General features: G+C 33.0%; 3 protein-coding genes across 8 annotated transcripts in view; 2 read left to right on the top strand and 1 right to left on the bottom strand.

The window, feature by feature from the left end:
• Positions 1-3,936: 3,936 nt before the first annotated feature.
• LOC143222028 (vesicle-fusing ATPase 2-like) lies at positions 3,937-64,900 on the bottom strand. 2 transcript variants are annotated; one of them, XM_076447846.1, is made up of 21 exons: positions 64,769-64,900; positions 63,159-63,244; positions 61,918-62,017; positions 48,118-48,236; positions 45,917-46,004; positions 44,328-44,385; positions 30,445-30,497; positions 28,369-28,457; positions 27,446-27,588; positions 21,926-22,125; positions 20,468-20,542; positions 18,845-19,010; positions 18,525-18,712; positions 17,569-17,664; positions 16,844-17,000; positions 16,212-16,345; positions 14,916-14,982; positions 8,906-8,985; positions 7,074-7,270; positions 5,979-6,030; positions 3,937-4,845 (listed from the first exon to the last, which is right to left on the bottom strand). In XM_076447846.1, exons 1-21 carry the CDS (start codon positions 64,778-64,780, stop codon positions 4,777-4,779), a joined length of 2,229 nt encoding a protein of 742 aa, XP_076303961.1. In that variant the 5' UTR covers positions 64,781-64,900; the 3' UTR covers positions 3,937-4,776. The 2 variants fall into 2 exon arrangements, with proteins under 2 accessions (XP_076303961.1, XP_076303960.1); XM_076447845.1 differs by having other exon boundaries at positions 64,757-64,894.
• Positions 64,901-69,841: 4,941 nt separating this feature from the next.
• Positions 69,842-79,692, top strand: LOC143222027 (uncharacterized). Of its 3 annotated transcripts, none has more exons than XM_076447844.1 (3): positions 69,842-70,043; positions 76,025-76,578; positions 77,553-79,692. In XM_076447844.1, the coding sequence occupies exons 2-3, from the start codon at positions 76,028-76,030 to the stop codon at positions 78,322-78,324; spliced, it is 1,323 nt and encodes a 440-aa protein (XP_076303959.1). In that variant the 5' UTR covers positions 69,842-70,043; positions 76,025-76,027; the 3' UTR covers positions 78,325-79,692. The 3 variants fall into 3 exon arrangements, with proteins under 3 accessions (XP_076303959.1, XP_076303956.1, XP_076303957.1); XM_076447841.1 differs by lacking the exon at positions 69,842-70,043 and adding an exon at positions 70,624-71,093; XM_076447842.1 differs by lacking the exon at positions 69,842-70,043 and adding an exon at positions 73,347-73,542.
• Positions 79,693-99,566: 19,874 nt separating this feature from the next.
• Positions 99,567-121,896, top strand: part of LOC143222025 (uncharacterized protein YfbL-like) — a 22,704-nt gene continuing 374 nt past the window's right edge. The window contains exons 1-8 of one of the 3 annotated variants that reach the window (XM_076447840.1): positions 99,567-99,679; positions 105,366-105,940; positions 106,225-106,357; positions 110,007-110,125; positions 111,208-111,363; positions 111,814-112,111; positions 116,619-116,765; positions 120,481-121,896. The exon at positions 120,481-121,896 is cut by the window's right edge and continues 374 nt beyond it. In XM_076447840.1, the coding sequence (XP_076303955.1) occupies positions 105,377-105,940; positions 106,225-106,357; positions 110,007-110,125; positions 111,208-111,363; positions 111,814-112,111; positions 116,619-116,765; positions 120,481-120,587 (1,524 nt within the window). In that variant the 5' untranslated portion in view covers positions 99,567-99,679; positions 105,366-105,376 and the 3' untranslated portion in view covers positions 120,588-121,896. Of the gene's footprint in view, positions 99,782-105,365; positions 105,941-106,224; positions 106,358-110,006; positions 110,126-111,207; positions 111,364-111,813; positions 112,112-116,618; positions 116,766-120,480 lie in introns of all 3 variants that reach the window. The other 2 variants (XM_076447839.1, XM_076447838.1) reach the window with 2 other exon arrangements.

The raw sequence follows: 121,896 nt of genomic DNA, 5'->3' as shown, positions 1-121,896 counted from the left end.
AAGATGTCATCTAGCACAAGAACAAAGAGTGGAGGTGACTAAAACAAAATAAAATCAGACACCTTGGGGCACATGTTGATGCCCTTAACGGTGTGGAAACTGATTAATCAACCATTAGAAAGAACATCACACGTAAAACATTATAGATGGTAGAAGACACGGTATATGCCTACATGATTTTCACTCACACTCTTTCTTTCTCTCTCTCTCTCTCACACACACACACACACACATTACAAAGAATAAAATTCAGAATAAATATTAATAATACAAAAACAAACAAAAAACTGGTGATATTTTCACATACCACACATTTCCATGTGGTGACAACAAAAATGCATCATATGTGAATCTAGTCCCACAATGAGCTTTTACAGAAGAATTATCAAGAGAAATTCATTTAAAATAATCCATATAAAGACTGCAAAGGAGGTAAGAAGGTTGGGATCCATGGTTAATCCAGTATTTTTTTATAATACTTAATATCATTATTTTAAAAACTCAATATGCATTCTAATTAACTTAATAACAGCTTCATTTAAAATCAGACAAATAAAAGATCATACTAATCTATCCTGAAAGTGATTAATAGCTCCCCCCCCAAAGGAACTACAGTTAAAAATTAAACTATATAAAATGATACATTTGTGAGAAAGATAGGTTTAATACTTTTCATTCTATTGGTAGACTTAACAGTTTTTGGTTGGCTGATTGGTAATTTATTGTGCAAAACAAGGCCAGTAGAGAGCTAAGAGAATCAGTGTAAATAATACAATCTGTGTAAGCAGTGTCTCACAATAAGCATCATCAGGTCCAACCAATGTACTATCAGACTGAGGAAGAGCAAGACTGAGGTTTACCATACATAGTAAAGGGACAATTATAGTCATAGAAGCAATTGCTCTGCCAAAGACTTGATGGTCAAGAAGGCAGGGGAAGAAACAGAAGTGTTGCATGCACCAGAAAAGCACTCACCATATATTGGTAGGCAGCAAAATTCCTTCTTTATGAGTGGAGACACGTCACACTGCAGAAACACCTTGGTTGAAAAAAAATGGGTGAAAATTTCCAACTTGGGGGTGTTTTTCAATTCCCTCTCAGCAATAACTTCTCATGGAGACTTCAAAGTAGCATGGGGAGTATCCTCAATGGGTATATCCCCAATAGCCTTCAAATTCAAAAGGAATTCACTATGTTTTGGGGTAAATGTTTCTACTAAGACATCCCCAGAATGTAGCTTTTTGAGTAACTTTGTAGAACCAGCAAATCCCTCTAATCCCTTCTGAATTAAAAAAAAAAGAATAAAAGACATTTTCCCTAAAGGTTTGTTTGAGAAAATGAGGTACAGGTGCAGAATGGGGGTGGAGACTATAGTTAAAGCCTTCAAGACATGGTTGTTTACCAATAAGTTTTTTTTTTTTAGTTTTTGGAGGATTTGGGGGAATTCTGTAATTTCCTACTGTGTATTATACTACTTAACTATCATCAAATAATTACTGATGAAAATAAAATTTGTACAACATAATGTACTGTATTTAAAAGCTCAGTTGTGAAATAAGAAGAAATAGGAAAACTTTTCAATAAAATCGAAAATTACCAAACATTTATTAATTAAAAATTATATCTGAAAATGAATGGTTGGAAATTTAGAAGCATAAATGTTTTTTAGAAAGAACAACAAAGCCATTATTCACAATAAAAATCAAACAGATGTTGTATAACTGTGGCCAGAAAAATATTAGGTTCTTGAAGGAGGTCTATATTTCAATTTCCATGTTTATATAACAGAAAAAAAAAAACATTGTTCATTTTATTGTAATGTATTTACAAATTATAACAGGTTCCATATTTAATATGGTTTGAGTTTGATTGGTTTAAATTCTGCTAATTATATATACTAAAATAATGAAACTGAAAGTATGTACAAATTAAAATCAGGAACAAGTGTGTTGTAACTGCATTATGAAAATTATTAACGATTTCAGTGTTGACTCATTGTTATTTAGGGGTAGCACATAGATCAAACATCAATGCAAAACTATCAGATTCTGCCAAAACTTAGAAAAACAAAAATTAGAAAAACACAATCAAAGGAAAAACATACAACTAGGTTAACACTAAAAAAACTGTTGCATTAAGTACAATAAACATACATTTCCACTGCTGTAAATATAAGAATAACTTAATAAATTCAGTTGCATGATAACACAAGTAAATCAATCAGTCATGAATTTATATTTAATTCTAAATTTTTTTAATATACATAACAAGTTCACACCAAACAGTAGAACTTGCACATTGATAACACCAATAAATATGTTGATACAGCTAATTAATAAATTGTCAATTCAGAAATCACAGTACAAATATAAATATCAAATAATTTAGCATCTTTAGCCTTTCCATACAGATTATTACAAACAGATATTTTTATATGAAAACAAAATGTTGGCTATCACATTATATTTATGAACTTTGCAAGTGATGTCTTAGTATCTTCACTTAAATGCTACTTACTATGTACTTTTAATGACAGATTTACTTAGGCTATTAACATTTCTCATTTTCTACAAACACTTTTTCTAAACTTTTCTAGTTATGAAATATTATACACCAAGTGTGAAATTATGACAATTTACTGATTAAGTAAATAATGCCTTTTGGCATATTCATCAAAAAATCATACACCAGAATGTACTTTTCAGTGTCTAAAAGCTACCATTCACTTCTGCTCATCTTGGAAATCCAGTAACATGTTTATAACCTCTTCTTTATCTCATAACATTATTTTACAAGTTTCCACATACCACAACATGCACTTGCTACTTAATATATATTAATTTGATAATGTTTTAAAGAAAACCTTTTCATCAAATCAACAGAAGAAACAACAGATATTGCAAGAAAGGGTAACAAAAAAATATAAACAATTGACTTTCTCTTGCTTCAATATCTGTCAACCTTGTTTTACCTACTTCAGATAGAGACTGCTATAATGAAGTGTTTAATCATATATTCATATGATAGTTCTGTGTTTCACACTGAAGTATGATAAAAAGAACAGAAAAAAAGAAAAAGTTTTTATCTATAAACTCTTGAATTATAACACATCAAGTAACACTGAAATAAACAGAAAATATTATAATAAATAAGAGATTTATGCTGTTCATTTTTACACTACATTTTGTCTGGATAACTTATGATTTATGAAAAGATACAAAGCCCAAACATTTTAAAAACTACAGCACACAATAAGCACATGAACATAGAATATTTATAATGAGATCTATAGATAAGTCGAATTATTTCTACATTTTTCTTATTTGATTTGCATAACAACATATCTTCACTACAAGAAAAATTACCTGTATAAGTGTTCTGACATTGGCAATAAGTGTAAATACACTGCAATGATCAAACTATTCTATATTAAATAATACTTATGATTACATCACCTAATTTAGCAACAAGAATACTATTCATAAGTTCTATGTATATAACAGGAAAGCAATAACTAATGTTACATGAATAAAGTAAAATAATTACAATTAATTAAACAGTAATGTGATAACTAGTATGTCCTAAAGGGACAAAAAGATTTTTATACATGGTGAACACCACATTTACTTTTGTTTCTATATGTGCGTCAAACATTAATATAAAAAAAACAGTGATACACACACACATGTTATGAGCATATCATACTGCAGAACCTAACTTTACACAACTTAGTCTAGAAACTTTGCAATCCTTTTCTTCACATAGATCTAATATTTGACAAACTTATTTCACAAGTTATGTACAGCATTAGGTATTGGTTATGTTAAGATAAAAAAAGATAACATGTAATTTAATTTTTTCCCCCTATGTTAACAGTCAACCTCTCATTGAACTAAATATCTTAAATGTCTAACAACGTTTGTGAAAAACAACTCATTTTACAGGACAAAAATATCATACAATTTTATTCACTGGATCTTTGCTTACAGCTACACTAAGTAAGAACTACAGGATAACAGTTGTGGAATGTTTTTAGCTCTTGAATTAATCAATAAGTTCTTTACTGCATTCATAGTAAAATTTATGATAAATATTGAGAAATCCTTAAATATTTTATTTGATAAAATAGGGACACTTGAAAGAATCTTTACAAATGCAGTATCAAACAGATTTTTACCAGTAGGTTTCAATCTTATTCAAACAGAAATGTTTTCTATACAAAATTGCATAATTTCTTGAAAAAAAAAAACTTTTGTAGAGGAGACACCTAGTGATAATGTTAGGACTCAAACAATGTTTAGAAGAGGTACAATTTCTGGTTATCATTCTCAAGATATATGCATAAGTTGTACTTACTGTTCTAGTTAGAAGTATTTTAATGATAAGAAAATTACTAAAATGTCAAACCATTTCTGTTCATTAACTTATGTATGATTGTACTACAGCATTAGAAAAAACCTCATATTATTGACACTTTCATTTTCAATAAAAATTTTCAGAAAGATTAATAAACAATTTTTTATTAAAAAAAATATATTCCTACTCAATACCCAAGAGTATGACTACATGCTAGATATATCTGTTTATATGAAAGAGAATCAAATTTACAGATATTCTGAAGATAATAGGTAAAATTTAAATACATTTAAGTAGGCATGTTTTTATAAGCTAACTAGAGCATAAAAAACCAATTTATAGGTAACATTATAGCCTAACAGAAGTGTTAACAATGGAATGTAAGAATTAAAAGTCCACAACTGTGATAGAATTTATTTATTAAAGAAGTATAGCTCCTTCTTCTTCCAGTTTTGTGATAAACTTGATAACACGATATTCTTTGTCAGTCTGAAATTTAACAGACGTTAAGATATACCTTGTGAAAATACCAAATAAAATAACAAAACTCAAGACTTAACACACAATTAATAATAACCTTATCTTATTAGGGTAAAAGTGACAAAAAATGCATGATGTCAGGGAAATATGCTGATTTAGTAACACTTGACAGAAAGTAATAAACACCCTATAAACTTAGTGCTTTCAAAAGGTGCACCTTTCTTGTTCACGAGCAAACTGGAAATGGTGATGAAATTGAATGAGTGATATTGTGAAGATCATCTGGCCTTTCAGGAAATGTTTAGTATATTTTTCCATGTACTGTTGTGTGTTTTATTTCCATTACAATATGGCTAGTGATGAGATCATTTTGTAAAAAGTTGTTAGGGATATTATGCCTTACAAATGCTTAAAAACAAATACAATTCCTAAGTGTTTAAGTATAATAAAGATGACACCTGGAGACTAACTGAGAGAGATGTTAAGCTAATTGATTTATGCAAACAGGTGTGAAAATTATCTTAAATAAACAATACATTTTGAGAAAAATTAGAGTTCACGCTACCTAAAAGAACTAAGCTAATGATACAAATTATTTTTCTGACAGAGATAAAAATAATGATCAGAGATAACTCATACCAGGAGTTAGATTGATTTCACAAGGTTGAACAGTGTTTAGATTAATGATCAAACAAGCTTCCTTTATATCTATATCAGTTTTAATTTTGAATCCTGTTTCAGTACCACTGAGAGTAACGTTGTTAACAGAATGACTGGAATAGTGAAAGAGTTGAGCATTAAGAAATTAAGAGATATGTTTAAAAACAACTGCATATTAATATTCAATTATTAATTCAATTCTTCAATAATGTGAAAATTAACCCAATTTTGTCTTAAATATTCTTATATAAACAGAACTATCCAGGTTTTATCAAGTAAAATCATGTAATTATATTCCTAGTATTGTAGCTTCACTTATATAAATAAAAAGGGATAAAACTTAGAAGGCTGTATATTTTTCTTTCCACTTGCACATTGAAAATATAATTTATTAATTTTTTAAGATTAACAATGACCCTTCAAAAAAAACAACAAATAGTTATTCAAAGATAAATGCAAGATGACAAAAAGGCCAAGCATACCTGACGAGCCATGTCGATGTAAGCTAACAATTTCTTGATTCCTATCCACATCCTGTAATGTTGTTTTCACTTTATCTTTTTGTTAATATTATTGATATAGTAAAACTACTTTTTTGTACAACTTATGTAAAAATGAAATATTTTGTTTTTAAGAGTTAAAGGTGATTCTGAAGACAAAAATATGTTATTAACAAATTAAACTAATATCAGTTAAGTCCTTCATATTTTGAAATCCGTCTGCTGAATAATTTAGAAAAAATATATTAGCAAACAAACTTAACTATGCTGAGTAAAAGACAAAACATCATACATATAAATAAATAAGTCAACACTGTACTTGTGATTTTAATTTATTAAACATAATATGCATCTTTTTCTCTATTTGTCCTTGTTTAAGGTTATTGAATTGGAGTGAAATTCCTCCAGGGTAGTGTAATTCAGTGACAAGAAGCAAATCAAATGATAGATTGGGCTTCATAGATATGTTATTTTAAATCAAGTTTAGCAAGTTAATGCAAGTGTTATTGAATCAGATTTTATTGATGTGTGTGAAAAATCTAATAAAATGTTATAGTTGTACTATATTTTTGATCAATCTTATATGTTCTCCTTTAATTCATAACATTCAGTCTGTTTTGTGAAATGTCAAATAACCTACAGGTTATCAACTCTGTATTTAACAGTTAAAGCTATTACAAATTAACAGTGGAATTATGATGTCTTATGCTTATTGGCTAAGGTGTATTATTAATATTTGTACTTTTACAGTCTTCCCATTCTTAAGAACTACTGACAAAAAAGTAATGTAATTGAAACAATAAATAGGTAGAAATTGTGGTCACAGACAACCTACTATGACTTGAAACTATACATATATTTTAAGAATTAAAAATTATACAAATGTTTTTTATTGGTCAAAACAAGTTAAAATTGGTTCATAAACTAAAACAGTTTGCAACAACATACTAATTCTAAAGATTAATTTTAAACTACTAATTAATTTCAATATTATAAGAACTGAAATCAAATGCTAACTGAAATGTTACAATAAACTTTCTTGCTATAGAGCCTGTTACTGCTATGTTAAATACATACCTTTTACCCTCAATTATTCTGGCAATCTTGGAAAGTTCTTCTTTGTTGAAACAATCAGTTTCCTCTAGCACTGTCATCAGATGTTCAGGCAAGCTCAAGTTGGGCACATGAAGCACTGCTGTGAATGCTGTTAACATTTCCATCTCTTCTAAAACTGATTTCCGGCTAGTTGTACAGAAGATTAATAATTTCCTGCCCTTGGAAATAAATAAAGACAACTATTGTGGGTACCTCTCACAAGTGATGAACGATATAAAACAATCTTTTGATGAGATATAGTCTTTCACAAATTAAATAGAAATTGATTTGATACATTAACAACTCCAAAGCTGTTTGCTGTTGAACCTGTTTGTTCACAATATTTAAATAATAAAAAATAAAATAGGTTTAGTAAATTACATTAAATAAACCTCAGAGAACCCTAATACTTCAAACAGGTAGACCTGTTTATAGCCTAAAACATAACAGGTAAAAATTGCATGCTTGTCACAAATAATAGAAATATATTACTGAATATAAAAGATGGAAAATAAAAAAAAACTATATAAAGGTAGCAACTGAGAAGACAAAAGTTCAAAATTAATATTAACTGAAAATAAATATTTTACATGTCAAAGGTCATTCCTTTTGTTTTTAGATAAAAAATTTAATTTCTTTACATTATTTTTAATTAAATACATTGCAAATTTACATTTAATTTTGTATGAATTTGTATTACTGCCTGCTTTGTATACACAATAATACATAACAAGTATTCAATTTTCAAATTGGTCTTTTTGCCTTAAGACAGAAAGTGATTCACACCCATATAACTAACATGCAACTTCAACCCACACCTGCTTAATCAAATTCACTTCAAGTTTTTCAGCTGATATTCACTCTTTACATTTGCCTTTTTCAATTTACCTACCAAAAGGAAAAAACTACCTATCAAAATCATTAAGAGTTTTATTGTTTTTTATGCAAATATACAGTTGCTGGAAAAGTAGAAATTTAACTGCTATTAGAAACTGTGCTTATCATTTCAGTGATAATTTATGAGTAAATACACAAAGTTAGACATACATTTGTTAAAACATATACAAAATTTCAACATTTCTGGAAGAAACAAAACAAAACAAAACAAATGTAATCTTCTTTACGTTCTTTCAAAAGAGAAAATATAATACTTTATGATAAATGTTTTATTACCAAATTATAATACTTTACATTAAAATATATTAGCTACACAGTTCCTTAAACAATAGTTTAAACTTGTTTTGAGCCTCATCTTGGATCACTTGAGCAACATGAAATAGTACAAGATCTAAGCTAAGTATACATAATAACCAAACTTGACATTTAATCAGTCCACAGATAATTCAAACAACTTCTATAATGATTAACAAATCTCTTGACCAAATGATCGGCTGCTATAACAAAAGCTAAGGAAAGTAAAATAACTGATTACAGTATGCAATTACGTGATACCTTTGTGATTTAGTTCTAAAATTTAAAACATGAAATACATGCATCATGACACGTTTGTAGTATATTAATATATATATTCCAACCATGTCTGTATTTATACTATGAAAAGGAGTATGTACAATGGTAAATTAATTATACAATAAATAATTTATTAAAAACAGAACCCAGCTCTAAAACCACTATGTCACAAATGTATATTTGATCAAGAAGCATAAAAAGTGGTCTCTTCAGCTTGTTTATTTAGAAACAGATTAATCAATGAAGAATATTTCAACAAAAAACAGAGTATTTGGTTCAATCATACAACCTGGAGATTTTAAGGTATTAAGTCTGGTAACAATATTAAAAAAATTTGAAAATACCTTTGGTGGGTCTTTCTTCAACAGTACCAAAAGAGCTTGAAGGACCAGATTAGAATAACGAGGACCAATTGGACCATAGTCTTCAGGTAAGAAGTAAGAAACAGTAAATTGATTATTACTTTTTAAAACACTTGAAGTAACTTTTACACATATTATAAATGCAGAATATATCTTCACACAAGAAAAAAAAGTACTACAACAGTTGGATTGTATGCACCCATAATTTAAACGTATCTTAAAAACTGTTCATAACTGCAATTTTTCATTAAAGAAATTTACCAATATTATTCTTCAGATCAAATATTATTTTTAACAGACTAAATCTACAGATATAAATTTTAACACTAAATTTATAAAAGAAAAACATTAAAACTGCCATCTGAATTAAGTCATGTTAACATGCTTTGTTGTAGTAGCAGCTTAAAACATGGATTTCAGAACAGAAATATATGTAATTGAAGTTCCAATAATAATGTTACTTATGTAAAATATCCAAATATAAACTTTCATCTGTAAGGATTATATGACAATTTGAAACAATTGTTTAATGTAATGCTATTAAATAAGAAAGATGTGAAGTCCAATAGCTCAATAATATGTTAAATTGGTTGGTTGATTTGGAGATTTATGGCACAAAGCAAGTATGCTATCTGTGCCAAACATCTGGTAAAAAATTTAAAATTAAAGTGAATTTAGTAAAATTCATAAAAGGAAATAAAGGTAAAACAAAACAAACTTTAAAAAAAAGCATAAATAGCATAAAACCAATGTTTACATCTAGTCTACAGCATTAAGAGAAACACTACAGTGATATAAATTGCAAAGGACTTTATGTAGCATAACTGTAATTATCATAACTCGCCAGGAAGACTAACAGGCAAGTATAAAAATCACCGTCAGTCACCTGAAGTTAGCCTTTCTAGCCCTAGTTCCGAGTTATTTGACGTTATAGCCATTTTTAAAAAGTAAAGCAATAAAAGTTTTAAAAGATGGGTAGCAAAAGTTTAATAATAACTCTCCAGGATGACTAACAGATAGTTCAAATAGCAGTGTTAGTCACCTGAAGTTAGCCTTTCCAGTCCTGGTTTTGATATTACTGACATTTTCTATTTTCAAATCGAACTAGATGGACCATGATTCCTAAAAGGGAATCACATTAAAAAACGATTAATGCATAAATTAAAAAACTTAAATGGCATTAAAACCATTAATGGCCTTTAAGAAACTAAAAACATTTCCAAGATGGACAGTGTCACCATCACCAATAACACTGTCTAATGTTATGGACAAACCTTGGGACAGAACGTGTTTAAAATGGTGCCGTTGTTGAGAGTAATAATGATGGCAAGAAAGTAAATTGTGGCTTATTGTGACCAGAGTGTGACACAGACTACACATTGGTGCATCAGTTCAAAATAAAGGAAAATGATAAGTTAAAAAACTGTGACTAATGCGTAGTCTAGTTAGAATAACTTCCTCTTTCTGATCCTTATGGAAGCAAGATGGCTAAAGTCCAATATAGGGTTTTACTTGGAAAAGCTTTTTTTCATGTTGCTCATTTCAAGTCAACTGCCAGCTGGCACAGGGCCGAGCCTTGAATACAGGACCATAGTCCATGTATGGAACAGGCACACAGTAGTGACAGTGCTAGAGCAGATAGATTTAGCTGCAACCTTGGCAAACTCGTTCCCGCAAATACCAACGTGGCCTGGTATCCAGAAAAACTGGATAGAAGTATATGTTAAAAACAAATGGGTCAGTTGCTTTTGAATATCAGTGAGAACAGGGTGTGAACTAATGTGAAGCAATTCCAGGGCCAGTAGAGAACTAAGCAAGTCAGTATAAATAGTGCAGTTTGAGTACTGTTTAGCTTATATGTGATCCAGAGCAAGAGAAACGGTGTACAGTTCAGCAGTGAACCCAGAAGCTGTAGAGGGGATTCTGCAAACAACCCAAAATCACAACAAACCATAGCAGAGCCCACAGAATCACCTGATTCTGAACCATCTGTATAAATAGGAACGGAAGGATGCTTCAAAAGATGTTCAGCAAATAACAGACAGTATTTCCAATCAGGAGTGTCTACTTTTCTCAGATGACTTAAAGACAGGTCACATTTGGAGACTGCAAGAAGCCATGGTGGGATGAGCTGATCAGTGGATACAGCAATGCTATCTACGGACAGATCCAATTCATCCAACTGCACCTGGATATGAAGGCCAAAAGGAGCAATGGCAGATCATCTGTTCTGAAAAAGTATGGCTCACCAAGAAAGGAAAACACAACCCCAGGTGGGATGCCTGCTAAGGAACGAAGTTTCAAAGTATATAGTAGAGACAGTTGCAAATGGAAGAGGTGATTAGAAGGTTCATGAAACTATGTATAAGCTTTGAACTGTAGAAGTGCGAAAAGCCCCAGTGCAGAGCTGAAGTCCTTGATGATGAATGGTGTCCAGCATCTTTAAGGCCGAGGGTCTGGCAGAGCCATAGAACAGTGATCCATAGTTGAGTTTTGATCGAATAAGAGCACAATATATCTTTAGCATAGAACAGATCCACTCCCCAAATGGTGGTAGATGTTCAATGCTCTTGTACATTTGACCCATAGCTGCTTGATGTGTGGTATAAAGGTCAGCTTACAGTCAAAGATAAGCCCCAAGAACTTTGTCTCAGAGACCATAGGTAGCACAACTTCAACCAATATGGAGTTCAGGATCAGGGTTAATGCTTCATTGCCAGCAAAAGTTCATGCAAACAGTTTTAAAGAAAGAGAAGTTAAAGCTGTTTGCTGTGGTCCACTTCAGTAAACAATTGAGGGCAGTCTGTAGCTGCTGCTCCATATAGCTCATGCTCGATGACTGACATGAGACGTAAAAGTCATCGAGAGCCCATTTGCAACAGTAAGAGGGAGTTGTTCAGTGATGACATTAATCTTTATATTGAAAAGTGTGACACTCAAAACACAGCCCTAAGGGACTCCAAATTCCTTTAGAAAAGAACAGAAATGTGCCAAACCCACACAAACTTGGAATCTCTTGTCCATTAAAAAATGTTTAATAAAATTGGGCAAATGGCCATTTAACCCATATATGAGGTCTGTTCAAAAAATATGCGGACTGTTTGAATTGCACGGCTCCAGTTGGTTCCAGGGAAACCTGCTTGGTGTCGCTAGGTTTGCACAGATCAGCTTATTACGACGCCATTTCCCGATTGCAGATATCTTCATTTGTGTATTAGCTACGCGGTTTTAAGTGAAGTGCAATTTTTTCGTTTGGCGGATTTCAGAATGAATGACCTGAAGGAGCAACGACTTGCTGTGAAATTTTGTGTTAAACTTGGAAAATCTGTGACTGAAACTTTTGCTATGCTTAACACGGCTTACAGTGATGTTGCTATGAAGCGTACGGCATGTTTCAAGTGGCATGAACGTTTTAAGGATGGTCGACAGTCCATTGAAGATGATGAGGGTCCTGGACGTCCTTCCACGTCAACTGACAACCCACACGTCGACAAAATCGACACCCTGGTGCGGGCAAATCGATGTCTGACTGTCAGGGAGCTTGCTAAAGAGTGTGGGATATCAGTTGGATCTTGTTACGAGATTTTGACCGAAAAATTGAAGATGCACCGCGTTGCTGCGAAATTTGTGCCTCAGAACTCGATCACTGTTCTTCCCCACCCCCCTACTCACCTGACCTTGCTCCTTGCGATTTGTTCTTGTTCTCCAAACTCAAAAGACCCTTGAAAGGAAGAAGATTTGAGACGATTTGAGAGATTAAGGCAAATGCGACGAAGGAGCTGGAGGACATTACAAAAGAAGCGTACCAGGACTGTTTCAACAAGTGGAAACACCGTTGGGATGAGTGTGTGAGTTGGGGAGGAGAGTACTTTGAAGGTGTCCCAGACCTGTAACTTCTAAATGAAGTACATTTTGTTTTATGACGTCAGTCCGCGTATTTTTTGAACAGCCCTCGTATATGGAGGTCTTGCATAATGCCATTATGAGCCTTCTTAATGTCAAAGAATATTGATACAAGATGTTGTCATTTAAGAAAGGCTTCTCTTACTGACGTTTCAAGTTGAATCAGGTGGTCCATGGTAGAGCGCTGTCATCAGAACCCACACTGGGTGGGCGAGAGGAGGTTGTTTTACTCAAGGAATCAAACAAGATGAGCATTAACCATCCTCTCTGAGGTCTTATAGAGACAGCTCCTCGAAGCAATTGGATGGTAGTTTGAAGGAATCTTGGGATCCCTCCCAGGCTTAGAGAAAATAGGACAAAAGCCTGACACCAGGCATCAGGAAAAACAATCTCCTGCATGATCCAGTTAAAGACAATCAGAAGAATAGCAAGAGAAGCAGGAGATAGATTAGATGGTGCAGCATTTCACAGTGTAGATCATCAGGTCCAACCAATGTACTGCTAGACCGTGAAGGGCCAGTTGGAGTTTCACCAGTGTAAAGGGACAATTATAGTCAAAGAGACAATCAGCTCAAAAGCAAAGAGGCGATCACTCTGCCCGAGTCTTGATGGCCAAGAAGGTGGAGGAAGTGGCAGAAGTGCTAGATACCTGGCAAAAACTTTCATCTAGAGCACTAGAGTATCGGTGATGCTCCAGGTATCAGCTACTTCTTGGCCATCAGAGAACAAGATCGAGAGAGGGACAGAATTATATTGCCCACTGACCTTTTGAATCTTGTCCCATATGATTTTGGAACCAGTGGTACAAAATATGCTGTTTGTGAACTGAATCCAATGTTCCTTCCGACTTTGACGTCTTACCCACCAAGTATGTGCACAGGTCTGCTGGAAAGTGATGCAGTGCAAGAGTGTGGGATACCTACGAAAAGTACCCCAGGCCCGTTTTTGAGCCTTCTGTGCCATACGGCAGGCAGGATTCCACCACAGACGAGGATATTGTAGAAAATGTGTCGAGGTTTAAGGAATACACTGAGCAACTGCTTGTATAATACAATCAGTCACTGCTGCTACACAGTCTTCTATTGATGACTCACAGATGATGGCAGGATCACATTCTGTGAGAGCAGTGAAAAAGGGCCAGTTTACCTGATCCAGCTTCTACCTGTGCATGCGGGTAGGGTAGCATCGATCACAGCCAGTCTCTGAAAATTATAGGGAAATGATCACTGCCTCTTGCAAAGTGAGAAATCAATAGCAGTAAAGGACTGACTTGGTGCATGAAAATAAGTAGAAGAACGGCTACTGAAAAGAGAAAGGCTGTGATTAGAGAGCACACGCTCTACGAAGCAACCCCTCCTATCAATATCAGCACTTCCCCAGAGAGGATGATGCCCATTAAAGTCCCCCAGGATTAAAAATGGAGACAGCAGTTGTTCAATGAGAGCATCAAGGTCTCACTGATCATAGGTCTCTCCAGGTGATAGGTAGAGAGAACAAACAGTGATGGTACGACACAAGGAAACACAGATGACTATAGCTTCCAGGGGTAGGCACATGCTGATCAACCACCAGTGCCATCCCTCTATACACTCGTCCATCACAACACAGCCTGTCATTTTTGTACAAAGAAAACCACTGAAAGGTGACTGTATCAGCAGGTTTCAGAAATGTGAGAATCCACACCGAGGAGACCAGTAAATTTAACACTTGTAACCATAAAGGCTATATACAAATAATCCTGTAAATAATATTATATAATCACAGTACACAGACAAACTCAGTACATGAACAAGGAACATTGAGCCACAGAATGCATATCAAGCTTAAACTTGTATTACTAATGATTACAGAATGATTTATAAATGTGTAAGTTTGTTATATAGATAAATATATAATTACACATGCAAAAAACAATAGCAGGTTTCATATATCACAATGAATTAACTCAAATTTAACTATGAATTTAGAAACCATTCTCAGAATTGAATCACTGGAAAATTACATTTTTCCAAATATGAATTAACGCCTTATGTGTTGCTTTTTTTTTTTACCAGTTATTTCAATGTTTGAAACTTCACCATTCACTTACCAAGCAATCTCTCAATGTTATCTACCAAAATACAGCTTTGTTGTGATTTGTAAGCATCATCGAAAACCTGGAATTTTGTACATACAAAATATATACATCATTAAATTACACATATAGGTATCCTACATGCACACAAAAATTTATTATTCTTATTAATAGTTTAAGTAAATAAATAAATATTTAATGTACATTATTTTATAAAGAAGCACAACCTGTGTATTTCTTATATTTATTGTAAAAAATAAAATAAGTTACAAATGTGATTACAGATTATACTGAATTTAATGCTACAACAAACAGTTTAAATATACTGGAAATTAGAAATCTATTCACATTTTGTACATAAGTATCACAGTATCTAAGTATTCCCTAATTACTTTTCCAAACACTAATGTTAGAAATGAAATTTACTAGAACAAATGCTGCATATTTCGTGCTATAATTCAAAACTTTTTCATGAATTTCTCTTTTTAAAAGGATAATGTATTAAAATACATCAAAGAACAGAATTACCATGAAACAAGAATATAGTTTCTGTTGTACATTTTAAATAATTTTAGAAGTGTGCTATATTAAAGATACCTCCCTAGCTATGGTTTTTAAGAACATTAATGTTAATTTGCAGCTGCTAAATGTTCCATTATTTTAAAACATAATAATTCTACAAATCTATGTGTTTTCTTTTTCAATCCTAAAACCAAAGTTAGCAGGTTTAATATAAATATTTTTGGTATCCATATATAATATACACTGGTGACATGCATATATATAGACACACACACCAAGCTTATTACACGATGACTTCATCTGTCTTATTCTTCCACAAGACTGAAAGCAGGAAATTGGCTACAAATGTTGGAAGTCAGCCATCAAATTTAAAATGTAGTTAAAATCAGTCATGATTTACTGCTCTTTCTCTTATGCAATTTTATTATCCAGATGATGAATTTTTTCCAGAAAATAAATTTTAGTTTTCAACTGGCCAAAAGATTTTGTTAACAAAGGTTTTTGTGTATAGTGAGCTTATAAACATTTTAGTAATGTTTGAAGATGGATGAATAGGTTCACAAATAATGCATTAATGTATAGTCAAAATGTATACTATTATAACACTGAGAAATTTTATTCTGTAATTAATGTTTTAGTAACTAGATGGTGTTTAAAAACTTCAGTTAACAGAAGGACCAGAAACAGAGTTTTGAAAGGGTAAAGCAAATCTCCATCCAAATATGTGATCAGTTTTACATATCTATTTAATTGTAAGTTTATAACCAACAAAGAGAAATCATTACAAACCTTTTTTATAGCTTGACATTTGGCTGTTTCTGTGTAGCCAACCATGTCTTCTGGTGTGCATAGCTTGACAAAAGGGAAATCTGACTTCAGAGCTAGCTTAGCTCCTAGAGCTGTTTTTCCACTGTTGGGTGGGCCTGTAAGTGCAAAGGAATATGTGTAAGTGAATGGATTTAGTAGTGACATGATTTCTAAGTACAGCTGTAAGGTAGATTGAAATAAGACCAAAACATAAAAACACTTAAATTGCACACAAAATGTGAGAAACTTAATAAGGAAAGTACTTCACTTTCACTTTCTGACACAGGCTTTCTTCTCTCTAGATACACATGATTATATTATCTTTGTGTTTACTTTGCAATTTTCCATAATAATGATGTTCCCCAACTTCAATAATTACTGGGGGGAAAAACCCTTCAATATCTGTTTGTGATATTTACAATTTTATATAAATTAAACCATTTAATATACAGCATATTAAGGTGCATTAATCGCTTACATCTTGTATATAACAAAAATACACTACTTAATATCTGAAAAAAAATTATAAATTGTACAAAAATACTGAATTTCCTATTTAAAATACTAACTACTTGGCACATAGCACAATACACTTAGCCTTTTACTTTTCTTACCTTCAATTAACACACTCACAACACCACGAGAATCGAGTGACCTTGCCTGCTGAATAAAGAGTTCTCCATCCTCTAGAACTGATGTTATATCTGTGCTCCACTGGACAATACCTTGTGTTACCAGATGTTCAATTTGTTCAGCACTTGTACCAAATGCCTGAAATAAATTATATTATACATTTAAAAAATTCCTAATATATCACAGTTGACAAAGATCTGTTGAGAATTTACGTTTTTTTAATGCCAAGAAATTTTTAAAAATATTGTAAAATGAAATGACACATAAATAAAGAAAAACGTTTAATAATAAAAAATATATAAAACTATATCACAAAATATACCACAACTGATGAAAATAATTTTGTGGGAAATTTTAACTATCTTAATATATTCTAGTCAATGAAACTTTAGACTGATGCACCTGTTTAAAATTAATAAAATCTTTTCTAGATAGATAATGATCAATTATCTATATTATCAATTATCAATATTAACAATATTGTTAAGTCACTTTCATCTCTCCTAAATTATATATTATTCTAATAACACTAAACTACAGTTAGTGTTATTATGATAATATATACACATTACAATCTTTAGCATTATGCTAGAGTAAACATTTTTGTTTTTTGGTTCATGTTCTACAAATTTAAATGATAAATAAATCAAAAAGTTAGAATGAGAAATGTTTTCATTGTACAATTAATTTTTTTTTTACTACTTACAGGTTTAATGTCATTCTCCAAAGCATGCATGAAATCTTCTTTTGTTACCATCAATTTTTCCATGGCTTCTGGGTCAACCTGGACTTTACTGGCAGCCTGAAATGTAAAATATTTTTTATTGTGTCTGATTTTCTGATTATAAAATGAAGATACTACAACATTTGCTGTATTATTCATGTGCAGTTTTCAATTTCTGTTGCCTATTTCTATTGATTTTAATTTATCTGACCTTAGCTTGCCTCATAATTTAATTTTTTCATAAAAACTGTAAAATAGTTGCAGCAAATGATGATTCTTTTGCTGTATAGATGTTGGAATTCATGGATAACTGAAAGTACAGATTTAAAATTTTCTACCTTAGTTATGCAGTGTCTCTTTTCTTTCTTAACCTAATCTAAACTAAATGAAAAGAAGTGGTCAAAATTAACACCGTTAGTTGCATTGACTACAACTACTTACAAACAATTACATAAATAATATATATATATATGTTTGCAAGTTTGTGTTAAGTAATTTGAAAGATTCTATAATCATACTGAAAAGGAAACATCAATAAAAACATCACTGGGTATATTAAATGTTTTGATTTATTCTATGCTATTATTTATTAACCGTGATGTACAATTATTGACATTTCATTCTATACTTTAAACATGAGAACCATTAATTTAATCAACAAGTAATCATCTACAGCCTCTAACAGAATAGTACTGACTGTCACTACACTTTAAACATGATAATCGTTAATAAACAAGTAATCACCTACAGCCTCTAGCAGAATGGTATTCATGGTTCTCATGCTTTAAGTATAGTAACAGTCAACACTATGTTGTCAGAGGCTGTAGATAACTACTTGTTTATTAGTGGTTCTCATGTTTTAATTATAATGACAGACAGTACTTAAAACATGAAAACCAATAATAAACATCACAGTACAGCAGGCACATCCAACTTACCTTAATGAGTCTGTTCATTGCAGTTGACTGGGCTGCACGTACCAAGCCCTCTATCTCAGCTCCAGAAAAATTCTTAGTGAGGGTAGCTAATTCAGCAATATCTACATTTTCAGCTAATTTTCTATGTGCCTTCATCTGTGCAGTGTGAATATTAAGAATCTGAACTCTACCATGTTCATCTGGCAGACCTAGTTCATTCAGGACAAAATACTTTAAAATCAAATTCAATAAATTTATTTATTAAATGTGATAACTGAAGTGGCTTAAGTACAGTGATTTCCCTGTTGACCTACTAAAAACAACTGTTTCTTTCAACTTACTTATTTCCATTTGAACCTCCAATCTTCCAGGTCGAAGAAGAGCTTCATCAATCATGTCTCGTCGATTTGTCATACCAATAACAAGTATGTTGTTCAGCGATTCAACTCCGTCAATTTTAGCCAGTAGCTGGTTAACCACAGTATCATGAACCCCTGTGTTTCCTGCCTAGAATGTTTGAAAACACAATACATACTAACGTTTATGAAACTCAAAATATACATACAACACGTACTTATTAGCACCAACATGCTTATTTCTTGCACATGTATATTTTCAAAAGACAACTCAAATAAAATTAATGAATATATTTCCTCTGTCTCTAAAATAAAATTAGAAATTTTTATTTTGTAATCACAAAGATTCTAGAATTAGCAATTTGTAATAGGAGAGACATAAGTTTATTATCCATTGAAAATATCAATATACTGTCTTCTGTAACTTTATTGTTACAAGAATTTTATTTCATTCATTGAAATAAATAAACATAAAAACCTGGTTATTATGAAATTAAGCTCTATCTACTTAAACGTTTTGGACAATATTTGTGTTCCTTAGGCTTGGATTAAACTTCCCTATGTAACTTTATAGTCACCAGGTAACATGTTTTCATAATGGTATATACCACTGTTTTTAACTTCCTTAGCATCTCACTGTAGATAAATATGTTTATACGTCAAACAATGTGCAATCCTCTTTTTAAATTTAGTATTACCACATATTTTCAAGTAAATCACATAAAAATAACATAGCCCTTATAAAACTAATTCCTATGAAGAAAGGCTCTTTTGTTGATCTCTCCTGAATTTACTGGTTATTGGCTTATAGCATTACTTCATTAGTTACTGTCGTAAGCTGCCTATTTATTTCAAACTAGACACAGAGAACAAACTTAAACTGTAGTTCAATAATTTTTGTAATGATTTCTCTTGGATGTTTTATAACCTTTGTAAAACAGAAGAAAAATTAACAGCTTATGAAAATACTTGTTGGAAATAAGGATTATATACTTTAAATTATGATAAACAATAGTAATTAGTGAACTGTTGTTATTACATAATTTTTCTTTTAACTTTCTCTAGAATATGGAAAGAATTTTAATATTTACTAGTCATAGACTATGTTAATCAGTGATTTAGAAAACACCAAAAGAAATAAAATGGGTCAAGATGATCACAGTTGAAAGAGATAAGTTATTAGTTTAGTTCCTGGAAACAGATTTTTTTTTATTCTTACTTATTATATAAATTTTATCTATAAAAATGATAATATCAACTGCTTCACATTAACCTTAAAACATACATATCATTTCACTTCAGCTGTGTTAAAGAGGGCATTGAGAAGTACATATTTATAATTATGATTTAATTTCCTATTTCTCTATCTATAGGGGCATGGATAGATAAAGAAATAAGAAAAAAGGTAAATAAGAAATAAGAAAAAAAGACAAAAATCATCAAAAATCTGGTCATAAAGAGAATGACTAACTTGTATACAACCTTTATAAAAGGATAATTATAAGCCTATCCACTTGTATCTCCATATTTAAGCTTTAGTCTAGCCTTTAATGCAGTGTTAAGATGGAAATTTTTACTCACTCAAATTTAGAACAATTCTACACTTACTACAGAGCCTCTGGCTTTACAAATAGCATCAATTTCATCAAAGATGATAATATGCAATCCACTGTTAGGACCAAGCTGAAAGAAAGGAAGTAAATAAAATTATTATTTGTGGATAAATATAACAGGAACAAAAAAAATTAAATGAATTATAAAAGATAAGGAAATCTAAGTTTAAAAAAGAGAGCATATTGGAAAATGCAAAACCTTGTCTTTAACATTAAAGTTCTATAGCATATTAACATAGGTAAATATGTATGGATTTACTCTGTTAAAATTATCTTGCCTTTAAGTTGTGGTTTTCTGACAACACAATCAGTATCTGGCACTGCTTTAACTGATCAATTATAATGTTTTAATTTATTAACTTTTATTTAATTTCCTTATGAAGTTTTTAAAGTTTAAATCTTACATAGATCACATTTTTTGTATGCAAAAAAATACTTTACCTCTATTTTTACCAAAGAAACATGGTATATACATATATGACAAAATTTGGCAAACAGTGATGCTACACTAATTATTAAAAGTGTTTATACACAAAAATATTAGCTAAATTAAAAGTAAATTGTATTTTAACATAAAAATGAGAGGCTTGAAAGTTGCTTCAAATTATGACTCCAGTTTTATTTTGAACAAGACAGAGAATGTTTATATGCTTTTTCAGTTGATCAACTGTACAAAGATTTTTACTAAAAAAATAACTGAAACTGTTTTCTAAAATTATAAATCACTTTTCTGTTTTAAAACCTTTTACTGCATACTTCAATCTACCCCATGGCTACCAAAAACATTTCTCTCTAGTGTGACATACAGGAATATCCCCCTGCACTTGAAACAGCTGTCAAATCTTGTGCATGTTGCCATCTGTGTTCTATGCCATGAAACTTGGATGTTTATATACTTTATTACAAATTCACCAACTTTGCAGGAACATGTATAGAATTTATGCAAAGACAGATTCTTTATATCTTGGATGTTGTGATCTTAATAATTTATTTTATATTTTGTAACGATTTTAGCCTCCTATTATATGCTTATGCCATTTACTGGACAACATTTTTCTTCTATTTGTTCCTCAATTTTTCACCATCCAGTACAGTTTACAAGGAATGTTACTGTCAGATATAGAAAAATACAGCTTCTCTCAATGCTGAAAAAATTATACAAAGGGTCAAATTAATACTTTTATTTTTTGGTGAATAATTGACACTTTTAGGGAATCAGTCTGAAAATTAATTGCACAATGAAAGGATTAAATTAACTCCTGCTTCTAGTAACTATGTTTTTATAACTCTGGCATTTGTAATTTATTTGTAATCATAAGGTCTTTTACTTTAGCCTGACTGAAGTATACATTATTAATCTATAATTTATCAATTAAAATTGTGGCAGAAAAAAAACATTTTAACATGAAATGTATTACAGCACATTATTATATATTAATGTTTGACTACATACTTTCTTTTCTTCTTCTTCAGCTTCTGCAAAAAGCCTTCTGATGTTTGCTTCTGATTCTCCAACATATTTGTCCAAGATCTGGGGACCATTCACTATCTTTGGCTCTCGAGCATTTAACATCTGACCAATCTGACGAGCCATTAGTGTCTTACCCGTACCAGGTGGCCCATAGAGTAAAATTCCTCGCACATGTTTCAAACCTAACAATTTAGTTCACAAACAATTTAATAACTAAGAGCAAAAAAAACCTGAAGAAATTAAATACAAATTCTTTATAGTTCTTTTACTAGTTATTGATAACACGTAATAAAATATAATGAATTTACTGAACATGAGCTGAATTTTTCTGTGACCAAAAGTAAAATCTGTATATGTAATAAAACACATTGATAATTTATTTGATGACAGAAATTTATTTCAATAACAGCCAGATCTATGTATTGAAATACAAGATTGTAGTCAATTGGAAAACTCACTGAATGAAACAACATAAAAAGTTTTAGTTGTGGATATAAATATATGATATTTAGCACAGAACAGCCAAACTATTGTGAACATTAAGAGGGGAAGGTCCAAGATTTGTACTCAGATCTGTTGCTTTTAGTACAAAACACAACAGTCGCACTATAATTGTTCTTAAAAAAATAAAAAAGTCATATTCTTTAACCCTTTCATAACGTGTTAGGGTTCAAAGGCCATGCCACTGTGTTTGCTGAATTACATTCAAAAGTTTATTGAACTACTATTTGATGAATTTACATCAACAAGTTTGGAATAAAATTGTAGATTATAATTCAATCTTTAATATTATACATCAGTTAATTTCTTAATTTAAAAGTAAATCCTAAAACAACACATTTAAATATATACTTCAGTGAATCAAGTGGCATGTTGAATACAGAGCTGTTTAAAATTAGATGTTTGTGATGTCAAAATACTAAGTATATAATTTCATACAAATTTGGAATTCAAATTATTTATATTGACAAGCTAGAGTATAAAATAAGAACCCATATCTTTTTACTCTGCTGAGATATGGCTTATGTGCTGAATTAAACACAGTGGTCCCATTCAACTCTTTGCATTTTTTGAAACAGTATATACTTTTACTACAGTATATGACATGTGAATAAGTGCTCAACAGCTTAGAATGTCCCTAGAGATGTTTTCTCAACCATTTTAATCTTTGGAAAAGCTACTGTGTTCTTTTTATACAAGTTTTCATGGACACATCCTTGATTTTAGTTTGCTCAAAAGTTTCATGTTTTTTAAAATTTAAATAAATCTTAATTACTAAGCTTAATAAATTATAGTGGAATTCTACAGCATTAGCATAATTACTGATGATTTTGTGGTTATTCAACTGTATGTATAAAACCTAAAAATATTTTGTTTGATATCCTCCATGTGCAAAATTTTAACACTCCTACGAAAAGACGTTTCTAGTCCTGATTTCTCCAAGCCCGTTCCCCTGGCTGTGGTTTCGCTAGATAGTAGATAGGGACGGTGGGAATCTCGTTAATCCATTCATTAATGGGTTTAAATGGCAATTTCATTTAAATACAAAATTATTAGCCTAATATTAATAACCTTTCAAGTTGCTCTGGGGCCTATTAGGCCCCACTTTTAGTAGGAGTGTTAAAAGGCTTAGCAACCTTTCTCCACCAACAATTGAGCACAATGATCATAGCAACAAGAGATAATTGTTTGCTTTACTTCTTGAATTATTGTTCTGTATTTTATGAAGAATAAGGTTGATAATTTATTTCTAAATAGTAATAATCTATACACATACATATAATGTATAATAACTGAAATGTGACTGTATATTAGAAAATACTAGTCCACTCAAACACAGCCAAAAACAGGGAAGATTAAAGATTGGTTTTATATTATTAAATATGCGACCTGATTGCATGTTCACCTCTTCAATGTCATGTAAGGTAGGCACAACAGGAAGATTAATATAATAAAAAATTATAAGTATATATGTTCATATATAGCATTTTGAGACTTAAGTTCCTTAGACTAAACATTTGTATTTTCATGTTATAGTATGTAGTCATTATAGCATTAAAAAACATACTTTAAATTTATTTCCTAATTTTTTATGATGGTTACAAGGTTGGTTAAGTGACAGACCCCATACAGTTAGTGTAGAGAAAATAACATAATATAAATTCTCACTAAAAACAATTATTTGAAATGTATTTCGGAGGTTTTAGAGATTATGCAAATAATATTTGAGATTTTTGGGATGAAGAATAGTTTTTAAATCATAACATAAAATCACCTTGCACTCAAACTAGTAACAAAAGACTGTTTCCACAAACAAAGCTTCAGTAAAAATATTTCATTAAAACTCTAACGTTTTTTATACATAATACATGTAACCTTTACTAAAAGTCTGTCAAATTTTGTGAAGATACACATGCTGTGTAAAAAGTTACAGTAGAAATACTTAACATGTGCAAACATGTATACAAACTCGTATATTATACCAACCCCTTTGTGAAAGGGTTAACTAACTAAAAATGATAACTGAATGGCAAAAAATGTAATACATATTGAGCCTTCTTATAGAGCAGAAGTTATACTAAATATTTAGTTAGACCTCAGATACATGTATATATAAATATATACTTAATTTACTCTAGAAAAAGACTGAATTAAGCCTACACTTTCTTATTTTAATAAAAATTATGTTTAATGTTGTTTAAAATTTTAATTTATTTCTCAATGGAAGTAATTAAAACTATAATTCAAAGATGGTTTTTAATACGAGGCCAAAAAGTACAAATTATCATGAACTACAAGAATCCACACAATAAACATAAACTTGGACTTATAAAGTAAAAAGTTTACAAACTGTTTATGAAATAGATGGATTGTGATATCATACATTTTGAATTAATAGTTTAGGTTTTCTCAGCCATTAAGATGTACAGATTAAATTTTTTTGACACGTCACATGCAGTCATGAATATGAAGATATTTTTCTGTGAACGGTGGGCAGGGGGAACACCTTACACAAAAGAAGTAAGATGGGCAACAACATTGAGAGGAAATGCATCATACATTGATTAAGTTAGTTTGTCTAGTGCAGCCCATTCCTGCAAATATTCCAGAGGAAGCACTTCACAAATTAAGTAATTATGTCAAGGGTGGGTAAGTGCTTTGTATAACTGTGCACATGGTTTTCTCAAATAAAGTCCGCCCAGATAAAATCATACAGGAGAAACACCAGATCAATTGAATATGATACTTTGTCTAAAAGTAGTTTAATCAGTTTAGCTTTCCTTCTGGTTGAGTGGATAAAAATGAATATTGGAAAGTAAATATCAAAACCCACTTGGGAGGAAGTTTTCATGGTGCCCCACCAAACTAGCAACTGGGAACTTGGAGTGGTAAGGATTCCTGTGCTTCAAGGGAAAGGATGCAGTGAAAAGTCTGAAAGAATATTGCAACAATGGGTTCCCACAATTCCTATTCTGAACAGCAGACTGAACCCAATATGTGCAATCAAAGGGTCAGCAGAGATAAGCAAAAATCCCCTTCTGCTTTAGTCATGAAATCCATCATCATGGGTGATGGTAAGCAGCCAGTGATCTAATGGAATTTTTTTCTTCTCAACATTGGGCTTTTTATATATAGTTTCTCTACTGCAAGTTTGAGGCAATATGTACCTGACCACACAACACCCACAAGTTGGAATCTATAAAAATGTTACGATTAGGGAACTAAAAAGAACATATGAATGAAATGAAGCAATCAGATTTTACCCAGCCACACGTGAATGGCTATGTGTAGAATTGCTATACAGGAAATGGGTGATAATGTCAAAACACCTTCCCAGGCAGAATGGGTCTTGAGGAGAAAGGACTGGTCAGAGCACAGGCTAACATAAGAGTAATGGTAAAGGGTCAGGAAAATATTAACAGCATAAATATCCAAACAGCTATGATCACAAATAAGGAGAAGGAAGAAGGTCTTAAAGAAAAGACAGTACACAGCAAAATAGTCAAGGGGAGAATGAGAAATGGCATATGGGACCCATTAACATCCCAATCTGTTAAAACAAAGGAATGTGGAGGACAGATGACATGAAAGAAATGACAATAGAGGTAAAAACCTTACAGAACTGAGAGAAATGAAAGATGTTTGACAGGGTGGCCCAATAATTAAAGTCAAAACAATAAACCCTGGTCAAACATCCAGGTGAAGAATTGGGAAAGTTAAGGGGCTGAAGAACAAGATGAATAGAAGTCTTGGTGAACAGAACAAGTCAGAAAGTAGGCCAATGCCTCTGGTTAACAGTCAAGGATGAAGGTCTGATGGTTCAGGAAAGAAAAGATAGGACTCAAGGAGTCAGGCCAGCCCTAAGCTGTGACAATTAACACAACAAAAGCAAAGCATGAAGATGAAGTTTGATGATGCTGGAACAAATAATGCCCAATCAAGGTTGATGTAGGAGCAGTATAAACAGAGGTAAGGGCAGGGATGTTGCACAAGTAAAGGTTAAAGCAGAATGAACCATAGATGAGTGGGCCAATATGAAGCAACAAAAAGGACTAGACAAGGAGTGGTCTGGATGAGGGATAGATCATTGAATAGGAGTGGGATCAGAGAGTAAGTACAGAGGTTTGAGTGAGTGGCAAACACATCAGTATGAAGTGTTCCAAATTGTGAACACGCACACACACCAACAGACCTATGGATGAAGGGACCACTCTGTAGAGAGTACCTGGTTAAACAATAAATGACTGGCAACCAGATACACAGTGACAGGAGTATGACAAGCAAAAACCTTTTGTGTGTAACATAACCACCCAACCTCTTTGTGTGAACAAAATATGACAATTTCAAAACATAATTTTAATGTGCAGAGTTGCTTATGGTATTACTTGCTACAAAAATTAAAACATAAAATATTTTAGATATACTATATGTCAATTTTAATCAACAAAAAAGTTGACAAATAAAAAAACTATAATGCAAATAAACAAAACTGGTATGCAAATCCTAGCTGTTGGGTTTTGTAGGCTTAAGGTAAAAAAAAAGTTTTATTACATACTAAATGTCACACAAAAAAAAGGTTAATGCAACTTGTAAAATTAGGTATTAAATTTTAGGGTGAATTTATGTCAAACAATGTGTGTGCAAAATGTAACTAAATAAACTGATGAATTAATGTGGCTTGACTGCTTTTCTAATATATTTTTTTCATTAAAATAGTGAAATCTTTATGCTTTTTATTACAAATATAGCATATTTGTATTCTCACATAGCTATTTAGTTCCATTAGTTTGAAAAATATTCTAACTTTACATACAGCCAAAACTATTATTTGTCAGGTAGTCAAAATCAAAGTACAATTTAAACATGTAATATATGATATGTTTAGGAAAATCTATGTGCATAATATTACCCACTGAAGAATACAAAAAGAAAAAATACATTTTATAGGCCAAACTAAAAACTGACTGTTTATACATATTAAGCATTTTTATATCTACTCACCCAATTGCTCCACAACTTCTGGTGGAAAAACTCGAGATGCAAAAGCTCTTCGAAATATGGCATTAAATTCTTTATCTAATCCTCCAATACCCATTTTCTGGAAATCCCAGTCAGGATTGATGATAGATTGACGCACTATTTTACTATGCAAGATAACATTTTTCATGAAAATGCATTAAATAAAAACTGCAGATTTTTAATTGAAATAGTCAAACAAATAAAATTTAGTAACACAAAAAACAAAACAAAAAGAAAAACAACTTTTTGTATTTTTGGTTATTTAATAACTAAACCAAATGTATTTATCTTTACTAATTATAATTGTATAGTATTTAAAATACTTCACTTTTGTTCCAAAACAATCTAGATAATTTGCAAAAAAACAACAAAAACTTTCTCAATGTTTCAACAGAAGAAACACAACCTGTAATTCTTACCAAGTGAAAGAATTAGTTTCCTTGTCAACTTCAACAGAGTTTTATTTACATATAATTTTTAAAAAATGTATTAAAAAGTATTCATTTGTGCTTATTCCATATTAACTGATAAAATACTCACTGGAAATATTCTACAGCAGTTACTCTTTAGAATTTAGGGTTGGATTAGCATAGTTATAGTAAACTAAAGAAATCAATACAGAAATCTAGAGCAGTAAAATACTGGTAGGGTTGTTTAATCTTACTAAATTGCTAAAACATTACAAATTTCTAAGAAGTAATTTATTACATAAAATTAATAATTTATTTGCTATTTAATGCTTGTTTCTTGTTTAAAAAAGAAATTCACAAAATATTGTGTGTAAATTTTCCAATTTCTTAGAACATAAATGTTTACCAGATAAAAACAATTTCAATTCTAGTTTACCATCTCCAGTATTCTCAAGTCCTGTAAAATTTACAGTTTATCCAAATCTTGAAACTTACCTTTTACAGTGGCCAGCAAGAACAACTGCTGAACCTTCTCCTTTCTCAAACACAACAGAGGTGTCTGGTAAAACCAATCCAACTCGGGTCTGTAAATATTTACAATACTTCAGAAAAGCTTTGAATACTATTTTTAAGTTGGAAATTAGATTATTAGAAAGTAATCTAGTATATAAGAAGGAATTTCCATTAAGGCCTAAAATTTCAAATATCAGAAATTATTATGATGCACTAAAAGGTATTATAGTTTTCACGACGATAAGTAATAATTTGTTTTCTGAGAGACTGTATTAATAATTATGTATCTTAATAGGAGGTTTTCAACTTAAAGTTTGATAATAAGGTTCATTATAGTAGTTGAGATGTTGTGTCTGTATTTATTAACATTTCTTTGACAGAAGCAACACAATCAAGTGTTGATATGTTTCCTTATAACACTCTAAAAGTATTGATACCAACAAAAAAGATTGTGTCTATTGCTCAAATTATTATCAGATTAATGATACAGTTACAGGCTCTAGATTGACTCCTTCACTGGCCAACCATTTGTTGGTTAGAGGAGTGTCAACAGTCTTTTACACCATTATACTACTGAAAGTACAGAAATGACATTTTATACACTAATGGATACTGATCATTACAACAAATTCTTAAAAGCATGGCAGTATTTCATTCACTGTTGAAATTGGCAATATCAAAAATTTGCTCTTTTAGTTACATCTTACTTCAAAAATGATCCATAACATCTGTGTATACGAGTATTAGTATCCATTACCCAAAATTGGCTAACTCAATTACCATAACTTTGGTATGATAACTAGAAATAAGACTATTTTGTTTTAAATTTTTTGTCTGAGAAGTGGGAGAAAAAAAAAGCTGAAAATGACATTTACATTTTCTATAAACTTTTAGCTTGCATAACTTAGTCTCTGCTGGACTGATTACTGTAGTTCCTTGTATAACAGCTGGAAACTGTCCAATGGTGTACATAGGCTATTTCTTTTAAGAATTTTTTACCTAGAAGAGTGAAACTAAATACCCTGACACATGGCACATTTACACTATTTTTATAAACTTTTGGCTTTGAATTTAAAAACACAAGTACTTAATCAGTTAAATGAGTCAATTATTTCTTTTCAAGACTTTGTACTTAACATCTATTGTGGTAAATAAGAATTTAATAACAAATGAAAGAAGGAAGTGAAACACTATTTTACATTGTTCTTTAAAGAATTTTTGTTTCCTTACCAGGAAATTACAATATGTGAGAAGCTTATAATGAAAAAGATGCTCACCCATTTCTACTTCAATTTTACAAGCTATATCCATAAATTCTGTTTTATGAAAACTTAATGTAGACCTTATTTCATTGTGCACAATACATCTGTAGCACATACGTACTTTTGCACAAAGTCTGATAATGTTAAAATATTTTCATGCAAAAATGTTTTTCCTACCTGTCTGACAGATAAAATAATTTGACGATTTGAAAATATGAAACTTCATAAAACCACCAATATATGCAGCTCCCTAAATGTGTAATTTTTATAACTGGACAGTATACTGGTAAACATGCTCTGTATGATAAAAAACAGCTGGTCACTCTTCTTCACAGTGTATCCATATACAAGTATCTTTAAAATTTATTTTTAACCTTAGATGTCAATCATTGGTAGTATTTTTTTAAACACACACAGAGAGAGAGAGAAAGAGAGAGTGTGTCTCCACTTACAACATCAAATGCAGTTTACCAATTTATTTGTTCTAGCTACAATCTAGCATAATTTTGACTACAAGAGGAACAATCAAAATGACACGTGAAATAATAAGCCAACTGAAGGTCGCTAAAAAGTCTGATCATAATAGAATACACCTTAAGTGAAATGCTATAGCAGGCCATTCAAATTATTTTAAGATTATGGGTTAAGGTTAATAAAAGAGCATATTCATAAACAGAAGCCCCAACTAAACCATGTCAGGTCAGTACTTAAAACTCTGATTGTTGTATATACTTTAATCTCATTATGATTTTAGAACATTTAATTTTAAGAAAAATCATGCACCAAAATGTCTTACCGTACGTGGTTTTCCACCTCTGACTTGTCCCTTTAGCTGGTCAATATTCAAAACTATAGAAAATATCAAATCGATCTCCTTAAACAAACTCGGAAAAAAACTGATTAGTAAAACTTTTTCTTTATACTTTCAAACAGCAACTATATTAACATTCACTTGCATGTAAGACAGAGGAATAATGTATACTGGTACTGTAAAAATGAACATTATTCTTACATGTTACTTATTCATAGGCTAATTATAATTTATTGATGAATTTTACATTTCTAAAGGATAACTGTGACCTTTCTTAACTTGGTCACTGCAGGGATTAAAGTGATTCAACTTTCTTCTATCATATGTAACATTTTTTGTCAATTTAGCATTTGAAACATTTTTGCTAGCTGTTTATTTAATTACAATAATGTTTTATTTGATTACAACAGATAGCAATTTAGTTTATAAAAATTAAGTCACTCATTAGTTATCTAATTTTGTTTTAATTTATTTGCAACATGATAATACATAATGATAATCTTGTTAAAACAAAATATATTTTTAAAAAACTTAACAAACTAACACAAAAGTGGGCAGTTGGTGTTGGTAATCCAGAATCTTGTTTCTTAAAAGAACATACAGCTTTACATTTTTTTCCTTAGAAGTTAATGCAAGCATTTGATTTCCACACATGTGATTTCCACAGCTTGGGCAGAATGAAATTCCCGAACTTTTTCAAGACCTTTTCTGATCAAAATATGTTATCCCCTAACCAGCCAACAAATTTGAGCTAGAAATGCATTATTAGGTAAAAAAACATTTTTTTGGTTGTGGTGTTATCTATGTGAATGCACAAATTTATAAAATGTAAAGACAGTGTTGTGAATTTAATATAATTAACACAGTTAAGTGACCTGCCTAAACTACTCACGTGTAATGTTAGGTATGTAGAGTTCTGAACTGTGAGATGAACTCTATTCCACAACATGTGATACCCACCAAACACTTTCTGCACAGTTTTCCTGAGAAACATGGACTTGTCTAATTACCACTTACAAACTTCTTCAAAATGACACTACACTATTTATGAAAGTTGTAACAACATCAAAATGAATTGCAGATTACATACTTATCCATGATTGTCTTCTATATTTCTTTCATTTCAGAGCAGAAAGATCTCACAGGAAGATGAAACATCAAAGGTAAATTACAATTGACACTCACAGACTAAGCATACTACAGTTGTTATTGCATACAAAGTCTAAGTTCCATACCAGTAACATCTTCTCCATGGACCAACAAACCAAGATTACAATAAATGAAGTCAAAACCACAAAAGAACAATAAACACCAATATAAAGTTACAGAACTAGCAAACTTAGATGCAGATCATGGATACTTCAAATGCAGGAAAATCCATTAAAACCTTCTTGATTTTAAACTGTCAGACCTAGACTAGACACCAAGAGTGGGGAAACCTAAAATGTCACATCAACAAACACCCAGCTGGATGCCACAAACCGGGTCAACTGTCTTAGTTGGCATTTTTACAGCATAGCCTTTTAAGACAGTTGACCTGGTTTGTTAATAGGATATTTAATTGGCAACTAATCACACTAAACATCTGCTACTATCCCCAATGATGACAATACCACCCACAACGACACCTGTTTACTCCCCCCTTCCTAGCATTCATCAATCTATATTTAAATCCATCTAATATTTTCAAATTACTCATGTTTGACATTGACAGTCCTTTTCTTCCACTTCAAATATACAATCTGGGCACTGGTTTGACAGAATATTCAGCATGCAGCCAGTGAAAGTGTTTTTTGTTTTTTTCACGGTCCTATCACCTCCCCTTATATCTAAATGTCTGGCAGTGGATCTACAGATCCCAGCCACCTTGAGTAGGGCCATTTCTTCATCAGAGGCCATTTGAACTGAAAAATTCAAGATCAAGGGTTTTTTCCCCCCTCTTTTTTACTTTACACTTTCTCTGACATCAGGGTCTCAAAGTGTTTTTCATGCAGTCATTCTTTACTTCTCACAACCGTGACTGGAGCAAAAAAGAATTCACTTCACATTTGATCACTCATGGTTCATATGTTAAACCTAAAAAACCTAGCAAAAAAACATACAATTCACAGCCATTCCTCCCTTATGCATATTGTGACATTGTTTGTACTTTCCTCTTCTTAATTTCATTTCTGCATAATTAAATGAAGTCTAAAAACCTTCCACATGTGCATACACCACTTTTTTAATTATATAGAAAAGGGAGTAAGCTTGTATTTCATGTATATGTACCAAAATTATTAGACTACAGAAATATTGTTTAGCATTAAAAATGTTTTTTACTAAATGGATATAAACAGAATTGAATACATAACCTCTCATATAGGAAGTGTGTGTGTGTTTCCATACAAGCCAAAACCCAAAGATTCTTTTTACACATGTAGCATTATGAATGGGAACATTATATAATACTGTACAAAAGTGTTATGACAAAGTCTAAAATTATATTTCAGGCTACTTTCACAGAACAGTGGAAGGTAAATCAAGGATGGAACATCAAAATGTACAACAGAAACCCAGTAGAAGTGCTTAAGTTCAGAAAACAGTTACTATTTTGTATGTCCCAGAACTGCTATAATAACTGCAGACAGTCTTTCAGGCATTGTTACAACATATTTAATCAGTGTCCTTTGGAATTTTACTCCAAAAGTCTTTCTAATACCTTTTCATAAAATTTTAATTTCTTTGGAAGTAACTTTTGATTTGTCAAGTTTCTGATTCATCAAATCCCTATATCAATTGCATTGAGATCAGGGCTCTGTGGGGGTCACTGCATCATTTGAGTGACTCCAACAGCTTCTTTCATAGCTAAGTAATTTCTGCATAAGGTGGATGAGTGTTTGGGGTTATCTTCTTGGTAGTTGAATCATTTACCAATAATACACAAACCAATGGGTATATCATGATGGAGCAATATCTAATGGTACTTGCATCAGTCTATCATTCCATCTATTTTGCAAATATCTCCTGTTACCTCAGCAGAAAAACACTCCCAAACCATCACACTGCCTCTCCCATTCTTCATGGTAGGTACTGTGCACTGAGGTAAGTATCTCTCACCTTTCTTCCATCAGACATACAACCTATGCTTTAAACAAAATATTTCAAACTTGAACTCATCTGTCCATAAAACCCTTTTCCAATCATCAACAGTCCCGTTTTTGTACTTTTTAGCAAATTTCAGTCTCTTAACAATATTTGAAGGTCAAATTAAAGGGTTTTTTAACTGCTACACAACCAAGTATTCCATTCTCATTGAGTCTTCTTGATACTGAAGGTTTGGACACTTTTCTGTCATTTGGTATATGGTCATTTATCTCATGCTTGAGATCAGTAGCAGTATTCCTTTCATCATGAAAGCTGCATAAACAAATATACTTAACATCAATATCATTGAATTTAGGTGTTGTGTCTCTTCCTTTCTTATTTTCAAATTTACCTGTCTCAGACTTACGAGCTGGGGTATACTTGACAGTGTTTGGGGAGAATTTCAAGTCTGCAGCAATTTGTCGGAGAGTCTAAACAGCTTCACGTAAAATTTTTATATGAACTCTCTGACAATCCCCAAACTTTTTGGGCTCGACATGAGAGAAATATTAATATATATAGTATTAAACACTGTTTTTATCAAAGTTTATTTGTGGAATGCCACTAAATCGATTTCTTCTAGCATATACCAGTACAGTATGCTAGCTCCTTTCTATGCAGTTAAGACATTGCAGTTAAGATGAAATACCACTCAACTGACTATGAGTGTTTAAATGTAATTAAAACAATGTAAGTTTAACAGCAATCACATATTTTAAAGTATAACTTGAACATAAAATTTCTCTAAATATTTTTAAATTGTAACAAAGCTTTTTCATAAATAACATTTACAGTTTTTTTCAATCTATCAACAAACAAAGGTTTTGAGGTGATCTGACCATTTGACACCTGTGTCTCACTGACCATGAGAAAAGCATGGTTATTTGAGAAATAATCCAGCAACTTTCACACTCCTTGAATCCTTTTTGAATATTCAATACTGTCTGAAACATCAACCTGCCAAGACTGTTTGAGAGTGATACAATAAGAAGCTGAAAGTAATTAACCAACAGAATTTACAAAAAGAAATAGGGTTAAGTTTGACCCTCTCAGAGCATTCCCCATAGTTCATAGTGTTTACATACATACATACACATTTTGGTTATGACTGGCACAAAAGACTCAGAAAAGTTAGGGTGCAAATAAACACACATTTCATTCTTATGCATATCAGATTAAAATGTAAGCCCTTTAAGCATTGAAGCTGTTGTATTATGTAGTTACACACAAATGAAATGAAAATGCAGAATATGGAATTGTTAAATTTAAAGTAAATAAATGTAAAAACACGGAATTATAAACAAAGTAAATCTCTGTATATAATATTTTTTGTATAAATACCTTGACTTTCTGGATAATCAGTATCTTTAACTAAGATCTTGAGACATTTTTCTTGATCAAACTTTTGATAAAGCAACATTGTAAAATGGTTATAAACTAGTGAATATTTAGAATTATGATATCAATAAGTGTCAAAATCAACTGTCTTCATTTGCTCCTATTTGACTTATTCTTCCTTTTCCTTTCCCTAATGGTATCAACTCCTTTTTTCACTCATCCCTAAAGTATTAATAAAGTATCAGATCTACTATCAGAAATAACAAAAACACGTTTTTCCCCTAGTGGGTAAATCCATTTTTCAGGTACAAAACATATTTAGACTTTAGGCCTAACTTTTTAATTTTCTGGGCACCTGTACTGAAATAGCTGGAAACAAGATGACTTTTTAAAATTATGGTATCAAAAAGCATAAAACTCTACTGTTGCCACATTTTCTGTATGTGTCTTAAGTACATGTGTGAAAATCACAATTGTACATCATCTGAAACCTGTAATTACTTTATTTAATGCAATGTGTTAGCTGTAGCTCATCAAAGTGAACTTGTTGCACTTACTTTTATGGCTGATTGCCATAGATTATATAGTGGGTTATCTCATGCTTTGTTTACAAAGAATATTTAAACTTTAAGCCGAATTTTTAAAGTGCCTGCTGCAATTAGCATTGCCTTATTTATAAGCCACAGAAAGGTAGAGAATTAACTAAATGTATTTCCTTGTCAGTGAAATAACTGTCTTTTAAGTTAATGTTATAAACGTCATAAGCTTTCACTTGTATAAATGTAAAAGTACCACTGTACAATTAGCCAATAGGAATATTGGGTTTCCACATAAGCTAGCATGTATCAATTTTAATTAACAAATTGCAAAACATTCTTTATGTATTTTTTTGATAAAGACTGTATATTAAGAGTCACAGAATGATTAAATGCCACCTTATATAGTTTCATTATGACTAATTACTGATACTTTATCAGTGCATATCAATCACATTTTAAAATTTTAACTCAAATTACAAAACATTATTACACTAGGAAAAATGCTACAGACTTAACATTTGTGATTATTTTGTTTTGACTTTTAATACATGGAAAGAACATGTTTATCATTAACATAATATATTCTTCTCATATATTGAATATTCATTAAACTAATATCTTCTGATGTATATAAACAAAAATGTAAACAGCTTTGAGTTATTAACCATACACTGCAGCAAACTCAAAATTCCAGTATATATAATTTAAAAAACAACAACAAAACACTGGTTAATGAAATCATCTATTAATCCAGAGTATATTGTACTACTTTTGCACATACTTTGAAACTTACTGTATGTAGGTCCTCTGTATCAGAAGTGCTGAAATATTTAATAATTCATATTCATAATGTATATTCCCTGATCAATCACATTACCTAAAATGTTTTCAGGTTCACACAAACTCTGTTATTCATGAGACTGCCAGGTTACACTTACATATAACTGAGTTTTACATTCCATTCATACATAAAGGATATGAAATAAAAAGTCATCAAAACTGCATAATTTGTTCTACCTTTGAACTACCAGGCTTTACCAAATAATCAAACTTTTCCATTTTGAAATATTTTAAATCTTTCCTATACAAATATAGCAATGATACAATATGCCTGGAGTAGGGGTTTCCAACTCAAGAGTGCCTGGTTTGCAGAAATGGATCAGCTTGCAAATCACATAATTCAAGTTGAATATCAGCTTGTTGATTTTCTATGTCAAGACAAAGAGGATTATTGAACAGCTCTATCATGCTTTTTAGCGTTTCAAATTCTTTGAATCTTGCGTTAAACTCATCTACGATATTTTTAATATTTACACAAAATTCTGAAAAATCAAGTGACTCGTCATCTTTGAATTGTTCTGTTAATTCCTGAAACTTGAAAAGTGGGCCAAGTCATTGTTTTCTAAACAAACTTTGAAAATTCTTAACTTATTTTGAAACCCATTTATGTTTTCCATTAAATCTGATACCATCTGGTTCTGCCCCTGGAGCTTCAGGTCAAGATTGTTAAGATGAGTGGTGATATCTGTGAGAAAAGCTAGTTGTTTCAGAAAATCCTTACTTTTGAGCTCTTCTTCCAACTGTGCTGTATCTGATGAAACAAACTGATTGAGAAATGCAGGGATTTCTTTCTTTATTCCATAGAATTGTTCAAGACACTTTTTAGCACTGAGCCACCTTACTTGGTTGTAAAGAGCCAAATCCCCATATTCTGCCTTCATATCCTCCATAAACTGCTTCATCTGTCAATGTAAAAGAGCTTTGTTTCCTCCTCTTATCATCTTTATAATTTTAATAACAAGTTTAAAAACTTCGTTTTGTTTCTCTAATTTCCCACATAAAGCTCCTTGATGAATAATACAATGAAATGTTGGACAAGTTGTTCATTTTCTTAGGAAAATGAAGAAAAGCCTAATTTTTTTCCCAATCATCACAGGCGTGCCCATCTGTCACTACTGCTGAACACTTACTGAGACCTCCAATTTTATCAACTGAATTTTTCACTGGCTCAAAGATATCTTTTCCTTTTGTGGTCCCATGAAGAGCACATACATTCAATAATTCCTCTTTCATTGAAAAATCTTCACGAATAATGTGTACAGATATTAACAGCTGACTTACGTCTGCTTAATCAGTACTTTCATCAAGACAAAGCAAGAAATAAGTACTCTTTTCAACCAATCCAACAAGAGAGTTTTCTAATTTTTCTCCCATATCAGTGACCCACCTTTGTATGGTTTGGTTGGAAAGTGGCAATGATTCAAGTTTCTCAGCAATTTTGGCATCCTTTGCCATTTCAACATCACATTTCTTTACTAAACTGCCATCAATAAAAGGTTTCTTTGCTCTTGCAAGTTCAAGAGAAACAATGTACAAAGCAGATATCTGGCTTTGTGACAACTTGATAAGCATACTCCTTTGTTGTTTTAATTTCTTGCTGAAATCTGCAATCTGAACTTTGAGTTTCTCCTTGATATTTTTTATACTTTTCTTCATGCGTCATTGAATAATGCCTTTTCACATTAAATTCTTTGGACACTGATATAATTTGCATGCAAACCAAACACTGCAACTTGCAATTATTGTTTGTAATTAAATAATCAAATTCCCAACATTCCTGGTACACTCTATTATCACTGTCAATCTTATGTTTCTTAAAAACTTTGATCATGTTTATATTTACCACAGAACTAAACAGTGATAATTTACAACACGTCAACCTCCACAACAGCACACAGACAGACTGGCAACAGCCACCAGCAAGGCGAGTTCACTTTGTCTAGCAGAGGGGAGGGAGTATATAGCTTAGTGAGTCCACTTTATCTAGTAGGGGAAATGATGATATAATATGCTGAGGTGTATGTGACATAATTTAAAAGCAATTACTATTAAGTTATTACTGTAACATTATAGAGGCATAAATAATAAACATATAGGTGCACACAAAATAAATTTTTAAATTTCATAAGTTGGAGCTTTCATGCATTTTTACCTTGCAAGTCAGAATTTCTCATTTCTTCACTACAAAAAAAAATATTATGAAAGTAAATTATTTTTAATAGACCTTCGACGACCACACAAAACCATGCCACTGGCCGCATGCCACCTGTTGGAAATCCTTGACCTAGAGCATTGTATGTGTTCCTTCTATGACTACTGTCATGATGACTATTCTATCTATGGACTAAAATTTGAAAGATCAAAATACCTTTTTTTTACTGAAAAAAGCTTATTTCTAAAGAATAATTTATTAAGGGCTTTTAAGTAGTAAAATCATGATGTTTAGGAAAACTAGACAAAGCCTTGTCCAGAGCCCTTACATTCTGCTAAGGTGGGAACTTAGCTACCATTTATGGAATCTATTATCCACTCCTTGACAAATGGTAGAAAAATAATAATAATAACAAAAAGTGAGAGTAAGATCAATGTAATGTAGACAAAATAATATTTCTGCACAAAACATGCACATATTGATGTTAAATGCACCACAATAATTTATATGTAATTCTGTGATGCTAATAATTATTTATCTTAACATGCCATTTCAGAAGCATTGCTGGAACACATAAAATTTAATGACTGACTTTTCCCAGTCTTTGTCTATAAAATGAAATTCTCTGATGGTTCCTGGGCTAAAAATACTACATATAAAATTCACCAATTTTTCTCACCTGACATATGGTAACCATTCATGCAAAATTAACAGAAAGAAAGTATTAGCCAATACTATATATGTAAAAATGGCTTATTTGAGTTGAGAAAATATATCAAATAGAGGAACGAACAACGTTTCGACCTTCTTGAGTCATCGTCAGGTTCACAAAGAAAGAAAGAGGTAACTGACTGAAAGCTGACCACATGTTTCATAGAGGTTGTGTAACTAAGTGTCAGAATGTAGAGGGCGTGCTTATATGTTTGAATATATAATTTTATATTTTTTATTATTTTTAATATAGGTATAAAGATCTTCCTTTGTATTGGTTTATTTTGGGCTTGAGTTGTTGAATAAGTAAGGCTTCTTTAATTTTGCGTTTGTTTATGTTTGTTTCTTTATTTAGTATTTTGGTGTTTTCTATGGTTATGTTGTGTTTATTTGACTTGCAGTGTTTGAAAACGTGTGAAGGTGACTTTCTATGTTCTTTGAATCTAGTTTCCATTTTTTACTTGTTTCTCCAATATAGAAGTTGTGGTAATTATCACATTGTATTTTATAAATAACGTTGATGTGGTGTTTGTCAGTGCAGTTTTTACATAGTATAGATTTTAGTTTTGTGCCCAGATTTTGAATAAATTTGGTATTAATTGGAATGTAATATTTTGTTACTAATTTTTGCAAAATGTTGGTTGTTTTTCTGCTGATGTCGGGAATATGTGGTATGCAGCAGTATGTGGGTTCATGATTTTTTAATCCATGGGGTATATTTACTTTTGTTAGTTGATTTTGCTTTTTGTCTAGGTGTGTGCGTATAATGTATTCTACGGTTTGTGGAGGAAACTTATCGATATTGATGTAGTATTGTTTTATTTTGTCTAATTCGTCGTTAATTTTATCTGGTGAGCATAGTTTTATGGCTGTGTTTATTTGGTTTCTTAGTATGTTGAGAGTTTGTTTTGTTTCAGGTGCTAAGTCCCAAGGAATGTATAGTCCAGTATGGGTGAATTTTCGGTGGATTTCTGTTTTAAATTGTGTATCGGTTCTTGTAACTTTGAGGTTAAGAAATGATATTTGATTGCATTCTTCTTGTTCACATGTGAAGTTAATGTTGGGATATGTAGCGTTAATGTGATTGAAAAAATTAAGTGTGTGTTCTGCAGATGTGAATCTCACAGCCGTGTCATCTACATATCAGTACCAATATAGTGGTGGATGTAATGCTGTATTAATTGCTTGTGTTTCAACTTGTGTCATAAAAATATTGGCTAGAACTGGTGATACTGGGTTGCAGATGCTTAAGCCATTTGTTTGTATATAGTTGTAGTTGTTGAGCATGAAGTTTGTCTTCATCGTGGTGAATTTTATGAGTGTTGCTGAGAATGTCTATAGATGGGTTAGGGTCTCAGATATAGAGTTCTAAAGCTATCTTGCAGGCTTCAGCGGTTAGAACTTCTGTAAAGAGGGATATATCATTGAAACTGGCCATTAAGGCTTTATGATTAAGTTGATTTAGATTAGACTTGAAATTAAAAAGAGTCTTTGATGAATGAACTGGCTGATGTTACATATTTGGAGAATGGCCATGCTATGTATTTACCAAGATCGTAGGTAGAAATAAATTGTTTGTGAAATTGTGTTGGCTTTTTTCATTTTTAGTAGTATTTTGTTTCGTTTCGTGTGTCATTTTTAGATTTGTGTGTATTGGTTTAAATTTGTTTATGTCTAACAGGATGCTCTTCATTTTTTGGATTTATTTATTCGTGTTCATTATGACTATAGCGTTACCTTTATCTGCTTTTAGAATTTTTATGTTTTTATCTTGTTTTAGGTTTTTAATGGAATTAATGTCTCTTTTTGTAAGATTGTTTTTTAGCTCTGTTTTGTGAAATTATGTTAATATCTCATGAATCAAAAAATCACAAAACCATATACTGCTGCATACCATATATTCCTGACATCAGCAGAAAAATAACAAACATTTGGCAAAAACTAGTAAAAAAAATAGGACATTCCAATTAATACCAAATTTATTCAAAAACCAGGCACAAAATTGAAGTCTATACTATATAAAACATACACTGACAAACACCACACCAACATTATTTATAAAATACATTATGATAACTGCCATGACTTCTATATTGGAGAAAAAAGTAGAAAAATAGAAACCAGATTCAAAGAACACAAGTCACCTTCACACGTTCTCGAACACTGCAAGTCAAATAAACACAACATAATCATAGAAAACACTCAAATACTAAATGAAGAAAGAAATATAAACAAATGCAAAATTAAAGAAGCCTTACTTATACAACAACTCAAGCCCAAAATAAACCAATACAAAGAAACACCTTTTTCCTATATTAAAAATAATATAATAAATAATAATAATAAAATAAATAATATAAAATTATATATTCAAACATCTAAGCACACCCTCTACATTCTGACCAGTTACACAACCCTTTTGAAACATGTGGTCAGCTTCCGGTCAGTTACCTCTTTCTTTCTTTGTGGACCTGACAATAACCGAAGAAGGTCAAAACGTTATACGCTCCTCTACGTAAAATATTTTCTCAACCCAAACAAGCCATTTTTACATATACATTTCTCTACAAGTGGGTTTTCTTGACATCACTGATTATTAACCAATAGTACAAAATGATGATTATGTCAAAGAGTGACAAGAAACCTTCTTCAAACTTCTGGACAAGTAAAAGCAACTCACTTTTTTCCCCCTCTACCATCCACTTTCTCCAACAAGCTTTCAAAGCTGAATAAAGTTCAAACTTAATTATTAAATTATTATATCAGGTCATCCTTTTAGTAATGTCCAATTTTAGGTTCAGAAAAAGAAAAAGTATTTCAAATGCTTTTAAATGTTATTTAATCAATAATGTATGTTCCATTATTATTAATTACTTCCTGCCAATGATTCACAAACTTCTGAATGCCACTTTTATAAAATTCTTGGAGTTTGGAGGAAAAGAACGTAGAGAGGATAGTTTCAACATCTTCATTGTGTTCCAAGCTCTTTTACATCAAGATAGCTCTGCAAACTTTGGAATAGATGATAATCAGATAGGGCAATGTGTGGAGAATAAGAAGGATGTGTCTAGCTCTTCAATCTTTGCAGATGTGATCCTTGCTGTATGGGACAGTGCATTATCCTGGTGTAAGACAACACCTTTACGATTGGTCACAGCAGGCCTCTTTTCTTTCAGTCTGATATAATCATTGCATTAAGTGGCAGCAACTAGAAGAGGATCACACCTACAATATCCCACCAAACACTTAACAAGACTTTCCTAGGGTGGAGGTCTATTTTGGGCTATTCTTTAGCCAGTTTATCTGTACTGAGCCATTGTCTGTGTCACTTCACATTTTTATAAAATATCCATTTTTCATCTCCAGTCACTAACCTGTCCAAAAAAAGTGAGTTACATTCACTAGGATGCAGAGAAATGCAAATGACCATTCTTGCTCTAAGATTGGCTTCTGTCAAAATGGGAGACCCATTTTCCAAGTTTTGACACCTTTCCAAGCTGTTGCAGATGATGGTGAACTGTTGAATGAGTTGAATTAGCCTCTGTGCTAGTTCTTCAACAGTTACAGCACAATCTTCATCAAGTGCAGCCAGCAAAAGGTCATCATTATACTCAACAGGACTACTGAACCTAGCACATCACTTAAGCTGTAGTCACGTGATCTGAGATTGTGAAAGCTCCTTTGACATTTTCTTTCATTGAAAAACTGCACACCATAAACACCTTGAATGTTTCATTTAGTTTCTGCCGCACTATTTCCTTTATTAAACACAAAGCATTATTTGCCTAATGTGCTCCTCAGACATATCCATCTTCATAAGGATTTATTTGATTAATGGTCTGAAAAAGTGGAGTTGGGTTAGTTTTTTTTTTATTTGTTTGAACATTTTTATACTTGCCCAACCATACATTTTGGTCATTAAATCCTTCTACAAAGACAGAAATGATGATGCACTTCTGTATTAAATTTGCAAACATTACTTATGGGATGACCTGATACACCTGTATAATTAAAATAGTAACACATGTATGGTGGGGGAGAAGCTTTTTAAACATTACCAAACCATGCAAAAATGAAATAAAGAATAGGGGAATGTAGATAGCACTATGCATTGCAAAAAATAAAATTATCTGAAGAATGAATCTGTCATCCCTCAGAGCTCAATCTCAGACAGCAGTGTCTACATGTTAAATTTTTTTGTTTGAACTTCTAAATAAACACTTAAGTATAGTAATACTATCACCCTGTCGATTTTTATTCACTGCCCCAAATACCTGTGTCTTCACTACATCTAGTGTACCTTTGTATTTTACTAGACAAATAAATCAATTTTTCACTTCTGATCAGACCACTCAGTTGAAACTGTCTTTTGTACTGAAGGTGTTTTTTGAATACATGCATTGTAATATAGGTTTAACCCACATAGGTTTAACTTTACAATCATTGAGATGTCCCACATTTGTTCAGAACTCTCTATACCTAACATCATAAATGAGTACTCTAGGGTGGCCACTTTACTGTTTTAATCACCTTAAATGCACAGTACTGCCTTTGCATTTTATGAGCTTTGTGCATTCAAATACAAAACAATATTTTGTATGCAAAACATAAGTATTTTCCCAAGTTTTATCTTATCTTGTAACTTGGGAAAAAGAATTGCAAACTTACATGTTTTAAATTTAATAACCAATTCAATGTTAGTATAGACTTTGAAATTAATTAATACTGCACATAATTCTTCCTTTGCAAAGTGGAAAAAAAGTCAATTTGAGTTTATTTCTAGTTTTATACTGAAAGAATGTAGTAAAAACAAAAATATTCCTCACCACTGACGGATTTTTATTTTACTAACAAACTTCATCATATAATTGATAAATGTTTGATACAGAGCTCTTACTGACAGAATAATCCTTTACTGCTATGTTCTTAACTTGATGAATATCAGTACATCTTTATATCATCTTTTCCTTTGCATGTTACAAAACAAAGATTTTAGCTGGTAATGCAAAGAACATGTAAAATTTGCTTATCTGTGGCTTTGAAAAAACTTACAGCAGAATATTAATTTCAAGTGCTTGTGAACATAATTTAATTATGAAAAAAATTCTATTAATATTAATAGGATTAGCATGGTAAAAAGAAATTTAATACCAAAAGCATACCTTCCATTTCTTTCACCACTAACTTCAGCAGTTTCTTTTCTTGAAATTTGTAGGCTAGCTAAAAACAAAACAAGAATGAAAGAACAGTTGTTTTTTGTTTTTTTATGGATAACCAATTAACTTTAAAATGTATACATTATACTGACACAAAAAGTGACCATAAACTATTTATTCACATAATTAAAATACAGAGTTAATATTTTTAATGAAGTTCAGAAAATAATATAGTAACTTGATCATTATGCAAGAAAAATTAAATATTACAGTTTTACCATTTCTTAACATTTCATAAATTTATTCTACAAAATCAAAGAGACTCACCTCCATGGACGAATGGAACGTCTCTGCCATACAAGTCCAACATCACCAATTTTTTAATTACAAACATTTTTGAAACAGAAAAATTGAAAATTGTCCACATCAATGTTTGGGATCCATAGACAAGTACCTTTGTAGCAAATTCCATGTAAATTGGTCAAACTATGGCCAAAAATCTCCAAATTATGTTTTTTTTTGTATGCTCTGACCACCACCACAAAAAGACTCAAAATGGGCAAACCCAACTTTTCTGCATGTCAATATATTGGATGCACGAACATTTATATTTATGCCAAGTTTAATCTTGATTGTTGCAAATGTAACTGTGCAAAATGTACATTTTTGGTCTTTTTGACCTTTGGCCCTATAAAATCCTTAAAAAAGCTTAAGTTTAAAAAATGACAAAGTTGTCTGGGCATATTGGATCATGTTTCAAATCAATACAATGAGAAATGAAAGAACAGTAGTCGAATAAAAAGTTTTTGGAAGAAGAAACAATATGAAAAACCACACATCTCTCTGCAGAGACAATTATTACATTTTACACTTGTACAGAACAAAAAGAAAAGACAAGTTAGATCAGTATGTGTCTGCAAATTATGTTGTGTTTAAAAAGTTTGAGAAACTATTTGTTGTAGATGTTCACACAAAGCTACACAATGGCTTCTTTACTAGCTGTTACCAATTTTGAATTGATAAATAAGAGGAGAGGCAGCTAGTGAAGAGTACCTGCTCCAAAACCTTGGACTACTCTAATCAAATAATCAGATTTCACTGTAATTCCTATAATCTTTGCTTGTTTTTTGTTTGAATGTCCATGCAACAACTATTTAAGGCCCATCTAGGCTAGCTGTCTCTGATTTTGACCTGAGAGAGTAGAGGGAATGAAGCTAATAAACAGCACCCACCACCAACTCAAGTAACTCTTCTCTGACCAAATAGTAAGACCTAGTCATGCTTGGCCTGGAAACTAACAAGAAGCAGTTTGTCAGTTTTTTTTCTTGTATATCTTTATCCATTCTTCTTAGTATTGAAAACTCATTTCTAAAATATATTGATAATCCTACTCGATTAAATTATCATGATAATATACAATATATCTCTTAATTCAAACAGTTTAACTACATTTTTAATATAGTTTTAAAATTACAAAGATAATGCTACATTACTTCAGTAGTATAAACTATGAACACCACATATATACATACACAAACTGTTATTTGGTACTAGTTATTGTAATTACTGAAATTGAAAACATCACAACTGCTTACCAATTGACCAACAGTAAATGCTTGTTTTGGAAATTGCTGAACAAAGTCTACAGCCATCTGATCAGTATCATATGACTCAGTTGTAGTGCTGGGAAAAGTATATTTTCATTTGAAAAACATGCATTTCCATAGAAACTTTTTCCATAAACATTCTAAATCTTTTTTTTTTATATATTTTATAAACTTTATACTCTAGTAGCTTAACTATTTACAAAATGTTTTAAACATTGTAAGCAAAAATAAGTTATTTCATGTAGTGTTTTCCGTCTTTCAATTCACATACATGATGTTCATTATTCATTAACACTTCTCTTAGCTTACACTGTCCTGTGACTATGACATTTAGCCTTATGTTTTTAGCTCTACAAATCACAAAACATAGCATTATGAGAAGAGAACTTCAAAATCAAATTAATAAATGTCTCCTAAAGAGGCCCTATTTACTACATATTATATTCTAGATTGTTCTATTTCAGTCCTTAATGAAAACTGTTCTAAGAATCTTACTTTTTCATTAGAAAATATTTTAAAACCAACTATCAAAAAGTATCATTTTAACAACACATGTTCTTGAGCAAAGTAGAAGACAATACTTGTGTAGCATTATTTTATTTGATAAATCAGCAATGTTCAATGAACTTTGTGGTTTTGGGTGGTCTTAGCCTGTTAAGAAAAGTTTTATTAACTTATAAAAGTTGATTTCACTTGATGGCAGTGTTTAATCTTCTAGGGAACATTGTTGATCATCTGACTACTAAACTCTATACTCTACCTATAGTCTGTTATGGGTGATGAAGACAGCTAACTCTGCTTAGCTAAGCAATTGATCTTAATTTGTCTTGCTACATATTCTATTTTAATTTCCAAGTTGCTTATCTTTCTCTATAAGCAACACTTATTACTCTGTAAGAGCATAAAACTTCACACATTGCATATGTCGTTAAACATTAATCAACTGACTATTTCACCTGAATAAAAATATCACAAAACAGTTATGTCTATTTTAAGGTGTGTTTCAATATTTTAAGATCTGCTCATGGTTTTTAGATATTTTACCCTGAAACTGAAAAGAGTGTAATTAAAGTTAGTGGACTAGAATGGGTTCATCCACATTGGGAATTTTGATATTCTTGCTTTTTATAATATTCAATATGGTTTTAAGTTAGTTTTTGTTTTTTGAGAGTCACTTTCAAAACATCTTCAGACTGAAACAATGTTCACTTTTAAACCACAAACTGACAAGCAATTAAGTGTTTGAAAGAAAAATTTGAGGTTTAGTTGTAAACTTTATTTATGGATATATCACTCCAGTAATGAAAAAAAGTATTCGGATGAATGTAGAAGTATTTAATCACATTTATGGGTAGATAAAAGAAAATCTTGCACTACAATCAATAAACTGATAATGAAGTTTCACAATCATATTGTTTTACACAGTTCATTAGTTGTTACAAGCAAATCAAAAAGTTCAAAAAATAAAAATGGGACACTTAAAAAATAATACCCATCTTTCAATAACATTTTTTACAGAAATAATTATGTGTAAGCTTACATATTATATCCTACAACACTATCTGAGCCCACCACACCTAAATGAAAGACAACCAGCACATCACTAATTGTAAATTTAATAATTTTCACAACTAGTAAACATTTTAATTTATTATCTGTTCCTTCTGCAATAGTCAGAAATTAATTGCTCTTGTATAATTGCAGCTTTCAAAATGGTCTTTCTTCTGTTTGTACTGACATATTAATCACCAGCTTTTCAAATCTTGAACACCTTTTTCAATTGGAACATTCAAATACATAGTCTGATTTCATCTTTCCAACCAAAAATATGCACAAATGACAAATAATCATATATCAACACTATTTTAATACCAATGGAGGCCTTAAAAAAAATCACAACTTATTGTACCAGGAAGGGTATGTCAAGAAAACTACAAATTAATATATCACTTGTTAACAGTACTTATGAGAAAGAAGAAACAGTGGAAAACAAAAAATTGTTCAAGAGTCAGTTGTACATATATATCAATTGTAAATTTATCTTATTGCAAAAACATACTCAAAAAACATCAATACTCTTGTTCGTTTTTGTATTTTCTTCATATTCATGAAACATTATACAACACACAAATTTATTAGTTGATAAAAATCACAGATATTAAAAACAGTTCACTCCCCATATCACTTACTTCTTCTTTTCCAGGAAATCCACCTCAAGTACAATCTTTGCAACATACTGGTTATTGGGATCAAATATGTATGGTCGAACATCTATTTTTTGACCAATAGACAGCTCTGCCCATTTTCTCTGAAATAATTGAAGATGAAATAAGCAAAGGCTTTGTTATGTCACTTTTAAATCTAGTAAAACAAGGTGGCCTTGTTCTTTGATAAGATGTAAAACTTTATTTTGTCAACTCTAACACATCATCTCCATCAAATTCAAATTGTAAAACTGACCCAGTGGAACTGATCGTCACTTATAGAACTTTGTGTAATCTATTTTTAATACAAGTAATTCATTCATTTAAATTGGTACAATATAAAAATATATAAAGTTTTATAAAAATATATAAACTACATAAATGCAGATAAAAAACTAACCATCAGTATCCCATATTTTTTTAATTAATTGAGAGATTTTGTGCATTGTATACTTCAGACAAAACAATTAAATCATCGAGCTTAAATATACAGCATTCTTAAAATAAGCATAATCAGAAACAAGTTATCATTACAAGGAGGAAAAGGGAGTATAAGAGAAGGGTTGATTGGTTAATTTAGTGTTTTATGGCACAAAGCTTGTTTGTTTTTGAATTTTGCACAAAGCTACTTGAGGGCCATCTGTGCTAGCCGTCCCTAATTTAGCAGTATAAGACTAGAGGGAAGGCAGCTAGTCATCACCACCCACCGCCAACTCTTGGGCTACTCTTTTACCAACCAATAGTCAGATTGACAGTCATGTTATAATGCCCCCACGGCTGAAAGGGCAAACATGTTTGATGCAACAGGGAAAACAAGAAAGTCAGAGAACCCTCGACCCTCAGATTACGAGTCCCACGCCTTAACACGCTTAGCCATGCTGGGCTGTGGCACAAAGCAGCTTGGGTATTTGAACCAAAACATCTGGTAAAAAGTTAAAAAGTAAAGTAGATTTAGTAAAATTCATAAAAGGAAATTAAGATAAAACAAAACAAACTTCAATTTAAAAAGGTAAATAGCATAAAACCAATGTTTACATCTAGTCCACAATGTTAAGAGAAAAACTACAGCAATACAAGTCGTAAAGGACTTTCTGTAGCATAATTGTAATTATCATAACTCGCTAGGAAGACTAACAGGTAAGTACAAAAACCACTGTCAGTTGTCTGAAGTTGGCCTTTCCAGTTCTGTCCAGAATTATTTGAAATTACAGCCATTTTTAAAAAGCAAAGTATTAAAACTTTTAAAAGACTTGTAGCAAAAGTTTAGTGACAACTCACCAGGATGGCTAACAGGTAGTTCAAACGGATAGTTCAAACAGCAGTGTTGGTCACCTGAAGTTGGCCTTTCCAGTCCTGGTTTACAGTTGTTTAATGTTATGGCAATTTTCTAATTTCAAATCAAACTAGATGGACTTTGATTCTTAAAAGGGAATCACATTAAAAAAAAAAGGCCTAATGTATAAATTAAAGAACTTAAATGGCAATAAAATGATTAATGACCTTTAAAAAACGAAAAATATTGCCAAGGTGGACAGTGTCACCATTACCAATAACACTGTTTGACATTATGGACAAACCTTGGGGCAGAACATGTTTAAAATGGTGCCATTGCTGAGAGTCATAATGATGGCAAGAAAGTAAAATGTGGCTTATTGTGACCTGAGTGTTACACAAACTACACACTGGTGCATCAGTTCAGATAAAAGAAAACAATGAGTTAAAAAACTGTGACCAATGCGTAATCTAGTTTGAACAACATCCTCTTTCCAATCCTTATGAAAGCAAGATGGCCAAAGTCCAATACAGGGTTTTATTTGTAAAAGATTGTTTTCGCATTGCTCACTCCAAGTCTACTGCCAGCTGACATGTAGCCAAGCCTTCAATACAGGACCATAGTCTATGTATGTAACAAACACAGCGGTAAGAATGCCAGAGCAGATAGACTTAGCTGTAACGTCGGCAAGCTTGTTCCAATGAATACCAACATGGCCCGGTATCCAGAATAACTGGATAAAAGCAGATGTTAAAGAGAAATGGGCCAGTCAATTTTGAATATTGGTGAAACAGGATGTGAACCAATGTGAAGCAATTCCAGAGCCAGCAGAGAACTAAGAGAGTCAGTATAAACAGTGCAGTTTGAGTACTGCTTAGCTTCTATGTGATCCAGGGCAAGAGAAATTGCGTACAGTTCAGCAGTGAACACAGAAGTTGTAGAGAGGGATTCTGTGTGCAGCCACAACAAACCGTGGCAAAGCCCACACAGTCACCTGATTTCGAACCATCTGTAAAAACAGGAATGGAAGGATGGTTTGAAAGATGTTCAGCAAATAGCAGATAGTATTTCCAATCAGGAGTGTCTACTTTTCTCAGATGACTGAAAGACAGGTCAAATTTGGGGGCTGTAAGAAGCCATGGTGGGATGGGCTGACCAGTGGATACAGCAATGTTATCCAAGGACAGATGCAATTCATCTAACTGCACCTGGATACGAAGGCCAAAAGGAGCAATGGCAGACCGCCTGTTCTGAAAAAGTATGGTTCAACAAGGAAAGAAAACACAACCCTAGGTGGGATTCTTTGGTAAGGAATGAAGGTTTGAAGCATATAGTAAAAACAGTGCAAATGGCAGAGATGCAAAGAAGGTTCATGAGACTATGTTTCAGGTCTGAACTGGGGAAGTGCAGAAACCAAAGACCCTGAAGGTGAACAGGGTCCAGCATCTTTGATGCTGAAATCTGTAGAGCCATAGATCAGTGATCCATAACCTAGTTTTGATTGAATAAGAGCACGATATATCTTTAGCATAGAACATCGACCCACTTCCTAAATGGGGGAAGAAAGTATATTGAAGATGTTCAGTGCTCTTGTACATTTAACTCGTAGCTGCTTGATGTGGTATAAATGCCAGCTTATGTTCAAAGATAAGCCCCAAGAACTTTGTCTCAGGGTTCACAGGTAGAACAACTTCACTGATACAGAGTAAAGGATCAGGATAAATACCCCATTGGTGGCAAAAGTGCATGCAAGCAGTTTTAGAAAAAGAGAAGTTAAAGCCAGTTGCTGTAGTCCACTTCAGTACATGATTAAGGAAAGTCTGTAGTTTGAGAAAGGCTAGATCCAATTAAAAACAATCAGAAGAATAGCAAGAGAAGCAGGAGATAGATGGCACAGCATTTCATAATTACATCATCAGTTCCAACTGATGTATTGCCAGACCGATGAAGGGCCAGTTTGAGTTCCATCAGAATAAAGGGACAATTATAATCATAGAAACAATCAGCTCAAAAAGAAAGAGGTGATCGCTCTGCCTGAGTCTTGATGTCCAAGGAGGAGGAAGAAGAAGCAGAAGTGCTAGATGTCCAGTAAAAACTTTCACCTAGACTATCAGAGATGCTTTGGGTATCAGCTACTTCCTGCCCACCAAAGAGCAAGATTGAGAGAGGGACAGAATTATATTGCCCACTTACCTTTCGAATCTTGTCCCATATAACGTTGGAACTGTTGGTAGAAGATATGATGGTTGTGAACTTAATCCAAGATTCCTTCTGGCTTTGGTGTCTAACCCACCAAGCATGTGCATGTGCCTGCTGGAAAGCAATGCAGTTTGAGAGTGAGAGATACCTATGGAAAGTATCCTAGGGCTGTTTTTGAGCCTTCCATGCCATGTGGCAGGCAGAATTCCACCACAGATGAGGATATAGTGGAATACATTGAGTAGCTTCTTGTATAATACAGTTAGTTACTGCTGCCACACAGTAGTCTAGTGATGGTTTACAGACAGTGGCAGGATCAAGTTCTCCTAGAATAGTGAAAGAGGGTCAGTTTGCATGATCCATCTATCACTGGGACACATGGATCGGGTGGCACTGACCATGGCCAGTTTCTCTCAAAATTATGGGAAATTTATCACTGCCTCCTGGATTATTGTCAACCTCCATGAAAAATGGGAGAATAATAAAGGGGAGCAAATTGAGAGATCAATAGCAGTAAAGGACTGACTAGGTGCATGTAAATAAGTTGAAGAACCAGTATTGAAAAGAGAAAGGATGTGATCATAGAGCATATGCTCTACAGAATGACCCCTCCTATCAATATCAGCACTTCCCCAGGGGGGATGATGCCCATTAAAGTCCCCCAGGATTTAAAAGGGAGACAGCAACTGTTCAATGAGAGCATCAAGGTTTGATTGATCATATGTCTCTCCAGATGACAGGTAGAGAGAACAAACAATGATGGTATGACCCAAGGAAACACAGATGGCTACAACCTTCAAGGGTGTGTCAAGTGGCAAAGACACTTTGGGCACATGCTCATCACCCAAACAGTGCCACCCCTCCATGCACTCATCCATCACACAGCCTGTCATTTTTGTGCAAAGAAAACCACTGTATGAGCAAGTTTCAGAAATGCTTCCTGTAAGAAAAGATATACAGGTTGGTAAGAAGCAATCCTTGTTTTAATGTCATCCAGATTAGAACGTAAACCTAGACAATTCCATCGTATCAAGGTGACCATTTTTATTTACGTGTAGGCAAATTGGGTAAAGAACCCTTCTGTTTACGACCATGTCTTTTTTTTCCTTACTGTCCTTATTCAAGGGAGGTCTATCGATCTCCATGAATCCTGCCCTGGGTCGATTGGGCAGGTCTTTGCTGTTGAAAGGGGATTCCAGTGACTGAGGAGATGAACAAATGATCATTTTGGATCTTGGGGTGGGAGAAGATATATCCAAGGAAATGCCCATACCTGGAACCAAAGAAAGTGGATCTTGGGATTTGTTGGAATTGCGTAAGGGACAGAGATGGGTGTTGAAGTTAATTCATCAACTTTTTTAACCATGGAGGTCAAAAGACTTCATTTGTTTTGAAAATGATTCTTTTGGAGGCACAGAGAGATCTGTCTGAATTAACTCCCACTGCAGTTGTTGAACAAATTCAGCAGCATACGTCCGAGAAAAAGTGGTGGACAGCAAATTTTGAGTCTCATGATAAGTACTGTTATGAATCGTTTTGAAATGCTGGATCTCTTTTTCTTCCATCCATTTAAGACAAGAATGAAAGTAGGATGGGTGAGAGCCATTGCAATTGATGCAATGAGGATCCATTTCACACTCACAGGCATCATAGTCCTTTCCACCACAATGAGTTCATGTCAAGGAATCATGACATTGATGTCTTTGAGCAACCATACCTCTGACACTGAAAACATTGGAGAGAGTTTGGAATGTATAGCCATATCCTGCAGTTATCTTAACTCTACTCGCAAAGATGGAATTATGATGCTGACCAGTATCCTTGTTTTGACACTTACATCATCACATCCACCTGCCACCATCATAATTCCATCTTTGCGAGTAGAGATACGCCTCACTGCAGAAACTCTTTGAGTGGAAAAACCAGCAAGAATCTCTGAGTCAGGGATGTTCTTCAAATCCTTCTGAACAATAACTCCTTGTGACAAATTCAAAGCAGCATAGAGTGTAACCTCAATGGCTATATCCCCAAATACCTTGAATGCAAGAGGAGTTCTCTGTGTTGAGATGTGGATGTTTCCACCAATATGTTACCAGATCAAAGCTTCTTTATTGACTTTGGAGAGCCAGCAAGTCCCTCTAGTCACTTCTGAATAAAAAAGGGAGACATTTGCCTAAAGGTTTGTGTGAAAGAGAATGTAGTACAAGAAAATGAGTTATAACAGGTGTTACACATGTTGAAGATTGCTGCTCAGAGTCTTCAAGACATGGTTGTTTACTTATGGACTGTTTTTTTCACTATTTAAGTTTGTATTTGGAGGATCCATAATAAAAAAAGGAAATTTTGGTGCCCAATGACTCCACCCACCATCGAGCCCTATGAGGGGATGTATTACAATGCCAAACAAGGACACTGCAGCAATGCCAGGGTTTTGTGAGCACTATATCCAAACACCAGCATCAGATACAATATCCACAACATCTGTTGAGAACATCCAACACTGTTACTTGGTTGACCCTAGCCCAAGTGAACCAGCCAATCGACCCAAGGGGGTCACCCTAAGGCTGCCCGTATACAGGAATTTAAGGCCAAAGTGATGTGTTAGGGTTGGACCCCTCAACCACCAGGATCCTCTTCTCCTCTTCACAGGTCACCATGCACGGCAAACACATGGGTGGACATTTAGATCCCAGAGGAGTTAAACTGAAAGAACAGAACCTTCTCTGGGAGATCCCCCTCACCACGTACAGAAATCCACGTCGAGGGGTCTTGTTAGATTCTTATCAGCAGCCTTTGAAACCTGAAGAGATAAGTATGCCCATTGTTCTTGTAAGAATGCTTTTATTTTTTTTCAAAAGACTATCATTTTCATTACAGATTTTATATTTTTCCTTTTACCAAATTTCAAATGTCCATAAAAAATTGGTGTTCTCTAAAGTCCCTTTCCTTTGATAGCATACAAACGACAGCTGGAACCAGAAAAATTAAATGAAGAGATTCAATCCAACCCGTTCACAGTATCAGCCTTGTGAATACGGTACCATATGCATACTATTATTTTAGTGGTAACTGATTAAGTTGTGACAAAGGTAGATTGCATATCATTAAGTTTCCTGCAACTCGTAGTTCTAAATTTGTTTATTTCACGTGGATTTAGAATCACAAAGGAACATTAGTCTTTGTGGGTTGATGTAAAACTTTTCTAATAAACTGTTTTAGATTTAAACAAGTTTTTTTTATGTACCTGTAGAATCACCTTCATCAGACATTGGGTCAAGGACATATCAACACAGACATACTGATATTAAGTTCATTGCTAGGCAACATAACTTAAAATCTCATTTAGATATTAAAAGTCTTCAATTTATAGCTATCATACATAATTTTAGTTTCACTAATTTAGTTACATTTTTAACAAAAGAAATATGCAATGTTGTTTTCTATGTACCACAGTGCAATATTTCAATTATGAGAGATGAAAGCCCTTTGACTTTCTGTGTTTAAAAATATAAAAGTACATGGTTTTTACTTTATCTGACAGAGTTGACAAAATAGCTGTTACAAATTGTATAAAGTTTCTTATGAAAAAATACTGTGACCAGTAGGTTAAACCTTTGCATTAATTTATTACTCATGCCATGGTCAGTTTAAAAATTCATGAGCAAGTTTGATTAATTCAAATTTAGTTTTAAAGAAAAACAAACCATTTTGTCCCTACTTTCCAGGTTCAGCATTATTATTAAAGTGTTATCACTTAGTGATTAGTTATAGAGGATATTTACAAAGAAAATCTCATTTTTAAAATGATCAAAACAGCTTGCTATAATAGAACTAAAGCACATTCAGCTTCATTCAGAAAATTCTGATGTGATACAATGTTTCCAAAACAGTAGGAGATGATTTACAAAATTTTCTTCATTCTCAAACATACAAAACTCATTTGTAAATGAAACTATTACAAACATCATCCCTCCTGAACAGCATTTATCTTCAAAATAACTTGCATGCTAACACTCATTCTATTAAAACTACCAATCTTAAATTGAAGGAGAGAGAAAGAAAGGCAATGCTAGCTTTGAGAGAAGAGCAAGTCAGCTGTGTACGGTAATTTTTAAGCACCTTAGATTACACCCAAACTTTCCTGAACAAAAATGGAGGTTCAATATGTTTTTGGTGAAACATTGTTCCCCTCAAGACATTAAATTCATAAGATATGATAATTTTAAAAATATATATAAGTTTTGTATAATTGTCATTTATCTGTAAGGATAACAGATAGAATGCAGCAATTGTAAGTGTACGTCTTGTGTATGGAAGCTTTTATTATTGTTACTAATTTGTTGGTACTTATAAATTACTGATGTCGAACACAAGATATCACAGATATTCAAAATATTGTTCCAATACAGGTTGAGAAGGAAAAAAATTGAAGAGTCTTTAAGAGATAAGAAGTATGGAAAAAAAAATTGGTAATATCACTAATACACTGGACTGAAATATTTCATGTTCACTTTTGTAATTCAGGGCCAATCGTTTCAATTTTTCATACAAAATTTTAGCCAACAAATACTAACATTCATTTAAATCTTCATTTATTCTCCCATAATAAATACATTATTTTCCCCCTCACCCAAAAGAACAAATCTTTTTCTATCATGTGTCAGCCATTTGTATTTACATAATCAACTTGAAGTGACAATTTTCTTTGGCTTCAATTTTGCATGTTTCAATTCAGACTGAGGTTCACAATCATTCCCAGAAAAATCAATATTTGTTTCTTAATCTTTAGGCCTACTAGAACAACAAGCAATAAAATTGGAAATTCATCAGTATTCTATTAGTCTCAACATTAAATAACTACAAAATGTAATTAACTGTTCCACAAATTTTAATTTTTGCATCTTTAAATCTGTCTGATGCTGACATCAATCTATATTTTGTTGCATTTTTATTATTAAACACTCATCTCATTTTTAGAACAAGAACAGTACAGTCACTGGCTATAAAAAAATCCTTGTGTGGCATTATACATAGTTCGGAATATGGACATCTGCTGGGGATGGGGGCTAGCTCTCCTTCTGAAAAATCGGGAACAATATTTTCTTTATTCATTCAACATATGTTTATGATTTTTTTGTTCACTTCAGACTACCTTGCACCCAAATACAAAATTCTATTGACACCCATGGCTTGACACTATAAACTGTCAATCAGAATATCAGAAAGTGGAAATCACATTATTGTCAGTGCAATGTAGTTCTTCACTCACATTTTGTTGAAGATATTTACTTTGGAGCTAAGATATTAACTCAATAAATCAATTATTCACAAGCATTTATTACAGTTTAGTGTTACATAAAGTAATCAATTAATCAAAATTAGAGTGCCCAATTATTACTATTTATGACTGTTGATTGTTCCAAATGTCTAAGCAATCAAAACATTACCACTATGATTTCTCATTCTTATTATTTTTATTAATTAAAAGTTGTGTTCAGCTTTGGGCTGTCATGATATGTTAATTATAATTATAGGGGTTGTAATATAATTCAAAGTCTTCAAGTTCAATTCTTGTTACTACCAAACATGCTCACTCTTCCACTTGCAGGGACATTATTATTTTTTTTTATTATTATTGGCAAAACTGTTATGGCTCTATGCCACTGTCTTCACTTTGCAATAAAATCTTCATTGGTTTATCTCTGCTTATTAATAACACTGCCCAGGTATCTAAAGGAGTCTGCTTCTTTGAAAGGTTCACCTCCAAGAGGTATTGATTTATTACTTCTAATTTTGAATTTAAAATCCTTTGTTTTGTCTTTATGGATGATTATTCCAGTTTCAACTGATTTTGCTTCTACACATAATGCCATCTTCTATGTCTTACTGTGGCTGTATGACAGGAGAGCCAGGTAACCACTAAAATCCTACTTTACTAATTGTGCCCACAGTGTTTATGAATGCTATCTTTTCTGCCTTCAGTGGTTCTCTTCATAATCCAGTTGGCCACTAGCAGTAAGAAGAACAATATTAGATAACCTTGTCTAACTCCTGCCTAAACCTGCACTACCTTGCAGGAGATTATATCATACAAATTCCAGATTACAGTAATAAACTTCTCTGGTATACATCATAAAGTTCTTCCAATTTGCAGCAGATTTCCCAGTTTATGCTATTAAATACTTGGCAATATTTATCTCACGACACTCTCTACCTATGTCAATTTGCCATTTATTTTGGTACCGTATATATACCTCATTCAAATAATGAAACATGTCAAGAAAGCATCACTAACAGGTTTCCCAGTATTACAAATGTTCAGAAATACTTTGAGCATTAACTATGTTATATGTTTAATTTTCATAATAATAATTAAAAAAATAAATTCTGGTTGGCAAGCCAATTTATGGTATGAATTGCTAGCACGGAGTAAATCAGGTCTCTCCCATCTTACCCCAGATACTGATATGTAGCATCACACAACAATCATGAAAGGGTGGGGAAAGAGTCACTCTCATTTAATGTCTGTGATCTTATTTGTAGTCAGTTGGAGGTATATATTTGGCTCTTAGGCTACAATTGAGGAAGATCCTCAAAATTACAGGGAGAATGATTCACTTTTTCCTAAACCTTCATTTAGTCTGTTAGCTTTTCAGTACCCTTGTGTGAGAGTGGTGAGTTTGAGGACTTACAGTGCTGGGGTCCAAGGTTTGAGTCCCTATGGCAGACACCCACAGATATCATGGTTCATGCTGGGGGGTTTACTTTTAAATTATGTGATAGGATAGTTATATCTTATTTGACATAGCTTTGAAAACTTCATGATTTGGCCTATCATCATCAGGTGGAAGAATTTGACTGTCAAATCATACATCTGCTTTACAAATGTCAGGGTTCTAAGGTGGAATTTGTAGTTAACTTGAATAAATCAATGTCCCCTAATGAGACACAGCAAGTCTATGGACTTACTACTCTAAAATCCAATATTTTGTTCTCCTTTCACTTCAGTTTGTTGGAAGACTCTCAGGATCACCAAATTCATTGATGAAGAGCTAGATTCATTGTTAAGATGCACTTTAGTTCAACTGTTGGCTTCTCTATTTATCCTTGTTGTCCTTGGACTCTCGAATTTCATCAGCTCATATAGAGAGTCAATAGTTCTGCCCTGTTTGTGTGTGTTTGAAGGTGAGGAATCTTCTACAATACACATTTAATAGATTTGTCACATTTCTATATCCTTAGTGTCCTGGGTCAATTGCCTGTTTGAGGACATTGTGCACACTGGTATGTTGACCTCCCAAATACTTTTAGATCATATTTTTTCTATGATGTATCAGTATCTTCATTTGAGTGTTTTTGTCTACTCTCTACAGCTTTCTTAACAATTTCTTAAAGATTATAAGAAGGGCAAGTATCTTCGTTGGTACCTTTACAGGTCCCTTAACCCGATTTCACAGAATCCTACTCTGTGGCAAGTGTGCTTTTATCAAACCAATTCTGCACTAGTTACCACTAACTAAATATACTTTATACAGATTGCAACAGTCTTTATTGAAACTAAGTGTTCTATAAGATTGCCTAGAGACTGATAAGGTGGTATTACTATAAATATGCTGGACTGCCACTCATGTCCATCTCTGCCAATCATTAGACTGATTAAATTGAGGTGAGTATGTTTTTAAAAATTCAGGGAACTTGGTTCACTTATTGCACAATTTCCAGAGCACTGTTCTTTAAGACTCTCAAACATACATGGTTACCCAGATTCTACTAGTGGAGCTAGAAAGTCCTTAATGTAACTGATTTCCAGTCACTGGGATGATGAACAAAGGCTTTTCCTCCACTCTTGCAGAAGAGGGCAAAGTTAAAGGCCCTACTACCTGGGTCCCTGAACGTTTTCCCACATGTCAGTAGACATGACACCAGTCACACAGAAGCCTACTTATAATACAGGTTCAGATTTGATGCTTGGTCTTCTAGGTTGGATTGAGCATGGCCCTTCTTTTTAATCAATATTGGTTCAATACACTGTTCATGAAAGAGGCTCTTCTGTCTCATCGTTATTCTTAATGCATAATGGTCCCATCCCTGGTTCTTTCTTGGTTAAACATAGTTCTTCCATGTCCTTCCCATAATTCTGGAAGCAAATAAAACTTACCTTGTCCACACAATTAAGAAGTTAGGATGAGTATTCACAATTCCAGACCAAATAAGTTCTGTCCCCTCAGGTTTGCCTTTTGGACTTCTTCCAGCTGAGGAGAAGGTTTGTCCACTTTAGTGTTACTTACTTTCTCTTCTTGGATATCTGGTTGGGCCTGGCCTATAGTGTTCATATATCATGTAAAACTTCACCCCAATACAAGAATTCAGTTCCAAGTGAAGAGCATACATGTTCTGGATGTAGCAAGGTTCTTCTACTATGGTGCCCATCTTCTATTGACACATCCATGATCTATGGAGATACATTCTGTATGGGTAATGCTACCACTGGTCCTCCACCTTATAAATGTGGTATTCTAGCTACAAGTGTGAGAGGAGGCAAGCATGTTTTGAAAATTAACACTTTCTTAATTCAAAAATGTATTTCCAATAATACTTACCACTTCTCCAATAAGAGCCTGGGAATCAGTCAGTCTTGAAAATGTGATAACATTACCTGAAACAGGTGCTTATATACAGTACAAGGATAGAGGGTGCATTAACATAAGTGGAGAGTGTCAAGATAACTATTACTAAGGGAAATTGAGTGGGGTATAAAAGACTGGAAAAAGTAAGAAAAAATCAGACCAATACTTAGATGTCCAAAGGAAAAAAAATGCTGGCAGTTGAGTAATACCTACAAGTGTGGGAGGAGGTAAGTATCACTGGAAATACATTTTTGATTTAAGGAAATGTTAACATTTGTATCAAAAATGCATAACTGGCATACCTAATGTATGGTGTATATGTTAATTAAATATAATTATATAAATAACACTATTAAACATCATTAAGAGGAGAATTTGACATGGTGCACATAAATCATCCAAAAACTATTTCTGTGATGTATTTTAATTTACATCATATTCAGCCAACTGTGTATTGGAAACAAGGAGTTCAGCCTCAAATGAGTAGCCCTTATGAGAAATAAATATGCTATATGAAAAGAAAACAGTACATCTTCACTAAAACAACAGATGTTAAATTAAAAAAATTGAAAAGTGACATAATTCTTATTGTTATAATTCATTAAAATTCTCTAGATTGATAATGGTACGCTTAATGCAGTATAATACTGTTTAATAAAAGAAACGTAAAAAAAAAATTATATCTACCTAAATTTAATATTTCCTGAAAACATTCTCAGATTTTCTGGGCTTATGTTGCAATGATAAATAAATATATATGTAATAAAGATAGAAATGTGTGGAATCAGCATTTTGCCAATTTAAAATAATAAACTGTTGTCTCACTTGCACTAGAATATTGTTGTGTACAATACACAAGTTTATACCAAAAATAATCTTGTTCTCCTTTACCTCTAAGAAGTGGCATGTGCCACTTTGTAGTCCTTCTGTAAAGTGAAGACACATTTAAACTATCCATGTGCATGATCATCTCAATATAGTTGTTTTCATATAAAATAATTAACTTGATCCCAAGAAATAAGTATGTAATTTATGTTAACCTGTACTTACTAATCTCACTGGTAAATGTTATAATATTTTTCTAACTTACTATCAATATCATGAAGTACATCATTTAAACAACAATGTTTTATTGAAGGCACTTAACAATATTTCCAAACAACTTTTTTACACAAAGTTAATACACTTTGACATCATAACCAAACTCCAGTAATATTTTTAAACAACACAATAGGCTCACCACAGAGTTTCATCAGGTGTTAGTCAATTGAATTATTGGTAATAAAAGTATTTTCAAAACACATTAAACAATACAAGAGTTTAGACCACTGATGTTTATAGAAAAACTAAAATACTGAAACATCAGACCTCACTATATGGAGTACTTATTTTAAACATTTTTCAATCATGTAAAACAATGTTAATTGTCAAATCTTTAGAATTAGTTCTTAAAAATGTTTCACATAATAGTGAGGTGTATTTGTGTGTATCTTCTTATAGCAAAGCTGCATCAGGCTATCTGCTAAGTCCACAGAGGGGAATCAAACCCCTGATTTTAAAGTAGTAAATCCATAGACTTATCACTATACCAGCAGAGGATGAATAATAAGGAAAGAAAATGCCCTTGTCAAACAAACATTACTGAACTATTTAGCAATAATTATAACTAATGAAAAAAGATCTTACCAGAGGCAGACTGAATCCTATGTTGCCAGAAGAAATACCTTCACTTTTTATTATTGTACAAACATACTTGTGGTTGGCTGCTGTTATAATTTCAATATGTCTAAGGAAAATTAAAATAAGATGCACTCATTATTCCACATTTTGAAAGGATTAGCTAAATATTTTATACAAGTCATGAAAGATATGCTAATCACACAGATATATTAATTTGAGATATATGAAAAAATGAAGTTGTAGATCATATCAAAGAAATTCATTTCATTTTATTAATAACAAACATTTAAAAAATAAATATTAACATTTTTACTATCAAAAATGATATGAAACTGACTAACTTTTTGCTTTGATGTTTTAAGCAACTTTAAACCACATGCAACGATATTATCACAAAACGTTCTTAAAATATAAAACTTATTTTAAATGACTTATGTTCTATTCTTGAAGATTGGCAGTTTACACAGTCTACAGTTTTATACATTCTTCTACAATTAACTATTTAGGAACATTGACAAATATTTATCAAAACAATCAATCTACAAGCTTGGTTTCACAATGAAATAAATTTTCACAATAAAATCTCTTATACTACATACAGTTCACTAAAAATATTTATTATTGAGTATCACAAACCTGTACAGCCAAATATTTTTTGGGCATGAAATTATTTTCAAAAATATTTTACAAAAATTTGTGACTTAAGTGTCTTTGCAAAATTAAAAAAACAAAAAACTTTTCTTTCTATGGCATTAAAGCTTTGTGAATAACATGTATATAAACCTAAGTAATAATAGTACACTAACCTGAAAAACAAAAACAACTTCAATGCTAAACCAAAGTTTCCTAGATTTTCCATAACCTCATAATACTTCTATTTATTGCAAGTAACTTTTGTCTATGACCTTTCCAGGAGGTCTCTTCCTCTAAATTTAACAATAAATCTGGTCTTTAAAGAACATGATCATGGAAAACCTCTTGTCTTTCATGGAAGGTTGTACAGGTTACAAGTCTTAAAGATGGCCTGTACAATTTTAACTGTTTACACATTCATGAAGTAAGAAGATAAGTAAATCTCTAGAATGTTTAAGTAGCAAAGATAAAAAGTTCATTATGCCACTTTTTCTTGTAATATTAGGTTCCCTTTAACAAATGTCTTATCTAACAATGTGAGAATGGAGAAAAAAAAATGTAGAATGGAATTTAAACTTCATTTGTAGTGATTATTTCCATTATTATTTACATACCTGACTTTGTCTGTAAAATCCTGCCCATTCACAACAGCACAGTTGGTTAAAGACAGCTTATCTGAAGGACATCTTGCCACTGTCATCTTTAGAAATATAATAATCATGGTTTATGATTTTAATTGCAGTTCTTTACAAGACAAAATTAAAAGGATTTAAAACATATATATGTGCATGCATGCATATTCTGCTTTTAATTTTCATTAGATTTTTCTTTGTATGTGCAGTTCAATTACAGTTCATATGTAATTTAATGACAAGAAAATTTGTCTATTATATTTCTATATGGTTAAATATGGAATTTAAATATAACTTCTATTTGCTTAAAATTTAATATAAAAGTATAGATATTAAAGTTCCAGTTATTAGTGTAGAACAATTTGAAAGTTGAAACTAGTTTTCTTGTGATTAAAAAAGAAGAAGTGACTTTGTTGAATCCTGTTTAAAATTGTTGGAGACCTCAATAATCTACACACACACACACACACACATACAAGTACTCTGTTCAAGTGGTGGAATGAAAAGATGGAAAATGCCATACTTAAATATAAATTTGTTATTGTTTGTTTGTTTTTTGCCAGATGATGTAGTATATGGCAAAAAAATTAATTTTTTTTAAAGATTTTTGTTGGAATGGTAAATAGATATAAAGAAATAACTTCAGTTTTAGTTCTGTTGCTGCTTTTGATGGTTAGTCGTTGTGAGGGTAAAATCCAGTTGATTAAAAAAAATGATTTTTTAAACTTATTTACTAGAGTTAGCACTCTCATTCTTTAAAAAGACAACTACAAATTCTTTAAACTACTCTTTGTAGCCCAAGCTGTTTAAGCTATTTATCATTGTAATATTTTAACAACTCAATACTATACATTCATATTCTTTCAATAACAAAAGAACGAAATTCAACATAGAGAGTCTAAAAGAGATCTCATTGGCTCATAATGTTTTGTGTAAGGTTCCAGAGATTTATTAGATATTTACAAATGCTGTAAAGCTATATTTACAAATGCTGTAAAGCTAAAGGTTTAAGATATCATCAGAAAGTTTGTCTTTGGTATTCTTAAATAAAAGTGTGTATTTTTCTTATATCAAAGCTATATCAGTCAATCTGTTGTGTTTGCTGAGAGGAAATGAACCCCCGATTTTAGCATTGTAAATCTGTAGACTTACCACTGTTCCTTACATATAGGAAACAGTTATTCTGTAGGTACATCAGTAATATACTAGAAAATTCTAATGTGGTTAATAAATATATAAAGTAATGTGGTTTAAACTTCAATGTCATATCCACATGATATAAAATGTTTAAATGATGAAGTCTTAGAAACTAACTTCTGATACAGGAGACTAAGTTTTCCGACCAAGCAACAAAATATAACTGCACAGCGTAATAACAGTTTAAATATAATTATAAATTTATATATTGTTACTAATATTAATTTGACCCTAGCGACAGTCAGGTTAGTCTCTGTATAGTACTACCACTACCAGTGTCTTTTGTTGCTAGTTGCACTTAAATATTCAACATTACACACACCCACAATATATATATATATATATATAACCAATAAGCCCTTTAATAATTTTAAAGTAAATACCACAGGTCTTACAGGATGAGCCATCTTCGTTTATTTCGTTGTTGATGCTTTATTTTTCTGTACAATTAACGAAAACTGCAGAGAACTATTCTTCTACTAATCGATTCTGCAGACGATTGATATCGTAGCGTCATCTCGTTGTACAACCTTTTCTATTTATGTGCATGCATGTACACATATATATTTACAAATTAGCAAAAAAGTTCTTCAATAACGTATTTATTTCGGATACGAGCTGGGTAATTCACAATCATATAATTATTTAATTAAAAAAAAACGTTTAGACCTAAAATATTTTGCAGCCCTTCTTCAGAGGCTAAAGTGAATAACATACCAAAGTTTAATTTTGACAACACTCGATCTACTTTATTTTAAATTTTGTATAGTTTAATTTTATTCTGTAATCAATCTGAAATAAATTTGTAATATTAATGTAAACATGTAATTAACACTTTCCATTAATAATGAAGACAGCAGTATTGCCTAACTCATCTTACTTCGAGTTTGTTTCTTGTTATTTCTATTTTATGGTGTGAAAAGTATTAAGAAACACCAAAATTAACGATTGTGTAAAGTACAATGAGTAAAATACATATAATCAGTTTTTGCTTTGTTTGATACAATGTTGTCCGATCATTAAGAAAAAGGAAACTCGGCGACATTTGATATCTTATATATATTTCAGTAAACACATCTTTAAAGTAGATTCCACATTTAACAGGTAATTTGTCGGGAAAGTAAACAGGAGAGCAAATTTGGCTTTTGAGTTTGAAAATCAGTCTTTGTTCATTCAAATGAATCAAACAGAAGAGAAGACAGGACGAGAAATAATACCTTTACTGGCTGTGAGTGTGTATTGCTTTATTGATCTGTAAATCTGTTACTTTCTGAATATCTACAACAGATTAATAATGTTATAATGTGACGGTCAATTTCACTTTTCGTTAGTAAAAGAGTAGCCAAAGAGTTGGCGGTGGGTGTTGTTGACTAGTTGCCTTCCCTCTAGACTTACACTGCTAAATTAGAAACGGCTAGCGCAGATAGCTCTCGTGTAGCTTTGCCCGAAATTCAAACCAAACCTTATTTTTTTAACAATCTTTCACATTTCAAAGCACACATGATACCACAGAGGAGGTAAAAACATGGGGTGTGAAATATTTTGAAAGTTCATGGTGAAGTAAAACCTATAACCGAAGAAGATATAAAACATTGGGTATCATTTACATACTACACTATATGTACCATGCATAGTGTTTTCAAATAGATGCTGTGTTGTTTTATTTTGACATAGAACTGTACATTGGGCTGTGTGTGCTGTATTTGCCATGGTAATCAAACACCAGCTTCTAAAATCATATGCCCATAATCTGAAACACCTCGAGACTTCTGAATACCATACTAAAGGTCAAACATAATTACATTTAAACAAATTAATTTAAAAAATTATTATGAGTAATTGAAATAGCCTGTAAGATGGACCCTATAAAATGTTGCAAAAATATTTTATGTCCATACTTAAGGATTCACGAATAGTATATTTCATTTGATGTGGAAACTTGCATTAGGATCATCACTTTAGTTACTGATAACTGTTGTCACTCACTATATTTTTTAACTGCTAAATTAATACTGACGACATTATTGGAAATTACAATATGTAACATCTTTCTGAGAATCACCTTTGTTACAATTACATTTTTCAGTTGAGAAATGTTTTTTGATTTATGGTAACTGATCAATATTTCCAGAATGCCCCATAACAAGTAATCAATTGTGAATTATTGAATGCTTTAGCTTTAAGGTAAACTTAAAACATTCTCCATCATTATCAAGCAGGCACGGAAAATATTATTTCTTACTTTAACTGTGGTCTACACTAATTATTGTAACATTTACCAAATCACGTATATCACTATTTTAGACAAAGCAATTTATCTTCTGAAAATGTTTTCTGTATATTTATATTTACGTATCTATAAAACACACATGAACATATCCATATGCGATGCTTTTCACAGACACATATACCAAACAACATCACATATTAAATCAATGCATATCTATAGACCAAAAGAAACACACTTATAATAACAAGTAGTATGTAACATTTATAATAATGGCCAACTATTAAACCCTGTAGTCACCTTCTCTCTTACTATACCACAGTTTATAAGCAAAAATCTAAATTGCGCAGTTCTATACAAAAACTGTGCAATTAAAACGAAATTAAATAGAAGTGGGCCATACATTATCTTTAAAGTAACCTGGTTCACTATTCGTTTTATCAGTTAGAATATGCGCCAATATACACACTGATTGACGTGGGTGAAATATAACGGCTAATAATAAAAACGTCAGTACTACCACACGTATAATATCGTCATCTCTTTTTCAATAAATACACTAATATCAGCATAATGATAAAAAATTAATTGGATAAAATCCAGAGGAACGAGGACTTTTTTACCCTGATCTGACACGATCCGGTATACTTTTCATGTTATTTAAGAACATATTTAATATAGTGTACACCTAAAAGACTGACAAAAACTTTCTAGTCCTAAAGCTGTGGTGTTGGGTATAAATATATTGTAAATTCACATATTCATACACAATTCTAATAGTACTTTGGTCTTACTTCAAAATCACTGGCATCTGTGTCCATTACCAGTGGATCTTCAAATGTATATGATAAGTACACGTACATTCAACTTGTGTTACACTCAAGTAATAGTTCAATGAAGCACCTTCAAAGTTCACTTCAAAATTTTATCCGAGAGCTCGAAAAACAAGGAATGCAAAATCCTTTTAGCATATTGATTTGTTGGCATTTCTGACCATCATAAAGAGTTACGACAACTATCAACTTACCTCTTCTAGCTCTAATGATATGTTGAGTTTTTGGCTGTCTGCTCTGCAGAAATGATGCATTATTCTAATAAGTTGTTTGAAAAAAAAGATCGCCATGTTATTTATGTTGTTGATGTACATACTAAAATGTCTACACAATAAATTGGAAAGTAAGTCGTAAAACTGTCTTTTGGTTTTGAAAACCTATGACTATACTAACAATTGACCTTTACTGTTCTGGAGGTTTGTTTCAAAGCCACAAATAATCTCCTGAACAGATGTATTGTTCTACAATTGGCTTTTCCTCCTCTAATACAGTATATTCATTGATACCAACTAGGTTTGTACTACACGACACAATTTTCTCGCTGTCCTTCGACTCGTTCTTTACTTAGACTAATCTCCGACACAGCTAGTACGAATGGTTTATCAGTGGTATACAGCTTAGATGAACAGTATGTTTGCTGTGCTCTTGCACAGCACAGGACTAATGTAGCTCGAAAAATAAAATGTCAGAGTAAAAATAAAGAGAATTGCGCCAGGGCTGAGCTATTTCTATGCTGCAGTCAAGCACCAAGACCATATATAGTGTTTAGGCTCGAACTTTCATTCCATTATTTTCTTATAATGTCATATTGTCTCCAGGTGGAACAGCAGTAAGTCTACATTTTTACAAAGCTAAAACTGAAGCTCGATTCCATGCAATGGACACGACACATATGGCCCAACGTGTCTCTGTTCTAATACAAAGAAACAACATTTTTTTATGTGTAATCAGTTTCACCCTTCTGATGTTGTGTAAATTTTGAACAGCAGTGAATTCATGCCTTAGCCACTCCAAACATTCCTGTAAATACTGTGAATTTTGAGTGCTGGAAAATGGACTATACGTCATATCCATTAGGTGTTGTATCATACGTTAAAGACAATTACGTCGGTTGAAAATTAACTGACTATTTCTGTACTGTCCTACCTATCCTAATGATATATAGCAAGTGTTCAAACCAGTCAATTCACGTAGGGTTTAAAAACTTCATAACAATGCTTGATAAACTGTAGTCCTTTTAAACCAAACAATCATATTAAGACTGGATGTTGTTAAGTTGTTAGTTTCCTATGTATATTTCAGATGTAGAGTTCGAATGCTTCAGGTTAACATAGTTTTATAACTATTTGTCATAAAATTTAATGCGTGTGCGTGTACGTAAATCATAAAATCAAACTGTACAACATGACAGTAATATGATAAAACCTTTATGTGTAGTTTTAGCATTTTATGTTAAAAAAAGGTTTAATTTCCAGATTAAGTAGATATAAGTATGTGTGTATGAATACTACTTAAAGATAGCGATTGAATGTAAACATAAATAATAGTCGAACGTCTTAACCCACGTGGCCATGCCAGGCTAATGACAATTAAGGAAATAAAAATATATTTATATCTTAAAAAAACTGGTTTATTATTTTTTTATACAGTTCATATTTTATTATTCGTTATTATACCCGCTATCATCATAACAAATGTTATTTAGTTTCTGGGAATTTTAATACTTGTGTTCTTTTCCAGTATAGGTCAGTGATATCATTTGTTAACATTAACTTTTCTTCGCAAAAATCCAATCACATTGACTTCGTGGTGGATTCTTGGAACTGGCTTCTATAGTGTTATGTGTTATAATACCAGTATATAGTATAGTTATAGTATACAATTGTATGTAAGTCTTACAGTTCAATTGTACCACATTATAATTAGCGAAACACGCGTCATAGAAGAAATGTTTGAATGTTTCACTTATAAAACACCACATAATTGTACTTTTTCAGGACTGCATGTTTATGGGATAAAATAGTGTAACTTTAAAAATTACGTCATGCAAATTAAAGAAATATTAGCTTTAAGGCTTCGATTATTATTGAAGTAAAAAAAACAAACTTCGCGATGTAATCACATGTTCAGGATAATTGATATCAGTTGATCTACTTACCCTCTGATGGTTCATTTGCAAACTATCAGTGTACTCATTATAGATGACCTCATCGACTTCCATTTTGGTCTCCTCATCTTCCAACCCTACTAACACACTCTTTGGTGGCACAAATTGGACTCAGCAAAACACCATCTGGTGCCACGTTGTAGAACTACAACGTCACGTGCTCTTCCACCATCAAAGCAAACCGTCAGCTAGTTATTCTGCCTTTCATGCTTTTTATCTTGCACACTCTTAGCTCGCAAATGAGGGGCATGTTTTTGTGGCAACGGGACATTAAAATTGAACCCCTGCATTCACAGTTTGAGCTCAATAATCCTTAGCCTACAGCAGGCCCAAGCACATTCGGAGACGATATATTATGGAATAAAAACGTAAACAACGCTTTTATTAATACCAACTTTATGGAAGATTTTTGACGATGAACCGAATTGATAAATAAATATAAGGTGAGAATTCGTAACATAACTAGTTGTGCTTGAAAAAAAGCTTAACCCTATTCGGAATAAAGATTGAACTATTTTACTAATTTTTATTATCCTTTTTATAATTTTATTAATTTGATGATTTCTTTTACAAAACTCAGTCACAACCAGATCAAAACTGCTATGTTGAGATTAAATCGAAATACGAATATTTATTAAGATAAAAACAAGTTGTTTTATTATTTAAAGAGTAAAATAATTGTTGAGACATTTTTCCTGATGAATCTAACAGTCGTTACAACACAGAATTTTAGGAGCAAAAAAAAATTGTACATCTATTTAAAATCTCTTCAGAGTCCCACGGCTGCTAAATTAAGATTCCATTTTAGTTTGTAACCAACTGGTATTAGTGTAGATAATGGCGCTTTTATGAATCAAAATACAAATATTTAAAGGTTAAGTGACCTCTATTATGTCGCAACAGGGAAAAACGGATTTTCTTGCCGATATATGTTAGGGCAAGTTATTAAAGCAAGGCATCTGGTGCTGTAACATAAGCCAAGTTGTCCGTTCCCACAATGCCCTTTAGTAAAGAAGCAGAAACCGTTTAGGAAGGTGTGCGCAAGAGTGTGTGTGAGGGGGGGTATATCAATCCGTTGTACAAAACATTTTACGGTTTGTCAGTTAAATTTTAATTCTTAGTGGCATTACAACAAATACATAGTTGCTGTTTAATATCAGTCGTTGGTTTGTTAATTTAAGATAATTACTTTTGATTGGTTTTTGTAAGACTATGCTTTGCAAACATCCCTTTTTGCGACTTTGTGTTTCAGCTTAGAAAGTACGTTTAGGATGAAACGTAACGTATTTCGCATGTGTAAATATCATATAGTAATACAACAGTTTAAACTCTACTTAAAATAATATATTAAATAAAATGGCGGGAAAATGTGTTATTAACTTTCTTTTTTTTACAATGTTTCATGTGATGTTTAGAGTTACAGCAAGTTTTAATAGAAAGATATTCTTTTCTTGAATGTTGATTATGGACGTAACAATTGCTTCACATAAATGGTAAGTACACTGTAAAATTTGTATGTTTTTATTTCAGTGCACAAAGAATTAGCGTCGACTTGTTAAGTTCAAACCTGATTAAAAAAAAAACAACTAATACCAAACACTGTTATCGTGTACGATTTTCCATTATGTTTGTAAAAAACAGTTAATTGTACTGTGTTCAGTTTATATTTCACATAATAGTTTTGACTGTTTGTTTTAGGGGCAAAGCCAGATTGAACTATCTGCTGTGTCTACTGTGATAAATTGAACCTCTAATTATAGCTTTGAAATGCGTTAAACTTACCGTGACTTACAGTTTGTAATGTACGTACCCATGTTTTTTTGGTTTGTTTTTTTTTCGTGAGCTCCATCCATATACTGTAAATTTTGTTTTTTCAGAACGTCTCGGAATTCCAAGTTTTGGATTTTCACCATACATGCGCCTAGTTAATTAAACGATATATTAACAGTATTAGAGCTATGTGGTTTAGACAAACCGGTATTATTAATAACGTGGTTACAGCTCTGCACTAACAGACACTTTGCATGGAACTACGCTAGATATGCCCCCTCTTTCTTACTTTTCACGCCGAGTCTTCGCTTTGAGCCTTTGACAGGAAATAAAAATAACTTGATGTTATATATGTTAGAGCGATATATCGGCGTTAATTACATTGTAAAAGTACCCATGTTGACAATGTGTGTATAAAACGAGAAATTTAGAAATCTCAGTTACTAAACATAACTATCTCGTTTACAAATTTAGCTGGAAGCTGGAATATTAAAGGGTTAAAGGCTGTTACTCACGTAGCTTTATATAACAGTTAGATGGAGATCATCACGATCTCTATGTTAACTCAGAAACATTCGAAATTTAAAGTTTAAGCGACTGCAAACAATGTACACAAAACGTTGTTACGAAACGAAAACCAGACGGGAACTAAACACCAACTATAAAATGCTTGGCCAGTTGCTACACTTCGCTACAATATTTGTTAGAGTGAGAGATGCATAATACCAGAGAAAAAACTTTCTCTACACCACGCATTCATCTGCTGTTGCGTTTAATATAACGAAGTTGGTATCAATACATCTTTGTGTGTTTAAACAAACTGCTTTAATCATAGTCACTGATAAAATGTTTACAGTCGACTCATCGGGACAAAAAAAGAAAAAGGAACTCGACAACACATGTATATCTTGTGTTTTTTAATTTTTTCAAACTTCGTTAGTAGGAACAAATTTTCTTGAAGTCGTAACGTCATATTTTTTCATTATTTATTTGCTTGATTTTTAATTTCACGCAAAGCTGCATGAGAGCTATATGCGCTAGCCGTCCCTAATTTTCAATGTAAGACTAGAGGGGAGGCAGCTAGTCATCACCACCAACTCTTGGGCTACTCTTTAACCAACGAATAGTGGGATTGATTGTAACATTATAACGCCCACACGGCTGAAAGGGCAAGCATGGTTGGTGTAACGGGAATTCGAACCTGCGACCCTCGAATTACGAGGGCCGTGAGTGATGAATATCATACTTTCAGCTGATTGTTGTTAAACAAAAATCTAGCTACCTAGTGAACTATTTGTGTTGTGACAACTGAGGGTATCAAAATTTAATTTTTAATCTTATAAGTCCTCAGACTTGCCAGTGTGTGGTCGGGAGGTAAATATAGCGCGAAGATCAGAGATTATATATTTAAAAAAAACAATTTCACACTCGTATAATTATGGATGAACTAACGATAAACGTAGAGTGTAAAATTTAAACCATACTTATCGACTCTCTTTGTATGATACCAACAACAGGTATATAGCACCCATATTTGAAGTTTCCGCGCCTTTGTACTTCTGTGCATTTCATCTCGTGTGACCGTAAGACCAACGTGTTATACATGTGATAATTGTCTTCTAGTTGAGCGAAAGTTCTTTCGAAATTAAACAATAATAAAGAATAAAATATGTTCGACTCAGAAATTGCTGAGTAAATTGAAACAAGAATCTTCACAGCCAAAGAAAAATAATTAAAATCATTATTTTTATAAACAGAACTTTTAAAATGAGTCATTAGTCTCGAACACTTGTGGTTTGAAAGTACAAAATATTTACATGTATAAATAATTTTACGTTATGATCTGGAGGTTCACTTGCATAGTATCTGTATACCGACCTTTGAACTCCCTCTGTGCGTGAAGCCTCCTTGTGTGACACTACACTTCGTTTCACGTAATTTAAGTTTGTTGTTTTTTTAGGTAGTTCTTGTATTTATCTGGGCAGTTTATTTTGTAAAACGTTAAACGAAGCTGCAGCGTGATGAACGTGCAGTAACAGAGGCTTGAATGGGCTATGAATTTGGTTTTTCCAGTTATTTCTGATATATGCTTAGCACATTGTAAAGAAGGTGTTTTTATAATCAATGTGATTTTTAATGCAAATGGACGCTATGAGAAAAGGATAACTTTAAGTAAGTTTCAAAATAATTAGTAATTTGTATCTTATCATCTTGCCTTTCCTCGCTTCCCACTTACCTTAGTATAAAAATACAGTATACAATTTTTATCTAACTTAATATTTGCTAAGTATTTAGGATTAGAGTTACTTATGTAACATGTTTAGACCAGTAAATAGTAGTTTTACTTATACTTTGTGTTTTTTTTTGCTACAGGAAAACAAAATAATTACGAGAGGTCAAGCGCCTGTGTAAAGATGATTTTTACTGTACATTGCTTAATGTTTTCAGTTACGGCTATACAAACGAACATACAATGCTGTTCTTGGTTGCATATGCAAAATACGAATGGATATAAAAGAAACCATCCTATTCAATCATTGTTTATTTTATGTTAAAGTGGTCTCTGAAATTAGAAGCAAAGAAAGGTACTTAACAAAATGTTAAACAGAGTAAAAATAATCTTTATTTCATATTTAAATTCTATAAAAATGCCATATACACTACACAAAAGACAACACCTTTCATTTCATAATTAACTCTCTACACTTTTCAAAAGAACTTTGCAAGAGGCTTGTGAAAATAAATTACTTGTTAAATCATAGGAGTGTATTTTAGTTAAAGAAAGAACTGAAACTTTGCTTGCCAGTCTAAGAACTTGAGAGAAAGAAAGATTAAGCTAAGTGAGAGAACATAGCATTATATACAAAATTTTATATCTTTCAAAACAGTTGGTCACTTTCATCAAAAAATAAGATATGATGTAATCTCAAGGTATCACTTGACCCTCTAGTGCATGTTAAACATCACAAAATCTTTTCTACGAGAAGACACACGTGATACTATAGGTGAATGACCCAAAACAATAGGTAACTAGTGAAAAACTTAGCTGCTTTCTTGTCCAACATTCTGTGCTAAACTAGATACATAGAATAAAGATGAAAGAAAAAATAATAAAAGATTAAGAAGTAGGCTCACTTTCTTAACAATTCTTACCATTGTAACCAAAACTACATAGCTTAATATAAAAAAAATGTATTGCAAAAGTATTGCTTTCAATTTGTGTAATTTTGCCAAACTTTATGTAACCTTTACTTCCGTTTTGAACTGAACTAAAATATATGCACTGTATAATCTTCCTTCACTTTCTTACTATTTTTTGTAAAATATTCTGTCAGATACATCTATACAAATATTAACTTGGGAAGTCTACGATATTTAAAAAAGTACAATTTTAATTATTGGAGTGATGCTACTTCTATATGTAATGTATTTCACCTTAAATCAGGACAAGACAGTAAGAGTAACGAACCTACAGCCTGTAGTGAATCAAAGATATATATATATATATATATATATATTTTTGCCATAATAAGTAATAGGGCCTAATATATGTTTGGACACCAAATGCATAAATAACAAACATGGCGAAATTCAAGAAAAAGTTGTGTCTCCTGTGACTAGCAGAGACGAAATCACCTATTCTAGTACAAAAACAATATCTCGCTGAAGAGATCCTCCAATTAAGAAATATTTCAAGAAGTGGTGACATTAGTTTCGAGATCTACGGAGCGTGTTGCAGAAGGAAGAGGGTAATAGACCTCAAAATGGCGAAGAAGACATCTATCACGAATGAGAAGCACCTGAACCTAACCGTGGGGAGTTTGTACACTGCACAAATTAGATTTATTTGCCCAAGTCGACAGAACACTAAGTTACACTGTTGTCTGTGTTTGAATATAAACAAAATTAAGATAGTTCACACTCTACAACCAAATAATCGGTTTATGTGTAAGAATTTCGCCATTAACACATCGGTTCTGACAATAATTTTTACTTTTTGTTTGTTTTGGGATAAAGCAACATTTTATAGAAAGGTCAACAGACATGACTGTAGGATATGAGAACCTGAAAAAATTCCCCTTTGCATTAACACAAGCGAGAAAGTTCTAAAAATAATGCTCAGTGCGACCTTCTCGACGATAAAATGATAGGCCATTTTTTATTATTATTACTGCGAGAACACCATAATAGGGTACCACCAACAGACATAACTTTTCTGGGCTTATGTGAAGGACGGCATCTACGGGACAAAGGTGATTGACCTGGGGACACTAAATTAATAAAATACAGATGCAACAGGTACCGTGATGAGCGAAATGCTGGTTAACATACGGATGGAAATCGAATATCAACTCGATATCTTGATAGTCACAAACGGAGTACATGTAGAAATGTACTGATAGCAAATGATGTATGACGAAAAAAAATTACAAACGTGAATATTTCACCTATCGAGAAACACATGTTCGTAAATGTTAATGTCTTATTATGGTTTAAATTTGTAATACGTCACATAATTTTTGGACATTGTATATTGTTATAAAATTGAGGGATTTATCAAATATTATAGGATACATTTAAAGCTTTAAAGTGACTTTTAAAACGGAGCTAGTTATACTTGTTGAAAAATAAAAATATTTGTTGTTATTCTTAGAACATGATGAAGACATCTACATCAATCCACATAAGGAGAGTACCCCACAAGACTCGATGGAATATCCAGATACTTGTCTCGTATGTTCTAGCAGTGTTTGCTTGTGTCCTGACCAATGGCGGCGTATTCGTGGCCTTTTACCGATGGGATTACCTTTGGTTATTTGTAGCATTCGTAGGAATATTCCTAATTTTAGTGGGCGCCATGTTAAACTTAGCAGGCTCCAGAACTATCAGTAATAAAAATCAAAAACGAAAATCAGCTGATGTGGAGCATCAGACTTTAAATGAAAATCCTTGTCCGCCTAATCCGTCGTTAAACAGCCGCAGCTCTTGTTGTCAAGTGGACGGAGACTCGAATGTTCTTGTCTACGAAACTCTTTCAAGTAACGCTGAAAGAAGATCATGTATGTTATCGTCAGCACCATTGTTGAATGTAAACGGCCAAAATTACCTTCTGTTGTCCATCCCCAAAGATCTGTCTGAAGCAGAAACACGTAGGTTGTCAAAAAGGCTAAGTACAGTTGTGCAAGGAGACCTCTCAGATATATTGAAGTAAGGAAAAATATTTTATTTATTTTTTACTGATAAATTTATGTGAATATACAATGTTTATCACTTATGGCTTAATCAGTGCTTCTACTGCTTTTGTAATCAGTAACATGGATGTGTGAGTTTTCTCTTATAGCAAAGCCACGACGGGCTATTTGCTGAGCCCACCGAGGGTAATCTAACCCCTGATTTTACCATTGTAAGTCCGCAGCCTTACCGCTGTACTAGTGGAGGGCAATATGGATGTCAAATGTAGTCTTACAATTTAACAAAATACCCTCCGTCAATCAATACTATATCATTAATTATATCAACATGTTTATGCATTAAATCTAAATTTATTAAATTCCAAGTTACGTTATAAGATCACATTTCGTGCCTCATACAGTAATAAGTTCCCCTCGCTAGTACAGCGGTACGTGTACGGATTTATAACTCTAAAATTAAGGGTTTGATTCCACTTGGTGAGCTCAGCTGATAGTCCGATGTGGCTTTGCTGTAACACACACACACACACACACACACAATAATAAGTCAGTGAGAAAATTCTTTTCGGTAGTATTTATTATTTTAACATGAATGTTTGAATTTATTAAATAATGGTCAGTGAAAAAAAATAGCAATACTAGATGTTTTCGAATCTCTACTATTTGCATCATTTTAGAATTATATAGTCTAAATAAACTACTTTGCACAAAATTTATTATAGATAACTAAATTAATACTGGCAGTTTAAGTTTTTATAATGAATTTAATATCGAAGGTTTAAAAGTATTTCGTAGACCTTTATGGAAAAGTTTATGTTAAAAATAAATTAAGCTTTTAAACATAGTGATTCATCACTAAGTTTTTTAGTTAGAGAGAAATAGAAATAAAAAAATCAAATATTAACATTTATTGTTTGTTTATATGTAACCAACTATGTGAATGTAAGTCTAAACTAATATACTGATTAATTCATTTTCGTTTATCCACAGGAAATCAGAAGAAACCAGTAGACAAAAAGAATCAACTGTATTTTCATCAATGCCAGATAATTGCCAGAACTTGAGTAACTGCAATACGATTACAAAGCAAGATAATTTGATGGATTTGTTAATAACTTGTCAAGTTTTACGTCCGTTACCTGAAAATGAACGAACTTCCCCTTTTGTTCCAAATGTCGATAGTGTACTCAAAGAGAATGCTAAACATATTAGTCAAAATGAACGTAAATGTGTCATGACAGAAAATTTCACGACTGCCAGAGAACCCAAAATTGGTTCTCTGAAAAATAATTCTGGGACAACGTTGTATAATAATAAACAGTCTGTTTCTCACCGTGTTCAAGAACTGAACGAAGATTTAAAAAGAGAATTAACAATAATGCCAACATCTAGACACGAGCAAACCTGTTTCACGCCAGAAGTAGTTGAAGAACGATGCGTGGACATCCAGTGTTGCATTGGAACAAATGTGTATGATTCTATAAGACCTACGGCAAATGACGAAAATACAAATCTTGGAAAACCGGAGCATAATGAACTGGCAAAAGATTGTACCGAAGAGACGGGAGTATCTTTCGCACGAAACGTTGTATATGACTTACCACGAGAACCTAGAAGTTTTCACAGAAAAGAAGTATTGCCAGAAATGGCTATGAACAATTTGCCAGTTGAACAATCGAATGTTTTAAACCTCCAATCAGGAGAAACGATCACAGCAAAAGAAACTTATAATGATAGGTGTTTATCTAAAAAAAAATGTTAACGGTGTCGATTTTAATTCTGAGTGGATCAGCAGGGATGATGTTTCTGGCAGGCAAAGGGAAAAATTTCTTCTGGATGTGTTAGACGCCAATGAGTTGATGAAGAATGTGGATGTTATTTGCTCCCAGAATAAACTGGTTAAACTGATGACAACACAACTGCGTGTTTCAACACCAGAAGAGAAGTTTATTTGGTATTAAAAGATCATAGTTTAATACCGTGTGTTCATGGTAACACAGTGGAAAACCAGTCTTCAAAGAGTAAAGATATTTCAAATAAAAACACTTCCTCATTAAAAATCGATAAAGTCCTTTCCATTGCCTCATCAAAAGGTGTTAAAAATCATCTAGTTTTGCAAACACAAGTAATCTCCGTAAATACTGTTGTAGCTGGTATTCCCAACAATGAAACTGGGAACTCCTCTCTTCAAGAAGATAAACGGAACAATCAAACCTCTAGGAGAGTCTCTCCTCCTCCGGCGTAAGAAAGTGTGGTGGAACAAGCAAAGGGTTTTAATAAAGGTGTTTCACTGGAAAGTTAATAACGGTCAATATTTTATACTAGACCTTTGTAATTGACGAATAATGCCAGCTTTCTTTCTTAAAAGCAGCTCTGTGTTTAATGGAAGCTAAACTGTATAATTCAATACTGATTTTTGGCAAAAAGAACTAATTCACGAGGTCTACTACATTGCTAGTTAGTTTCACATAGATTAGACTGAATAATTTTTTTCGTTATTATAACAATACTTTTTCTTCTTTTTTTTTGGAGTGAAGCACAAAGTTACACAATGAGCTATACGTATGTATTTTGCCTATTAGGGGTATAGAAATCCCGTTTCTAGTGGTGTTAAGTCCGCAGACATACCGCTGTGCCATTAGTTAGGGCTATCATAATATTACAGAAAATACATGATAGAGTTATGGATACTCAGTGAAATAGCTTAAATATTTTATAATAGCTATTAATTATCTGTATGAACTTTATAATCAGAGAGAAAGCGCGAGGAAGGGGGCATATAATTATAGAACTTGTCAAAATGTTTTGTTTTCATTTTAATTAATTTGTTTTTGTGAAATATTTCAATATTACCTAGTATGAGTAGCCTTAATGCAACTTAATGTTACTGAGGTATCGCTTCGCTGAGGCTTATTAAAGGTTTTTGGTTTTTCTGGAATATGTGTATAAAATATGAATGTTTATTTTATTTTGTAGCATTAATTAGATAAAAGCCTAGTGATATATATATATTTACAAATCCATTTCTATAAGAATTGGACTATAAACATACGTAAACACGAAAAACTTCATTACTGTATGATTCATTACAGTTGTCAGAAATTAATAAAGAAAGATGCTTTTAATATCCATATTTAAATTCCCTAGGTTTCAGAATACACTCTCACACAAACGTGTGTGTGTAAGCTCATGTAATGTGCACATACATATACTGTAGCTGTGTGATGTCACAAAAATATTGATTTTGCTGTTGGTATGATACAAAATTATTATTACTGTTATACAAGACAATCAGTTGAGTTATTTGGTATAAAAGTATTGAAATATACGATTGATTAAATACTGGCATTGTTTTGATTATATTCTCGTTTATTCTCCAACAATATTATAAACCGTGAGTAACTAAAAGATTATCCTGCTCGAAAGGTTAAACCCAGAGCTCTTGATGACAGAAACCTACTCGAAGTAAAAATGTATTCTAAAGACGGCTGGTTTGGATATTAAAATTTTAATTAAAATTATTCTGTACTTTATTTTAATTACAGTTTTATTACGCATAACCGTCTTTAGAAAACCAAGAGCTTATTATTCGCGCCCTGTTGCAGCAAAAGCGTATTTCTCATTGTAGTGCTGCGGGTACGCTATAATAGTGGCTACTCTTGTCTAACTGCATTCTCATTATACGTATTCAAGGGTATATTAGCTCTCAACTCATATCAACTTATGCAACCATCTTTAGTTATATATGATCCACATCCCAAGGGACAGATGATACAAAAGTTTGTCCCAGAGACTACATACTGTAAGTATGCTGTCTTTGCCTGAGCCTAGAACTAACGCGAGCGTACAACTTTAATAACTGAATTGTTTCATACATATTTGCGCATATGAGTTTAACAACAGAATTTCATACTTGGAACTTGATTAATAGTGGTTGTCTTGGCTATTATTTTGCAACATTTCCCTTTTGTGTCATTTATAGCTTTTCCATGAGAAAGAAGGCTAGACATTTTTATATTAATTAGTTTATGCAGCACTTCGACTATGTGACAGACCTTGTGACGCCCGGAAGGGATAGCCTCCCTATTTATTGTGATGGAATGACCAATAATATAAGTAACATATGTACTCTCACGGAAACAACACTATTCATTTCTAGTTATAGTTGTTGTACTCTTCCAGTTTCATATTGCATTGCATCCAGAATCTCTTCTGGTGAGAGCTCACTCTTCAATCTAATGAACAACGCTGTCTTTCATTGTTTTTTTTTAATTAATGATGATTCATTTTCACTTTATTTATAACGACTATGATCCCTTTCTTTAAATCGAATCAGGATCAACAATTCATACTTCATAGTACGTAATATTTTCTGTCTTTCTCACTATTTTGTTTACTATTCTGACATATAAACCGTGGGAGCATCATATTTGTTGGTAGAAGAATAGCTCACTAGTTAGCGATGTATGGTGATAACTAGCTGCCTTTCCTCTGGTAAATTAGGAACGGCTAGCGCAGATATCCCTCATGTAGCTTTGCGCAGAATTCAAACCAAACAAACTGTTAACAAGGGCGTTAATTAGTGCAGAATACTTGCATGAATAATTTTGTAACACATCTGAACGTGTTGATTTGTAAGGGGTTTGAAAGTGTATTTTTAACTCACTGTATAGTAACATAAATTTATTAAGTTAAAAAGGACTCTCAAACCCCATAAATATTATATAAACATCCCTATGACAAAGATCTAACTGTACTTCTTTGGTTTATAATCTATAGCAAAAGGTGCAGAGAACCAAAGAATGAATTAGGCCTCTACATCATAGGTTACTTTTCAATTTTATTTGTAGCGAAAAGAACAGAAATCAATACCATAATCCTCAAATGTTTTCTCCAGATACAAAACTGTAAAATGTGGTAGTTTTCAATTGCCACACGGTTCCTTTTCGTATCTTATGGCACTAAATTTTTCGTTAAACTTTGTGGCTGAATTTAAGTAATTTGATGTGGTTGTAGTTTATATTAATCTTATGCTTAGATAACACACGATATCCCATGTCACTTAAACGAGGACAGATAAAAAAAACTTTACAAGCACAAAGGGTCCAAAAGCCAGTTAAAAGTGAGCATAAAGTGAAACTAAATAAAATTCAAAATTAAGTAAGATACAGAACAATTAATTATAGAAGAACTATGGTTAAGAATTAGCCACTTTGAAATAAATAGATTGAATAGAAAACAGCCTTACTGACTACGATCAAGTTAAAAGTGAAGACTTAAAATTCAGATTAAAGTTAAATAATAGTACTAGTTCTCGAGTAGCTTTGCATAAAATTTTAAACAAACCATCTAGCTAGGACGGCAGCTTTTCTTTTACTGGATTAATGGCTAAAGCTTGTTTGCATATTCAGCATTACTGTTCTTAACCTTGCAGTAATGCTCTCTTTGCTAGAACAAAGACTTTTTAACCTTATGAACATAAGATTTTATTTTTTTCTTTTATTTCATTTCTTTTAAAGGCATATTTTAAAAATTCCACTATTTAATACGAAAACAATGCAAAGGTAAAGTACACAACTTATTATTTTTATTTTCAATTCAGAGTGTTCGAAAAAATCTTGTCAGGTTGTACCAGTGGTAGCGTTCGTCCTCATGTGGGAGATTTACGTCTTAGGCACCAAGTGCAATGATAAAATTGCTTTGTCCTACACAGAATCCTCGAGTTAAATGTATAGAAATGAAATCTTGACTTTCAAAGGTTAGATCATAGTTAGAACTTAAATCTAGAGCTGATACAGTTTTATTTAGCTGATACAGTTGCAAGCTGATCATGTAGCTTGTGCGCGTAAGCAGTCGTACACCCGCACGTGATTCGAGGACAGGTTGTTACTTGGAAAACTCATAGAGTGGGTTCATAATCATAGAATATGACTACTAGTGTATTGTTAGCTCGTTAGTGGGGCTGCAAAATGGTTATCTTTTATAACTTGTTATTCCCCAAGTTATTACTAAAACACAGATAAAAAAGCTTTTAGTCAAGGTACCGTAATTCAGTCATGTGCATTTACTTTTGCATAAGGTGAAGTTAGGAGAGCATTATTCCTTCAGTAAAACGTTAATCAGTCACTCACATTGATAAATTTATGGTTTTGTGAAATTTTTATTTTTACTATACCGACTTTCTCAAGTGCTTTGGTAGCTTGTCACTCTGTAGTTGGCTTGTTTATTACTTAGTCTACGGATTTACAACGCTAAAATTAGGGGTTCGATTCCCCTCGGTGGGCTCAGCAGATAGCCCAATGTGGCTTTGCTATAAGAAAACACACACGCACATTACTTAGTCGTGTATATGAAGTGCTTATAAAGTTTTGTTTACAGACTTCTGTAGTGTATTTGAGATTTTAATTTGTACTGTACATCTAATCTACTCCAACTCTAAGTACTACCATACTTATGATATATCTTTATAATTTTAAGTGTGTCTACATATATTAGACTACATTCCTTTTGTGACCAAAGAGTGAAAATGTTTTATTGGAAACCACTTGTTGCTATTTCTTTAGAATTCCAATGATTAAAGTAGTTATAGATTTCTTCAGACTGCCTTTTTAATAATATTTAACACTTACAACAATACACTCGCAAAAGATGTATGTAACCACGCTAAAAACTTAAGCCAGTGCTGACTCAAGTTTAGGAAACTGTTTGTGAAGAATACAAAACTCTTTATCACTTCAACTACCGGTGAAATATATTTGGACCATATGGAATTTACGTGTGCGGTCTATGAATTTGTTGGGTATAGAATCTGTAATAACATGAGTATTTTGAAATGGAAGCGAAAATAACATCACATTGCAATATACACCACATATTACTGTTGGGCTTCTCCCTTTTCAGGAATTTTTGGAATTATCACTTTTTAAACTGCTACACATGATGTTGTATTGTTCTTTTTCTGAGCTTGTTTGTATGTTTTCGTTTTTTGAATTTCGTGCAAAGCTACATGAGGGCTATCTGCGCTAGCCCTTCCTAACTTAGCAGTGTAAGACTAGAGGGAATGCAGCTAGTCATCACCACCCACCGCTATCTCTTGGGCTACTCTTTTACCAACAAATATTGGGATTGAGAGTCAAATTATAACGATCCCACGGCTGAAAAGGCGAGCATGTTTGGTGTGACGGGGATTTGAACCCTTGTCCCTCGGATTACGAGTCGAGTACCTTAACCACCTGGCCATGCCGGGCCTTTTCTGAGCTACTCTGTATCTGTGCTTGACCGCTTACAACTCTTAAATTGCCGAGCCGTTTGTACTCAAGCCTCGCATATATCTTTTGGTCAACCCCTTCCCCTTTCTTGAGGAACCATATCAAAGTGTTCGCGTTTGGAGCTGACATTCCTCATGTCTTCCACGTAGGTTGAACGGATCGATTCTTCAGCTAGATTAGCATTAATCAAAAAAGTGTAGATTTTTCGCTTACACAAACACATATAGAAATATTGATTTATTTTGTTTTCCTCTGGAGTCTTTCTCATCTCATCTAAAAATGTTACCAACTTGCAACACGAACGTTTCACCCATTATAGGTGAACAGCATTAAATTCTAGATTTAGTTAATTTATTTTACATGCTATCTTGTGTCTAAGAAACATAATCCTATCTCAACTAATAAGCGTTTTTTGTTGTTAAATTAATTCTAGGTTTTCCAAATTTAGATATTTTATCCTTTTTTAATTGATCATTAAAATTTCTAATGTTTATAGTTTTAACGATGTGACCTGAACATATGTTGAAATAAATTTTATTTTCCAAATGAGATAACGGCTGCGTTTTTTTAAGTATAAACAATACCGATTTCCAAGTTTGTTTTGGGTAAACTTCCTGTTGTCTTGGGCACGTTCTGCATGATTTCGTGTTAAGTACGAGGAAACAAACGCCATTTGTTTAATTAACAGAACAGTAAAACTAACGCCTAGATTTCATGTTATACACTGACTACGCCCTTTATTAGACAACTCGTAAAGGAAAACTCGTGGTAAAGATGTCCAAGTAGAAAACATCGAAGGTGCAGCCATGTGTGACAGGAATCTCTCGACTTAGGCCACCTAAGTATATTTATTTTTTGCAAATAACAAGGATATTTCCTCCCTTATTAATAAGATCGTATGGAATCTATTAAAGGTCACCTTGGTTTCAGCAACGTGTACGTATTTTCATTATTCATTTATTCTGTTAGAATGAGTATATTCTTTTTATTTATATTTTCATTAATATCATTGGATTTTCCAAGTATTCATAGCGTTCTTTTAACGAAACTGCACAAAACTTATACAAGGTATGGATTTTATAATGAAAATCTAAGATTAATAAAAATATTATTTTAGTTTCACATAGGTTGTATACTTAATAATAATGTAACACGGGTTTCTTAACACAGACAACCGTATATTAACGTTTGTTTTTAATTAGATTTTATGAGGTAGCAACGTCTTTACGAACTTAGTCTTTGCCAATTTTTTTTTTTTTTTTGAGAGCTCAACACCACACGAGGGTTATCTGTACTAGCAGCCCTAATTTAAAGGCGATAGACTAACGGGAAAAAGATACTCAACGCAATCCACCGATAATTCTTGGGCTATTCTTTAAGCAACAAATAGTGGGATTGACTGAACCTTATAACGCCTCTACAGCTAAAATAGGAGAGTATGCTTGCTCTGATGGGTATTCGAACCCGCAAGCCTCAGATTACGAGTAGATCGCCTTAATCACCAAGCCCTGCCTTCCTAAAAAGAACAAAAGAAAAGGTGATACTTATTTTTATTATTGAGATTTTCGTTTTAATAATAAGAGCTACCGAAACTACACGGAACATCAACCAGGCATTCGGTTGTGACTCTGTTACTGAACGTACAGTTCAGCATTGGTTCCAAAGGTTTCAACATAGTGATGAAAGTCTTGAAGACCACGAAGGTCCGAGAAGGAAGCCATCCCTAGATGAAAACACATTTATGGAAAGCAGTTGAGACAGACCTTCACAGAATAATACGTGAGCTTACAGAAAAGCTAGGCACAAGCAAATCAAGCATTGCCAACTACCTGAGTGTGATTGGAAAGATGAAAAAGTTGGATAAGTGGGTTCTACATGAGCTGACAGAAAATCAACAAAATCAGCGTTATGAGACCTGTCAAGGATGACGCTCCAAAAATTGAACGATATGGGAATCGGTGTTCTTCCTCATTCACCTTATTCCTTAGACAAAGATATTTTTTCAAGTAATTTGACAACTTTTTGAAAAATAAACGCCTTTAAAACCTGGCAGCGGCAGAAGAAGCTTTCAGGAAGTTCATTGACCATAAAAACTCTGATTTCTGCAGCAGGGACATAAACAGCATCGTTACGTGTTGGCAAAAATGTGCTGAAGCAAACGATGTTTACTTTGATTAAAGCATGTTTTACGACACTAGTTTATACTTTTCCAAACATCCCAGTTCAAAAACGATATTTATTTCTTGACAACCTAATATTTCTATAACAATTTTCTCCTGAATTCATACATCTCCTGCGAAGTAACTCAAAGGAGCAATCTGTTCAATATAATAGCACAACAAATCAAAGGAGAGGTGGAGACTTCTACATAATAAAAACGTCGCTAGGTGATTAAAAAATGGTTTGGGCCTATAGGCGCATGAATTTTTAGCGTTTTAGTATGATATTGATCATGGTTTTCTGTTCTGATTTTTAAGAAATCAACTGGGACTGAGGGCACTGGCCTCGCGTGCTAGCGCCTAGCAACGCATTTGTTACATTACTTTAGGCTACAGGTGTGAAAAAAATATAGCTAAGTAAAGAAGATCATCAAACCAAACCGAATCTAAAAGTTAATAACTTTGAAATGATCATATTTAGATGAAAGAGCAGAGTTTTTCCTATAAAAAATGCAACGACTTTTTTAATGTTTTATCTCTGAAAGTAAATTGAATTCTAGAGGTTTTATGAAGTTTATGAGGCTTTATTATCACTTTGTATCAAATGGAATTGACAGAAATAATTGCAATTTTCGAGTCATTATGTTTTCCTTTTCGTTCTAAGAATGCTTGCTTGCTCTTTCTTCTTCTTTACCAACGTAGGATTATGTCAAAACATTTTGTTGTTTGAAGTTAAGCATAAAGCTACAGAATGGGACATTTGTGCTCTGCTCAATACGGTATAGAAACCCGATTTATATGGTTATAAGTCCGCAAATATATTGTTATGTCACTAGGGGGAAAATGTCTTCACCTGTTTGGTTGAGTATATTTATTTCTAATGTCATGATCAAACTCCAGTGACCAAAAACGGGTTATTTTTTCCATATAATAACTGTTAGGATGAATTTCGCTGTTCTGTGGTCACTTGTTGAGCGGCCCAGCATGGCCAGGTGGTTAAGGCACTCGACTCCTAATCCGAGGGTCGCGGGTTCGAATCCCCGTCACACTAAACATGCTCGCTTTTTCAGCTGTATGGACGTTATAATGTGACGGTCAATTCCACTATTCATTGGTAAAATAGTAACCCAAGAGTTGGCCATGGGTGGTGATGACTAACTGCCTTTCCTCAAGACTTACACTGCTAAATTAGGGACGGCTATCGCAGATAGCCCTAGTGTGGCTTTGCGCGAAATGCAAACCAAACTAAACCACTTGTTGAACTTACTTTATGGAAGACAAATTCTTATGTTAAAGATCTACTGTTATCTTATTGTGTGAAATCAATATCATTAGACAAAACACAGGAAATTCTAGAAGATAATGAAAAATCAAAAGTACTAGAAAGCCAAAACGATAGTTTTAAACTGAATAAGTTACTGTGAATAGATTCCCGTATTTTGTGTCAGCGTTAATTACAATTACAGTATTGACTTTATGGAAATATTCCCTTCCCGTTGATGATAGGGGTGTTTTATACTTTAATTAATATGAATGTGGCGTAAGTCAGATAACATGTTGCTTAAATAAATTCTTTTTAATGTTCTTAGTAACATGACATAATGTTTGGAGACAACCTCGGCTGTCCTATCTTCTCAGCCAAACTAAAACTATTAAATAAAAAATAAAGCCAGACCTTATCATTATATCTATCTATCACAGGCTGTCTTTTAAACTCATTCAAATGTACTGCCTCCGCAACATTCGATGGCAAGCAATTCCATAGGCCGACCACCCTATTTGAAAAATAAAATTGTCTCAGTTGAAGACGGTTTCCACCTTGCCAACATCTATATATGTGTTTCCTAGTTCTATAATTCTCACTGTTAAGTAGGAAAAATGTTGATCAATCAATAGTATCGATTCCTTTTACAATCTTAAACACTTCAATCAGATCCCCTCTAACTTTTTTTTTTTCAAAATAATCTTCAGTTAATACTTGTTCTTAACAATATAATTTAATACCTTAGTGCACTTGAGTCAATGTTCTCGCATTGTTATTTATCATGAGAACTTGATGATAAATTTTATTACCATGTAACAAGTAAAAACTTAGACCTCTCCATAACACGTTTAAATGCCTAAGAAATATGTTTTCTGTACATATAACGTTGATCTTCAAAAAACAACTTAACAATGGTTACTTTTGACGACATCTGAAATTCACACATAGAGTTTATTCACATTTTACAAAATAAAATTCCAAGATATTTTTATAGAGGCCATATTCAAATTTCTTGGACTGTTAAATCTTGCTACGAATGACCATTTTTGCATTTAACTGGCATTTTCGTCTGTCAAACGTGCTTCACAGTGAAAACTACAAGAATTCAGTACACCAGATTCATAACAGCCGATACAAAATTTGCTGCTATTGTTCGCTTCAGAATAAAACCACATTACAATATCTGCTGTATCTATTACCAGGAATCAAAGCCCACCTTTCGCTTTGTACGTTCCTGAACTTACCGCTTACCCACTGGAGGACTCCGTCATGAAATTATGAGTATTCTGGTAAAGACATTTTTGTTTTTAGTGTAATGTTTTGAAATTAAGCTAATTAACTTCATCAGGATTATTGTTTGTAATTAAGCACAAAGCTACACAATGGACTATCTGTGATCTGTTCATTAAAGGTATCAAATCCCAATTTCTAGCGTTGTGAGTCCGCAGACATGCCGTTTTGCCATTGGGGGTGTTCATGAGGGATTTTTTTTACCGAAACTGAGATTTCAGAATTTTTCCAGTATTTCTAGTACTAAAATTTGTAGAGCTAATATTTTATGATCCTTTAAGGTTTCTGAAACTCGTGCATACTCCATGTCAAGTATTTTAAATGGTTTAATATACAGAGTAATTTAGTTGTGTAAAATACCGTTACGCTTATAAATAAAATATATATTACTGTATGCAAAGAAGTGTTAATCAGTATTAAAGTGTTTCATTATTATCTATATATTAAGTTTTTAGAAATATGAAATTTAATATAGAAGGTTTGCTCTATAGTTCACAGATTTTTTTTCCTAGATTTATTTTCCAAAAGTACACTATTGCCAAAGTCTACTTACTGAACATCTGTACAAGTCTATATATCGTGCATCGTATCTGTGTGTTTACTGTTGTTAACAGTACGCCACTCATAGCACTCCAGTGCCATTTAACACAATCGAAACTCGAAATATTTGGGCACTTTTTAGCCATGTTGTCAGAGATAAACGGGAATCGAAACACAGCAAATAATACAAGATGTAACATAAATAGCTGAGTGGTACTGAGTTTTGTAACTTATGATATGTTGTTTAAGAAACACATAAAACAATTAATGATATTCGACCACACAATTCAAAGTTCAAAAGAAGATTTCCGACAAACTTTAGATACTATTAAACTATTTGTTTTCATGCAGTAGGCACATTAATTTTTCTTTGAAACTGTGCTTTTTAAAAAAAATCCAAATACGGCAATGGTCTGATCCAAAATGTATTAAGTTAATCTTCACTGTCGCAAAAGTTTACATTTTCATAACGAGACAGGTAGAGATAATTTTGGATACACACATTCAGTGTGATTGTACCCATGTTTAGCTACTAATGGAACAAACAATGGCGAGTTAGTATCCTTCTATGCCTGATTCTGGTTTAACTTTTGTAGTTTATACATTGTTTTCATCAGAATGGCTTTTCATGTGTTTGTTTCTTGTTAAGCATAAAGCTGCAAGATGAGCTATCTGTGCTGAGCCCACCACGGGCATATAAACCCGGTTTCTAGCGTTGTAAGTCCGCAAACATACCGCTGTGCCACGGAGAGGGTATAACAATACTACGGAAAATATATGATATGGTTATGAATACTCAGGATGGAGAAGAGAAGCAAAATGATTTTATGTTGTTTCAGGTTCATTGACTAAATGAACTAAAGGGAACCCTCAATAGCCGCTGATGTAATTATATCTCAAATCAGTCAATAGATGGAGCTATGAGATAAAAGATTGTACTTTGAAAAACAAACTCAGAGGCATTCTATGAGCCACTATGTAATGATTAAATACTTTCAGTGAAAAATATTTAGTTGTCTTTTAGATCAACGTGCGTTCTTAAAGGAGGCGTTACAAACTCTTGATTTTGTCATGCTATTATAATTTGATAATTGATAGGATATTAGCTTTCTGTTTTTTGGCGCTATCAGCATTTTATTGGTAATGGATGAGATTCTAACTCCAATATGTGTTAGTAATGGATAGGATACAATCTTGCCATTTATCATATTATTAGCATGTGTTGATAATGTAAGGTATATAACGTGCCATTTTTATAGCAGTATACATTAATAATGAATTGAATGCTAAATTACTGTTTTTATTATAGCATATGTTGCTAATTGGATGAATATTCATTGTTCAGTCCTTCATAGCATCCTTTGGCTCACTAAAGGCCGGTAAAAACTTGTTCTAACTGCTTTGGTTTTAACTCCATTTGAAGTAAAGTTTACGATGGTAACCTGAAGAAATATGCAGGTGGTAGGTATCCTGCAATTCCATTCTGTCTGCAAAATCTATCAGTTCTTTCTTGGTTGATTGTGTGTCTGCTACAGTAATCAGGACAAACAATGCTGTAATCGAGGAAATGTTGAAAGATGGAGTAATACAACCTTTAAAAAGTGTTACATCATTATAGTTGTGACTGTGAGAATGAATGAATATGCCAAGATTCTAGTTTAACTTCTGGTATGTGAAGATTGTCATTTTCGTTGATGTATTTTAGTTTCCACGAATAAATACACGTTTGGTCATGTTGGAAGACGGTCATTAATTCGACATACTAGATCTGACATTACACTGCTGACAAATCAAAATGATGGTTGACTTTTTCGTATTATGAACGTTTTTTATCCAACATTTTCACGAAAACTGCACTAATATTGTTGGCTTTGACCGAGGCTGATACGTTTTTTGTTTTTTTTACATGGATGAAGATTATTACAAATCATTACAGCCGTGAAAATGTGTTTTAGTTGAGATTCTAATGTTAGCTTATTCTTAGCAAAATTTAAACTAATTTGAAATACTGCCAATTCTAAGAGGTTTGGAGATGTGTTGATGATTCCTGAATTCTGGTACTACACAACGAAAAAGAACTACTGCCACAAATCATGTATCATTAATGGTTATTATGAACTTCAAAAAACTGAAAATTATTATTGCAGGCTAGGGTAAAGTATTACAGGAGTACAACTCTTGTTTCTGGTGAAGAAAAATAATGAGAGCCTTTCTGTTTGTCGAATGTTCAGGTGCTTGTAATCCTACAACTATGAAAGGCAGTGCTCATTTCACTAGTGAATGAGCTCCAAAAATGATACATCTGAAACTTCAGGAATATGAGCTAAAGGATCCAGATCTATTGCAGACATTAGTTGCTGTGAAATAGATGTTAAGGTGAATAAATACATAAAACATATTGAACAGTTGTACGCAGAGGATAAGGTGCTGTACTGCTAATATTAACAACATAAATGTGGTGCAATGTCTATAATAAAGCTAGTAGTCCAAGCGCTTCACTACAGCAGAGGATAAGGTGCTGTACTGCTAATATTAACAACATAAATGTGGTGCAATGTCTATAATAAAGCTAGTAGTCCAAGCGCTTCACTACAGCAGAGGATAAGGTGCTGTACTGCTAATATTAACAACATAAATGTGGTGCAATGTCTATAATAAAGCTAGTAGTCCAAGCGCTTCACTACAGGAGATACTTTGAAATTTACACCATTCAAGGACTGGAAGTTACCAGTGGGTGTCATGCACTACAACAAAGATATGGCCATATCTTCTGTGGCACATCTGCGTCGAAGCATTGAGAGCTGTTGTAAACACTGAGTAGTGTGTGAGGCTCAGACATAAAGTCGGTCATCCAAAAGTAACCTTCATTATAAAGTTGTAAGTATTTTTCACTAAAGAATATCCCAGAATATATCTAGTCCTCTAATAATAGTAATCAATATGTGCAGATCCTTATCCATTACTTCATCCAGTGGTCGAAACCTATCCATTGTTTGGCACTTAGCAAAGCTCATTGCAGTTATATTAGTTAAACATGGATATTACATACTGAAAGTCCATATTCAACTACATGATTAGATTAATTTTAGTTGGTTAGATGTTCAGTTAAGTGCATACGTTAGAGTGGATCATTAAATATGGTTCATGACCATGATCTCTGATGCTATGTATTGGTCAAATGATATTTCTATTGGTTTCATATGAGCTCGTGTACTATAATGTCCATACAATATATGTGTCCCAAGAACCCACGAACTTTTCAATCCCATGTTTCTATGAGTATCCAATTTACTAAATACCTATAGCTGTGCATTCCTTTATTAACCCTGTCAGACAAGTGTAACACATACTGCACTCTTCAACTCAACCTCTTTCTTATTCCTATCAACTGGTCGTCACATAGAGAAAACTAGTTCAAGTAAGAAGAAAGGGGTCAAAATTACAATTAACTTCGGTTAGTTGATGTCAACAATTACCTTTAACTGTTAATCTTCATCACCACTTCCATTGTCTTCCCTTAGGAACGATCTTTCAACTATGATTTTGGTGTTACGTTTTTGGAATGATTTGTGAAGTTTATACCATGTGAGTGTTACTTTACACTTTTTCTGGTACAGCCTGCATTTTTATATTTTAATGCTGCATAATGTAATAAAAATATTAATAAAATAATCGATGAGACTGTGTTTGTTTTAATTATTTCAATATGCACGAGTGAAAATATTCTACCATAATCAACTCATTGGGTACACCAATTTTATGCTAGATCCTATGAATTACTGCTACTACTGATAATTTCATCTACTTATGAATATTTTAATTTAGTCCCACTGAAATACTTTTGCAACATCCGTTATGGGAAATTTAGGAAAAACTGAATTTTCTCTCAGCCATAATGTGAGTCTCTTTGTTGCTTTTATTCTTTTGAAGAAACTTCAATAGCTATCAAATATATCAAAATTTAAATTGAGATATTCTATAGTATACTGCGTTTTCTAATAGTAAATAATAACTTTCAGATCAGTCATCATGGTTAACTTGATACTCCTCTATTTTCAGCATGGAAATCAAATTATTTGTCTCTATGTCCATGCTTCTTATTGTTGTATTCTTAAAGAAATTATTTCACTTTGTTTTTTACATAATAGTCATGAGTAGTACTATGCAAAGCTCAAATACATGTGTTAGGTCACACACACATAAATGTATTTATATATATATATTGTTATGTATGTACGCTACTATTACATATTGCCAAATACTTTAGCAGCTTATAACAAATTATCTTCAGCACCCATGTGAATTTCAGCATAAACATTCTCTGGTTACCTTCCAAAGCTGCGTTTTTGGTAACATCAGCATTACCCTTTAAAAGTCATCCACATAAAAATGAAATAAATAACCATTGGCAACATGTGGAAGAAGTAATACTTTTTAGTTGAAAAAATCTAATAAACGAGAATCAGTATTTGTGCTGTCAATATTTGTATACATTCTCAGAGTAAATGCAATTCCGTCATTGCTTGTAGAATTTGTATATTTCCCAAGTACATAAGTGAGAATCTAATGAATGAAAAAATGGTTTGCTGTATGGAACTCTCGCCACTCAGGGGGATTATGGGAGTGATTCTCTCAAAACATTGGATGATGTTTTGCATCATAAAATTCTCTAAGTATCTTGGTAAGCTAGATAACTCTTTAAGTTATTGATTTTTGAATCACATAAATGTTCAGAAATAAGTGAAGTGGTAAACATACATGTAGAGTTTCAATTATATCATGAACGTACATTTGTTAGCCTAGGAATCAAACAAAGGTCACAAACCCTTTCAATTACGATTGTGATCTACCTAGCAACTCTCTTCAGTTGTGTGAATTGTTGATGTATTTGATATTACATTTATTTACTCCAGTATGGCCCGGTCGCACCAAACATGCTCTCCCTTTCAGCCGTGGGGGCGTTATAATTTACATTCAATCCCACTATTCGTTGGTAAAAGAGTAGCCCAAGAGTTGGCGGGGGGTGGTGATGACTAGCTGCCTTCCCTCTAGTCTTACACTGCTAAATTAGGGACGGCTAGTGCAGATAGCCCTCGAGTAACTCTGCGCGAAATTCAAAACAAACAATACTCCAGTATTTTACTGAGTAAATAGTAATTATACAATATAGTACGTACATGGTATTTGATGTTATCATTTTGTTGGTTTTGAAAGCAAGGGTCATGATACCTTTTCATTCACTGACTTTTAAATCATATTACTGTTTATCAAGTGTCAACCACACAGTGTAGTTCACGCTCTGTATTGTATTTTACAATGCCACTTGTTGACTTAAATTAAAGGGTTCAACACCCTTTCAGTCATTAGTTTTTAAAATACCTGACCAAACTCATGAATTTTAATTGGAAGGTTGATGCTGGTGTCTTTGGTAATCCTTGGAGTTATCTTTTTATTCCAGTAAGTCCTCAACTGGTTCATCATAGATAGTCAAATAAATACTTCCAGCTCTATCTCTCTCATTGGATAAGTCAGTATGGCTCAAAATGGTATTCTCATTCTCCTCTAAATTGTCAATCTCAGACTACCGATCCATCCAATGTAAGAAAGTTGTATGTGTTATGTATGAAAATAGCTTGTTGACATACTTTTGCATGCTTCTTGTATATCAAACGGGTAAATTAGATGAAATACGAGGTATAGACCAACCCAAGTTGATACAAGTTGCTTTTGTGTTGCTGGCATGCATGAAAATCAGACCTAGTCTCTACTATGAAACACCTGTTCATTTACCATTTTGATGTAACACTTTTATTGTTAGGCAAACTTATACATATCGATAATATCAGCCCTATACCACTTCAAGTAATTCTGTGGACACCACAGGATGTCTTGTCGTGAAGGAAGACTATAATTACATAATTACATCATCATGGAGTAATATCTCCCACCCAAACATGAACATGTGCCACTTTCATGACCTGGTACTCTATGCAAAAAGTATGGCATGCGCACTTGCATTTGTAACTGACCATACAAATAAACAGGTTACACGTGTCAATGCCTTACTTCTCTAGTAGTGCTTGTCTTGCTTCACGTTGAACCCCTACAAGGTTGGAGCCTTTCAATTTCTAATTGTGGAACTCATAAGTATTTATCATAGTATCCAGCTACCAGTGCTATCTTCTATCTCATGGTTTGACTTCACTATGATGGACACAGATACGGTCTTAACTCTTACAAGGAATTCTATAAATGAACCAGGTCTTGCCATGCAGTGAGATAGTCCATCTCCATTTTTCTGTTTACAGACCAAGGTGATGCACTCAGCATGGCTCAAGCTCGACATAGTGGCGGTGCCTGAGTAGGTCAGTTATATATTAGTTACAGCCACTATAGATGCTGCTGCAGGCTTTCTTCTTTCTAGTGACTAGCTTGAAGATATTACTTCATATTGGGTCATGATGTAAAATGCCTTTTTCATGTCAAGAAGATGTCCCTCACACTTGTGTGATGCTTCATGACTTTCTTGAGAAGCCTCTTGACAAATTAATCCATGAGAATTTTCTCTCAATCTGCTAGTACCACAGTAAAGTATATTTTACCATGTAGTTGTATGGATGACCACTGTCTAACCTACCAGAGAAACAGTTCCGACTGATAGAGATTATTCTCCAGTGGCACTTCCTGTCCTTCTCAACTAATCGTAGGTAATTTTGCCTAACACTGGGGCCATAGTAATCTAGCTGGCAACAACCTTGGAATCCTGTAGAAGCCGACATAGGTGGTATTAAACTCGCCATGTTCAGTTTCACTTAAGCAATCTCATTTATTCTTACTTCTCTTGTGCTGAGACCATTCATCAGTGGCAAGGTCTGATCTACCAGTTTAATTGCACAAGACATTATGGTTATAATGGTTATCTATGGTTATAAGTTGTATAAAGTCAGAGACCTTTAAAGCATTAGCAAAATCGTCTTCTATATTCCACACTTCTCTCAAACAAAATATCTCTCTCTAACAAAAAACTTCTTTCTCTTGGTCAAAAGTAACAGAACAGAAACAACAACAGAAACTCCACAATAAATTCTATGGTCACAACTCCAAAGTTTCTCCTATCTACCTACTCTATGGTATTCTCAATTAAAACTGATTTCTACATGAGTAATGAAATTTAAATCTGGATGTAGCTAAAGGACTGAACTTTAAGCTTAGAAAATAAACAGACTGAACAAGTAATGTAAAGTTAAATACAATCTTTATTTATAGGCAATCAAAAACTCAGCGTGTGTATTTGCATAGACTTCTATTGCTTCCTACAGGCTTAACAATTCAACCAATAACTTTCTTATGAGAAAATGCCTTTCCACTGACCTTTTCACTTTAAAAACCAAACAGAAAGGATGTCAATCCAATGCTGTATATTACCAAGAAATATTATATATACTTATAATGACTAGCACTACCTACATGACTGCTTGTTCTCATATACCATAGTAAAGGCTGTAACCTCAAAACTTTGATAGTTGATGTGACTGCTAATTATTGCAAGGAATCTTATATACCAATAAAATAAAAAAGACATTGCAACTTTTTATTTTCCAGAATTGACGTGGAACTTTATAATTAACATTGACAAACGTTTACTTAACAGCTGATCTGAGACTTCATTTGTGTATTCATGCGTGTATTTAGGCTGATTGTTCACACGCTGCAACACTTTTGGACCTAAAAGATATACCACGGTATTGCTGTGTACTTAATCACTTTATGTTTACATTATGTTTTTCACTTTTAACGCGTTCAAAACTTAACTATACAATCAATAATTAATTAAAAACAAAATATATGAAAAAATCCTAGGTGTTGTCTATTATTACATCAAATAAACAAAAAAAAAACACTTGAAACACTTAAGTACAAAACCAGGATTTTGTTTACTTTCCACTTACTTAAAATCTTCATTACAGAAATTTAAAGCACTTTCTTTTAGGTATTTTTAAGTCTAATTTTACAATGACGATCTAGAGAACTTGCTCCAGTCATTTGCTATTTTTGCTTCAGATTACGTCTAACGCAAAAGACAACTTACTATTCTCTCTTCCTCTATCTTGTAACGTTTGAGATTCATGTTCTTAGAAATCTAAAACACCAACTTTCGCATCAAAGATATTAAGTATCGTCTTACAATGGCCCCAACCTCATGCCCTGGAAAATTTACTTATAAAATCTTATTCAAGAAAATGGTTCAAATCAGTTGTGGTAAAAACACACAAAAACACAATTGAAATCGTAGTTTCTTTCATCGTTTTGAACTGCACAAATACAGTATATGCCAATAAATAAACATTTCCGATAATACGCATGGACCATTTTTATGGTATCGTATGCAAATATCTCGCTTTATAACTACAGGCACATGTATAACTCAGGTAAAAAATAAAGAATATAACCAGTCATGCCACACTAAAACGTTTTGGGAATAAACTATGTTTTAGCGAGTTTGCATAGTTAGATGATTGGAGAGTAAATATATAGAATGACAGTTTAGTATTAGTAACATCGAAAGCAAATTTTTTGCGTAGTCTGACATCCCAAACCAACAGAATACTATTCATGTCATGTGGATAATAACCCAAGTCAAATAGCCACCTCTGTTACAAGAGAATTACGTGCAAACGTGCTCCAACACCTTCAGAAGTTACATTCACACCATGGACTACAATAGCATGGTAACTACATAGAACTTAACTTGAAACAATGTCGACGGAAGTGAACATCACACATTTTTTTTTTGGATGGGGTCTCTACGACTGTAGAGGGAGAGTTCAGTATCATCAAGTATTTCCTTGGATTTTTCTGCTAAAAGACACGAGTATGATTAGCCTTCTTAGAAGTAAACATGAAGTACTAACTTTGTAAACCTTACAGTGAACTAGGTCTAGCACTGGAAAACCTATGATGCCAACGATTTTGTTTTTTGTTTGTTTTGTTTTTGAATTTCGCTCAAATCTACACGTAGGCTATCTGTAATAGCCGTCTATAATTTAGTATTGTAAGTCTAGAGGAAAGGCAGCTAGTCAACGCCACCCACCGCCAACTCTTGGGCTACTCTTTTTCCAACAAATAGTAGGTCAACCGTCACATTATAACGCCCCCACGGGTGAAAAGGCGAACATAGTTTGGTGGGACGGGGATTCAAACCCTCGACCCGCAGATTGCGAGTCTAACGGCCAATGACAAAGAATGAAAAGAAAAGCAAAAAGCAGTGACTGTTTCTTCTTTAGAACGTGACTTTGTTCTATTGACTTTTATAAATATGTTGTTGTCTGCAATAAAGACCAATGCCTTAGATACTTTTCTCAGTTAGAATCAAATGTATGAATCGCATTGACTTTACTTTTCCGATGCATGTTATACAATAACTCAAATGTGAGCAGAGGAATTATTTGTAGCAATACTTCCCAACGATCAACTGCCGAAATACAAAATGAAACGTGTACATATTTTAGTAGTAACCTTTACACTTTTATATCTGCCCCACGACTATAAAAAACAACAACCAAGAAAACAAACCAAATACATTCCTCATTAATATATTAGAATGATGAAGGTTTTGTGAAAATATTAAAAATGTAAGGAAAATTTTATGACTTATCGAAGTGACGGGGAAATTTTTCGCAGAACATCAAATTTACTGGCAGAAGTCTAATGTTTCATGCAAAAATCCTGATGAACTTAATTTTTAATCCTCAGTGATGAAGACTTGGGCTACAGTGCAAATGTTCTTATGCAGAAGTTCTAATGAACTCAGTTTTAATCCTCAGTGGATGAGCACTTGGGCCACAGTGCATACAAAAGTCCTGATGAATTTACTTTTGATCATCGGTGGATGAATGCTAAACTTCGGCAATAGTGTAAGTGTTGAAGATGCGAAGGAGAGTTGAATATTGGAAGAAGGACCAGACGTTCTGAGATGAGTTTGAAAAAGTAAAAAAAAAATCGTTTTCTTTTCCGGACCAAAGAGGTTCTTATACAAATAAAAAGCGAGAGAAAAAGATCACTAGTTATGGAAATTTTCTGTTCAGTAGTAGATGTGCCATAAAATTTCTACACATCGAATCCTTTTATTCTTTAGCAAAAATAAAAATTAATGGTTAACCATGACGTAAGATTGCATAAAGAATTCTCCCCTGTTGACTTGTAGACAAACGTATTAGGATATTACATTTTGATATTTTAGCCTAAACTTTACTGTATTGTCAAAGGCGTGGTTTACATCAACTGTGATTTAATATAACAGTTTGAAATATGAAAATCATAACATTTTACAAAGCAATAAAAATGTATATATTTAAGAGTGTTGATATAACAGAAGGTTCAGTTGATTTCCTGTAGAACAAGGAAACACCAAAAGAGGTAGGACACTGAAAGAATATGTGACGTGTTGCGCGCGCTGTACGATGTGGCGGGTAGGCCAAGGAACGTTTATTTTGTACATCAGAGTTTATACACATATACAAGGTCTTGCATCGGTTGGGCTGTTGCTCATATTTAGTTAGCATACGGTTTGCACATGTTAGCGGTCCTACTGAAAAGGTTAGCATTTTATCCATAGTATTCTCCACTCGAAAATTAAATTATAAGTGAAAATGATATTAGCATACCTGTACGTACAGATAACATGGATACTTATTTTAGGTAAGTTATTAAATTTTGTTACTTTTCAGTATTTAGTGTACTCATATGAGAAATGAAAGATATATTTGCAACTGAATTTATGAAATTGCATTTATAAATTTCACAAGATTGTTGGTAATTCATCTGTTTTAATATTCTTAATGTGCAACACAAAGATAGTTCTCTCCGGTTAATCTTTGTCGTGAATTTTAAGGGTACAAAAAACTAGTGAAAATAACCTTATGCCACCATTGTTTTTGATTAACTGGACTTTTAACGTTTCGCTTTGTAGTATCTTCAGGAGAGCTCCACTAGAACACAGTAACACCCTCTAGTTGAAGAATGCAATAAAATAATTTTAAAAGCTCTTTATATACACGCATCCTTGGCAATACTAAGAAAAAGCACAACTTCATAAACAACAATATTCAAATTATACGTTTGACTCTTTATAGAGTGATGCTGCCAGGCTTTTAATGGACGACAGCTTTCGAAAGAGTTTCTCTGCTTAGCATGAATTTTGGCTCTTTGCTGTTTGCTTACTTGGAATTAAGAACAAAGCTACACACCTGGGCTATCTGTGCTTTACCCACCACGGGTATCTAAACCTGGTTTTTAGTGGTGTGAATCCGTAGACATACAATTTCATTTCCAGTTTCAAGTTACAGATAATTAATTAAAAAAAACAATAAAGAATAAAAATAAATATGTAATATATAATTTTATGTAAAATGGCGCTTGTTTAATCAGAAAATCAAAATTCAATAACTTTTTCTTGGGAGACGAAAAAAACTATCGTCATATTTTAAGCAAAACGGTGGGTGAAATACTTATATGGTATGCTCCCATACCATGTATATTATCGACTTTGTTGTCATCAAGTCACCTGAAAGTAATCATTCATCACTTCATTAATTTTTTTTAATGAACAGTTCTAAGTGTTAGATATACATATAGATAAACTAACCAATAATCCCTCAACAGATACCTTTTATATTTACGGATATACAGATAAAAATGAACACATAGAACGTACATAGACAAGATTGTGGGTTTGAATCGTCATGGTGAACAGAGCAAAGATAGCCTATTGTGATGTTTTGCGCTAAAACCAATCTCAAGAAGTCCAAGAGAAGGATTAAAAACAATCAGCGACACGTGAAAGAATAAGAAATAGTGCTCGTTTATGAATTTTTTTATTACATTGATATAAAAATATGCAATTTTTTATAATTATATAATTTTCCATAAAATTGTCATCAATTTGATATCATGAGGCGTAATTTTGCGTTAAAGAAATCTTCGATCATTACGTTAGTTAGTTAGTTATCACCATTAGATTCCATCTAGGAACATAGGGCCGCAATCGCGTGCGGATTCTTCAACAAGTATTTAAGTGAGTAAGTTGTTAGCCCACTGCACCGAGCCGTCCCTAATTTAGCAGTGTAAGACTAGAGGGAAGGCAGCTAGTCATCACCACCCACCGCCAACTCTTAGGCTACTCTTTTACCAACGAATAGTGGGATTGACCGTAACATTATAACGCTTCCACGGCTGGGAGGGCGAGCATGTTTGGCGCGACGCGGGCGCGAACCCGCGAATTACGAGTCGCACACCTTACGCGCTTGGCCATGCCAGGCCTGATCATTACGTGCATTACTAAATACTAGTTTTGTGTGTGACGCCATCTGTACTTTAATATTTCCTCTGTAAATAATTACATTAAAACAGTTTGAACAAAAAACAAAATACTAATATTCCCCAACATTTATATCTACATACACACTGTATATGCTTATATAAATATACATAGCGTTTCATGCAAAACATTATAATATGTTTAGCCGTGGCAGCAGTTGTAAGTTTCTGTTTAGTTAATACCCCTTTCCCAGTGGCATAGTAGTATTGCGAGTCGAATGCTACTGACAGGTTGGAAGATACTGATTGACAAACATCTGAAATAACAGCATAAATTGGAACAACAGACGAAACTTGCGAAGCCGAACAGTATAAGGTTTCTTTTGATTCCGTAAACAACTGTTCCAGGTAAAAGAGAAAAACAATACACGTGATTTGCTTGAAGTTTGAACCACGAAAATACACCGCAGTGTTTCAACAATGCTCTATTTTTCATTTAAATCGTGGGAAGGAATTAATTAAAACCACTCCATTATAAATAAAGAACATAACTTTTCTTAACTTGAAATGTAAGCTTTATTTATATTTTCGGTATACACAATTCTTTTTCGCTTTCTCCGTGTCGCTAAAACTTCAACGCGCTCATACAATAAATTTCCATAAGGTTATTTAGAAAATCTTCAACTTACTAGTTGCAGTTTTAAAAGGTAAATGGCACAATTTAAAGGTAAATAACGCACGTTTCGTAGGTAAATGGCACCATTTTAAAAGGTAAATGGCACAATTTAAAGGTAAATAACGCACGTTTCGTAGGTAAATGGCACCATTTTAAAAGGTAAATGGCCATACTGTCATAATGGAAATGCAGCGGACGTTTTTTTGTAGCTGTACACGGATTATTTAGGCCTCATTCTTCTTCACTGAATAATATCGTATTTTTATCCTTATTAGGTTATCGTTATTCACGTTCCTTGTTCAATTCTTCTTTTTTATATTGATATAATATTTATATTATACCGAATATATATATATTGCAACCCCTGTAATGCACTGGAATAAACTTTTTGTGGTTGTTTAAAAAGAGTGGTGTGATATGTTTACCTTTAATTCCATTTTAATTGTACCTTTTCCACTTAAACGTTTGTTCCCCGCTAGTACAGCGGTAAGTCTATGGATTTACAACGCCTAAAATCAGGCGTTCGATTCCCCTCGGTGGGCTCAGCAGATAGCCCGATGTGGCTTTGCTATAAGAAAACACACGCACTCAAACGTTTACGTATTTTGTATTTCGGGAAAATAATAAATCTTCCGATTGCTAGGTGTGGAAAAAAATGAAATATTTCTGCATTTCAGATAGCGAAAAGAAGCTCTAGAAACGCCTGTAACACTATTAATGTTTCCTTATGTACATTTTGCACCATTGTTTGTATCGTTGGATGGGCGTTCCTTTCTTCTCTGTGTATTCATTGTTTTTTATGATTCAATTGAACCGAAACAATAGCCGATGTTTTAATACCGGATATAAGAGACGCGATCACTGGAAACTACGTGTAATAACAAAAATTTGAGGAAGTATTATGAGCTATGGTTATTTGAACTGAAGCACACACATAAGTATTTATACTTCTTATAGTCTCACGCTAGTACAGCGGTAAGTTTACGGATTACAACGCTAAAATCAGGGTTCGATTCCCCTCGGTGGACTCAGCAGATAGCCCTAGGTGGCTTTGCTAAATGAAAACACACACACACACACACACACTTCTTATATGCTTTGACTAGTGACTTTAATAGGTTTTAAACACAACGTTAGCACATGATTATAAACCTCAGAAAAATATATCTTTTTTGTGTTGTTGTTTTTTATAAGTTCTCATACATGACTAGTGTTGTCGATATTTTCCCCATAACTGATTATATTTCGTTACACGAAGAAACTGTAGTAATAAATATCCTCCAAATAACTTTTAAAACGTGTTAAATAAATAAAGAAAATACTAAACTTTAAAAAAAATTGTTTGTGATTATTTTATAACAAACGTAAGGTCACCGAATTTAAATTTCTGTATACACGCGTGTTTGTTTACATTATAACTAACCTCGACCGGTTTCAGTAAATAGGAATAAGCAGGAAACATCCATATTTTCAGCAGCGTCTTTAACAACAAAATATTTATTACTAGTTAGTTTTTGTGATAAAAAGAAGTTTTAGTGACTCACTGCTGGTCAATCCTTATCAGACAAACTACTCCGCTATAGTTCGAAACCGGCTCCACTGTGACGCTTGTCACTGGACGTGTGGTAGAGCAGTTTTTTGTTGTTGTTGTTTTTTTGTAACAGTGTATGAATGTGTTATATGAAATCACACAACATAACAAATGGGTCCGCTAGGGTTAGATGGTTAGGGTGCTTGACTTGTAATCTGAGGGTGGCGGGTTCGAATCCCCGTCACACTAAATATGCTCGTTCTTTCAGGCGTGGGGCCGTCATAATGTGATGGCCACTCCTACTTTTCGTTGGTAAAAGAATAGCCCGAGAGTTGATGGTGAGCAGGGATGACTAGGTGCCTTCTCTCTAGTCTTACACTGCTAAATTAGGGACGGCTAACGCAGATAGCTCGTGTAGCTTTGCGAGAAATTAAAAAAACAACAAAACAAATTGTATGTTTCTGACAGATCTAAACATCTGTCAGGCGATTGAGGCCAATTAAGCCATCCAAGAAGAATCGCAAACTTCATGTAAACAATAATAAAAGTTTTGTCTTTGAAAATACAACCTAATTTTGGATAAATGTTTATTGTTATTTATATGGGGATGTTTTTTATTATTATTCTTTAGGTTGATTCTTAAATATTTCCGAGAACTGGTTAAACATTAGTTTAACAGAAGTTTCACAATGTTATAGTGTTATAAAAATATTATATTATTTAAAGTCCTAAGGTAAAAAAAAAAATACGGTCCGGCACGGCCAGGTGGTTAAAGCACTCGACTCGTAATCTGAGGGTTGCAGGTTTGAATCGCCGTCATACCAAACTTACTCGCCCTTTTAGCCATGGGGGGGGGGGGCTTTATAAGTTACGATCAATTCCACTATTCGTTGGTAAAAGAGTAGTCCAAGAGTTGACGGTGGGTGGTAATGACTAGCTGCCTTCCCTCTAGTCTTACACTGCTAAATTAGGGACGGCTAGCACTGAAAGCCATTGGTGTAGTTTTGCGCGAAATTCTAAATAAAACAAACAATCATTCTAATACTGAAACTTGACAGGTATTTTGGTTTTAAAATCCAACAAGCTCTAAGGGGCTTAAGAGACAACAAAGTATATTCGGAGAGCGTGAAATTTTGATTGATTCTTTTCATTAATGAATAGGTTATTAAACTAGTGGCTTAGATTTTATTTAACTGGGTTAAGATTACTAGTGGAGCTTAAAAGTTATTGAATCGTTGTTGATTAGGGTTAGAGTGTGAAGTGAGCGTGAACTTGCTTCCTTTTCTTCCTTCACGCTTCTTTTAAATTCCATTGAATCTTATTCAGATTAACAATAGGGGATTGAAAAATGGGGAGCATTTATAAATTTCTTAATTTGTTCAATCACTTGAGATAATTCAGAACTAACAAATACCTATTTCCAATGGTATCATTGATGTTAAGTCGTAAGTCATAACACATTTGTCAGATTACACGAAAACTTCTGTACATTAGCTCCTTTATTATTTTAATTCTGTTAACTGTCAATTTTTCAAGCATTCCTTAATTAACTTTCAAACTGTTCACATAGAATTATGGACAAATATGTGTGCTGTGCTTACAAGCTCACATTTTCCCAATAATAATTTGTGTTCTATCAGTTAACAGAAGTAGGATACAAGTAATGTGAAAATTAATATTTATATGTACAAACATATCAGTTACAATAATTAAGAAAAAAACACGTTTAAACGTAATAATGAACCTGTTTGTATACTCAGTAGGGCTTATCATGTCTTCTATCGACTGTGGAGCCACCTGGTGGTTGAAGAAACATCTAACTCGTTATAAACGTTCACCTCAAGCTGACCAAACTTTAAACGACCCGTTTCTCAGCCGAAAGAGGTTAAGTGAGGATAATAATGAACTAAAAGCATTGCCTCAAACCCTTTCTCAGAGGATATTTTTACAGAACAATTCTACACAACTGCTACAGTTACATGATGTAAATCCTTTCATATCGCCAGAGACTCAGTCCACGAGTTTCGTCAGGACAGTTGAAAATCAAACACACAACAGACAGCGCGGCGTTTCTTTATCCAGAAGCTCAAACAACATAGACTTAAGTAGTAGCGCTATCACAAGAAGCTTTGGAGAATCTGGCTCAGTTTTGGTGCCCACCCAGTATTACCTTCATATGAAACTGACAGGATTTTTAAATCAGCCTCGAAATTCTTTTGTCGAACCATCCCTTAAAGAAATTTCCAGGAACGCTATATATCACAGGTTCCGTGACTATGGGTTAAAAATTTCGTTACAGAACTTCACAGCTACGGAGGTAGTAGATATAATACCGGTAAGAACATTAAATACATGCGGCGTTAATAATTGTGATTAACTTACACAAACTGTAGTTTAGATTTCAAAATAACGTTTTTATTTTTTATTCATAATACTTGTAAAAAATTGAAGAAATTTAAAAATTAAGACACTGATTATTATTTTTTAATAATGCTTTTAGCAGATCAATGGTAGGTGGTGTCAGACCTTCATAAAGTGTGTTTTATTATATGTATTCCATCATCTTAATATTTTTTTTATCCTGACTTTTGATTTATTGAAATACTCTTTACCTTCTAGCCAGAATTGCTAATTGGTGGAGTCTTAAAAGGAGTCAACATAATTGGAGAGCTTACAGGCCAGAACCGTGGAAGTCCAGAAGATGGAATCATAGTTATTGGAGCGCATTATGATACAGTCTTTTTTACAAATGGTAAAAAGTCTAGACTTCATTATAGTATATTCGCAATGCTGATAGAACTTTCGTTATTTTGTGAACTTTCGTTTCTATAATAGTATGATTGTATATTGCATTACAAAACCTCTGGTTGAAAACATTCAAAATGTAATGCATTTTATATTTGGATAGACCACGAAAAACAATATACAGCCTATTATATCATGTTTTTCTTAAGACTTTTAAGTGTCCATGCATTTGATTGGTCAACCACTTGTAAACTAGTAGAATAAGTAGACGGGATCACGAGAAATATAAAGACCAACTATACCATTCCTTACAGTTCAAGACATCAGTGTGTAATGATATTCACTTATCAGTGATGGCAACAACAAAAGTTTTTAGGACATATTTAATATAAAAATACATCAAAAGGGTAGAATGAAGATAAAAAAAAAAAGGTTTTACATACTGCTGTACTGAGATTGATTATAGAAGAAATGTTAAGATGGCGTGAAAAGAGCCAGAATACTAAAAACTCTGTCCAGCATTTAACTTAAGCCCAGGATCTTTTACATACAAGCGAGTAGTTAAAGCCCAAATGACAAGCATGCAATAACAACTATCATGGGCATTCGCAGAATTTTTTTTCTGCGAGGGGAGGAAAAGTAGTATGAAATTGTGAATTGAATAAAAAAACGTCATATACATATACCGATTGAACAAAGGACGAATTATATTTCTCATTTTCCAATTGGGGTTAAGTGCACTATTTTTCCTCCTCCGGACGCCTGTGACAAGTATTCATAAAGTTTTTCTTCAGTATTATGGCATACAACTTGGTACTTTAAGACAATATTGCTAAACTTGGTACAAACGTTTTAAAATATTAAAATTGTTTGTCCAGTTTTTGATAAAATTGGTGCATTACGAGTATTGCCGTAAGGATGTTAACACTGTTCGAACAATGCTTTGTCAAATGAACTAGTAATGCTTTGCAAACGATACCAAAACAATCCGCTCCTAAGGGCATTATACATGCCCACAATTCATATAGAAGTGATATTTTATAACGTAGGAAAAAGAACTTTAGCTTGTAGCATTAACACAACACATGAGGTTCTCCTGTTCTCCTAATATTGGTTCACAAGTATAAACATTGATTAACCAGAAAAACAAAGGCACAATAAAATATATAATTTTGAGATGCAAACATTGTGTCAGAACAAGTATATCTTTTTTCTTATCATTGCATTATCACCTGTTTATAAAACCTTTAAATAATGAAATATTTGTAAAATGCAACCCGAACACCTACTTATGCGACATATATGTAAAAATATCATGTCAAAGACCTTTAAGGTGTGGGTATAGTAATCCATTTTTTTTACTGTTTATTGGAGTGAGGACAGTCGGTTATCAACACCCCGCCGAACAAGGACTTTTTTTGGTTCTTTGAATCAAATAATGTAGTTTATTGTCACTATTGTAACGTGCCCAGAGATTAAAATACGAAAGTTGTTCAGCGGCATCACGATTCGAACTTCAGACTCATTTTACCGCTCCCTCACTGGACCATTCTCGGGTCGAAATTATTAAAAAAATTATATTTCTTTCAGTTCATCTCTTAAGTAATGTCCGATTTTAGGTTCAGAAAAAGAGAAAGGATTTCAAATGCTTTTAATGTTATTTAATCAATAATATATGTCCCGTTATTATTAATTACTTCCTGCCAACGATTCACAAGCTTCTGAATGCCACTCTTATAAAATTCTTGGGGTTTGAAGGAAAAGAATATAGAGAGGGTAGGTTTGACATCTTCATGTTTTCCAAACTCTTTTCCATCAAGATAATTCTGCAAACTTCGGAATAGATGATAATCAGTGGGGGCAAGGTCTGGAGAATAAGGAGGATGTGGAAGTTTTTCCCACTGTAGCTCTTCAATCTTTGTAGATGTAATCCTTACTGTATGGCTTCGTGCATTATCCTGGTGTAACACAACACCTTTATGACTGATCAAAGCAGGCCTCCTTTCTTTCAGTGCAACTAACTGTTGACAATAGAAGTCTGATATAATCATTTCATTGAATGGCAGCAACTCAAAATGGATCATACCAACAATATTCCACCAAATGCTTAACAAGATTTTCCTAAGATGGAGGTCCATTTTGGGCTGTGCTTTAGCCAGTTTACCTGCACTGAGCCATTTTTTGCGGCGCTTAACATTTTTATGATATATCCATTTTTCATCTCTAGTCACTAACCTGTCCAAAAAATGTGAGTTCCGTTCACGAGAATGCAGAGAAGTGCAAATGTCCACTCTTGCTCTGATGTTGGTTTCTGACAAATCATGGGGGAGCCATTTTCCAAGTTTTGACACCTTTCCAAGCTGTTGCAGATGATGGTGAACTGTTGAATGGGTTGAATTAAGTTTCTGTTCTGGTTCTTCAACTGTTACAACGCAATCTTCATCAAGTGCAGCCAACAGCAAGTCAACATTAAACTCAACAAAATGACTTAAGCTGTAGTCACCTGATATGAACTTTTGAAACCACCTTCGACATTTTCTTTCGTTGAGAGACTCCGCACCATAAACACCTTGAAGGTTTCGCGTAGTTTCTGCTGCACTGTTGCCTTTTTTAAACACATAAAGCATTATCTGTCTAATGTGCTCCTCAGGCACATCCATCTTCATAAGGGTTATTTGATTAATGATCTGAAAAATTGGAGTTGGGTTAGTTTCTTTTATTTGTGTGATCATTTTTATACACGTCCTACTACATATTTTAATCATTAAAGCTTTTTACAAAGACAGAAATGACGTTGCACTTTCTGTATTAAATTTTCGGTCATTATTTTTGGGATGACCTGATATTTTGCTTTTAATCGAAAGAATGATTGCAGTATATTTATAGAATCTATGTACAGAAAATAAAAGTATTATAATAATTGTCAACAAGTATCTTGGGGCTATTTTTGAATAGCATGAAAAAATATCGTATTTGTAAACTTTCTATAATAGATAAAAATTAAGAACTAACAAAATGTAATATTTCAAAAAATAATTATGACTTTGTACACTTTAAGAGTTAGAGTTATATGATTTGAAAGCACTGATTCCGCAATTTTAATTTTTGTACTTACTTTCATACAGTTATTACTTCAAGAATAAATACCACATATTTGCAAATAACAAAATGCCTATAATAGTTTTAAAACATTATTCGGAAATTTTCTTTAGGCGATCGTTCAATTGTTTTTCAAATAATTACCTAATCATCTTCAATTTTAATGATTTCTTTGTGTTTAAGTGCAAAGCTTCTTAATTAACTATTTGCACTGTGCTTATCGAGGATACCAAACCCCCATTTTAGCAGTACAAGCTCTGAAACTTACCGCTGAGCTACAGGTTCCGATTTTGATGAAGAGAAGAGATTCTGCCTAATGCAATCTGAATGGTTGTTTTGACTTCTATAATTAAATAACCATTTCTTTTTGTTATAATTTTTTTTTTCCCATACGTGATGGTGAGGTGGTGTATGTTCGTTTTTGTCGAAATCTTTGCAGATACTGACTTTCATATATTGCTATTACTATTAAACTTTTGATTAGAATAACATTCTTTTATTTTCTCATATTCCACATTAGTTCCTGCCAGGGCTACTTAATGAATTATTTTTTGCAGGTGTTGACGATAATGGATCAGGGGTGGCCGCCATGTTGGAAGCTTCTCGCATACTTTCATTAGCACAATGTCGACTAATGAATACTGTACTATTTGTAGCATTTGACTTGGAGGAATTAGTACGTATCTTACACTATTATTATTTTATTATATTTTACTCAAAATATATCTCCCAATAATGAAATATAAGCATAAACAGATCACTAATATAGAATGAAATGAAATAAGAGTTCTAACCACGCAAACGTGAATACTGAATAAATGTATGCCTTTATATTTTGTCATAAGCATTCTACACATCTATAAATCACACAACAAAATATCTCGATGTACATTTAAACAAGGAAAGAAAGATGAATTGTATCTTATTTTATAATCTCAATGTCTTTGGTTTGTTTGTTTGTTTGTTTTTGCTACCGGTGTTTAAAATTGGTTTTGTACATGAATATTATTCTTTGATTTTAAAGCACAGAATTGCACAATGCTTAATACAAGTATCGAAACTGTTTTTAACGTTACGAGCTTTCAGTCTTATCGTTTAGCTACTAGAGGGCGTGAATGTTATGATCCAGAATTTTCTACATTAAGATGACGTATACCTTTTAAATTAAAAAAAAAATCACATTTTATTTTGAATTAATTTTCAGTTTTCCTTAATTCAGACTAATTCTTCACATCCAATTAAGGTCTGGGCCTATTTTCAGTCACATTTATAGAAATTATCAGAAACGTAAAACATGTCTTTTGTATTTCTTTATTTTTTTATAATATGCAAATTAACCACAGTGGCAATGTTACAGATCATGTACAGAATATGTCTTTGTGCCTATTCTACTATATTTTGAAACTAAAAGTACAGTATGAAGATGTTTTTTTTTCTTATAAAAAGGGCCTACACCTAGATAATACTAAGTAAAGGGTATATACAATTTTAAAGAAAGAAACGATTCGATATGCTTGCATTATATCGCCAAAAATAAAATTATAAAAATATGTGAAAAATAAAAAAATATGCCATTTCTACCATCAGAACACAATTCAAAGAAAATAAAGATTTTTTTTTATGAAAGGAATATATTTTACATGCTCACGAAATTCCACTAAATTAAAAACTAAATTTTCAGTGAATTACATTTATGTTTATAATTATATTTAGTGTGATGGTTTTAGACTTTTTAGTCATGTGTTATGTTTACTATAGGGAGGACTTGGGAGCCATCGCTTTGTCCATGAGTACTTGTTCCCTCGGGAACTTCAGCATGGACGAGGTTATTTTCAAGGTGCTTTCATACTGGACTCAGTTCTCAACTACAATGGCTCAATAGGTTCCCAAGACTTACCAGAAGATTTTCAAACGGTAGGTTTCAGTTTTTGCCGAGATCCCTCTAAGAAATCAAGCAATGAGAAAATACGTTAAAATAGGTGAAAATAGAGAAAGACACTGCAGTCACAGTTCGTTTGTTTTTTCATCTCGAACTATAATTGTTAGAATAGCGTTCATATGTATATATATATATATATATATATATATACATTTCACAGTACAATATATTAGTGAAATGTATTTTGACTTTCAACTGTGGCTTGTGGTACGACACATTTGACCATTAGCTTTAAGAATTATGATCGAAGGGTGATACTACAAGTGTAGAGTAAAAAATATTATGTTACAGTTGAACAATGTTACTTTCTAATTAAGTTGCTTTCACTATGTTATAACGAAGTATAGTTACGTATTAAATCAAACTGTCATCCTTCTGGCAACCGAACAAAAAAGTTAAACTCTTAATAATATATATTTGTTTAGGTTCTTCCAAGACTGACTAGATACCTTCAACTCGGTGGAAGTGTAGGAAACTTTCTAGCAATGTTTTCTCGGGATGGAGTGGACTCAACCATCGCCCAACACTTTCGGAAGGCATGGGAACGCCTAAGCAAAGACGAGTATAGACTAGTCAACACTGCCGTTGCACTCCCTGCGCGTTTCCCACCCGCTTCTCTATTGACCAGTCACCTCAGTTTCCTCCGTAGTGACCATGTGATGTTTTGGTACCATAATAACACCAACTTTCCCACGCTTAGTGCAGTTCTGTTAACCGACACAGGTAATTAAAAGTTCTAATTCCAAGGACCGGTATCTTGCTGCAAGCATAAAAAGTAATTCACGTAGTTTTGCCGTTTTTTAGGTGAAGCTTCTGACTACAATCTCGGCACCTGTTACGGAGTTTTAGTGTAAACAACAGTACTTTTAACACAATAGGATTCTTTACTTTAAAGATCACGATGCATGTGTATTAATTTGTAATTACATATAATACAGGATCGGGATGGTTTTATAGATACAATTCCAGTTTCTGTGGGAAAAGTGAAATGTATATTAGATGATGGGACATTTATCTAAAGACTAGATATATACACTACCTTTCAGTATCAATTTTGGAACAAAAGTTTTATCTGTTCATGCAGCGGTAGTGACTACCCCTATGATCACTACTTTTGAAACGTATCAGAATATAAGCAGTATACTTTAATTAAAATCAACTAGTAGCAGCCAAGATTTGAATATTTTAAACTTTATTACTAGACAAAGTAGTTGGCTTCGCTCGGATTATTAGATTCCTATTTTACTGGCCAACTGTGTCTGAGTATTTGGAACCTACGGTATTTTTCGGTGTATAAGACGCATCCCTATTTTCAAGGCTATCTTCAGGGAAAATTTTTTCATAATTATCATTTATTTATTTGCTCAACATCAGCATAATATTTTATTATTCTTTAGAATACTTCAAAAGTAGTGTCCACAATAAAATAAAATATGGTTGTTTCATACATTTATATCAAAACATCATTCATTCATTATGAAAACTTCCAAAATCTTTTTTTGCATCACTGATTTCACTGAAAACAAGTTCTGAACGTTCACTCTCACTTGTTTTCAAACAATATCATCTCTGGTGCCATTAAGGCAATTGGTCACATCACATTTTTTAAATAGCTTTATTACAGTTTCCACACTTTGGGAAAGAAGAAAAGGTTTGGTACTTTTAAACATTAGAGAAACAAAAAATTGCTTACTTACCATAAACCCCTTCAAAGTCTTTAAAAGCATTATTAAAAAGAAAATAAAACAAGGTTGTTCCATACATTCAACGCAAAAACATTATTCATTCGTTATAAAAAACCTTCAAAATCTTGTGCATCACTGCATTTACTGTCACTGAAATTATATTCTGAAGGTTCACTCTTACCTGAGTCACCACTTTCCCCAAACAGGATATCATCTTTACTACCATCAAGGGAATTGCTTATGCCATATTTTTAAATGCCTTTATTACAATTTTATTCTTAACTCTGTCCCATGAAGTTTTCACCCACTCACGCACAATTGAAATGCTTGGTCTCTTCATTCTTCCTGTAGGAGTCACTTCGTTGTAGACCATCTGCATCCATTTGTTCCACTCCTCACGTATGAAGCAGTTGAAGGACTTACTGATAGATACATCCAGTGGTTGTAATTGGCTTGTTAGCCCACCAGCTATAACAACCAGTTGGGTCTTCATTTGGGTTTTTTTTTTATTAACTGCATCAGTCTTATGTGCTCTAAAAGAATCCCATACAAGCAAGACCGGGGCTTTCAGTAATCCACCCAGGCATTTAGCCCACGCTTTCTCTAGCCACAACTTCATCCAATCTTCACCCATCCATCCCTTGGGATGGACATAAACAAGAACAATACTTGGCAACTTTTCTTTTGGCAAGGTCGTTATTTTAAATATCAGCACTGATGGAAGTTTTGAGCCATCTTGGTGAACATGAACACCACTTGGCAACTTTTCTTTTGGCAAGGTCTTTCTTTTAAATATCAACATTGGTGGAAGTTTTGAGCCATCAGCACAGCATGATAATACTACTGTGTAATGGGTTTTCTCATGTCCACTTCTTTTTATGGTTATACTCTTAGTTCCCTTCTTGTCAGCAGTTTTATTACTTGGAACATTAAAAGTTAGCAATATTAACAATTTGAGACAGCTCAAAATTTGTTCTTGTGTTGATTATATGTGTATGGAATTCTAAAATTGTATTCTCAAATTCTTCTAGCATCCTCTGTGCTATTTTGGTTCTTATTCACATTACTAGGTTTTTATATTTCATGAATCTGTAACACCAAGATGCATGGCCAGTAAAATCATCATAATTTTTTCCTGAGCTATCTGTTTCCCTTTGAAAATTATCATTTTTGTTGAAAGTACAATGCCTTCACTTTTCTGTTCTGTTACCCAAGAGTACAATTCTTCTTTAAGTTCAAGCCATTTCACTTTCTTACCTCTGAAGTTGCATTTACTTCCCCAAGCTGACTGTAACTGATCTTCTTGCTTACGCCAAGTACGAATCATTTTCTCAGTTGGCGGTGGCCCCAAAACTCTTTCAGCTGCCCTATGACCATGTTCCTTTGCATGCTTTATGGCATCTAACTTAAATTGTATATTGTAGAAACGTCTTTTTTGCTTTGACATGGTGTTTCACTTGATATTTTTTTATATTCCCTAAACAATGACTTTTTTGTCACGTAAGTCTCATCTTTTTCGCAATACAAAGGATGAACCTATCAGGCCAATGAGCGGCTGTGATGCGCCTCACACCCTAATTTTCGCCAATCAGCGCGGCCACCATTTGGTTGCTATGGTTCGCCCTTTGTATTCTAAATTCCTCGTATTCCGCCATTAGTCAAAAGACGGCATCACCCAAAGAGGATGTATGAAAGGAGACGGCGTAAGCTTGTTTATGTTCGTTCTGACCTGAAGCCACAAATATACACTAGTGACTAGAGCATGCGCCCTCTATCTCGCTTTGTGTTGATAGGTTATACCAGCGATCCTCGCCCGGCAGCTATCTTGGTCTTACACTCTCCTCATATTTTGAACTCACAATTACTATCAATTTCCAAACTTATATGTTTTTATTGTGTTATTTATGGCCATGACTCTAGTATTGTTAGTACAATGTCTAATTTAAGTTAAAGAAAGGTCTCTCTAAGAGAACACTGTTCGACAGTATCCATTTACTTTAGCCTATGAGAGAAAGAAAAGCCCAGGAAAGTGAAAGATTGATCGCGTTAGTTTCTAATCCTTGCTGTACAAGGAAACTTGTACACATCACATTTTATCACGGCGTTTTCCAAAATTTTCATCCTTGCAGAGCCTTATGATAGACAATGTTGGTTGTTTATCGTCTGGTAGGTAATCTCCACACAACCCCAGATAAAAGTATGGGCTTACCTGGCTGAAGTCCAAAGCCTCACACTAATTAGGAGACCTCAATCTATGACTATGAAGGTATTGCACGTAAAGTTTCTGTATCGAGGGGGTCTCTAAGTTAAAAAGCATAGAGCCAATATAACCCCTAATGTGGCCTTGCCTCAACACATTGTTTGTTCAGTAAATGAGAATTAGAAAGAAATATGATATTATTCTATAGACCTTCATGAAGCAGAACTATGGTGCTTAAGGGTTATAAGGCAGAAAGATTTTGAGTCAGTTCTAAAAAATAATACCCAGGTGCACATGCTCAGGATCTCCTTAGTTTGAGTGAAAAGTTTCAGGTCTCTAGGTTAATTCCTGTTGGAACTATGGCGGTCACATACACAGGCAGGTTATTTTATTTAATAATAGATAACTTTATGAACCAGTAACCAAAACTATTGGACAATTAAAACAAAATTTACAACCAATAGTTAACAAGTTATGCTCAAAATATTTGTTTAGGAAATTATTTTTAGTCTTCTGTAAATAATTGCAATCGTTATTGATAAAATTAATAGAACTTTATTTAGTGTTTAGTAGTTTTAGTTCGTTTGTTAAAACACCAAACAGATTCCAAACGCATGAAGAATCAATACTGTAAAGAGTATCTCAGACAGTTCAAAACTTGCAGTGATGCGTTGCATCTTTCAATAGTATCTAAACAATGTTCACTCTTATTTTTGCATATTTCTTTTGGCCTTTGATACGTAAACTTATTTATGTATTATTATGTATTTAGATTTATATTCTGTCAAAAGAAATAATTGGAAGTAATATTTTTTACAAGTAAAAGTTTCCATTCCCAGTGTAAGAAAAGTTGAAGTTAATCTCTCAGTTTAAATTATTTAATGGACTTTACAAAGGTTAATTGTGTTGTACCATTGGTTTTGCTCAGAGCCAAAGATATGAGCTACTTATACCACCCACTGAGAAAAATAAGTTAAGCATTTCAGTCACACTAACGGCCATTTAACAAAACCATACAGCAAATTTACATATTTATTCTATAAGTTACATTTGGAAATGTGAATTATAGAGAGATTGCTTCTTAAGAGTTTAGTGTACAATATCCTTCCTGCACAATAAAAATTGACATGAACATTATTCATACCTGCTATCTCGTCATTTCAAAATTGAATTTTGAGCTTTGTCAAACGCAGCACGGAAAGAGGCCGCAGCAAACGAGAGACAGACGAACGCTCAGACAGATTCGAAATATGATTTTTTTCGTTTAATGAAAACGTTTGAAATATGTATGTGTAAATGTTTATTAGTGTTTTACTTATCTATTAATTTTTTTTTGTTCTACAAGGGCCTTTCCGAGGACGAATGAGGGAATGTTATCATGCTCCCTGTGATGATGCACGTTTTCTCACGAAAGAAAATATTGAATTCCTTAGAAAGACAACAGATGCTCTTGTACTCACCCTCCTGGACTTAGGAGAAGGCACTTGTGAAGGTCAGGCTAACTTCGTATTCACTTAAATTTGTTCACGAAAATCATATTTTACTAAATCTAATTATGATATAAACACGAAAGCTTTGTTTCTTTGTTTTGTTTTTTGAATTTCACGCAAAGGTACACGAGGACTATCTGCGCTAGCTGTCCCTAATTTAGCAGTATAAGACTAGAGGGAAGGCAGCTAGTCATCACCACCCACCGAAAACTCTTGGGCTACACTTTTACCAACGAATAGTGGGATTGACCATCAGATTATAATGCCCCACGGCTGAAAGGGCGAGCATGTTTGGTGCAACAGGGAAAACACGAAAGTCGGGGAAATACTGAAAAACTATTAGGCCTAAGGATTTTTGCAAAACTAATTTAACTGAACTTGTTTTTTGTGCTCTTTTTACATTATTTTTAATTTGCCCATTGTGACTCAAAATCAAAGCTGTGTAAAATGTAGCACCTCAGATCTATATTTTGTCTCTCACAAGTTATTGCCTAATAAGCTTTTCGTTCAATATCGTAACTCATAAATTAGGCTGGATAAGTTATAAGGAGTGTAGAAAAAACAAATAAACAAGAATCTGCAGCTAAATTATTTTCATAACAGTTACTAGATTGAAGTTGAATTCTCTTCAAGATTAAAAATAAAATGATAGATGATACGAAACATGTAATTGAATAAAATATCTGATACCATCCATGGATATTTCCTCACCTAACAACCATTCAACGATTTATTGGGTTACTTAGTATAGAGAGTAAAAATAAGATAGGAGTAGTAATGTATGAGTGGGCAATAAAATTTCTGTAGTTTATATGAAATACGTTTAGGCTTGCAATATTATCTTATTTCCTTTAAAGTAGCCTGCAGGAGAAATGCCTTTACTGTGTCTGCTTTTGACTGAGTCTTTACACAAAAGAAGACTGGACAAAGGATGACAAAACATACAATATTTATGACAAAAACAAAGTCAAGTTTGAATAGTCCTGTATGTTCAACAGAAGAAAGCTTTGTTAACATTCTTTCACTAATACAATTGTAGCTCCGTTATGCTAGTCCACATTACGCTGAACATACACTATCACGTTGCAACTTCAGTATCGCAAAAGTGTAAAGCAAACAGATGATATCAGCAAATTTCAAATCCTGGCGTACCCTGGTGATTAGGGTACTCACATAATCTGTAGGTCACGGATTCGAATCCCTATCACTGAACACTTTCGCCCTTTCAGCCGTGGAGGCGTTAAAAAGTTATAGTCGATCCCACTATTCGTCAGGAAAATAATAGCCTAAGAGCTGGTGGCGAGTTGTATTGACTAAGTCTTCCCTCTAAACTATTACTGCTAAATTATGGGCGGCTAGCGCAGATAACCTCGAGGAACTTTTCAAAACAAATCAGGCTTAACCAGTAAGTCTCAACACGTTCCACCAGCTTGAAAAATCTCTCCCACGATGTGATGAAAGTCACCATATTTCAGAATGTTAAATAACAACAACAAACAAACAAAAACGAACAAAAAAAACAACACGAAAATCTTCTATGCTGTAATTGCAAACAAAAATGCACTGCATATTACAAAGGATGTCCCAAATACAAGGACACGAAATAAAAAATTTACAACACACGTCACAATACCAAACCTTCGGAAAAAACAACAACATGTAAATTAAATACTCATACCAAACACAAAAGTTAGCTGTAAACCTTCACTACTACCTACACCGTCCCCCAGTGGCACAACGGTGAGTCTGCGATACCCCTGTAGGACAGAGCAGAGATAGCGCTTTGTGTAGTTTTGTGCTTAATTCCAAGTAATCAATCAATCAACTACCTATACCAGTATTACAACGAGCAAGCCCGACAGGGCCAGGTGGTTAGTGTGCTTCACTCGCAATCTGAACATCATGTTCAAATCCCTGTCCCATCAAGCATGCTCACCCTTTCAATCGTGAGAGCATTATAATATTGTGGTCGATCTTACTATTTATTGGTAAAAGATATTTTAAAGTTGGCAGTGAGCGATAATAATTAGGTGTCTTCCCTCTAATCTTTCACTGCTAAATTAGGGACAGTTAGAGCAGGTATCCCTCATGTAGCTCTTGGCGAAGTTAAAAAAAGAAATAAGCAAACTGAAAACTAAATTCCAGATTATACGAACTGAATGATATTTGAAACCAGACTAACCAAACGCCACATTCCCTGGTTCACAAGAAACTTGGAATATATCCAGAGTGACTTGCACTATCCATATGACAAGCCGAATACAAAAACACCCTTACACAAAGAAAAGAGTGTGTGTGTATTTTACTTATAGCAAAGCCACGTTGGGTTATCTGCTGAGACCACCGAGGGAAAATGAACCCCTACAAAAAAAAGAACTGAACAATATTTGAACAAAAACACAAACCAAATTAATGATTAGGCAACAACAATCCGGGACTGGCATGGCCAGGTGGTTAAGACTCTAGACTCGTAATCTGAGGCTCTCGGGTTCGAATCCCCGTCGCACCAAACATGCTCGCCCTTTCAGCCGTGGAGGCGTTATCATGTGCGGTCAATCCCACTATTCTTCGGTAAAAGAGTCGCCCAAGAGTTGGCGATGGGTGGTGATGACTAGCTGCCTTCCCTTACGCTGCTGAATTAAGGAAGGCTAAAGCAGATAGCCCTCGTGTAGGTTTGCGCGAAATTCCCAACAAACTAAAGCGTGCAGAACGTTTATACCCAATTTAATTTTATTACTCATTAATATCTCTACCATCCTACTCTGAAAGTGAAATTCTTTTGGGCAGGATTAAAGTACATTAAATCGTGACATTTTGGGCATAGTTAAATACACCAGTCGAAAGGGTTTGACCTCCTGAGTCCAAAACAGTAATTAGATCTCAAATCGGTAAAGAGATAGCGGAGAATTGCCAGCTAAAAGATTTTACTTGAATAAAAACTAATGCCTATTCTATGAATTATTATGCCGCGGCTAAAAATTTTACTTATACTTTGCTCACACTAACATAATTACAGTGATCTGCCAAAGTATGGATAATTATTTTAAATATTAAGTTTCTTAGTTTACGTAGTTTTTACATTGTTGTTTCAATACTTTTTTTTTGCATTAAAACTTTCTATATAGCTATAGACAGCTACATATCGTATATATCAAGACTTACATATCTTTGTAGAATTTAAATTTTTGTTTATCATACTCATTAAACTAAGAAGACAGAAGACGCTTGGTATATCTTCATGCTACACAATAGAATTGTATTTAGTAGCTTAAAACAATCTGTTCTACGTTCATAGGACTCTCCATTCCGACCATTACGTTTTGGTTTTCTTGCTTATGAGTGAATTATACTTATTTTCAGGAAAGAAATTAAGTGTGCTCACTGAGCTTATTAAGGATTTTCTTATTAGCATCAAGTCTCAGGCTTGCTTTTAGTTTTGACATCAGAGTAAATCAACCTAACACATCAAAAATTTCATTGATCTACTCAAATATAATAGAATATACATTTAATTTTATTTCACTGATAAAATGTAAAACATATTTTTTCGGTGCTTGTGTTAAATTCAAAACAGAGCTTTTGAACATGTGAATATGAAAATAATTGACAATTAATAACAGGTATAAATGGTAATAAATTTTTAAAAAGTCAAAGGATTTACTTTTTGGATGTTGTATATCACTCTAAATTACTTTTCATTTTATTTTGCCCTGGCAGGTCTTCTACCTCTCTCTCTTCGTAACCTTTCCGGACCGATACTGCAATTGCATACTGTACCGGTATTGATTTTCATTTTTGTACTTCGAACGTTCCACGTATCTTAGTGCACTTGATATTAGGCCTATCATAATCAAATGCAATTGTTGTTAAGCGTGTTTTATCCGGATCTTACTTCGTGAGATTAACTGAAATATTCAACAACATTATAGTAATTGACAGTCGATGCTTCATTTTGAGAAAGATATTTCATCAATGTACATCAACTCTTCTTAAAAAAGCACCAGAAACAAAGTGTATTATTTAGCTTCCTTTTGTGAGAGGTATTCTTTCGAAAATGAGTTTTAAAATCATTAAAAATTGTCACTTACCTTTGAATAAAAGGTGTATAAAATAAAAGCAAGTTACCGACAATTTTTATTCCGAATATTTCTAAATAGTGACCTTAAAGTACTGTATTCTCGAATATTCGATGAACCCCAAAACATTTCTATATTTAGAGTATACGCTATCGTTAGTAGTATTTAAAAAAATACTATTAAGTTGTATTTTTAAATCGCCTTGATATTTATTCAGAAATCACAAGTGTTATCTTATGTTTAACAAACAACTTATTACAGAATTTCTAATAAGTATTAATGTAAAATTCTAGGGTTAGATTATTATTTCTATCATGAAGTAATTACGTTTTGGTGTTTACAGAAAGTTAAACGGTTAATTAGAAATAGTTATCAAAATTTGTCAACAGAATTATTATTGTACAGCTACTAAATAAAACGGCCCGGCATGGCCTAGCGCGTAAGGCGTGCGACTCGTAATTCGCGGGTTCGCGCCCGCGTCGCGCTAAACATGCTCGCCCTCCCAGCCGTGGGTGCGTTATAATGTGGTGGTCAATCCCACTATTCGTTGGTAAAAGAGTAGCCCAAGAGTTGGCGGTGGGTGGTGATGACTAGCTGCCTTCCCTCTAGTCTTACACTGCTAAATTAGGGACAGCTAGCACAGATAGCCCTCGAGTAGCTTTGTGCGAAATTCCAAAACAAACAATACTAAATAAAAACCCAATTTTTAGAGAAATCTTGACCATCCTAACAGTCAGCATAAGTCAATTCGTTCCAAAAATTAAATTAATAAAACAACGTTCAGAAAATTACGTTTATTCCATATTGTAATGATTAATGATGCATAGGACAGATTGCGATGAAGAAGTAACTTAAAAATAAGTTATATTTATGAAATCTTTCTGAAAACATTTTAGCGTAGAAAATAAACTAAAGTCTAATCGTGTTCACGTTAGTTCTTTCTTGCTTTTATATATGTTGTTTCAATAATCCTGTAGGCGTCATTTTATTTCTTAAGTAGATATTATTTGCTACACAATGTCATAATATTTTGATCAAAGAAAATTTTCTGTCATTT

The sequence above is a fragment of the Tachypleus tridentatus genome, chromosome 8, assembly GCF_004210375.1.
Source record: "Tachypleus tridentatus isolate NWPU-2018 chromosome 8, ASM421037v1, whole genome shotgun sequence".
In the NCBI taxonomy this organism is placed as follows: Eukaryota; Metazoa; Arthropoda; class Merostomata; order Xiphosura; family Limulidae; genus Tachypleus; species Tachypleus tridentatus.
Note: the sequence above shows the minus strand (reverse complement) of the source record. Positions and strands in the feature narration are given on the sequence as shown.

Coding starts and splice junctions, on each gene's coding strand:
- LOC143222028 (XM_076447845.1), bottom strand. CDS start 64,780: ATGGCTCATCCTGTAAGACCTGTG. Junction 30,498..44,327: donor AGTGGTGAAAGAAATGGAAG/GTATGCTTTTGG, acceptor TATTTTCTATAG/TTTTGAATATTGACCAGCTA. Junction 27,589..28,368: donor CTTGCTGGCCACTGTAAAAG/GTAAGTTTCAAG, acceptor TATCTTGCATAG/TAAAATAGTGCGTCAATCTA.
- LOC143222027 (XM_076447841.1), top strand. Junction 76,579..77,552: donor GACCTCTCAGATATATTGAA/GTAAGGAAAAAT, acceptor GTTTATCCACAG/GAAATCAGAAGAAACCAGTA.